A 117,690-nucleotide genomic window follows, 5' to 3' on the forward strand; every position below is an offset into this window, starting at 1 on the left:
CATACAAGGAATATAAAACATATAATATACAGTTCTGCTATCTACATATAATAAATTGTAACATGCTTAAGGGTGACTCTTGCGTTTTGATTGGTCAATTAGACACTGTCTATTGGACAATAACACCCCTCTGTTGTATTAATTTCTTTTAAAATCCTAAAATAACATGTTACAATGTCGATAAACACTTCCTGTTTCGCTAACGCGTCTTGGGTCCTAATGATCTCAGGACATGTCTATTGCACAATAACATTCCCTCTAAATGCGAAACAAGAAGTGTTTATCTCCTAAATAATGGTGAAAAACATAGAAATTAAACAAATTATATACACACACTATTTATAACAAATGAAAAAAAAGAGGAAGTGCTATTTTATAACATGATTAAAATTTGTTTATATAAATAAAATCAGATATTGAAGCATCTGGTGACATCGAAGTATTCATGAACTATTTTAACGATGTTATTTGATGTAGCCTGATTGTCTATTCTAAAAAGATGTGGTTTAATTGATTGCTGGTGGGAAGGTAAAAGATGTATTGTGTTTTTTCGTGCATCTGAATACAGTGGGCACCAGCGGAGAAAATGTTCAGAATCTTCAAAGCGATGACCGCAGCTGCATGATGGACCCTCGGAAATATGTACCTTGTTGCACTCGACAATAATTAAATATATCCGTCAAATGATAGAGATAGATAGAAATGGGGTTTAACGCCCACTCGACACAAACTAGTTCATTTCGGGACTAACATATGGTTTAATTTTATTTCAATAATTCGCTTGCGCGTAGGGGTCTTTAGCAGTGGGAGGAAATCGGAGGACCCGGAGAAAACCCACGAGGATAAACGGGCGACCCTACTCCTTGTCACGTACAATCGGGGATTCGAAACCACGCCAGTTGACTCAATGACAGGCCTTATGATACAGCACGCACGTGCTAACCATTCAGCCATCCGTCAAATGAAACTCGATGTTTTAGTAGTTGGATATTTGTTTTCTGGTATCTCTGGCAAACATTACTGTTTATAAATACCTCATATTTGATATGAATCTATCAATAAAGAATGATGAATGTGTAATGTGTAATAACTACTGTATGTAAATAATACCTATGTGTATAATGTATCTTAGACCAACACTGCTAAAACCTGTTACAGTAATTTAATGATAATACGGGGAAAACATTTATCAAAGACAATCTAATTAACAATTGATGACTATGTCAAATACATTTAATGGAGACCCTTTCATGTTTAATTAGACTTTAATGAAATCATTTGTTTGCCTAATCTTGCTTGCGTTTCTATAAATATTTTTTTGTCTGTTTGGCCTCTTAACATTTGATACATGAGTATCTAATTTCAGATTAGGATAATGAAGATATTAACCCGAAGGTATAGGCCAAAAGAGTGACTTTAACATATTCCATAAGTCATGTCAAACAAACGGTAACGCCATATTCTTATCTAGAGAGAGAGAGAGAGAGAGAGAGAGAGATGGGATTTAACGTCCACTCGACACAAATTAGGTCATTTCGGGACTAACACATGGTTCAATTTTATTTCAATAATTCGCTTGCGCGTAGGGGTCTTTAGCAGTGGGAGGAAACCGGAGGACCCGGAGAAAACCCACCAGGGGAATTGAAACCCCGCCAGTTGACTCAATTACAGACCGTATGACACAGCGCAGCGCGCACTTGCTAACCATTCGGCCATCCAACCCCCCTTCTTATCTGGAGAGCATGGGCAATAAATACTATCGGTGTAGACTGAAATAACCAGACGCTAGAGATTGACATTCGATCGATCGAACATAAACTGATTAGTGAAAGGAAATGAAATGGGTTTTCACGTCCTACTGTTGTGCTCCGACCGGGCTAATGAAGACGGGCATACGCTATACAGTGTGCTGTAAGGGAAATTTTTTCCAGGCAGCGGCACTACGGCCTACTCTTATATCGAATTCCAAATGCCAAGTGATCTTTAACGTGTACGCCAATGTATACACGGGAACTCGGTTTTTCGTCCCATCCGAACGACTAGACAGATGTCCTTGACAGGGGTAACCACGGAACTTTAAGTCTGTATTTCAGACTTTCTATTTCTAAGGTTGTCAGTAAGTATGAATACCTCAGCTATAATCACAGGTGTGTTTATAGTAACTATTTACGTTTTCTGTTTTTAAAATTGTTTGAATTAAAATCGAATAAATGATACCTAAATAAGAGGTAGGCTGGACCTGGATTCCAGAAACGGACAGAATAGTATCATTGTAATATTACGTATCTCTTTCTGGCATTAATTAATATGAATCACTTAGGCAATAATTGTACAAAAAACTACCACATTTTTCTTTAAAACAACGATTGGTTAATTGCTGCTTTTTTTTCCATTTCCTAAACACTCTAATACCATTAAGCTTCCTACCTGACATAGACGTAACTGATACCATAGTAATCGAAGCGGGGAAAATGGAAAAGGCGCCACGAAGAGGAGGTTTAATCAACTACCAACATGTACCGTCATTTGATTTAAATGTAGTTGCTACCCTCACTGGATGTTAAATGGTTTTATATTCTGAGACGTTATTCTGTAAACAAAATGAGTTTGCAAGGTGATATTAAAGGACCCCAATCACCCCGGCGTTTTTTAGTTCAGTAAGTAAATGGGACAGATGACTCACTGCTGAAAACATTTATTCCACTGCTTTGTAAGGGGTTGGGAGGATGGCCGAATGTTTAGCTCGTGTGCGTTGTATCATAAGGTCTGTCATTGGCGTGGTATTGATTCCTCGGTTGTACGTGACAAGGAGTAGGGTCGCCTGTCCAACCTCGTGGGTTTTTTCCAGGTCCTCCGGTTTCCTCCCACTGCGACAGACCCCTACGCGTAAGCGAATTATTGCAATAAAATTGAACCATATGTTATAGTCCCGAAATGGCCTAGTTTGTGTCGAGTGGACGTTGAATCCCATCTATCTCTCTCTCTCTCTCTCTCTCTCTCACTCTCTCTCTCTCTCTCTCCTATTTTAAACAATAACGAAGCAGTGAAAGAAGTGTCTGCAGTATTTATAACTTAATAACTTTCTTTATCTCCGCGCCGCGGAGCTCCGTGTTTCGGTCGTGCTTGTGTTGTTGTGGACAGGGTAGTTTATTTTGAAATGCTACTCTGAGTATCCTCAACAACTAAGTACTACGCTTCCTCCCTTGTTAAGTATGGAAGAATAACGTTGCCAATATTATTTCGATGTTAACGGTTGAAAATGCATATGTCAGCAGTTCAAAATACGTATTTTAGTTTTACAATTTGCAATTTCCGTTGCTTCACAATACCAATGTCACAGTGTTAAAATACCGAATACACTATTCAATAATACAAAATACAGTATAATAGTTCTTTTGCACATTACACTTCTCCATGCTGCATTTTGCATGATAGACAAATGCATAATAGAACTTAGCATATTAGAACATATACCATATATGGAATCTACGACGAACCTCATTGGGACGGAAATTAATGATTTACGTGACCTTGTAGATTGATCGCGTAAATTATTAATTGGCAACGTTATTCTTCCATAGTTAAGATTCAGATTTAATTCAGACCCACTATCAGGTATGCTGAAATATAAATTTATTTTCTCGTGCCCGGGAGGACATCCCCCTCACCCAACCCTAACTTCGGACCCGCCTATGCTTCAGATTCCGTAAAAATGGCCTTCCAATCCTAGCTAAAATAAACTTCAACTTTATCTCAACGCTTTAGCTGAACGCCTTGTAGCTATACACACTGATCAGAAGTGAATATTCGCTCCGACTCTACAATCACTGATAGGGATGACATCGGTGCGGCTTAATTAGCCACCAACTTTTTTCCTTCTGCAAATTAAATTCTTGAACATTTTCTTCAAGCATTAGAAAAATAAATAAAGGTCTTTGAAGTATATCTAGGTAAAAATATTTCCTATTTAGTGTAAATGGGTATGTAAATGAGTAAAAAGGCGCCATTCTGCCCGAACCAGTAACGTCTATATAAACAATGCACGCGCCAATGATTGACGCCTAGTGATGTGACGTCCGTGTTGAAAGCAGTCATATTTTACAGAGTTATTAGAATACTTTCTTACTCTGTGCATTGTGCCTTACTCTAAACTGAACTGTGTACAGAAATGAAATGAAATGGGGTTTAACATCCTACTGTTCTGCTCCAACTGGGCTAATGAAGACGGGCATACACCATACAAGGTGAGGGAAATGTTTGCCCGGACAGCGGCACTACGGCTTACTCTTACCGAATTGCAACTGTCAAGGGATCTTTTGCGTGCACGCCAATGTGTGCACGGGACCTCGGTTTTTCGTCCCATCCGAACGAATAGACAGCTGTCCTTGCCAGGCCCTCACTGACAAGAGGGAACCACGCCGGAAAATCTGGATGAACTTTCTCGGCCAATGCAGGGATCGAACACCCGACCTCCAGGCTAGCGAGCCAGCGCCTTACCCCCAACTGTGTATGAATTCCTCGATGACCATAAAACTACATCTGGTGAAATTAACAGAATTTTATTTCTTGACTAAAGTAAAATAATTTCAATAGAAACATGCAACATGGTATATGCATCCCTTCATTTATAATCTATCATTTATGAGATTTTACAAAATAAAATTCACTAGACGTCTGTATCATGCAACCCGTTGAATTAATTGTCAGATAGAAGTTTAAAAAAATAAGGTAGTATGTCATAGTTAAAGGAGCATTCGTTATAAGAGATAAGATAAAGAGTTGACAGTTCTCGCTATAATAGTTAAAAAATAGATAATGTAAATAGAATATGCTGAAAATTTCAATTAAATTGCACAACTTTGAACCGAGATATTAGCTTTTGAATTTTAGGCTAGCCTCGATCATCATTACGATAAAAAACAAAGTCTCGATTATCCAGTTTTACGTTTAATTATTTAAAAAAAAAATGTATTTCAATCCGCTAAATATTGCAGGCTGGTGATGACATCGAGAGTTGATTAGGGTCTGGATAAGTTAATTAATGTCTAATTAATAATTTAGATAACATTTCAGGTCTAAAGAAAGACCTGCAATAGGCAGATTTAGCTCTTGCATAATGTGTGTTTCATGAAAGTAATATTCACATTATAACTCATTGCACTTTTGAGTCGGAAATCAAGTGAGCACTGTGTAAAATAACTTTATCTACCATGAAGCGATGTCCCAGACAAAGCCCATTTATAAATATAAACCGAAGTTTTGTATCTAAGCATCATTATAGAGAACCGTCGGGAGTCTTGAAGTGTGAGAGAGGTCGTATATCAAGATAGGCAGCCAGCTAGACTGACCAGTTCTTAATTTCCCTGACCATGTTATTCTTATCTCCCTGTTGGTCAAAAATTGACGTTAAAGATGGACGTTGGCGATGTACATGTTCCAGGAGGGCGGGTGATGAACGACTTCCGGTTAGATGTCTATCTGTCTCTAACAGTAACCATCACACACATGAACTGTGCCCGATGTATTTTAATAATGGAATTTATATTACTAAAACAGCAATGACTTCCCCCCGGAACACAATTTATAAACTATTTTCTGCTGAAATACACTCATAAAAGTAACTTACCTTTTCCGGAACCCTATATATTGGGTTTATCTGCCATGTTGCAGGTTCCAGTCGGGGGGGGGGGGGGGAGGTGTCTCAACAATAGAGATGTTCAGATGCACTGTTTGAAAGTGTCGATTCGTTCTATAATTTCTCTTTTATTCGATCAGTTAAACAGTGCCTAACAAAGGCTGGTATATTTAAAAGGGATGTGTTTCGGTATAATTATGAAAAAGATTGTCTAAAATAGAATTAAAAAACCGCGGAATTCACTTACGACTTCAGAGGGTCTAAGACGTGTTCACGAGCGAGTTCGTCTGTCGCCGTTGGGGAAGCCCTCGAGAACTGCTAAAAGGGGGTCACCTTGTTCTTGTTCTCGGTCTCGGAGTGCGTCTGTATCTTTCTAATAGAACCACCCAACCTGTAGAAAATACAGCTATCATTTAGTTTTTGAGCAATAGTTTCGTAAAATAAAGGAAGCGAGGGAACGCATTTTGAAAATAAAAATAAAACAAACATATTACCCGTACCTAAACTTTAATTCTGTAATTTTCTACAAATTAGTCTACAGAATGACAGTTACATTAGATCATGGTCAATACAACGAGAACAAAATAATATTAATGAAGAAAAACCCATGTTCTGACCTTTAACAGAACACAACTAGGGGTAAAACGTTCGATCAGGAACCTAATTAATTATAGAAAGCAAGAACCATAGTAAAATAATTAGGTGTTCAAATGGATTGTGTTAATCACATTGATGTGCGCGTAATAGAACCCTTGGCAGCTGGAATTCGAAAGAAGGGGAACTCGTAACGACGCTGTTCGGGCAACATCTCCCTCGTAGCACACTGCATGGCAAATGCCTGTCTTCATTAGCCGGATAGGAGAGAGAGAGAGAGAGAGAGAGAGAGAGAGTGTGTGTCATCCCTATCAGTTATTGTAGCAGGTTAGCGAATATTCACTGCTGATCAGCGTGTTTAATTGTGCTGGTATATGCTTGAGATCAACTTGTGAAATCTTGTTTAAACGTCGCAGTGAAATAAACCATAGTAATTGTTATCTATAGATAGTGCCATAGTGGTTTATTTGGTCCTTCACCAATTATTTACAGTGTGACGCGTATTCATAGTTTATTTATAGACAAGCTGCACGGGGACATACGCGTAAATCCAAGTTTCAGATGAGTAAACTGTAAATTTATGGCCATGAAACGTGTTTGGCCGCCATTATAATAAAGGTTAAAGTTCATCACGAGATACTACATCTGAAGAAATGTCGTAGGTTTTGATTGACAGATTGATTCTCATTAAATTATTTTCTTTTAAGATCTTTTTTTTTAGTAAGGAAGATAATTCCCATAATACTATTATTTCCGGAAACAAGACTTGGTGTTAAAATTGCTATAGATCTCTTTGATTTGGGTCATGTCGATTTTATTGAATTTTGGGTGTTGATTTGATTTGTTGGTCGATAATTCTACTTCGATAGAAACAGTGAAATAAAATGAATACTGTTCTGCACCGACTGGGCTAATGAAATTTAGCTGAAATTCACGTAGGCCTACACAAATGTAAGTCAATACAAATATTTCAAAAGTTACATTACGCTAATCACTGAATTCTAGGATGAAATGCCAAAAACATGCTCAAATTTTAGAAATGAATATAAAGCATCAATCATTATGTATATGACAGTGGTGGAAAATACGATAAATGATAGAAAAATAATACATCCTTGTCTATCTCGGTGGTAGTACCTTCACTACAAAATTACAGCTACATTGTGTACTCGGGTTAGAAGAAGTTATTATAATCACACTTAACTTAGGGTAGGTACCTCCTTTAGGAAACTTAAAGTAGCTAAGTCTCTAACTCAATATCATCCAAAATCTTCGACATTGAAAACACGAATTATTTGTCAATTTAAATCAACATTGATGTTGTGATCTTACCGGGAAAAGATGGGCTTCTGATATCCAATATTTAAGACAAAATAAACATTTTACCATTGGTACACGAATCGTGTACCATAATGCGTTTCATGCCCATTCTAACAAGGGACTCGAAGAATGAGGCTAGACATTCAACAAGTCATGTCAAACGGTGACGGCATAATATCGGGAGAGTATGCGCAATAAATACTATGTAGACTAGAATAACCAGACGCTAGAAATTTCCATTCGATTGAGACTTCTGACATATTTCGCCGAACGTAACTGATTTGAAATTAGAGTAAAAATTGAAACGATTGAGTGTGAATCAGTTTATATATATTCCTATTACATTATTATATGCGTTACGACCCATTTGTGTCAATTTTTAGGTCCAAAATATTAGCGATTTAGCTCCTTTAAAGTTAAACATACATCATGCAAGACCTAAATCTGCCTATTTCAGATCTTACTTTAGGCCTGAAATGTTATCTAAATTATTAATTAAACATTAATTAACTTATCCAGACCATAATCAACTCCCGATGGCATCGCTAGCCTGCGATGTTTATTGGATTAGGTTCCGATTTGCTTTTCGACTCCCATTCATAATTTAATCATGAAATGGATAATCGAGACTATGTTTTTTATCCTATCGACTTTAGTAAAAATTCAATCGCTAAAATCTCGGTTCATAGTGGACCAATTTGACTGAAATTTTCAGCAAATTGCCTTTACATTATCTATTCTTTAAGTGGCATTTAGTAACTGGGCAGATAAATGAACTATAAACATACTTATGGAAAACAGCTACTGATTTATTTAGGCGACGTTTCGAAGAGTATTCTCTCAAAGTTTTCAAGCGTGTACTCTGTTGTTCCGGGTGCCATTTTGTAATGAACAATAAAAACATATCCTACAACACAATGTGGAAGTAATTAGTAAAGGCTGATTCACAAACGACAAAATAATAATTTAAAAAACTTGTAGCACGCACTAAGCAGGTGTAAACTGTGCACATATTTCACCGAACATAATTGATTAGAAATTAAAATTGAATATAAATCACTTTACATTCATATTACATTAACATGTGCTTTTAGAACCAATTTTGTGTATTTCAAAGTTCCAAAAATAGAGCCCTTTAAACTGGCTTTTGAATACCACTAAACGACTAAACAATTATAGTTAAGGCAATTTGATACTTAACGTTGCCTTTGAATACCACTTACCATTAACTTACAGGAAGTGACATATTTTTATTAAATGAAATCTGGTAGTTAAAGATACATTATGCAAGAACTAAATCTTATCGTTTGACCTTAAATGTTATATAAATCATTATTTAGACATTTATTCGCATGCCAAGGCTACAATAAAGTCCCCAGACCATCGGATGGTTTTGATTTTCAACGGATTTAAACACGATTGACAGTTACTGATTTAATTAAAAAATGGATAATCGATACTTTGTTATCGTAACAACGGTAGCAATGACAATCGAGACTACACTGTTCTTCAAACGGCCATAACTCCGCTCAGAATCAAGTAATTTTAATGGAAGTTTCAACATATTCCCTTTTCATTATCCATTTCTTAACTATTATAACGAGAACCATCAGCTTTTTATCTAAATCTTAGATAATGCACCTTTAAATGACTTAAGATTCCCTTTGAATATCTCTCCCGGACTTCGCACCAAAATCATTTTTAGCGAGCAAAGCGCACTACCTAGGTACAGTTTTGTAAAATGGGCGAAGGGTTGGAGGGGGGGGGGCGCACTTCTAAATCTAGCAATGTCCCCATCCTCCCTTAAATCTGACACTGATTTTAAATGAAAATCTGGCGTTATCCGCATACAATGCAGAGAGGGAAATGGGGTTTAACGTCCACTCGACAGAAACTAGGTCATTTCGGGACTAACATATGGTTTGATCTTATTTCACGTACTTGTCACGTACATCAGGTGAATCGAAACCACGCCAGTTGACTCAAAGACAGACCTTAGGCTAGGTCCAAAATTCAATCGCTAAATTCTCGGTTCAGAGTGGATCAATTTGCTTGAAATTTTCAGCAAATTCCCTTTACACTGTCTAGTTTTTACCTATTATAGTGAGAACTACTACCAGCTCTTTATCTAATCTCCCATAATGTATCTTTAATTATTATTCCCAAATATTTCTCAATAAATGAAACATGTTAAACTCATGCATTTAATGTTAGAATAAAATACATTCCAGGAATTATTCCGCCTCCATTGGAACCTGTTTTATGCCATTAGCTAATTCCTCAGACAGAATAACTAATATGCTATTTTTATTTCCTATATTTTGTAATAAAATTAGATTCCTAAATTTTATTCGTTTTTAACATGCGATATCTATTGAGCGTCAGTATTGCTAGTGACTGGTTTATGATTAATAAATGGCTTGTATTATAAGGCTTTTTGTTCGAGGACAATTTCCACTTTAGCTCGAGGCTAAACTATTATACAGTGTTTTATACTGCTATGCCAACAATCGCAACATATGCATAGGGTAATATTTTTTTATATTGCACATCGTTTAGTGTCTCGCACTTATAAACACCAAACTTGATTTAAATTTACACTTTTAAATGTTGCTATGACTTTTAATTTTTATTCTGATTTAGCCACGAGAAACATTTTAAATTATAAAATATAAACCAGCACAGTTTATCAAGTACAAAGAAAATGAAATGGGGTTTAACGTCCTACTGTTCTGCTCCTACTGATTTGCCCGGGCTGCGGCACTATGGCCTGCTGTTATATTGAATTCCAACTGTCAAGGGATCTTTTACGTGCACGCCAATGTATACACTGGTCATTGATTTTGCATACCATCCGAACAACTAGACAGCTATCCTTGTCAGGCCCTCCGTCCTGCACCACTGACAAGAGGAAACCACGCAGGAGAATCCCGCTGAACTTTCTCCAGGATAGCAAGCCAGCGTCTTAGCCACTTAGCCACCGTGGCTCCCACAGAAGGAGACATTCTAGTTTGGGAACCAGTTTTCTACCCGAACAACCACCGCGAACCCCCTTCTTTATGACTACACCTCTACTGGGTTACGTGGTTTTTAACGGCGGTGTTTAGCCCACCAGTCGACAGTTGTATTGAAATTAATGTTTCTTTCAGGGTATTTGGAGAGAGAGAGAGAGAGAGAGAGAGAGAGAGAGGGGGGGTAGCGTCCACTCGACACAAACTAGGTCACTTCGGGACTAACACGTGGTTAAATTTCATTTCAATAATTCGCTTGCGCGTAGGGGTCTTTAGCTGTGGGAGGAAACCGGAGGAAGAAAACCCACGAGGTTGGACAGGCGACCCTACTCCTAGTCACGTACAACTGGGGAATCGAAACCATGCCAGTTGACTCAATGACAGACCTTATGATACAACGCGCACAGGATAACCATTCGGCCATCCAATCCCCGGGTGGATAAAGATCAGAGGACAAGTATTACCAGGTAATACCACAAGCAAGAAAACCTTAATTGCAATGCTCAGATAAGCACAAAGAAAAAAAGTAACCTTTAATTGAAGGGAACCATTATGAGCTGTGGGAGGAAACCGGAGGACCCTTAGAAAACCCAGGCGACCCTACGCCTTGTCATGTACAACCGGGAAATCGAAACCCCACCAGCTGACTCAATGACAGACCTTATGATACAACGCGCACACGCTAACAATTCGGCCATCCACCCCCCCCCCCCGGGTGGTTAAAGATCAGAGGACAAGTATTGCCAGGTAATAGATACCACGAGCAAGAAAGCTTGCTTAACTGCACTTATATTGCAATGCTCAGATAAGAACAAAGAAAAAATCCTAACCTTTAATTGAAGGGAACCATTATGATTGTTGTCGACATGATATGTATCCACTTTATAAACTAGTAGAAAGTGTTCAGCAATCTATTTCAATTGCATTGTAATTAAAATTAATAAAATATATATGACAACTCAATCACTTCTATTGTAACTAGATTCCAGACCATTAAATGATCGTATTGTCAGTGGTTAACCCGTATAATGGAATCGTAGAACTTAAACAAATATATCGCGCAATCTGCATATTGATATAACAAGACTGGTCAACAGAATATTTATAAAAGACTAGAATAATTATGGCCAATAGATATATCCAACTTATTCATACTTAGGACTATGACAAAAGCATAATAAGTGTTATTAACTCATCGGACGACGGTGTTGTTCAGGTCGCTTATCGCTAATAAATCTCCTATACTGGCCATATAAACTAATAATAAGCGAATTGGCAATGGTGTCGTTTATATGGTGAACACAGCAAATATTATTTCTCATTAGAGGCTGTTATTCCATCTCAGTGGCAATTGTTGTACTTGTGCTCCAGTGAGACTTGGCTAACAAATTAACAAACGCCATAATTCTGTTTCAATTACCAAGTCAAAGTTCGGGCGTGCGAACCCGCGCCATGTGTCCCATTCGTTTTGTGTACTGGCAGCTTCAGCAATGCAAGAGCACTAACTTTGCTCTTCGTGTGCTCTTACGAACTACCACTCATTTTCTCCTTGGGTAAGTGGATTTTCATTGGATCGATCGATTATCGTCTGCTTGTGTATAAAGCCACGCGAGGCGCGAGAGTTGTATTATCATCTATATTGAATAGTGGGGAGTAATGAAAGTTAGGACTATAAGAAAAATATACGAACAGTGATTCAGTGATTAGGGAAGTTTAAGTTAATACCAAGTTCAGCTTCCATTCATAACTTACGTGTACTCGACGAAACCAGAGTGATTTAAACATTTTATAATATTACGTTACGTCACAGAATGACCGACTGTCCGAAATCACAGTGGATTCTCATCTTAATTCTCTGCATCGTTCAAATAGTCACCGGTAAGTTGTTTATTTTAAGTATATTATTTTTGCTTAGGACATAGAAGGTACGCAATCATTTAATCTAAGCTACATTACACCTTCCACTCAAATTTTAGTCCACTTTATAGAGATGGCGCATGCTGTATGCGGTTACTACTTAGCTTCTAAATACGGTTCGGGAACTTTTCTACGAGGCACTACGACGAATTTCAAAGAAAATTGCATGTTAAATTTGTTTTGAAAATTAGCCGTAATTCAATTGTTTCTTTCACTTCTCAGACAATTGCGTTGATCTATATTCCAAGTGACATGTCAGTAAATCAATAACGAGGACTGCCGAATGCTTTCTTTAATTTTTTTCTACACGGATCATTGTTGTGTGAGTTAGCTTATCTTTCAATAAATTGACCGAACTTGTAATGTTTTTGAAGTCTACATGTATTTATATTATTAGCTAAATTAAGACTTATTGGTCTGGGGTTCAAATTACTCCTTTAACTAATTATAGTTATATTATACCGTGTGTATAATATATGGTTAGCACGTACGCGCTATATCATAAAGCCTGGCATTGAGTCAACGGCGTGGTTTCGAATACCCGGTTGTACGTGACAAGGAGTTGGGTCGCCTGTCCAACCTCGTGGGTTTTCTCCGGGTCCTCCGGTTTCCTCCCACTATTAAAGACCCCTACGCACAAGCAAATTATTAAAATAAAATTAAACCATATGTTAGTCCCGAAATAACCTAGTTTGTGTCGAGTGGACGTTAAATATCTCTCTCTCTCTCTCTCTCTCTCTCTCTCTCCGTGTGTAACATCTGCGAGGAAGTCGTATGACTGTGAACATGAAGTTGACGTATCAAATAATGGTTTAATTATACCGTGTGTAATCGGGTGAAATTTTTATGGAAGTAGAAAGTCTAACAACTGTTTAACAAATCTCTTCTTGATTTTTGTGAACCAAAGTAAGCTTCAACAATACGTACACGTTTGTATATTGCAAATAAAAACGATTATGTTAGTTCTTCATAATCTTCGGCTTAACAGACTAAGGCTTATACTAGAATCCGTGGGTTTAACAATGTTTGGCTCTTTCATATTGAGCGCATAAGTGGGTGATAAGAGCGTATCTTTTGTGGTCCTGCTTGTCATGCATGGTGCACCAGGTGAAAGAGAATCCTAGTAAACTGGGTCGTCAAATTATCATGTCAGAGAAATGACCAAATTCAAACACACAAGAGTTGAAATCCACCTTATAATATGTTATAAACCAAAGACGTAGTTAAGTGAATTGCGTGCACCAATGTTATCTGACAATATCTCTCTGCGTCTGTAGGTGTGTGTGTAGACACAGCTCGCCAATTATGGTGGGTGATATTCTCATTTAAAGATACATTATGGGAGATTCGATAACGAGTTGGCAGTTCTAACTATAATCGTTAAAAACTAGATAATGTAAAGGGAATTTGCTGAAAATTTCAGTCAAATTGATCCACTATGAACCGAGATTTTAGCGATTGAATATTGGGGCTAGCCTCAATCATCATTACTAAAGTCGGTAGGATAAAAAACATAGTCTCGATTATCCAATTTTTGATTTAATTATGAATGGAAGTCGAACAACAAATTGGAACGTAATCCAATAAACATCGCAGGCTAGAGATGTCATCGAGAGTTGATTATGGACCGGATAATTTAATTAATGTCTAATTAATAATTTAGATAACATTTCAGGCCTAAAGAAAGACCTGCAATAGGCAGATTTAGCTCTTGCATAATATATGTTTAAGCTGGGTTCCCACTATCACGATTCATGCGACGATTGAAATCATGGTTTTAATCGTGGAGTAATCGTAGTGATCCTATCAGGTTGTATCACACATTGAGGTCAATCGTAGCAATCGTTGTGATCGTATCAAAACGTATCAGTACGTAACTGCACTTAGCAGATCGTGGACTCAAAAGACACAATCCTTTTGAAAAGCATAGCACGACAGTGGGAACCTGGCATTAGTCAGACTGGTTCAATTCTTCTATTACACAGATAACAATGTACATTATCATCACTAGAATCAGTTCAATTTTGAAAAGTGACTTAACTATTAAGTAGACATATTTAAACAAGAGACAGGTAACGGACATAGATCGATTGTTAAAACAATATCTGTCAACATGTAAAGTTTTCACACGTTCCATTCATCTATATAGTGTTATAGTTATATCATTCCATTCATCTATATAGTGTTATAGTGTATCTTTCTATATATTTTATAATTTTAGTTAAAGTAATAATTGACCGAATTGATCACTCAGTAATCTTTCAAGTTTTTTTTAACGGTTTGGGTTTATACTTAATGTATAATTATATTTTAACAGGCGTTCTTTTTCTATCTCCATATCTTCTTCTGTATTCTGTTTCCTAAGCTTGTATATATGAACCATATTCTACTGTAAGTTTAGTCTGGTGACCAGCTCGTCCTAGCGATACCTATCTCGTTATTGTGACCGTTAGCCAATTTTAGACACTCGTTTATTAAAAGTACAATTTTAACTATTTATTACAAGTTATCGTCGATAGTGTTGTAGTGTTGGATTAAGCTACCCCCCCCCTCCCCTCCCCCAGAAAACAATACTTCAGCAATAGTATAGATATAAATGTACAGTTAAAGGAGCTAAGTCGCTAGTATTTGGGACCTAGAAATTGACACAAATGGATCGCAATGCATATTATAATGTAATATGAATGTATATAAACTGATTTACATTCAATCGTTTCTGTTTTTACTTAATGCCAGAAGTCTTAATCGAATGTCAATCTCTAGCGTCTGGTTATTCCAGTCTACACTTATGATATTTATTGTGCATGCTCTCCAGATAAGAATATGGCGTTATCGTTTGACATGACTTGTGGAATATTTCTAGCCTCGTTCTTAGAGTCCCTTATTACAAATGGCGCTGAAACGCATTTATATACATCAGTTTATACATTCATATGCGTTGCGACCCATTTGTGTCAATTTCTAGGTCCTAAATAGTAGCGATTTAGCTCCTTTAAGCTATCTGAATATGTTTTATACCCTCGTAATTAAATTAAGACACCGGAATACAAAACGTGGTAAATGTTATTTGATTAATGCATGTAAAATTGAATAAATCACCTTCAGGTCTGTAAATAATGTTAATATTTGCTATATAAAATATAGCTTTTAAGAGAATAGAATAAATAGGTTATATTCAAGTTGCATAAAACCAACAATGCATTGTATTGACATAACGAATTTTGACAAATGGAATGTCACAAACTCGGCCACAAATATGTCAAATTTATATTTTTTGTCTTCCTAGCTTTCATATGAAATAACAGAAAGCAAAACGAGAAAACAAACAACACGACAGGAGTAATATACAAGAGAGAGAGATAGAGAAGGGGTTTAACGTCCACTTGACACAAACTAGGTCATTTCGGGACTAATATATGGTTCAATTTTATTTCAATAATTTGCTCGCGCGTAGGGGTCTTTAGCTGTTGGAGGAAACCGGAGGACCCGGAGAAAACCAACGGGGTTGGACAGGCGACCCTACTCTTTGTCACGAACAACCGGGGAATCGAAACCACGACATTTGACTCGATGACAGACCTTATGATACAGCGCGCACCTGCTAACCAGTGAACACTATCTGTAATGACATATTCCCAATTAACACTATCAGCTCATCAACGGTCATCACATGCCATGTGTAATTATTGACGATTGTTTTCATTGGTCTACTAAGTTGACATACTTATGATAATAATTGATACCCAGGGGCTAGGTGAAGGGGACAAAATGGCTAATGGCGCCGTTTGTATCATGTGTTTAAGGTTTCAAACATATAACTTGGGGTCTGATATGATAATAATCGATTCTAGCATGCCCTTCTCCCCCATCCCCTGTTTCTCGAGCATATCCCATGTAATATACTCATCGATTTAACTTCTTTTCTGAAAGGTATATGCATGTAGTTCATTTCATCCAGGTGACATTGTCATAGATAATATATTAAATGCAACTTGAAATATCGAGTGTCAAATCCTAACAACATACATAGGGTACCCGGATCCGGTTCCCAATGAATCAAGGCAGAAAACGGACCCAGTGAAAGGTCACGTTGCCACGGATGATCCTCGTAGCCACTGCTCCAAGAACATGTTGTAACCACTCCTACCGATCTCCCCCACGTGGTGAGACTGCTCATGATGCACTACCGACTTCGTCCATTTATAGATTTTGAATACCGGTTAGGCTTGATTACTTGACGTACTTTTTGCGAAAAGTTATTACGTGTAGGATAAAGCAGAAGACTGAGGTTATGCTGGGGAATGAAAGACTACAGAAAATAACCCGAGAAAAAGAAAGACCGAGACCGGAAGGCCGAGTTTTTTTTTATCGAGGGTTTTTCTGAAGTCTTCCTTCCCCAGCATAACCGAAGTCGAGGACTTTATTTTGCTTATAAACCGTCTATGTTTACATGTACGTAAAATGAGAATATCCCAGAATTACAATAAGAAAACCTTAGATCATGTTTTTTTTAATGTGGAAAAAACCTATCCTGGAAGAATAACCCGTTACAGGTTTAAAGAAAAACTTTCAGAAGAATAACCCCAAATTCCCCTGTACATGTATATATTCAAAGCCCCCGACTTTCAGTTATTCTGGGCATAGAATATACCCCAAAGATCAAAGAGATTTACCGTTATAGGTTTATAAAATAACATATTTATGTTACATTTAGAAGTTGTTAGACGGTCTTAGCCAAATTATCATCGGCTCTTTTAATAATATATCCAGATTTCACAAAGTTCATTTCATCTGTTCTCTTCTAATCTCAAGGGTCGCCATTTACGTCATAGAAGCATATCTTAAAATGCTTAGTAGATAAGAAAGACAAGTGTAAGTGAATGTGAGCAGAGGACTCTGCACTAAATGATTAATCACTGACCAATTCTCTTGTGGTGAGAGCTTAGCAGCTTGTCATTTAACATGTAAGAAAAGATAGATTTAATTTATAAAACAGTAGACACCACCACTTCATCTAGGGTTTTATTTTAAAGTAAAAGATCTAAAATTAGCTTTCATACCAAGATATTTCCGTTGGAAAAAAAGCCAAATAAACTAGCTTATGGTTTCTATTTTCACAAGACACATGACTTCTGAGCTTAAAAATTCAATTTTAACATTAAAAACACAATATTTTAACTTTTTCAGTTTAATATTCTCGTATTTGTACAAGCAATTTAATGTGGGTATTTCGGGCTATTTAATTTCCCAAACGACAACATCATTTAACCGCATGCCGTTTGTAATAACAGCCGGGTCAACGCTGCCTCTCGTACAATGCTTCCCAATTACAACCAATGTTTTCACACCAAATAATAAGGGTCGTCGCTAAGTGAAACATTATTGATTGGACGAGAATGTGAAGGCTGAAATCTTTCATATATACAATCTGTATTATTGTTAACTTTTTTTTCAGTTGAATAAATACACAGATAACAAACTAGAGCTGATATATGCCGATTGCAATATGATAACATGGCGATTATTAAAGTCAATATTTATTCTATCAAGAAATTAAATATCAAGAAAGAAAAACTCAAGGAAAATAATTGTTTAGTGGATAAAGAAACTCATTTTGTTTTCAGAAGTAATAAATCACCAGATTTTCAGATTGAACGTGACGTCATATCCGTGTATAAACTTCACTCGCATTGATCGATATGGTTTTAATAGCATAGTTTGGGTCCAGTGTGTGATATTGGTTGATTGAACATCTGACATTAAAGTCATACACTAAAATTATTATTCTTTCTGTTATTCATATTTTCAAAATAAACTTTGTCATTCAGTATTCAACTCACTCGGAACTATCAATTTGAAAAAAAGACATTAGCTATTTGAGGTGGGGTGTTCATCAGTTGGCCAATATAGACTGTATGTAAAATTGAAGACAATTGTTCGAAGCCTTCGGATGGCACGAAAAACCGAGGTCCCCTGTACACATTGGCGTGCACGTAAAAGATCTCTTGACAGTTGGAATTCGATATAAGAGTAGGCCGTAGTGCCGTTGTCCTTGCAAAATTTCCCTCATAGCACACTGTATGGCGTATGCCCGTCTTCAATAGCCCAGTTCGGAACAAAACAGTAGGACGTTAAACCCCATTTCATTTTGTTCCAAGCCATCACTAAGACTTGGACAATTTAACTTTGAATCGTTATAAATGGTTTTCTAGAAGTCTAATAAAGAGAGAGAGAGAGAGGTTCCAGCCGGGGGGGGGGGGTCTCAACAATAGAGAGGACGTATATACAGAGTTGCGGTTCGTTGAACGTTCAGATTTGGTAACACTCTAGTATGGCTTGTTATTATCCATTACTAATTTCGTAGTCGTTTAACTCCGGTGGAATCGGTCCCTTTATATGTCGTGATCTTCATTGGTTTACCATTCAGACAATGTACTTGCTCGTGAGTGTACAAATGCTGGCTGAAAAGTTCTAAGCCTGAAAGGGATAGATCAGTTGGCTTGAATCAAACGTTTGTCGCCAACACGTACAATCATTGAATACACCAGACCATCTTGTGAACCTATCCATTGAAATCACCAGAAATGAACGAAACTGGCTATAGAGCAGTCATAAAGTACCTTCAACTGAAAGGACTAACCCTAACACAGATGCATGCTGAAGTTTGCCGGAGAATTTAAGCGTGACAGAGAGCCTTGACAATGACCCATGTCTTGGAAGGCCATCAACAGTAACCATTCATGAAAACATTATCCGGGAGCATGACATGTTAATGGCTGATCGACAACTGACCACTCGACATACTGCCAGTGTTGTGAGCATCTCTCGTGGGAGGGTTGAGCCATTATCGCCTACGAGTTAGGAATGACGTAAGTTTCTGCAAGATGGGTGCCAAAGCTCTTGACTTTGGATCAGAAACGTGTCAGATTCCTGATGTCCCGATAATCCTTATAGTTTCTGGCCAGATGTGGCGCTGCCAGACTTACTGTTTCCAAAAAAGGAACTGGCGGGTCGTCATTTTCCTAGTGATGATGACGTCATATTAGCTGTGAACGACATTTTTAGGGTGGCTGAAAACAATTCCTCCCTGAACGGCACCCAGGCTTTGCAACAACGTTGGCAAAAGTGTGTACACCTCAAAGAGGACTATGTAGAAAAATAAATGGAAACCATCGAGTTTGTACAGGTCTTTCACATATAAGCTTAGAACTTTTCAGCCAGCCCTCGTATAGTCATAATCTTCTTTGGCGTACGAAACTGTTGCTCGAAAACTAAAAGATAGCTATGTAGGTAGCGTGTCTCTGAATTCAGAATACTTCTTTGGTTTAGTAAAGTTAGTGCTAAATGATAAGGCCTGCTCAATTTTTAGTCATAGGTCACGAGATGTAAACAGGGCTAGCGCTAATCCCAACCCTAAACCTAAACCTGGAACTAGCCCCATTGCTTACCCTAACCCTAAACTAAAATCCAGCCAACAATCACATGCCCTTACCTTATTTAAATCTCAGCGACCTTGACAAAAATTGAGCTGGCCTTAACAAATAGATTTAGCCGTTTACTATTCAGAAACTGTACTCGATCGTGGGAGTAAAGTCAGTCGATATTACCACTCAGATTGTGGTTCCAGTATTTTTGAGCATTCAACTATGACCAAAAGCTGTATACGATTAACCCCACGCAACTTCCTTGGTTACGACAACAACTGTCTGCATGTTTCATTGCTATATAGATTGATCTTCAATAGATTAAAAGCTATCCAATATCGATAGATTAATAGACAGCCATCTTCACATTTTCAATCTGGAACAGACAAATATAATAACGTCTATTGTTTTATTAGTTATTCGACTAGCAAGTGAGAATTTGATTAATAATTCATAACCAAGAGTTGAAATAAGATTACGGTTGCTATTTATAGCAAGTTACACCTTTAATTTATTTGCTGAGAAGTGATGTTATTAAAGAAGAAACAACAAGCCCATAGACAGCTCACGAATCTTGATGTAGGTCAAGTTGTATACAAAAACATTCTGTCTGTATCATATGACGGGGGTTGAGTGGTCTACAGAGAGAGGGAGAAATGGGGTGTAACGTCCACTCGACACAAAATAGGTCATTTCGGGACATGGTTCAATTTTATTTCAATCATTCGCTTGCGCGTAGGGGTCTTTAGCAGTGGGAGGTACCGGGGGACCCGGAGAAAACCCACGAGATTGGACAGGCGACCCTACTCCTTGTCACGTACAACCGGGGAATCGAAACCCCGCCAGTTGAATCAATGACTCAATGACCATTCGCGCGCGGATTAGATCATAAGATCAAGTGGCAATGTTTCGATTCCAAGTTTGTACGTGACAAGGAGTAGGGTCGCTTGCCCGAACTCGTGGGTTTTCTTCCTGTCAACCGGTTTCCTCCCACTGTTGAAATAAAATTGTACCATATGTTAGTCCCTGGTTTGAGTCGAGTGGACGTTAAACCCTACCCCCCCCCCCCCACACACACACACACACCCACACACACACACCCCTGTGTCATACGATAGAAATTAGAGGCGTTAGCGGTCACTGAACAGACGAGTTCAAAACAAGCCTAAGCCAATTAGGGCCAGCCACTATGGTCAACAATACGTCTTGTAATTTACCCAACTTTCGCCTTATTAAGCACGACCGCGGTCAGTATCTCCTGAATGTCTGGTTATTCTACTTGTCAAGGTTAAAGAACCATTAATGATAAAAATAACTTGTTAAAATAAAATGATATGGGGTTTAGTGACTTTCTTTTCTGCAACAACATCGCTAATAAAGACAGAACCTATTACAAGCCAACATCCAGTTCCACGTGGTAAAAGAACAAAAAAAATAGCCCGAATACGGTATGTTTTATCAAATATCGAATCCACCAGGAACACACATGGTGACTTTAAATTATATGGCAAGAGAAGGATAAGATGTCCATAAATACCATTATTAATACCCATGTGACAGGACTATAGTCATGAGGATCACGTGTTAAACAAAGGATATGCATATCCTGCTTAAGAAATGAAATAAAATAGGGTTTAACGTCCTACTACCCTGCTAAAGAAACACTGGATGTACTTAACGATCTCTGTATATTATTGGTTTATAAAACTGTAAAGTCTGAGCCCACACCCAAGAAATACTACCGACATAAAACGACGACTCTCCAGATGTATAGCGTGAAAATAAAAGCAATTGAAAACTCTATTAATGAAATCACGCAATAGTGATTTACTATATATACAATGACGTCCTCCTTCAAACAGTTTTTATATCTATATATATATTGATTAACTGTCAATCAGATTGGAATCCGTATCTAGAGCATCGATCTACTTGAACAGGTCGCAGGTGCGTGTAGGGCAGGGTAGTCGATGGGATCTAACGCATGCGCTTTAGATCATAAGGTCTGTCATTAAGTCATGTGGGGTGGTTTCGATACGTGAAAAGGAGTTGGGTCGCCTGTCCATCCTCGTGGGTTTCCTCACACTGCTAAAGACACCCACACGCAAGCGTATTATTGAAATATAAGTGTAGCATGTTGGTCCTAAAATGATCAGGATTGTGTCGAGTGGATGTTACACTCTCTTTTTAAAGTTGCATCTAAATCTGCATTTTCGTTTAATTTTATTTTCCCGACTTTTATCAAAAATAAATCGAAACGTAATTGACGTGATTTATTCGGGTTAGCCTTTGCGCCGCTTAGACTCGATATATTTTGCACCATGGCAACTGAGTCCTAGATCTTTACTCAGACCTCCAAGACGTTCTTTCAAATGATCGTGATACTGTGTGTGTGTGGGGGGGGGGGGAAGTCAGGTTTTATACAAACAACCCAGTTTGACTCAAATTAGTCACGAAAGCACAGATGGTTAAATTCTTATTGACGTAAAATGGTACAGAAAAATTTGTTATGCTAGGTTATATTAGGTTCCCACTGTCGTGTGATGCGTTACGATAGGATTGTCCATATTAGAGACTTTTGGCAAGCGGAATTTTCCCATCCGTATCACGTATCCGTATGCGTCGATCAGCTGAGCTTAGTTATATTACAGCATGATGGCAGATATCTACCAAGATCACCACCAGTACTAGTAAGTGCCTATTGGAGCCGACAATTTCCCAGAGGGAATGAAGTCGCTTGACGGTCGCTGAGCTATCAAAAAAAAATTAATGTCGAATCTTATTAAAAATCTTCGACTTCGACTCGACTGCAATTTTTGGTTTCACTAATGTATCATTTCAGAAAGTTTATACCCCTTTACCACAGATTAAAATCATTTACAGATTTGCAAGGTTCCGCCTCCCTAAATTTAGCATATAGATCAACCATCATGGTTAAAATCACATCAAATATACACAAAGATTCATAAAAACGCTACGATACCATTTCAGCGTCTAAAAGTAGCAAAAAAAAAGACGGTAAAAGAACACGACAATGTTATACGGACCTTTTCCGTATGAAAGCTGTTCGATACGTGCTACCGTATCCGTGTGCCGTATCACGTATGAGAAATGCACACACATTGATGACATCATACGCAAAATCCATACGGATACGCGATACGGACCAGAAATTTACGCTTGCCAAAAGTCTCTATTCAGTCCACGATCTGGTACGTGCAGATACGTTTCGATACGATCACCTCGATTGCTACGACTGACCTCAATATATGATAAGATCTGATAGGATCACCACGATTACTCTACGATTAAAACCACGAATCGTGATAGCGTGAACCTGGCAGTGGCAGTAGTTATATGAACTCAATGCACATAGATATTTTAAAGGCGATTTTTAATTTTTAAACGTAAGGAAACGATGTTGTTTTCCAATGGCCAGTTTTTGAATAGACTATGTTTAGATGTTTTCACCGTCTTTTTAAACCTGTTTATTGTGTGAAGTCAGATCTGCTTATGTAAAGAACCGATTCCCTACAGATTACAGAAAGCAATAACTCTTGATTTACTAAACTTCTTTACTTGGATAAAACCCCCAGGAGTAAACCATGTGCCAAAACAAATGCGTTGACTGGTTGTTTTTATCTAACACCATTATGCCATGTCTATCAACCCCACGCGGTCGTTATCGCAGTGGTTGTTTTCCCTTCTCCGTGAACAATACACAAAAAGCAACACCCGTGACGGAATTTGTTCACTCGCAAATATTAGCGCATGAGAACCAACTCTACACTTCTTGTCCAGATGAATTAATGGTCTTTTTCCCAGGGGTATCGACAATCGACAGTCAAGAAAAAAATATTATTAAATATTCATAATGTTTGTAGAGTTAACGGAAAACCCCCATGTTTGATTTGCACATTTCTGATACAGTCTATAATATTATATGCTTTATGGAACCCCATTGCTATTGATGACAATAATTAGATCACGTCAATAAAACAATTTAATGTGATCGCTATACCTAGTGGAAATTTGATCAGGATATTTGCACGGTGCCTTAAAATCGGCGTTAGAATGAATAATATTATTCTCTTTTTAATTTAGATTTGATTTGACAGGAGATAAATATTAATCTTGATATTTTTTAAAATCGAGTTTTAATTTAAATTGCACTTGTCAACTATATTTATAAGTTTCACACAATTCGCATCCCGAAATGACCTAATTTGTGTCGAGTGGACGTTAAACCCCATTTTCTCTCTCCGAATTAAACAATTTATTTTTCATTTTGAGTGAAGCCCTCTCTCTCTCTCTCTCTCTCTCTCTCTCTCTCTGTGTTAAACAATGTTCTGTTACGATGAATAATGTAGTATTGGCCAGTATGAACTGAATATGGTGTGACTTATATATCGTAGGAGGGACTGGCTGGTGTACATATGTTACAATTATAAATATTTAATGATAATACGTAAGACAAATGATAATTATATTACGTATTACAAATGATGAAAATAGACCATAAATCAATATCTATGTGTGAGATTATGACATACAGATTCTATTACAGAGCAGAATATTGCACTTGCACCGCTGTGCCATGTTTTAAAACACAGTTGGAATGCAGTGTTAAAAGAGACAGTAGCAATTGTGCAACTGCTTTGTCACGGCATTAGCCATTTAACCATTTCGTTCTTTTAGCAATAGGCTAGATAGAGATAGAAATAGGGTTTAACGTCCACTCGACACAAACTAGGTCATTTCGGGACTAACATATGGTTTAATTTTATTTCAATAATTCGCTTGCGCGTAGGGATCTTTAGCAGTGGGAGGAAACCGGAAAACCCGGAGAAAACCCACAAGGTTGGACAGGCGACCCTACTCCTTGTCACGTAAAACCGACGATTCGAAACCACGCCAGTTGACTCAATGACAGGCCTTATGATACAGCGCGCACGTGATATAACCATTCGGCCACCCAACCCCCCTTTTAGCAATAGGCGAAAACTACAAAACTGAAAAGCGAGAGAGAGAGAGAGAGAGAGAGAGAGAGAGAGAGAGACAGAGAGAGAACTGGGGTTTAACGTCCACTCGACACAAACTAGGTCATTTCGGGACTAACATATGGTTTAATTTTTTATTTCAATAATTCGCTTGCGCGTAGGGGTCTTTAGCAGTGGGAGGAAACCAGAGTACCCGGAGAAAACCCACGAGGTTGGGCAAAGAACTGAAAAGAATAAGCCTCGTACAAACCAACGATTAGATCTATTTGATAAGGCCAACTTCAAGTTTGGTCAAAGATCACGAGATTCAAACAATCCTGGTGCTAATCCGAACCCTAACCCTGGTTCTAGCCCAAAGGCTTACCCTAACCCTAACCTACAATCCCGCCAACAATCACGTGCCCCAACCTTATTTACATCTCAGCGACCTTGAAGAAAATTGAGCGGGCCTTAACAAATAGATTTAGCCCGAACCAACGGCTTTCATAGATGGCAGAGCTGTGATCCGCGGCACAACGTCATAGACCTTTCCAATCACTTCCAGTTCCTCGGCAAATTAAAGAGTTGGAACAGGCCCCGAGTACACAAAGCATTCTCAGACTTAAGTTAAGAATTTACTCAAAATTGTTCGCCTTATTTTAACTAAAATATAGCCCTTTATAAAACTTTTGTTGTTTTAATGTATCAAATACATCAATAAGAAACTATGTGAAAATGCTTTGTGAACTCTTTGGGGGGGGGGGGGGTAGCGCGTGCACGCTGTATCATTAGGTCTGTCATTCAGTCAACTGGTCTGGTTTCGATTCCCCGGTTGTACGTGACAAGGAGTAGGGTCGCCTGGCCAACCTCGTGGGTTTTCTCCGGGTCCCCCGGTTTCCTCCCACTGCTAAAGACCCCTACGCGCAAATGGCGCTCAAACGCGTTATAGTACACGATTCGTGTACCAATGGTAAAATGTTTTATTTTGTCTTAAATATTGGATATCAGACGCCCATTCTTTCCCTTTAAGATCACATCATCAATGTTATTTTAAATTGACAAATAATCCGGGTTTTCAATGACGAAGACTTTGGATGATATTGAGTTAGAGACTGAGCTATTTTAAACAGACTTTTTTTGATAAAGTTCGTCTTTAAGGATTGTATTTGATGTCAGTAGTTTATATCGTATGTCTGATTACAACATGTAATTATAAAATCATCTACGCAGTCAACTTTACAAAACGTTGTGTTTTATATCGTGAATAGAAATTATTTCTGACTGACCTAACATCAAGGCGATCGATCTGCAGTTGATTAAGCGTTAACGCTGTAAGTTGTCCAAACCTGCATCCGTCATGCAGATCGATCTTGTCATCTATTTATGTTCCATGATGAAATACCTTATAGATCATTTTTTAAAAGACACAGTGGGGCAAACATTAACCATTAAAAGTATTTTTCATAGGGTATGTTAGACGATTGAAATATAAACCTAAACTTGATCTCGTTCTTTCTCCATTTGACCATTACAAAGAAATAAAAGAAAGGAATATGAACTTTCCATGGCCTTACCTGAAAATTATGCTTTCGGTTAGCGGTATGGGGAACCGGAATGACCTCTCACCTACACGCGCATCCACCTATAGGTTTTAGGTTTTAGATACTTAACTGGGGGCCTCTAGGTGATTGAGCTCTTTTATGGGGGGGGGGGGGATAACGTCAAGGACGAAACAAACTAGGTCATTTCGGGACTAACATATCGTTCAATTTTATTTCAATAATTCGCTTGCGCGTAGGGGTCTTTAGCAGTGGGAGGAAACCGCAGAACCCGGAGAAAACCCACGAGGTTGGGGCTCTTTTATGGACTTGGGGTACTTGGGTATTGTCATCTAGGGTATTTGGGTTGCATTAATCAGTTTCCGAACTGGACTTTGGAGCACTAGTTCGTTTGTCCGTTTCCATATCGCAAATATGGTTACATGTGTTTTTGTTCCAGCTTATAAATACTCGGATTTATTCTTTGCTGATCATCACAGTTTCGTCTTCGATATGGGACTATCTGATCTATATAAGTATCTGGAGATCACGTGGCTAAGTGGGTAAGACGCTGGCTCGCTAGCCTGGAGGTCGGGTGTTCGATCCCTGCATTGGCCGAAAAAGTTCGTCCAGATTTTCCGGCGTGGTTCCCCCTTGTCAGTGATGCAGGACGGAGGGCCTGACAAGGACAGCTGTCTAGTCGTTCGGATGGCACCTAAAAGATCCCTTGACAGTTGGAATTCGATATAAGAGTAGGCCGTAGTGCCGCTGTCCGGGCAAAATTTCCCTCATCGCACACTGTATGGCGTATGCCCGTTTTCATTAGCCCAGTTCGGAGCAGAACAGTAGGACGTTAAACCCCATTTCATTTCATTTCATATAAGTATCTATTAAACAAACATTATGCAAAAACTAAATTTGCCTATTGCAGATCTTTCTTTAGGCCTGAAATGTTTTCTAATTTATTAATTCGACATTAATTAACTTATCCAGACTATAATCAACTCTCCATGTCATCTGATATCTCCGATATTAGGTAGATTAGAACGGTTCAGCCATATTTTGATTTAATCTAAAAATGGCGAAGCGAGGTAAAGCTTCGAACAACCAGTGCGGTGGTTGAAATTATTGCACACATCTTGTCAAACCTTCAAAAGTTAATATCTTCGTTCGCAATGGAGCAATTTGAATGAAATTTTCAATAAATTCATTTTGAATTATCTTATTATAGTAAGAATGACCGGCTCTTTATCTAAATCTTACATTATGTATCTTTAAGATTCGCCTATAAATATCATTTTGTATATTTGATCTGATTGACAGTTGATACCTGTTGATTGACAACTTCCTGTTTGGTCGGTTGATTGAGCTTAATATAATATATATAGAGTTATACATTACTTAATAACATGTTCGATCGTTTACCTGGGATATAATTAAAGGTGTCAGTCAGGTGGTTATGGATATATTAAGGCAGGTAAGACAGGTGTAATCTATGTTAGAGCAAGATTAATAATAATCAATAAAAACGATCGAGAAAATGAGATTTGTTCAATAAAAAACAACGAGAAAAGCAGATGGTGGTTTGAGGGTTTTTTTGTGTGTGAGTTGTCATGGGAAAGATTTCGTGAGAGAAACACGATGTATCATGTATATTTGATTATACCACGTTCAATTATTAAACAGAAGGAAATCACGAATTTAATTTAGCTCAACAGAGCCAAAAGAAGTATACATGTAAGCCACGTAGACTGACAGATACTCTATCTTGTGGTATAACGGCTTTACATTTTTTTACTTCAATATATTTTTTGTCATTCTTTTCCTGAGCTAATTGATAGCAATTATATATCACACGAAATATTTTCTTTTCCTTGTCCATTAAAGGGGCATTATAGGGGAGATAATATAAAGAGCTGACAGATCTCGCCATAATAGTTAAAACAAATAGATAACATAAAGAGAATATGTTGAAAATTTCAGTCAGGTTGTTCCGCTCTGAACCGAGATACCAGCCATTGAATTTTAGCCCTAGCCCCAATCATCATTACTAAACTTGGTACGATAAAACACAAAGTCTCGATTATCCATTTTGATGTTAAATCATCCATCACAAAATGTATTCAAATCCAGTAAATATAGCAGGTTAGCGATGGTATCAAGAGCTGATTATGGTCTGGATAAGTTAATTAATGTCTAATTAATAATTTAGATAACATTTCAGACCTAAGAAAGATCTGCAATAGGCAGATTCTTGTATTAGATTGGAGGAACTATTGTTAGATATTAGATATTTAACTACCGAATATTGTTAATTGTGTGATCTTCCCAAATGAGTGAGAAGTGTTATTGGGTGGTTTTAAATAGCATGTGCATATTGTACATCGTGCACCACCCCTTCTGATCGCTTTTGGAGCCATATAGTTTTAACTTTGGTGCCAGAAATCTAAGCCACTTGGCAGTTATTAGCTGTAACATTAATACCAAGACTTAAAGTAGCTCAGTCTCTAACTCAATATCATCGAAAATCTTCGACATCGAAAACACGAATTATTTGTCAATTTAAATCAACATTGATGTTGTGATCTTACCGGGAAAAGATGGGCTTCTGATATCTAATGTTTAAGTCAAAACAAACACTTTGCCATTGGTACACGAATCGTGTACCATAATGCGTTTCAGCGCCATTTGTAACAAGGGGCTCGAAGAACGCGGCTAGACATATTCCACAAGTCATGTCAAACGTCGACGCCATATTCTTGTCTGGAGAGCATGTGCAATAAATATTATCGGTGTAGACTGGAATAACAAGACGCTAGAGATTGCCATTCGGTTGAGACTTCTGGCGTATTTCGCCAAACATAACTGATTAGAAATTCTAGTAAAACAAAACGATTGAATGTACATCAGTTTATATCTATACTAATATTTGTGAATGTCGTTTGTCTGTCTGTCTGTCTGTCTGTTCGGGGTTGGCGGCTACACTTGGGGTATAGGGGTAGCTCGGACCATAGGCCAGGGGAGTAACATAGGCCAGGTGGCGTTAGTCTACCACTTCCGGTTTCGGAGTTATAACCCCCGAGCGAAGCCGGGTATCTTGCTAGTACATTCATATTACATTATTATATGCGTTGCGATCCATTTGTGTCAATTTCTAGGTCCCAAATATTAGCGATTTAGCTCCCTTAACATCGCATAGTATAAAAATGCTCGTATAGAGGAGATGTTTTAATTTCCAATTACTTTAATAAAAACCTAGATTAGAAAGCTCAAATGGAATTGATGCCAGTTTTCAGTAATCAACACCGGAAAATACAGGCGTAAACATACTATTCAAAGAAATTATAGTTGTTAAAGATAAAACGAATAATGGCTCGATGTTTATTATTTGTTTGATCGATTTTATCGATTAATTATCGATTAATAATATAATTATCAAATGATACTAATCTTTTTCACCTTAACTCCGTGCTTTTCACTTTGAAGTTTAAAACATGAAAGATGAAGTGCGAGCTGGTTAATAGTTTATAACTCATTAACAAGTAGTAATACCAAACACTTATAATTATAGTATTGATGAATTTTTATTTCTTAAAGGATCAAAATACCCTTTCATTTCTTGTTTACTTCGATTTAATCTGGTTGGAACTTTATAATTATCTTCATATTAGGGTATATGGGAAATGAGAATCAAGCAGTATTAATTCAGTTCGATCCAACCAATATGCAATCGGATTAAAACACAGATCCTATTTCGTTTCGTTTTTTATAGTTCAAAATTTTGTTTTACTTGTATTCACAACACTAGGACCTGGAAGAGTTGTTATATAACAGGCGTTCTACTTGATGTGAGGAATTAGCCAATGAAACGGTCTGTTATGGCGAGTTCTTGGCCCTTTTATGCACGGAACTGTCTAAACCATTAGAAACGACAACGACGTCATAGGGTCAAAAGCCGCTCGTTTGACCCCTGACGAATATGTGGCAGAACGAATTTGTGCGATTGAGCTACGAATATTCGAGGTTTCACCATGGTCAATCTGATTCAAATACAGATCTATATTTCGTTTCGTTTTTTTATACTTTCGATGGCCTACACTACATGAAGATCTGACAAGTTGTAGCGATAGGTCGCGTCAGAGGTCATACGAGCGGCTTTTGACCCTATAACGTCAGACATTTGATTAACCAATCAGCATTGATGTTTCTAATGGATTACCCACAGTTCCGTGCAAAAAAACGCCTAAAGCTCGCCGTAACATACCGTTTATATAACAACTCTTCCAGATCCTAGTGTAGTAAAGAAAGTAAAACGAAATTTTGAACTATAAAAAATAAAACGAAATAGGATCTGTGTTTTAATGAGATTGCACCATGGTAAGATTAAAAACCTTCGTTGCGCCGTTGATTGAAAACGAAAACCAAAGGCTCTGTAACGTTATCTCAAGTAATATCCAGTGTTGCCCACAGTTTGCAAACCGTGCCTTACGAATCACTACCACTTACATTCGAGGGCAGTCGTAACTAACTCGTGGCCTGTAGGACCCGGGCTTTAGTCTACATATGTCCTAAAATGAAATGAAATGGGGTTTAACGTCCTACTGTCTCGTAGCTCAATCGTACATATTCGTTTGGCCACCGTCTGGACATTTTTTATTATTCGAGACTTTCCGTGTGACGGGCATACGCTATTCAGTGCTACGAGGGAAATTTTGCCCGAACAGCAGCGCTACTTTTATATCGAAGGGATCTTTAACGTGCACGCCAATGAATACAGGGACCTCGGTTTTTCGTCCTATGCGAACAACCGAACGACTAGCTAACTGTCCTTATCAGGCCCTCCGTCCTGCATCACTGACAAGGGGGAAACCACGCTGGAAAATGCCGATGAACTTTCTCGGCCAATGCCGGGAGCAAACCCACGACCCTCAAACTATCGAGCCAGCGTCTTACCCACTAAGCCACAGTGGCTCCCAACACATGTCCTAAAAGGCATGTATATATATTGACAGACCAAGCAATAGTATAATTGGGAAACCATGTTGTTACTAATTAAAGTTTAATGAAGTAGAAGTTGTTTGAGACACTCACTGTTTAAAGTAGATATAACAACAACAGTATATATCTAATATACAAGACCTTTACACCATTATTAAGTAAGAAGTAGACAATCGACTGCATGGTATAGGCATTTTGCATGTTTCCTTGTAATTAACTACCACGGACATATCGACATATACGTCATAAAACAATTTTATTCTATCGGTTTATTATGTGTCAGGACGTATTTCGTGGATTTTTGAAATTATTACATAATATAACAGATCATGACTCGTACTAGTATTATACAATGTTTTTCTCTATATATTCCTCATTGTTAGTTTTTATTTTTGAGTGAAGTCTGTATCACTACAGGCCCCCGCCCGCCCAACCCCTACGATAAGAAACATTCAGCACCAACCCAAACAATCGTTTAGCATTTGAAACAATACCGCGTTGGCTTAGAAATGGGCGTGGTCAGAGAAGACGAGATCAAAAACTAATAATTCTCCACTACTGCTACCCTGATAACAGTTCGATGTGAACTGTATTAATGACGAGGTTTTTACGAAGTGTATAAAAGTTAACCTAAATTACTACTATAAGACCTGTTATAAGACAACCTCATGGCGTGCTAGCTTCATATAATCATTTGATTGCATGTTCAAATCACATTGATGTTGAATGCACTCCGTGAGTATCTGATTAAGTGAATATATGTAATGGGGCAAAAAAAACCCCCAAAAACCTCCAACAATTTAGAAACCCTTAAATTCAAAAGGCAGGGGAATAAAAATAAAGTCAATGCGCAAAACAAAAACAAGTAGGTGCATGCTATCAATCTGGTTAAAATGCGATTGAATGTAGACCAGTTTGTATACATTCATATTACATGCGTTGCGACCTATATGTTTCAATTTTTAGGACCTGAAGAAAACCGACGAAGTTGGAACCCTATATAAGTGGAAGAAAGCATGTTGTGTGAGATTGATAGAGTAAAATAATTATAAACCATAGTCAGTTATTTCTATATTAGATCATTGATAAACCCCTGGTCAATAAATCCGAGCTGTCTACTATATAGTCATTGATATACTGTATAACTTGAACAATCAACCAATGTATCTTGACGATATTCAATAACCACAGTACAATCATTCTTCTCTGGTAGTTATTGGTCAACCCGATCCAATTTCTCACTAGAGGTCGTATTGCCTAGTCAGTAGAGTTGGATTAAACTCGTCGCCCCTATAAATCGGTTTATATGGTTTAATCTGAAAAGGCTAGACAGGCAATGATGTCGTTTACTCCAAATTAAGGCATCGTTAATAATTCTAGAATATATCCAATCAATGTCATTTTACTTCAATGACGTGAAAATTTACATATTAAAGACTATTAACACAGATCACAACCAAATATATACATTAAAGGCGCTAAATCGCTAATATTTGGGACCTAGAAACTGACACAAATGGGTCGCAATGCATATAATAATGTAACATGAATGTATGTAAACTGATTTACATTCAGTCATTTCCGTTTTTACTCTTACTTCAAATCAGTTATATTCTGCGAAATACGCCATAAGTCTCAACCGAATGGCAATGTCAAGCGTCTGGTTATTCCAGTCTACATAGTAATTATTGCACATGCTCTCCAGATAAGAATATGACGTCACCGTTGACATGACTTGTGGAATATGCTTGTTTTGTCTTAAATATTGGATATCAGAAGCCCATCTTTTCCCGGTAAAGATCACAACATCAATGTTGATTTAAATTGACAAATAATTTGTGTTTTCAATGTCGAAGACTTTGAATGATATTGAGTTAGAGACTTTAAATCAAGATCAATGCCCGAGAATAAAACGTGTCGCCACAAGGCGCCTTAGAAGCGAAACTGCATATGATCCATGCATAAGATTAATTCAAATGTTCAGCTTCTATGGTCAGGTCGAAACATATCATTTCATATCATTTCATGGGACACCAATGCAGTTTTAAAATATAACGATTTTATTGACAGCTCAGTTAAAAGTACAATATGAGAGATTAGATAAAGAGCTGACAGTTCTCACTATAATGGTTAAAAACTAGATAATGTAAAGGCAATTTGCTGAAAATTTTAGTCAAATTGATCCACTCTGAACCGAGATTTAGCGATTGAATTTTGGGCTTAGCCTCGATCATCATTACTAATGATGGTACGATAAAAACATAATCTTGATTATCCAGTTCCTGATTTAATCATGAGTGGGCGTTGAGCAGCAGAACGGATCCTAATCCAGTAAATATCGTCAGGCTAACGATGACGTCGAGAGTTGATTATGGTCTGTTTAAGTTAATTAATGTCTAATTAATAATTTAGATAACATTTCAGGCCTAAAGATTGACCTGCAATAGGCAGATTTAGCTCTTGCATAATGTATGTTTAATAGGGACACTTATTCAAGCTGCCTATGCGCATGAGCACATATTTTTAAACCAGTTCAAAATCGCCGGGGTTTTTAAGACAGGGTCGTGTTGCGTTCACACAAACTATATAAACGAAACCAGTTTAACTATTCTAACCTCTTCGGTCGGAGGTTAGAGTTAACTACGCATGGGTAGCTTCATATTTTTTATTTGGTTCTTGCACGCTTTCGATAACACTAGCACTGCATGACGCCGCCTTTTTCCCAGGAATGTGACTTACTGAGTACTGCACATGTTCAAAGCGAGCTGGAGCCGGGATTTTAAGCCAACCCGTTCAGACTGCTAAGATGAACCAGTTTGGAATAAAAAGCCTTCTTTGAAGACAGGTCAGGTCGCGAGCTGGGTTTTTTAAACTGGTTTATTTGCCCTACATTTGCATTCAGACGACATTGACGATCCCCGGGGTTTTTAAACCAGTTCAACTAAGCGTCTGAACGAGCTATCAGACGTATGACTCGCTGAAAGCTCAAAATTTTATATGAGACAATTTGTAAGATTTTGTGGTCCCTTGCCATTAACCAAGAAAGGTCAAGTCTTGTACTTTTATATTTAAACGACAGCTTTATGTCTAGGCTAGCAACCACTTAAAGCCAGGTTGTGTTGGGCATATGAAATACAGGTCCAAGACCTCCCCATTTCGCTATTAGTATAGTGACCGACGTCGTATACGGGGCAAGGTGTGCGTACTATTAGTATAGTGACCGACGTCGTACATGGGGCATGGTGTGCGTTCTATTAGTATAGTGACAGACGTCGTACATTGGGCATGGTGTGCGTACTATTAGTATAGTGACCGACGTCGTACATGGGGCATGGTGTGCGTACTATTTTTAGAAGACCTGATATAATGGGACACGGTGGGTGGATGGTCCAAGGGTTAGCGCGTGCGCGTTGAATCATACGGGTTGTCATTGAGTTAAATGACGTGGTTTCGATTCCACGGTTGTACGTGACAAGGAGTAGGGTCGCCTGCCCAACATCGTAGGTTTTCTCCGGGTCCTCTCCAATTTCCTCCCACTGCTAAAGACCCTTACGCGCAAGCGAATTATTGAAATAAAATTGAACTATGATTTAGTCCCGAAATGACCTGGTTTGTAACGAGTGGACGTTAACACCCCTCTCCCTCTCTCTCTCTAGAAGACCTTATATCATTATTATTCATACAAGACCTATCCGATTCCGATCATTTGATTTCTTTAAAATACTATCATTATGTCCATTGATTCAGGGTTTTTGTTCTTTAAAACATAATATCTTGTTACATTTTGAAATAATTTCATCAATAAAGCGTTTAAGCAGGGCTTAAAACATGAACGGAAATAGAAAACTAGTCATGCGTGAATTAATCCCACACATTATCTGTAATTAAAGGGGAAAACTGACGATATATACATTCATTATATATGTATTATAGATGGTTTTTAGTTATTCTCGTTGCTGATGTGCCATATTAATAGCACATTGCATGGACGCATCAAAACGTATCCAATGTCATTGTATTTTAATGTCAATCTCATTCAAAAACAGATCTATATTTCGTTTCGTTTTCTTTATACTTTCGATGGCCTACACTACATGAAGATCTGACCGGTTGTAGTGGAAGGTCCCGTCAGAGATCATACGAGCGGCTCTTGTCCCTATGACGTCAGACATTTGATTAACCAATTAACGTTGTTGTTTCTAGTAGATTACCCACAGTGTTCCGTGCACCTCACGCCAAAAACTCTCCGTAACAGACGGTCTCATTGGCCAATCCCTCAAATCATCCAGAATGCGGGCTATATAACAACTCTTCCAGAATCCTAGTGTAGTAAAGACAAGTAAAACGAAATTTTGAACTAAAAAAAAACAGATTAAAAGATAACCAAATGGACACGAGACGACAGTAAAAGATCAATTCCATTTGACTATAAAATCTGTTTAATACAGTTCAATCCAAACTTTCAAATGCCAGTCTTGGGAAACTTTGAGATGTTTAAATAAGCTATTTGTCGAGATATTTGCTAGTAACACACATCTACATACTCCAAGAAATCTCCTTCCTTGCTTTCAGTCACTTTCAATTACAGCCTAGGATTTTGATAGATTCAGATAATTAGGTTTATAATAGTTAGGGCTGTGAAGATTTGTACATTGTAATATGACTATGAAGGTTTTGCATTGTAATATGACTTGTGCATTGTAATGTTACTATGATACTTTGTGCATTGTAATATTACTATGAAGATTTGTGCATTGTAATATGAATATGAAGATTTGTGCATTGTAATGTGACTAGGAAGATTTGTGCATTGCAATATAACTATGAAGATCTGTGCATTGTAATGTGACTAGGCAGATTTGTGCATTGTAATGTGACTAGGAAGATTTGTGCATCGTGATGGTTTGGATTAGGAAGATAATATTTTGCTTTATATTAGCCGGATTAGGAAAATGCGTGCGCTATAATAGTTAGTGCCCCCCCCCCCACACACACACACCCACTCCCGCCCCTCTGTAAAACAAAATTCCGTATAGAGTCTACAATAATAAACTATGACCACCGGGGACATGTAAAACTAATTTAAAAAGGCTGCTTACATTGTATATATTCCCAAATCAAACATATATGATTATTGAAATTTATATACATAATCGAACTAGGGTTAAGCTGCTTAAAGGTTTGTGGCGTGATTTAGAAAACAAGCGAAAACATTACATTTCCCCGTAGACATGCCATTAAACGAGTTTACAGCTTTACCGGTATGTAGGTCTTAATCTTTAGTTACGCGCTAAAGCCTTTTGTAGCTGTAATTACATTTTAGTGGCTCGTTTTATACATTACCCTACCTTCGATAGACAGGCATTATCAGAAAAAATATTATCTTTGTCGAGAAAAAAGGGATTATTCTGGCGGCGTTGTTTTTACATTTAACACATTATGTGCATGTTTACATGAGCTTTAGATGTCCCTTGTTGAGGTAAAGACGGTATTATATATGTATTTATCTCTCCATCTCCAGGGGTAGAAACTTATTAAAGGATATAAACAGCACAATGAACTTACAAATCAATGTCGAGGATTAAAGGGATATAGATTATAATGTTTATAATGAAAATAAACTTTAAAAATTAATAAGTTACAGATTCTAACCTTTAAAATAAACCATACATATATACATCAAAGGTTTCTGTTTTATATGAATTATTATTAATTTGTAAATCACATAACTTGGGGATGTTTATTAAATAGATCAGTCTGGGTTTTGTTTATAATCAGTGGAATTCTGTAAAAAGTCACAAAGAGACGGCGTGTACCCAATCTGACTAAAACAACACAATCTGATTAAACGAAATGAAAATGAAATGAAATGAAATGGGGTTTTACGTCCTACTGTTCTGCTCCTAAACTGGGCTAATGAAGACGGGCATACGCCATACAGTGTGCTATTATGTACACCGGGCCTCGGTTTTTCGTCCCATCCGAACGACTATACAGCTGTCCTTGTCAGGCCCTTCGTCCTGTATCACTTACAAGCGGAAACCACGCCGGAAAATCTGGATGAACTTTCTCGGCCAATGCAGGGATCGAACACCCGACCTCCTGGCTAGCGAGACAGCGTCTTACCCACTTAGCCACGTGATCCCCTTCTGATTAAACATACAGATCTTTATTTCGTTTCGTTTTTTTATAGTTTCGATGACCTCTACTAGAAACATTAAAGCTCATTGGTTAATCAAGTGTCTGACGTCATGGGGTCAAAAGCCTCTCTATGACCCCTGGAACGACCTTCCCCTACAACCAGTCAGATCTTCATGTAGTAGAGGCTCATATTAAATTGATTTTAAAGATCATTAGTCCAGTTTGACTTTGTCGTCTGAACGCCCAAGTTAAATTGGTTTTAAAGAAACGAGCATCATTAGCCCGGTTTGACTGTGTCATCTGAACGCAAAGAAGGTGGACCTAAACCAGTTTAAAGGAGCTAAATCGCTAATATTTGGGAGAGAGAGAGAGAAATGGGGTTAACGTCCACTCGACACAAACTAGGTCATTTCGGGACTAACATATGGTTTAATTTTATTTCAATAATTCGCTTGCGCGTAGGGGTCTTTAGCAGTGGGAGGAAACCGAAGGACCCGGAGAAAACCCACGAGGTTGGACAGGCGACCCTACTACTTGTCACGTACAACCGGGGATTCGAAACCACGCCAGTCGTCTCAATGGCAGACTTAATGATACAGCGCGCGCACGCTAACCATTCAGCCATCCAACCCCCCCCCCTCCTCCCTAATATTTGGGACCTAGAAATTGACACAAATGGGTCGTAACGCATATAATAATGTATATAGGAATATATATAAACTGATTTACATTCAATCGTTTCCATTTTTACTCTTAATTTCAAATCAGTTACGTTCGGCGAAATATGTCAGAAGTCTCAATCGAATGAAAATTTCTGGTTATTCTAGTCTACATAGTATTTATTGCGCATACTCTCCCGATATGAATATGCCGTCACCGTTTCACATGACGTGTTGAATGTCTAGACTCGTTCTTCGAGTCCCTTGTTAGAATAGGCCTGAAACGCATTATGTTACGCGATTCGTGTACCAATGGTAAAATGTTTATTTTGTCTTAAATATTAGATATCAGAAGCCCATCTTTTCCCGGTAAGATCACAACATGAATGTTGATTTAAATTGACAAATAATTCGTGTTTTCAATGTCGAAGACTTTGGATGATATTGAGTTAGAGACTTAGCTACTTTAAATACTTCAGCACTGTGTCTGTCTTGCTGTAAAGGTGGTTTACCTTGGCCACCTGTACGGGTTGGTTTACAAACGCCGGCCCCGAATAGCTTTGGACACGCGCAGTAAGTTATCTTTATGGTAAAATGACGATATGTGCCCATACGAAATTAACTGAAACCTTTAACCGACGAGGCCAAAACAGTTAAAATGTGTTGGTATCTCGACGCGTGAATTTTAAACCCCAGTTATTGTAAACTAGTTTAAATTAGCTAAGTCTCCAACTCAGTATCATCGAAAGTCTTCGACATTGAAAACACGAATTGTTTGTCAATTTAAATCAACATTGATGTTGTGATCTCAAGGGGAAAGATGGGCGTCTGATATCCAATATTTAAGACAAAATAAAACATTTAACAGCTGGTACATGAATCGTGTACCCTAATGCGTTTCAGTGCCATTTGTAACAAGGGACTGGAAGAAAGGGACTAGACATATTTCACAAGTCATGTCAAACGGTAACGCCATATTATCTGGAGAGCATGCGCAATAAATACTATCGGTGTAGAATGGAATAACCAGACACTAGAGTTTGCCATTCGATTGAGACTTCTGGCGTATCGCCGAACACAACTGATTTGAAATTAGAGTAAAAACGGAAACGATTGACACTTGGCAAACCTCAGCGGATTCCAGTACCCTACATCAGAATCTAGCCTCGACTGTATGACGAAGCCCGCTATTGGAACTACTTTCAAGTTCCCGGATTACCAACGGCGTTGCCCATGACGACGCCTTTGAAGAATGTTTTATTATATAAATATTTCAAGTCTGGAGCTGTTTTTCTTTCATGTTTATCCGATTTTCTTCAAACAAGGACAACTTTGCGCTATAAATTCTACACACGCTTCGAAGGACGCAATTTTGATAACTTCTTTTTAAAAGCGGCAAGTGTTTTTAATAAGTAAACCGGTGCCGCATCGCAATTGTATAGGCGTAGGTACATATCATTTATCGTCATACAACCGAGGCTAGATGAAGAGTAACGGAATCTGCCGAGGTTTGCCGAGTGAATTCAGTGAGTAAGGCGCTGACTCGCTCGCTGTCGGTGTCGGACGATATTGTCAGTGCCGAAGTGTTGTGTACACATTGGCGTGCACGTACAAAGACGCCTGACAGTTGGAATTTGAAATAAAAGTAGCCTGTAGCGCGACCTGTAGCACACTGTATGGCGTATGTCCATCTTCATTAGCCCGGTCAGTGAAAAAAAGTAGGATATTAAACCCCATTTCATTTCTTTTTATATAAATTACCCAGAATCCCCTCTGCGAGATATTGAAATAGAAATATTTGGCCGAATGGTTAGCGCGTGTGCGTTGTATCATAAGGTCTGTCATTGAGTCAACTGGCGTGGTTTCGATTCCCAGGCTGTACGTGACAAGGAGTTGGGTCGCATGTCCAATCTCGTGGGTTTTCTCCGGGTCCCTTTGGGTTTCCCCCACTGCTAAAGTCCCCTTCGCGCAAGCGAATTATTGAAATGAAATTTAACCATATGTTAGCCCCGAAATGACCCAGTTTGTGTCGAGTGGACGTTAACACCCCCCCCCCCCCCTCTCTCTCTCTCTCTGCGAATCATTGAAATAGAGATTATATAATAGTCCCAAAAGACCTGGTTTGTGATGAGTGAACCTCAGAACTTTCCAGTAATATTTTAAATGCCTGGTATCAGGTTTGCTAGAGAGAGAGAGAGAGTAAGCATAGCCTGTACATTTCGAGTAATGGAATTTGTTTAAAGCTGTTGTGATTATTTTTCAACATTTAATATAGTAAATGTATATATTTACACAGATAATAATCTTATTATTTATCATGGCGTTACCATGGTGAATCAATAAACAGTTGTTTTTTTAAAGGCATTACTTTAACTTCCTTGTGTATAGATATCATATTATACCTTAAAGGCTCAATACCACTCTTTTTGTAACTGAATAATATGTCCCAATCTTTATTCTGGTCAACAAATTGTACTATTTTACAATATTCCAATTAATTGATGATACAAATTTCATAAAAAACATATCCTAGGCTGTCAATTTGCTCATATAAAGTTTTAACACATCCACTAGACACAAACTAGATCATTTACGGCAGGCCTCACGAGAGGGGGGTGCAGCCGAGGCGAAGCCCCAGGGCCCATAAGAATCTTTGGTGCTCATGAATATCAAAGTTCTAAATTAAAATAAGCATTTATGCATGAACTTCCACTAGACACAAACTAGGTCATTTACGGCAAGCCTCACGAGAGGGGCGGGGGGGGGGGGAGGGGATGTGCAGCCGGTCCGCCGCCCCAGTCCCCATAAGAATCTATGGGACTCATGAATATCAAAGTTCAAAATTACAATGGGAAATTATGCATGAATTTTTTTTTTATGTACAAACGTTTTCGCTTTATCGCAGTCTGCCAGCGTAATGAATCATCGAGATATGACTAGTGTTGCAGAAGATGGGGGGGGGGGGCTCGTCCCAGCACATTTTTTTTCCTCTCAAGGGCCCTGATTTACGGACTAACATATGGTGGAATTCTATTTCAATAATTCATCTGTGTGTAGCGGTGGAAGAAAACTGAAGTACCTGGAGAAACCTTTCTAATTTGAATCTAATCCAAATAAACGATATTCTGGATGCAAACGTTCGCATTTAAAAGGAAATGACGACATACCAAATAGCGCGTGGATTCAATTAACTCGGCAATAATTGTCTTTTCGGTGCTAACGCAATCTTTTCAGGTGTAAAATCATAGCAAAGATCACAGTGTGTTGACATATTACTGTATTAATATCGCGGTAATCGTGGTCATCCTATCAGGTCTTGTCATATATTGAGGTCAGTCGTAGCAATCGTTTTGACCGTATCGAGACGTGACCGAACGTACCACATCGTGGACTCAATAGGGGCAATCCTATCGTAACGCATTGCACGACAGTGAGAATCTAGCATAAAGCTTGCTACAGTTTCGTGACACTTGATTTCTGCCACCTTGTATTTTCCCCCTGGTGTGGGATTATTTACGCAATTTGTATTTCATTAGCGCTGACATGAGAATAGTTGACGCGCGACTAGATTCATTTGTCACAATGGAGTGATCTCAGTTGATATGGTCTAACGTAAGAGTGTCAGGTACGTGCATCACAATGCTCTATATGGATGCAACTTTGATTACAACGATTCTATATTGGTGCAACTTGAAGATGAGTCATCGCGAGATACCTCGGGAGTCATCGCGAGTTACCTCGGGGTTAGATTTATTTGATAAGGCCAACTTCAAGTTAGGTCAAAGGTCACGAAATGTAAACAGGCCTAGCGCTAATCCCAACCCAAAACCTGGATATAGCCCTAACGCTTACCCTAACCCTAACCTCGCCAACAATCACATGCCTTAACTTTTTTTACATCTCAGCGACCTTTGCGAAAATTGAGTTGGTCTTAACAAATAGATCTAGCTATTACTCAAGGTCAAGGTTTGGTTTCGGTTAATAAAACGCTCATTACATCGGCAACCATTAAGACAACACTCTTTTACATTATCGATAATGTATTTTAATCTAGGCTTTAGCCAATTTTGAACATAAAAATATCCAGAAAGGTCATCTCATTTTATTAAAGCTATGATAAGACAATCATGAAAGCGTTGCGTAGTTTTTTTCCCCAACAAATCTCATTTTATCGTCCCTGAGTATTGGTCATAGCAAATGAAAATGAAATCACATGGGGTTTAACGTCCTACTGTTCTGTCAACTAATATTATTTAGTTCATCTTGGTCAGGAGTTATGAACGGACAATTTTCTGTCCCATTCCTAAAACACACTTCGCTTTATTTTATAGTAATACGAGAGGTGTATTTGACAAGAAATTGCTCGCTTCTTGGATTTTGTGTAATATCTCTTTTTTTCTTTTATTTCATAATAATTAATTGTGTAGGTGTTGAGTTTGGTGTCTATTTTATTGGTCTAGAAATGTTAAATCATCATCATCATCCATCCATCCATCATCATCATTCATCATCATCCATCATCATCACCCATTATCATCCATCATCATCACCCATTATCATCATCTTCATCATCACCCATTATCATCACCCATCATCATCATCATCATCATCCATCACCATCATCTTCATCATCATCAAATGACGTGTTATTTATATCTGACGTATACACAAATCATAGTTTATCAACGATGCACTTTTCTTCTAGCTATTGGCCTGGAAATATCGATGGAATTTTATTTATATTAAAATTCAAAAGTAGCCGCTAATTCGTACAATTTTTTTTAGAAATGCAACTGCTGTTGAACTAACCTGTTACAGATTATGACAGAACGTCTTTTTTCGGAGAATTATTTTTTGCTGTAAGATATCAATCTACGGAGGGCTAAATGTTGGCAAAATCTGCTGCAAACAGATCAATTACACACACCATATAAGGGCAATACAAATTATGACTGACATGTTTATGGCTTTTAGCTTCCGGCTCTGATTTAATGCAAGAAATTGAGTTACAAAAGGATTGAAAATGTGATTTTGCCAACCTCGTGTTTCGAGGCATTGATTTTAAGAAAGTATTAGAGCGCGAAACCTATATGAGAAGTTGTGAGAACTTGGGATTACCATCACTTTACTCTCCTCAGGGTGTTTCCTGTTGTTGACATAGGATGATCGAGACTATAGTCAGATTATTGGTAATTCCCAGTCTTAATGTAGAGATTTATGAGAGATTATTAAGAGTTAATATTTGCCGATGGCACTAGAGTTATAATGTTTTATCGCCATGTCAATATAAATACTGTATCACGTTTAATATAGTACTAATTGATCGTAGGTCAGTCGTTTTATCACAGTACCTCCACCTTTTCCTGTTACGGTCAGAATCTCGCAACTAAAATTACTGGCTGTATTTCCGTACCGCCATGATCAGTTTCTAAAATGTAGGGTGCCCCCCTCCCGCTCATTACAGATAGTAAACTGTGAATAGAAATGACCATCCATGATCAGTTTAAAAAAATGTAGGGTGCCCCCCCCCCTCACAAATAGTAAACCATGAATGGAAATGATCATCCATGGGTGTTTAACTTTCATTGATGAACCAAAGTTCCCCACCCCACCACTCCCCTATCATCTATATTTGGTCCACGTCATCATTATCACATGACCTAGTTGGGAAGGGTGCTCGGGGTTGCGGATTGTGAAAAACTACCAGTTGAAATTAATATTTGTGGGTTTTCTACCGGTTCTACAAAATGAACGTCTGCTGGCAGAGTCCAGTTATGAGAGAGAGAGAGAGAGAGAGAGACAGAGAGAGAGAGAGAGAGTTGGGGTGGGGTAACGTCCACTCGACACAAACCAGGTGTCATGGCGCAGCTAACATATGGTTCAATTTTTTATTTCAATAATTCCCTTGCGCATAGGGGTCTTTAGCAGTGGGAGGAAACCGGAGGACACGGAGAAAACCCACGAGGTTGGAAAAGCAACCCTACTCCTTTTCACGTACAACCGGGGATTTGAAACTAAGCCAGTTGACTCGTATTAATTATGTTTCCAAGCAATAAAATAGTTATTAAGTCGTTGATGCTATCTTTATCATTAGTTATCAAAAACCAGAAATGTGTGTGTTGACTACTGAGAACTTATTGCCGCTCATCACATCTGTCAAATGATCCTGATATTGACAACATATCAATCAAAATGGCCACAGGCTCTATTTGTCGCTTTACGGGTCAAAGTTGAAATAATAAGAAATTCATAATTTTGCATTGAAAAGATGATTATTGCGAATTACATGCCCCTGGGACTAAATGAGTGGAGAATTATGAGTGGGTCTTGCTTGATTAAGTCAGGTAATCGATAAGATTGTAAAACGTTGGAGGGTAGAATCAAGTACAGCATGCGGAAAGTATCAGCTAAATCTAGTACTTACGGTCAGCTCAATTTTCCTCAAGGTCGCTGAGATGTCAATAAATGAAATGGGGTTTAACGTCCTACTGTTCTGCTCCTAAACTGGGCTAATGAAGACGGGCATACGCCATACTGTGTGCTATGAAGGAAATTTTGCCCGGACGGCGGCGCTACGGCCTACTCTTATATCGAATTCCAACTACCAAAAGTTCTTATACGTGCACGCCAATGCATACACAGGACTTCGGTTTTTTGTCCCATCCGAACGACTAGACAACTTTCCTTGTCAGGCCCTGCATCCTGCGCCACTGACAAGGGGAAACCACGTCGGAAAATCCCGATGAACTTTCTCGGCCCATGCAGGGATCGAACCCGCGACCTCTCGGCTAGCGAGCCAGCGTCTTACCCACTTAGCCACCGTGATCAGCTCAATTTTCCTCAAGGTCGCTGAGATGTCAATAAATGAAATGGGGGTTTAACGTCTTACTGTTCTGCTCCTAATATGGGCTAATGAAGACGGGTATACGCCATATAGTGTGCTATGAGGGACATTTTGCCCGGGCAGCGGCTTTATGGCCTACTCTTATATCGAATTCTAACTACCAAAAGATCTTATACGTGCACGCCAATGCATACACAGGACATCGAACACGCGACCTCCAGGCTAGCGAGCCAGCGTCTTACCCACTTAGTCACAGTGGCTCCCGAAACAATTTTTAAAATATATTTGAAATCCGATTCATTGTAGTAATAAGAATATTATGTAATGTTATGTAATAATGTATCACAGTCTAAAATCAATAATATATTTAACCTGCCATTTTGTAAGTTATCTGAAACTTGTATTAAATAAATGAAAGTGAAAGAGACTTTTAGCAAGTTTTATAATATGGAATGACATTTCAGTCAAACTCTCCATCTATTAGGAATCGTATTGATGTATTTTAAAGGAGCTAAGATTTCTAACTCAATATTTTCCATAATATTCGAAATTAGAAACACAAGTTAGAATTAGATATTGGTCCATTTCAATCCATATTGATGTTGTTAATGTGGGATCCTAATGTCCAATATTTAAAACACAATGAACGTTTCTAATGAGTGGTTTTTGATCCTATGACGTCAGGCATTGGATTAACCAATCAGCGTTGATGTTTCTAGTGGGTTACCCTCAGTTTCCAGCAGACTTATTACGTGGCACAGGATATTTTTATATACCTCAAGACACACGTTCTAGACATTGAACCGGTTCTTAATTACTAATGCCCTCTCTAGGGTATATCTAATAGCTTTGTCTTTCAAGTATTTGAAATCACAGCTCCGCAAATAAAACCTGCTAGATCGATAACTAATATACTATATACAAAACAAAACTTCCCTGCCCACTTGATTGACGAATTCACCAACTCCAAAATAACTCACCCAGATATTACCATTTAAAACCGGTGGTTTAAAAGAATGTGTGTTTGAAAAATCTTTATTTTATATCTACGTTTAAATAAATGATATTACAGATAAATAAACTATACAGCACACATTTCCGTTAAAAACAACGTTTGTTGAAGTAGAATTCCTAGTTTTTACAGTGTCCCTGAAAGAAACAAGTGGTTTGTAAACCCGGACAGCGGCGGTCTACCATCGAATTCCAAATGTCACCTGTTCCTTTATGTGTACCCTATCGCGTTTTTCGTGTCACCTGAAAGAATGAACACCCGGGGCCTCTTTCACGAAATTTTAACTAAGATAAAATCCAGATTTTAGTAATTTGACTGGATAATATTAGGTTGATTTTAGTGCTTAGCCAATCAAAATTGAAGTACGTATCTACTAAAATTTGGATTTTATCTTTAGTTAAGATTTCGAGAAACAGAGCCCTGATCCTTGCCCTGTGCCCTACACTAATCGCTAATGCTAGGTTCTCACTGTCGTGCGATGTATTACGATAGGATTGTCTTTATTGAGTCAACGATACGTTCAGATACATTTCGATACGATCAACACGACTGCTACGACTGCACTCGGCAAACCTCGGCAGATTCCGTTACTCTACATCTAGTCTCGGCTGTATGACGGTAAGTGATATGTACCTACGCCTATACAATTGCGATGCGGCACCGCTTTACTTATTAGGAACACTTGCTGTTTTTAAAAAGATGTTATCATAATTGCGTCGCTCGAAGCGTGTGTAGAATTTTCATTGCAAGGTTGTCCTTGTTTGAAGAAAATCGGATAAACTTGAAAGAAACGTAATCCGGGAACATGAAAGTAGTTCCAATGGCGGACTTTGTCATACAGCCGAGGCTAGATGTACTGGAATTTGCTGAGGTTTGCCGATTGCTACGACTGACCCCAATATATGATAAGACCAGATAGGATCGCCACGATTACTCCACGATTAAAACCACGATTTCATTCATAGCGCGAATCGTGATAGTTGGAACCTAGATGGAATACAATTACTGCTTTTTACTGAGCGACGTTTCGACTAAGCATTGTTGTGTACATGTATATATTGTCCTGTCATATTTTCATTTTTTATCAAAGCTTGATAATGACTAGAAAAGCCTAGTCGAAACGTCGCTCAGCAATAAGCAGTAATTGTATTCCATAGAATTGTGACCTGTATACTCTAGTTCAATTACTTAATGCCATTGAAACAGTTTACATACCACCGTAGTGGTCTTTTCATTATGTCTCCGTCAATCTAATTAAAATACAGATCTATATTTCGTTTCGTTTTTTTATACTTTCGATGGCCTACACTACATGAAGATCTGACCAGCTTTACTGAAAAGTCGCGTGAGGGGTCGTACGAGCAACTTTTTGCCCTATAACGTCAGACATTGATTAATCAATCAGCGTTGACGTTTCTAGTGGTTTACCCACAGTTCCGTGCATGACACAACCAAGAAGTCGCCGTAACAGATGGTTTCATTGGCTAATACCTCACGCCATCCAGAACGCATGTTATATAATAACTTTTCCAGATCCGAGTGTAGTACAGACAAATAAAACGAAATTTTAAACTATAAAAAATGAAACGAAATAGGATCTGTGTTTTAATCAGATTGTGTCCCCGTCAGACCGGGATGACGTCATTACTGCGCTGTTGCGACCGTACAGCGACCAGAAAATGCAGAGCTAGGGTCGCCAGAAAACGTGAACACGACGCGATCTCGACGATCTTGACGCGCTCTGGAATCGTTTCCGCCGCCGTTGAGTCGCAGTAAGGACGCCACCCCGGTCTGACGTCGGTATTAGATACATAATGTTATTGGCAATCTAGTCTCGGCAAGCCAGATTATGTCATCCACCCAATGGCCTTCTACGTCGCTTGCATTCAAATCCAATTATAGATTTAGATTTTGGTTTTGTTTCCATCTCTCTTCTTACCTTGGACGCTAAAAGCATTTGTCTGTGATTATCATCAGATTTTAATGTCGTTCGCAGTTTGCACGAGTCGGCCAAATCGGTTAAAATACCCGACTCTCTCGCGACGTGTCAAAGCGCGAATTCAATTGGCGCCACTAGCTGTCAGTGTGATACGAAGCATGTTTGGAAGAGATTTGTGGTGAAGACAGCCGTCCGTATGTAATTAATTTACTGTAGAGGCTATAAGTAGTATATAAAGAGAGCGTCCTATCTTCAATTTATCACTATACCATTACGTTCTGTTTAGATGCGTCGATTCGATCACAGATTGATATAGACTTTTCAATTGTCTTAAATATTCATGCAAGGTCGTCTGTTGAAAATAGCTCAGTACAAAAGTTCTCTGAGCTGTGATTTACTGTTCATGCACTCTGTTGTTCTGTTCAGTGTTGGAGAACGCTAGATCGAAGACAGTCCTCCACATTTAGCACATATGACATCATATCTGGATTGTGGGTTAGGTTTAAGAATTTGGGGGGGGAGAGGTTAAGTCTCCACATAAGCACTGACCTAGGATGATGAAAAATTAGTTCGTGATATTTCCTAGTTTTATTAAAATACATACAATACATTAGATTTATATACAAAGGCGATTTCACTGTTTATTGGTGTTGGTGGCGCTGATGGTCTTCCTTGGGTGGTGCTTCTGGTATTATTGTTTCTGAAGAAAAAAGAAAATAAATTTGAGGCTCTCGGGAGAGAGCCACATTAGTGTGTTTCCTACAACGGATTGGATTTTCTAAAAAAAATCGTGTTGTTCCACATCACCGGGTTACGGCTAGGGATTCTTATATCTAATTGATTTTAATTACTAACGGTTAGGCATAGGATTTGATATATGGTTTGTTTTGGGTCAGGATGGAGACTGGTCTTATTTAATCTAATTTACTGTGCACTAGGATGTCGTTCAGATTTTTATTTTTAGAATATGCAATTATAAGTTTCTGTGTGAATATTTTCGGGTGATTTTCTTGGAGATCAGTATAGTGTTTTCTGATGATTTTGGACGCACTTGCTGCTGTTGCGCTAAATGGAACTACAAAAGGAGCTATTGCGCTAGCCGTATGAATATTCAAACCTAGGGGGGCTGTTGTTTTCAATTTGTCAATCCAGAATTTTTCTCTTGTTAGCCTAAACGTTTTAATTTCTTCTGAAGTTTCAAAGTCGCTCTTGGTCTTTTCTATTGGCGTGACAATGAGATCTGAAATGTCATGATTTGGTTGGTTGAAATGAATTGAGACAGGTTTGTCTTTTTTGGTGACTATGTCAGACCGGTGACCGTTAATTCTTTCCCTAAGTGCATTTTGAGTCTCCCCTACGTATTGCTTGTCACATTTTCCGCATGAGATAAGATAAATTATGTGTCGGTTTCTTTGAAAAATACTTTAGTTTCCAATTGGCCTGTGATTTTGGTGTTGTTACTTTTAAAAACGGTAGTATCAAGGAAATCTATGCTGTTATGGCTTACATTTGCGGTTAATTTGACAGATGGATGATGATTGTTCAGAATGTTGAAAAACGTCCAAAATTCGTCTAGTGTGTAGGTCCAGACTATGAAAACGTCATCTAAAAACCGCCCATAGAAATCTGGTTTTAGTGGACAGAGTGGCAGAACTTCCCTTTCCCACTCCGCCATGAAGAGATTTGCATAACTCGGGGCAAATCGTTTTCCCATCGCAGTTCCGGAAGACTGAAGGTATACTTGGTCGTTAAAAGCGAAGTCATTCCTCCTCAGACAAATGTTGAGTAGTTTGAGGATTTCTTCGTCCGGCCTGGATGCTTGCGGGTTCCTAAGAAATGCTTTCCTAACTGCTTCAATACCTGTGTTATTATCAATGTTCGTGTATATGCTTTGTACGTCGATGGATATTAAAACGGTGTGTTCGGGGACTCTTAACTGTTTGATTTTCTGAATGAAATCGTTAGTGTCTTTAAGGTAGGATGGGTGTTGGCATGCTAGGGGTAATAAGAAATGGTCTATATATTGTGATACGTTGTATGATTCGCTGCCACAGTCTGATATTATTGGGCGTCCCTTGGGTATTTTATTAGGTATAAACCATTCTGTTTCTGGATTTTTATGTATTTTTGGTAGTGTATAGAGATGTCTTTGTCGGCAGTCAGATTTAGCAGATAGATAATCATATTGTTTTGCTGTTATGTATTCCTTATTCTGCAATTCATATAAGATGTTGTTTATTAAATTTGCGGTGTCCTTAAAGATGGGTTGGTCTAATTTAGTGTAATGTATAGGATTACTTAATTGTTTTTCTGCCTCTGAGATATAGTCTGCACGATTCATTATGACACAACACGAGCCTTTGTCGCTTTTCTTAATTATTATGTTTTTGTCCTTTTTAAGGGTGTTTAATGCCGTTTTAGTTGCTCGGTTGAGATTTGGTTTTTGGGACTGTGGTTGAATGGATGATATTTCTATATTCATTTCGTCGAAAGTTTTTAGGATGGCTGGTGATAATGACTTTTTAGGTGGTTTCCATGTGGATTTTACTGTGAATAATTTTTTACCTCTGCCGGGTTTGTTCCTAAAAAAATAAGTCAACGAAAGTGTTCTTTGGAAGCGATCGGTTGCCTGGGTGATGGGGTCTATGGATGTTATTGTGGGGGTTGGGATGAATTTAAGGCCTTTATCAAGAATGTTCATTTCTAGGGGGTTGAGAAGTCTGTCGCTCAAATTGACAACTGTCTGTCCTAAAGACGGCTTCTCATTCCTTTTCCCTAATCCTAGTTTAAATTCCTCATCCAGCAGTTGATGATCTCTCTGGCCGTGTCTGGGCTCCAGTGGATTGCGTCGTTACCTTTCAGTTCTATTTTGCCCTTGAAGGTTGGTAATGTGGTGGCGTTTGGTGAAGGTGCAGTGGAGATCAGTTGGTTGTAGCTGGTGATGTTTTGGTAGGCGATCGGATTTTCTTGTCGGAGTCGGGAAGAAGTGGGGATCTGTGTGGCGAAAAGCTTGGTTGTTGGGAAAGCTGCTCTGGTCACCTTGAGTAGATCTAGCATCTGCTCGTGTATCCTTGGTCCACTTTCCTCCCTGTTGTTGAGCCCGACGTGTATCACTAATTCCTCTGGTGCAGGACCCATGTAGTTCTGGAGTATCTGTCTGATGTGGCTGATCTTGGCTCCAGAGTAGCGATGGATCTCCCAGTCCCCGACGAAGGATGCAATCCTAGCCAGGTTAGAATTCCAAATGTCACCTGTTCCTTTATGTGTACCCTGTCGCGTTTTTCGTGTCATCTGAAAGAATGGACACCTGGGGCCTGTTTCACTAAATTTTAGTAATTTGACTGGATAATATTAGGTTGATTTTAGTGCTTAGCCAATCAAAATTGAAGTACGTATCTACTAAAATTTGGATTGTATCTTTAGTTAAGATTTCGAGAAACAGAGCCCTGATCCTTGCCATGTGCCCAGCTCTACTCGCTAATGCTAGGTTCTCGCTGTCGTGCGATGTATTACGATAGGATTGTCTTTATTGAGTCAACGATCTGGTACGAGCAGATACGTTCAGATACATTTCGATACGATCAACACGACTGCTACGACTGCACTCCGCAAACCTTGGCAGATTCCGTTACTCTACATCTAGTCTCGGCTGTATGACGGTAAGTGATATGTACCTACGCCTATACAATTGCGATGCGGCACCGCTTTACTTATTAGGAACACTTGCTGTTTTTAAAAAGAAGTTATCATAATTTCGTCGTTCGAAGCGTGTGTAGAATTTTCATTGCAAGGTTGTCCTTGTTTGAAGAAAATCGGATAAACTTGAAAGAAAAATAGCTTCAGACTTTGAAATATTTGTATGATAAAACATTGTTCAAAGGCGTCGTCATGGGCAACGTCGTTGGTAATCCGGGAACATGAAAGTAGTTCCAATGGCGGACTTCGTCATACAGCCGAGGCTAGATGTACTGGAATTTGCTGAGGTTTGTCGATTGCTACGACTGACCCCAATATATTATGATAAGACCAGATAGGATCTCCACGATTACTCCACGATTAAAACCACGAATTCAATCATAGCGCCAATCGTGATAGTGGGAACCTAGATGGAATACAATTACTGCTTTTTACTGAGCGACGTTTCGACTAAGCATTCTTGTGTACATGTATATATTGTCCTGTCATATTTTCATTTTTTATCATAGCTTGATAATGACTAGAGAAGACTAGTCGAAACGTCGCTCAGTAAAAAGCAGTAATTGTATTCCATAGAATTGTGACCTGTTTACTCTAGTTCAATTACTAAATGCCATTGAAACAGTTTACATACCACCGTAGTGGTCTTTTCATTATGTCTCCGTCAATCGGATTAAAATACACATCTATATTTCGTTTCGTTTTTTTATACTATCGATGGCCTACACTACATGAAGATCTGACCAGTTTTACAGAAAGGTCGCGTCAGGGGTTGTACGAGCAACTTTTGGCCCTATGACGTCAGATATTGGTTAATCAATCAGCGTTGACGTTTCTAGTGGTTTACCCACAGTTCCGTGCATGACAAAGCCAAGGAGTCGCCGTAACAGATGGTTTCATTGGCTAATACCTCACGCCACCCAAACGAAATTTTTAAATATAAAAAATGAAACGAAATAGGATCTGTGTTTTAATTAGATTGTGTCCCCGTCAGACCGGGGTGACGTCCTTACTGTGCTGTTGCGACCGTACAGCGACCAGAAAATGCACAGGGTCGCCGGCAAACGTAAACACGACGCGATCTCAACGATCTTTACGCGCTCTGGGCCGTTTCCATCGCCGTAGCGTCGCAGTAAGGACGCCACCCCGGTCTGACAGGGGTATTAGGTACATAATGTTATTGGCAATCTAGCCTCGGCAAGCCAGATTATGTCATCCACCCAATGGCCTTCTACGTCGCTTGCATTCAAATCCAATTATAGATTTAGATTTTGGTTTTGTTTCCATCTCTCTTCTTACCTTGGACGCTAAAAGCATTTGTCTGTGATTATCATCAGATTTTAATGTCGTTCGCAGTTTGCACGAGTCGGCCAAATCGGTTAAAATACCCGACTCTCTCGCGACGTGTCAAAGCGCGAATTCAATTGGCGCCACTAGCTGTCAGTGTGATACGAAGCATGTTTGGAAGAGATTTGTGGTGAAGACAGCCGTCCGTATGTAATTAATTTACTGTAGAGGCTATAAGTAGTATATAAAGAGAGCGTCCTATCTTCAATTTATCACTATACCATTACGTTCTGTTTAGATGCGTCGATTCGATCACAGATTGATATAGACTTTTCAATTGTCTTAAATATTCATGCAAGGTCGTCTGTTGAAAATAGCTCAGAACAAAAGTTCTCTGAGCTGTGATTTACTGTTCATGCACTCTGTTGTTCTGTTCAGTGTAGGAGAACGCTAGATCGAAGACAGTCCTCCACATTTAGCACATATGACATCATATCTGGATTGTGGGTTAGGATTAGGGTAAGGGTTAGGACCTACATATTTCATCGAAGTCTCGAGATTAAAACAGAGCTAGCACTATTAGCACTAACCCTAACGCACAATTTTGTATATAAATCCAATGTATGTATGTATTTTTAATAAAACTAGGAAATATCACGAACTCATTTTTCATCATCCTAGGTCAGTGCTTATGTGAAGACTTAACCTCTCCCCCAAATTCTTAAACCTAACGCTCAATTCACATATGACGTCATATGTGCAGGACCGTCTCCGATCTAGTGTTCTCCCTGACAGCCAAGGTTATTGCATCTCCAATAGACGGCTTGGTCACGTTTTGTATGTGTGAGTTAGTTGTATTTTACGTCCGCTTCCACCGAGGTGATATCGCAGACAATGGTCACGCTTTAACCCCGTACATCTTATCCCTTCACGTTATACCCTTACTTTTTCGTCACTAATTGGTTACTTTCCCAGCTAGGGACATCTCAGATTCCCCGATAGAAAATATCATCGCGAATACCAAGTCGCGGGCTTTCCAACTGAAATGTCTAGCTGTGATAACCGAGTTAAAGGTTCGTTCAACGTCAAGGTTGTAGAACCCACTTCACATTTTAGTCTAAACCTTTTTTATTTGCTTTTTGTTCTTCCATTATGCTAGTAAGGCTGCTTTTCTTGATCTTCCGTAAGGTTTTCAACTAAAAAGAAAGCTTTCAACGACTGTAAACGAAGCTATTTCTTTATTTGTTTGTATCGCGTGTCTATAATAAAGGGAGATAATGTACCTAAAAGTTTGGGAATTACAGACTAATCTAGCAACGGCAAGATGTTGTAAAACTCGCAGTCGTTGTTTCAGGAACTTACTCCAAAAAGTACCGAAATACACATCACCTAACATAAGAATTACACATCACCTAACATAAGAATTACACATCACCTAACATAAGAATTACACATCAAATTACACATCACCTAACATAAGAATTACACATCACCTAACATAAACATAAGAATTACACATCACCTAACATAAGAAATACACATCACCTAACATAAGAATTACGAAAGAAATGACGAAGAAATAAATACTGTTTGAGCCTCGTGATGCTTATCTTGAATCAAAGTTAATGCGCTTGCACAGAAACCCGTTCTCGGAACCGATCCTGACACGCTTAAAAGTTATACTCGAAGCCGTAATTTTAAGTCGATCTATCCAGACGGCAAAGATCAGCCAATTTAGAAATGTTTTAAGCTGGTTTATTTACTCCAGACTACAAAGTAAGTGGTTAAACTAGCTTAAAGGGTCATTATGGGAGATTAGATACAGAGTTGACTGTTCTCGCTATAATAGTTAAAAATAATAGATAATGTACATAGAATATTTTAAAAATTTCAGTCAAATTGCTCCACTCTAACCGAAATATTAGATTTTGAATTTTAGGCTAGCCTCGATCCACATTTCTAAAGTCGGTACGATAAAAAAAAAAGGTCTCGATTATCCATTTATCGATTTAATTATTTTTAAAAAATATCGCAGGCTATTAATGTTATCGAGAGTTGAATATGGTCTGGGTCAGTTAATTAATTATTGTTCGATTTATATACCTCACTGGTTTGCAGTGCACGGATAAGAATAGTCAGACCTGTTATATATGCTTCTTAACGCCATTATTTTTGAACTCTACTTGGTGTAGGTGTTCATCAGGTAATACCTCGACTGAGTTCAATATAGAGATTAGCCGGTTGATTTGTTGGATATAAACCTTTGAATAATAGCGCTTAACAGGCAGCTGTGTTTAATTATGTTCTCCTGATTTTGATTGTTTCTGTGTGTTTGAAGTATATGTTTGTGATATGCGCTTAGAAACACTTCACGTGTAATGAAGCGCTATAATTAATAATTTAGAAAACATTTCAGGCCTAAATAGAGACATGCAGTAGGCAGATTTAGCTCTTGCATAATGTATGTTTAACTATCGTCGGCGTTTAACGTCTGGATATAAGAACATGAATTTACAAATGTCACAATTCATTGCGATTTGAAGATATTATCCGCGCTCGGCATAATTGTTAATACATTTTTTTTCATTTTTTTTCTATAACCCCATCCATTTCCCTTACAATGTGTTTAGCTATTGATGATGGCAGAATCTACGTGTTTTATTAAACAAATGGATTTGGCATCAGTAAGATGAAAACATGATACTTGGTTCTCACACTTTCACTGGCAATTTATTTTCACAATCTTTTATAACTGACATATCCTATACAGGTTATTGCACTTGTTTTTTACATATTAACAACAAAACAATTGACGTTGTGACAATCAACATGTCTTTTTTATGAGCTAATAAAATGGTAGCTGTCTTTTTTTGTTTCTGGTTATATATCTTGTATTATCACAAGACTACCATATTTACAATAATACTAATATCGGTAAATTATAGCACCATCGATCTAAACGGCAAACAAAGGTCCATAAAAAACAGAATGAAAAATTAGTCGTATAATGTTTAAACTTTAGCAATGGAACGTACCAAGTTGATGGACGTTACTAATGGAAAGAAATGAAATGGGATTTAACATCCTACTGTTCTGTTCCGACTCGGCTTTAGAATGAAGACGGGCATACGCCATACAGTGCGCTATGAGGGAAATTTAGCCCGGACAGCTACACTACGGCCTACTTTTATATCGAATTCCAACAGCCAAGGGATCTTTTACGCGCATGCCTATGTGTACACGGGACCTCGGTTTTTCGTCCCATCCGAACGACTAGACATCTGTCCTTGTCAGGCCCTCCGTCCTGCACCACTGACAACGGCAAACCACGTCGGAAAATAACGATGAACTTTCTCGATCTCCAGGCTAACGAGCCAGCGTCTTACCCACTTAGCCACCGTGAGTCCCCTATTGGAAAGTATCGAGGGTTCTAGAAAAGAGTAGGCATCCTTTGCCTCGTGTATCAAACCCACGACTGCCCCATGGGGTTTAGAAGAACAGAGTATGGACAACAGTCCGAGAAAGTGATTCAGCCTCGTATATGAAGCCCACACACCTATGAGGCCCCCTCGGGGATGATGAACATAGTATGGGGCTTGATTGCCATGTCAACCTGCGTCAATTTATATAAACAATAGGTGATGTAGTGAATATATTTATTTATATATTACAGGTAATTATGGTTTATGGGCAGATTGGTGGTCGTATGAAGGTATATCAGGTAAGAACGAATTATTTAACAAATAATACTCCGGCAAGTTTTCACATCATGTTATGCATTTCAGTTTATTACAAAACTCATATGAACTCCTGATATATTTGTATATATCTGTCTTTACGGTGCCAGTTTTCCTGTATAGTCTAGTCTACAGCTGACGTTTGTATTAAATGATTTTTTTTTTCAATCTTAAAAATACATTATGCTAGAGCTAAATTTGTCTTTTTACTGACTTCAAATGTTATATAAACCATGAGGCGGGGTTGGATGGCCGAATGGTTAACTCGTGCGCGCTGCATCATAAGGTCTGTCACTGAACCAACTGGCGTGGTTTCGAGTCCGCTAAGATATTAAATGGATAATGCCCAATATGATTAAAACACAGATCCTATTTCGTTTCGTTTTTTTATAGTTCAAAATTTCGTTTTACTTGTCTGTAGTACACTAAGATCTGGTAGAGTTGTTATATAACCTGCGTCTGGATTGCGTGAGGGATTAGCCAATGAAACTATCTCTTACGCCGGTTTCTTGGCGTTCAATACACGGAACTGTGGGTAAACCACTAGAAACGTCATCGCTGATTGATTAATCCATGTCTGACGTCATAGGGTCAAAAGCCGTTCGTGCGACCTCTGACGCGACCTTTTACTACAATCGAAACGAAATATAGATCTGTATTTTAACCAGATTAAACAATGCCTGCCATATCTTCGTTAAACTTTAATATGGACGGCACTCACGGAGACTGTCGATTGAAGGACTGAAAATCATGATTTCGTTTATTATCGTGGACAGAACAGTAGGACGCTAAACCCCATTTCGTTTCATTTCATTCCACTAATTTAATTGCAATTTGGACTAATATAGCAAGAACAACTTACATAATACATATTAATTAACCCCGTGACATAGGTAACACAGGTAATACATGTAACAAATCTCTATTACGACATAATTACTACTTTATTATCGACATAATTTACCTTATCATTAAAACACCTTTTACTGTCGATATGACCGCTTCACACGATCCCAATTTAAAATACGAAAATTGCTTTATAGCTTGTTGTTAATTTAATGACATAAGCTGCCATGCAAACAATGCTGCTAGCGATCATAACAAAAAAATCGAAAATGTCAACGGAACTGAAATCTAAACCAATCAAAAACTGGAAATGTCTCCCGTAGCGATTTATCTTTAATGGAATCTAGTTTGCAAAGTGCATATTGCATTGAATACACAATTTGTTAGCTTTTTATTAAGCGCGTGTAATTATACATACAAAGTCGATCTTTACAACGGCCTGGTACAATTTTAACGGAACACGGTGATAGGATAGTGTCTTATTACAATGGCTTCACCTTCCGCCATTACCGGAACTACGAAAGGCTATTTTTGGAATCAATTTAAGTGGGAAATGAAAACTGGATATTAATTTTATGTCGTCACGTTTAGAGGCACGAACAGTAGGAGGAAACAAACTATAAAGGGCAAAAGTGAAGACTATATAGAACTTCCACACGAGGAAATGAACATTACTTCACCAACTGTAGCGATGGCGAGAGAGAGAGGGATGAGAGAGGTGATAGACAGAGAGAGAGAGAGAGAGAGAGATTAACGTCCACTCAATACAGACTAGGTCACTTCGGGACTAACAAATGGATCAATTTTATAACAATAATTCGCTTGCGCGTAGGGATCTTTAGCAGTGGGAGGAAACTAGGAAACCGGAGATAACCCACGATGTTGGACAGGCTACCCTACTCCTTGTCACGTACAAACGGGGAATCGAAACCACGCTGTTATCTAATGCATCCTGAACTAATATCTTCCATTTGAACTACATTAAAGCGAGAATTTCAAATTTTCTAAGAAAGTCAAAACATAATTATTTCTATTTCTTTTGCTCAATAGGTTGTCAAGTCACTATTATACGATCATGGGCATTATTTCCCACCCTTAAAAATCTATGACACAGGAAATAACAACACAATTACCTCCCCTGTTTTGCTATTGACAACATAGGGCAGCCATTTTCCAACGTTGAAATTTGAAGTTAAAAATGATATTTTTGTCAATTTCTCAGCTGGCAATAGCGAATTATAGGATTAATAGGATTATTCTTTAACAAGGTAGGACTGTTTATGGGTACCATCTATTTTAAGGCTTTATTTTAATACATTTTAAAAATATAACTTGAAAATTTGCAATTGCAACTTTAAGATGTAGTTGATCTGCAGAAGAGTATACGCACTAAACAACCAACAAAACGTCTTTTCCTGGCGGATAATAGGTTTCCTCATAAGGCCCTGGTTGCCACCCAGCTTTAGTAATCTGTATCCAGGGTGTAATTTCCTCCCCTGTAAACTAATATGATTATCGTCTAATTCCCTATAGAGTAACGATATTCACAAACTAATGTAATTATCATTATTCTTCTCATTAGAGTATTCACAAAACTACCATTATACAACCGACAGATGAACAATAAACATTCCATAGATGTATGGGTGGGTGGTAAGTTATTAGTAAGGTTCATCTATAACTTCTATGATAGAATTGAGACTGAAACTACATATGGTGTTTTTGTTAAGTTATTAGTAAGGTTCATCTATAACTTCTATGACAGCATTGAGACTGAAACTACATATATGGTGTTTTTGTAAAGTTATTAGTAAGGTTCATCTATAACTTCTATGATAGAATTGAGACTGAAACTATAAGGTGTAAATGCAACCTCCGCGTTCCTTCCACTGCTAAAGAAATGAAATGAAATGGGGTTTAACGTCCTACTGTTCTGCTCCGAACTGGACTAATGAAGACGGGCATACGCCACACAGTTTGTCGTCCCATCCGAACGACTAGACAACTGTCCTTGTCAGGCCTTCCGTCCTGCATCACTGACAAGGGAGAACCACGCCGGAAAATCTGGATGAACTTTCTCGGCCAATGCAGGGATCGAACCCCCGATCTCCAGGCTAGCGAGCCAGCGTCCTACCCACTTAGCCATCGTGGCTCCCACTGCTAAGCAAATTATTGAAATAAAATTGAATCATATGGATTTAATATCAGAGCTATCCGATGGTATCGAGGGTTGATTATGATCTTGGTAAATTAAATAACGTCTAATTAATACTTTATATAACATGATTTAAGGCTTGCAATCTGTAGATTTAGCTCTTGTATAATGTTGTTTAATTGGCCTTCTTGCGCATTTGGGCTTTAAACCAATAGATAAAATCAATGTCGGCCATTAATAAAATTTTGAGTTTGCAAACTGGAAATGCGCCTTTAAACATACATTATGATAGAGCTGATTCTGTCTATTGCGGGTCTTTCTTTAGGCTATCTTATCTGTCCGATTTTCATTGGATTTGAATCCAATCTGCTGTTCAACGTCCGTTGATGATCAAACGCAAAAATGGATAATCGGGACTTTGTTAATTATCGTGACAGCACTAATAATGACAATCGAGATTTTAAAATAAGGTTGTCTCGGCTTAGAGTGAAGCAATTTGACTGAAACTTTCAGTATATACCCTTTACATTATCTAGTTTTTAACTATTCTAGTGAGAACTGTCAGATCTTTATCTAATCTCCCTTAATGTATCTTTAAATGAATGCTTCATATTCCTAAATTTCATATTTAAAAACTGTCTGATAAACTATAAATTGACTGTTGAATATTATATTACACAGAACCATAAATTCACAGAAATACAAACCATGAATTAGTTTGTTTCCAGACATAGATGAACCAAACTACAGATATTTTCAATACTAGGCTGCACTATTCACAACTGTGACCTTACGCCTCGAGAAGCAAACTCAATGAGAAATTGTCGTGACGGCAAACCATCATATGGGTGAAAACCAAAATTGTTGTTATTCAGACAAGCTGGATGCTTGTAATATCAGACAAGACCATATCTTTATTTAATATTTACATAGGCTTAAGTCTGGGGGCAGTCTAACCATGCGCTAACATTCTAAAGTAAAGCCCCATCCCACAGTTGTAGGTCATGATCGTCAATAGGAATCAGACGCTGTATATACAGACTCAGTGGACGAGTATTGAATAAAGAATTAGTTCTTCTTCATCGACATTGAGGGTAAAGTAATCACCCATAAAGTCACCAATGTCTATATAGACATTGTACATCTAAAGATATCACCAATTATAAGCAGACGCTATCTTCTAGTCTTTATATCATCATCTGTAGTTAGATCAGGAACCGTAGGTGTCCGATTGTTTTTGATCTTGTAATTTTCTTAGCGCTTGGCTGGTATTTACAAGGCTTCTCAATGATTATGTCCAATCTTAGCACGCCTAGTTTGAGCTTAGCCCTGTGAAATGATATACATTGATTTTCGCGATTTGTATTTTAAAATACCATTTGTAACATTTTATTTTATAATGCGGAAGTTTCTTAAACATGCATTATGCAAGAGCTAAATCTGCGTATAGGCCTTTATTTAGGCCTGAAATGTTATAAAAACTATTAATTAGACATTTATTAACATGAAAAGACCATAATTGACTCTCGATGCTATCTTATCTCTTCGATTTTCATTGGATTTGAATCCGGTCTGCTGTTCAACGTCCGTTGATGATTAAACGCAAAAATGGATAATCGAGACGTTGTTAATTGTAGTGATAGCGCTAACAATGACATTCGAGACTACAAAAATTTTAAAATAAGCTTTTCTTGGCCTAGAGCAAGGGTCACCAAAATACGCGACGTCAGATTGTCCGGCCCACCGCTGCATGCTGACCCCCCCCCCCCATGCTTTAGCTTGTTTCACTTCTTACATAACGCATATCGTACACTGAGTCAGTAACGTCACGCGTTGTGGGTATGTGTTGTTGCTAGGCCAAGGTTTTATTTATGTGCAAGGTTGTTACTGGCCAGAGACAATGCTGCCCAGTGATTGGCTGGTATGACTATCCTTATTTTTTGTGTACATTCAGTGTATTCTGTATTCAGTGTATTGTACCGAGCAAAACATTTATCTGGCCCACGCTCGGCATTCTTTCAGTTATACCTGGCTCACTATGAACAAAATTTGGTGACCCCTGGCCTAGAGTGAAGCAATTTGACAGACATTTTCAGCATACCCCCATTTACATTATCTAGTTTTTAACTATTATAGTGAGAACTGCCAGCTCTTTATCTTATCTCCCATAATGTATATTTAATATCTATTAAATCGTTTCAAGCGTTAAATCAGTCAGTGATATCCGCCAGATCAACAATTTATAAGTGTCTATTTGATTAAATTGATTCTTTGTAATGTATTATTTAGAATATTGGGTGTAGGATGGCCGAATGGTTAGCGCGTGTGTGTTGTTCATAAGGTCAGTCATTGAGTCAACTGGCATGGTTGCGCGCAGGGGTCTTTAGCAGTGGGAGGCAACCGGAGAACCCGGAGAAAACCCACGAGGTTAGACAGGCGATCTTACTCTTTGTCACGTACAAGCGGGGATTCGAAACCACGCTACTTGACTCAATGACAGACCTTATCATCAAACGCACACGCGTTAACCATTCGCCCCCAACACCCCCTCCTGGGCCATAAGGCCAATCAGAAATAAAAGTTTTCGTATTTAAATTTAACAAAAATGATATTCGGAATGTTTTCCTTACTAAGTTATTTAAATTTTTTTTTAAAAAAGGGGCATAGATACCATCTTGGCCTCGATGTTCATTGACAGAATCGCGATATCCTACACTCGTTCACAGACGACAGAGATGACGGCCTGAAATCAATAGATAATAATATTAATTTTATGTGGCAACACGTTATAATTGATTGGTGTATTGATGTTCATATTTTGATTTTGTAAATTGTTATTAAAGATACAATATTGTTGGTGTAGTGCCTTAAAATGTTTATCAATGACACCAATAGAGACATATAAATGTTTTATATGGCGACATTGTGTCCCCAACATCATGTTGGTAATTATTCTCAGTATCATTTATATATCGCAAATAGACCCAGGCGTACGCATTATTATCTAAACTGAAGGACGTTCAGTACTCAGCATCAGTTTCGATTACTATCAAACGGAGACAAATTAAGCTGGAAATCGTATTATTATTATTTGCCGGGACAGCAATAAGAATCGTCTCCCACAATCCAATTAAAAGATTGTGTTGTTAGGAGGCGTTATATGAGGATTATTGGATCTTAGTCAGCCATCTTATAGTATGACGACATCAAGTAGTTGGTCGTCTGTCGAGATGATCTCCCGCCACCGGTCTTCAACTGTTGGATTTTATTATGATATTATACTTGGTCATTATACTTCTAGAGTGCGCGCGCTGTATTATAAGGTCTGTCATTGAGTCAACTGGTGTGATTTGATTCTCCGGTTGTACGTGACAAGAAGTAGGGTCGCTTGCCCAACCTCGTGGGTTTTCTCTGGGTCCTCCGGTTTCCTACCACTGATATGGACCCCTACGCGCAAGCGAATTATTGAAAAAAAATTAAACCTTATGTTAGTCCCGAAATGACCTACTTTGCGTCGATATAACATAACAAAAATGAAAAAACAAAACACTGAGTCATATCCCATTCCGGAAATGACATCATACTTTGACTTTGTATGAGGGTATTAAAATCTATAAAAACGTTATGTGAAAACGCCTTCTGTTATCCATAAAGTCGGAAATCTGAAGTCCCTAAAACGATTGTTTCTGGGCATTCTATTTCGTGTTTCTTTTCAATGCAAATTCGTCCAGTATTATTACCCCGTGCCGTGTATTATATACCATCTTCAATAGAAGGCTTGATCTCGCCTTAACTACGTACATCTTATAAACCTTCACGTAACACCCCGCATATTTTAGCACTAATTTCGATTAGGTATAAGCCCAGCTTGTGATCATATCAGAATCCTTCGTTAAAAATATTGTTACGATTATCAGGTCTCGCGCTTGTAGCTAAAATGTCTACATGTGACAATCGAGTTGCAAAGTTCAAGGTTCGATCAATGTCAAGGTTGCTGGAAATCATGGCTGATCTAAACTTGTCATATTTGTTTACAGTGTGTTATGTGCCACGACCTCTGATTGGACAATGCTAATTAGTCACGTGTAAACACAGCGAGCGCAAAAGTTCGGGAATTGTTGAGTATTGAAGCAACGGCTAGATGTTGTAAAACTCGCGGTCGTTGCTTCAGGAACATGATCAAATACTAGACCCAGGACAGTATTATTACTCCGTGTCGTGTATTTATATACTAGATCCAAGATCAGACATTAATGCCAGGTTCCCACTGTCGCGCGATGCGTTACGATAGGATTGTCACTATTGTGTCCACGACCCGGTACTTGCACATACGTTCGGATACGTTCGGATACGATCAACATGATAACTACGACTGACCTCAATATATGATAAGACCTGATATGATGACTACAATTACTCCGTGATTAAAACCACGATTTCAATCGTAGCACGAATCGTGATAGTGGGAACCTAACACAAGAGTGGATTCTCGCTTCTATCAGTTGGATGTGGAAGTTCATTATCCGATGATCAGCTCAATACTATAGCAATGCAGTGCATGTAATAAAAGTGTATCCGCCGGAACCGGAACAACGGGCTTCGGACCAATGAGCTCACCTCTTAATGTAAGACTTAAAGTTGTGAACATTAGATCTTTTCAGTCACCAAGAAAATCTACACGGAAATTTTACATTTCAGCAGATTATACAAAAGCTTAAAAAACTAAATCTACTTAAAACTTAATATCTTTACCAATTTCTTAAAAACTTCTGCATTAAAAAATCTTTTATCGCTGGTGACGGAAATGCCAGAAGTTGTTTTATGCTTTTAAATTGATTTTTTTGTAACGAGTGAATCTGTTTTTATTCCTTGGATGTCAATGAAGCGAGACGTTTGGTGTTTAAATCCTACGCTCATTAAAGGAAGGGTTTTGCAAGGGAATAAATATATACTTTATTTTCTTCCAGCTGTTTTCAGCATTCCTTCAGCCATCGCCGTTATGATTTCAGTAACGTATTACAGCATGTCCCTTCAGTCATCGCCGTTATGTTTTCAGTAAACACTGTAACGTATGTCCCTTCAGCCATCGCCGTTATGTTTTCAGGAAACACAGTAACGTATTACAGTATGTTCCTTCAGTCATCGCCGTTATGGTTTCAGTAACGTATTACAGCATGTCCCTTCATCCATCGCCGTTATGGTTTCAGTAACGTATTACAGCATGTCCCTTCAGCCATCGCCGTTATGTTTTCAGGAAACACAGTAACGTATTACAGTATGTTCCTTCATCCATCGCCGTTATGGTTTCAGTAACGTATTACAGCATGTCCCTTCAGTCATCGCCGTTATGTTTTCAGTAAACACTGTAACGTATGTCCCTTCAGTCCTCACCGTTATGTTTTCAGGAAACACAGTAACGTATTACAGTATGTTCCTTCAGTCATCGCCGTTATGGTTTCAGTAACGTATTACAGCATGTCCCTTCATCCATCGCCGTTATGGTTTCAGTAAACACTGTAACGTATTACAGTATTCCTTCAGCCATCGCCGTTACAGTGTTCAAATATTACACGTTATGGGAATCAATGATATTACAAATAAGTACATGTAAGTGCAGGAGCACCACACTACAAGGAAAACAAAATCGATAAGACAAACCTGTGGACAAGACACTAACTACACAGACATTGTAAGCAATTAATAACAAGATACCCATCAATGCCCATCTCTGAAATGTATCAAATTCCAGAAATGACACCCCGTTCTATTTCACAATTATTTTAAACACTGCCTGCCAATTATTAACAGGATAGACCAGACATTAAGAGTAGATTCTCGCTTATATCAATTTGATCTGTTCTTTATTGAGTTTGAAGGTTAGTGGGTAGACCAACATTGATGTTTTGCCACTAATATCCCATTCTTTTCTTTATATCTTTCTTCCAAAAGCAATGCTATTAGTTAAACACTTTCTGAAATACATTGATCGACCAGTGTTTTCTGTGGGCTTTATCGAACTACGAAATGTCGTTTTCTAATCACAGACTATGTAAAGAAACAATTAGAAATTAAAAACCGACATTGGTCTTGCTCTGTAACCTCTCTACTTTTATTATCAGAAAATATAGAAAAATCTATAATGGAAGGCAATATTAATAAATGTCTGATTCCATGATAATATTCCAGTTACTATTTCATATTTTCTAAGAAAGTCAAAACATAATTATTTCTATGTCTTTTGCTCAATAGGTTGTCAACTCACTATTATACGATCATAGGTGTCATTCTCACACTTAAAACTCATTTACACCGGAAATAATAACACAATTACCTCCCTCGTTTTCTATTCTCCACCATGGAGTAGCTATCCTCAAACGTTTAAATTTGAAGTTGAAAATGATATTTTTGCCAATTTCTCAAAAAAGGGCAATAGTGAATTATAGGATTAATAGGATTATTCTTTAACAAGGTAGGACTGTTTATAGATACCATCTATTTTAAGGCTTTATTTTAATAAATTTTAAAAATATAACGTATAAATATGAAATTGTAGCTTTAAACTGTCTTGTGGTCTGTACTTTCATTATGATAAAGGTTTTGTGCTAAATGTTTTTGTTAAATTGTTAGTTATGTATATATCTGTAAACGTGTATCATGAATATTGAATAAATTTAGTAATAATTTGGTTATTTGGTCATAATTTATTTTGACATGTATTGACGTAAATATACTCTTCATAAAAAGTAGGGGATATTCAGAAACAATACAAAACTGCCGAAATACACTGCTGTTTTTATTAGAGGTAACCAGTGTATGTTAATAACAGGTCAATTGCCCACACATGAACATAAACATGTTGTCGCGCATGCAAATGGGCTGCATTTGTAACTCGAATTCCTGTAACTTGGTACAAGTTTACAGAAAGCTCGAATTCCTGTAACTTGGTACAAGTTTACAGAAAGCTGATTGGCCGTTTTTCCTCAATTTCGCAGGACCTGTGTACGAATGCATCGATTCTGGGTTTGTGTAGTGGGTCTAGGACGACCTGAACAAGGTCTATCATCAGCATTGTGTGTTTGTTGGTACCAGTTCCACAGTATGCTGTTCAGACTGTGACACATTAAGCATGTTGACTACGTACTGCTCGCTGTGTAGAACCGATTTGAAGCATGCCAATAGCACGTAGACGTTCATCATGTTGAAGGCGTCTCATTACAAATTAAACGTAACACACTAAAGCAAAGATACGCTAAACAGTAAATCTTATGCAAGAACCGATAGGAAAGCAAACATGGATAGGATAAACCAGCAAGCGGCAGTTTTCATCAACCCTTCCTTTTGTCAAATTTGATAATGAACCCCACCCACGTGTAGGCCTATGGCGCTATTCCGTGTCGCACGGGCAGCTCAGTGGTTCTGTTGGGGCGATAAGTTCTTCATCTGTGAACATACTCTCAAAGCATGTCAAGTGTCCATGACTATTTATCATATCACAACCTGCATAGGTATTTGCATTTCAATATCCCCTACTTTTTTTTAAAGAGTATATATTGTTGTCATCTTCATCTATTACTGCCCGAGAAGTTTTTCTTTTTTTCATATGTTCATAAGATACAAACTCGAATGATTCAAAGTTATGGTTTGATTTCTTGAATTTTATTAAAGATACATTATGGGAGATATTTATGACCCACATGCAGTAGCCTAGACCTTATTTGGTTGGTTCTTCAAACGTTGGAATTTGAAGATGAAAATGATATTTTTGCCAATTTCTCAACTGGCAATAGTGAATTGTAGGATTAAAAGGATTATTCTTTAACAAGGTAGGACTGTTTATAGGCTTTATTTTAATATATTTTAAAAATATAACTTAAAAATATGAAATTGCAACTTTAAACGAAATGTAGAGAATTTTCGTGAACTCACTTATTCTGTATATAGGTTCAGTAATTCATATCCAATTAGTTGTACACATCATTTAAAAACACTCGTCCAGTTCAACATGGGAGCAACAGAAATATCAAATACATTGATTAAGCAATCGGACCACGTTCGTCAATACAGAAAGTAATGATAAAAACAAAATGGCCGCCCTGGGCTTAATGAAATAGGATGTTTAAATGGCCATTAATGATGGTTTCTTTCTGTCTTTTTAAGAAAAACTTTAAAGGTGTCGCATGAAACGAATTCCTCCACTTGGGGGCTAAAGCAACAATCTAGTATTTTATTTAAAGAGTTAGAGGCGGAAGAATCCATATGGTGTCTGTTCCCTCTGCTTTGGTGAATGATCGGGATCAAAACCTAGCGGAAAAGGACCCGTGGCTAAGGTGGTGAGATGACGTGCATGAACAGTCTGTAATCATGACCTTGTTGAAGTAGTATATGCAATCTATGGGTTATCACGAATTACCCTTGCACATAACACTCGGTCAACAGATGAAAGAAATATATATGAGGTTATAGCCTTTAACCAGTCTGTTCTTTATACTTGAAATTAGGTTAGTAGATACATCCTTGTGTGCTTGCATAGATCAGTTGGGTCAAATGATGTGTGTGTGTGTGAGAGAGAGAGAGAGAGAGAGGGAGAGAGAGAGAGAGGTTAACGTACACTCGACGTCATTGCGGAATTAACATATGGTTCTATTTTATTTCAATAATTCGCCTGTGCGTAGGGGTCTTTAGCAGTGGGAGAAACCCGGAGGACCCGGAGAAAACCCACAAGGCTGGACAGACGACCCTACTCCTTGTCACGTACAACTTGGGAATCGAAACCAAGCCAGTTGGCTCAATGACAGATCTTATGATACAGCGCGCACCGTGAAATGATGTAATTTTTCTCCTCTGTGTTCGGTCTTTTTTTAAATGTTATTTAAAATGTAGATGTTTGTTCGCTATTATTCACACAATTTCTGTTGTGACCTTTGGGATTAGCACACATGCTGTATAACTGATTAGCCATTATATTTAAAGGCTCAATACCACTCTTGTTGTAACTGAATAATATGTCCCAATCTTTATTCTGGTCAACAAATTGTACTATTTTACAATGTTCCAATTAATTGATGATACAAATTTCATCTTAACACACCTAATTTAAAAAATTGGAAAAATTCAATTAAATGATTTGAAAAGCCTGACGTAAAGCTTTTCAAATGTGACTTGGATTTTAAAATATTTTTGAACTCTTTGGACAAGTAAAATAGGATTTAATGCATAATTGACACAACAGGTAGGAAACTAACACATCTAGTACTTAGAATAAGGCTATTTTTTATTTTCTGGAGCTGTCAAGCTAACAAGCGTGTTATTGTCCCTTTAAGGTATCCAGATTATATCCTCCATGTTCGTCATTAACTGGTGATAGAAATTTAACATCCCGCTAATCTAATTCTGTCTAACTCGTCAAGAAATATACTAATTAGAGATAATTAATCTGAGATTTTTTTTAAAATACGAAATCAGAAATTACTTATGGATAATTATATTATAATGGGATATATTTACACAATGCCTTATTTTAACGAACGGTCTAATATCTTTGATCTGATTGATTCTCAGAGAGCTTGTTATGGTCGTCAAGGGATTCCATCTGCATGTTTCTATGTTCTAATAGAATTTATGCAAGTATCAACTTTGATCTCTGGTGATTTACTCAACTTCACGAGAACAGAGTTAAAGAGACCCGGAGATCAAAGATGAATTGATTTGTGGATCCCCGATGAAAAGAAAAGATGCAGAAAGATATATGATAAACTGTGGGTTATTTCATAATTCTACACGCAAAGTGCACAGTGCAAACAGAATCCATCGATTCATTATCAAGTATCATCTGTTTACTATTCTACAGTAAGATTCTCTTCACAGTTCAAGATAGTGGATGCTAGCTAACGTGGGTGTGGCGATGTGTTTGTTTATTGTACACTCGAGTTCAATCTATATATTTTAAAATACAGATGTTGGCGTACCATTATTTCAAATAATTGTACGGGCAATGTGCCAAGCGTACATTATTTATACTAATTAAAATATCTGACGCGCGTGACGTATTTCATTGAAATGCACGTGCTGGATAGTGTCTGTATTTTAAGTGGTTTAATGGTCTCGTGCAAGACATAATACTTCCAAAAAACAATATCATACCCATTTGTTTCCAATATGAATTCAGAGTCGGAGAGTAATACTACTTCCAGTTTCATGAAACTACTACATGTATAAGGAAGGTTCGCGGTCTTTACCCGTGCATTACCGGGTGAATAGCTAGTTACTTATAAAGTAAACTAAAGATAAAATCTAATCTCTGAATGTTATTTTTGTATTCTACATGTAGTAGTCAATATACCGATTTAGATCCATATGTAGACTCTTTAGTTACTATATTTATAGGAATCACTCTTTGAACAGCTATTACCGGCTTTCTGACATTCCGTATAGCCATGATCTTTTCACGATAGATGAACAAGAAGATTGTTTAGGGCTACAACTTCCGGTTGTTTCTTCATACAATATACATAGGAGATCAAGATTATTGATAAATGATGTAATGTTATTCTTACAAAAGTTTCTGGTTATGACTTGTTCATGAATACCTTGAAAATCATTTATTTTCGCCATTTAGATCAATCGTTCGCTATTTACTTCCTAGTGCTAGGTTCCCACTATCACGATTCGCGCTACGATTGAAATCGTGGTTTTAATCATGGTGATCCTATCAGGTCTTATCATATATTAAGGTCAGTCGTAGCAATCGTATCGAAAGGTATCCGAACGTATCTGCACGTTTCAGAACTTACCTGCACGTTTCAGGTCGTGGATTCAATAGGGACAATCAATCGTAACGCATCGCACGACAGTGGGAACTTGGCATTAGCAAATTGTTCGTTTTTAAACCTTTTCATGAAATTGTTCGAGTTGTCTCAGTTTGTGGTAAACAGTCCAATGCTCACACAAGTCGTTTTCTGCAAACAACCATATTTGTTTCCAAAAAGGTTGTTCACTCGATTTACGCGATTTTGAAAACTTAAGAAAACTGATCTTTAACCAGATGATCTTTGCAGCATAGAGAGGTTTTGTGTACATTAATTTTAACAGAACAAAGAGAGATTCACATTATGGCCTTTCAATTGATCTTTATAACATAAAAACGTTTGGTATAATATGAACTTTCAGCTGTACTTTACAGCACGAAGAAGTTTGTGTAATATGAACTTTCATCTGATCTTTACAGCACAAGGACGTTTGGTGTAATATGGTCTTTCAGTTGATCTTTACAGCACAAAGACGTTTGGTGTAATACGAACTTTCAGCTGATCTTTACAGCACAAAGACGTTTGGTGTAATATGATCTTTCAGTTGATCTTTACAGCAGGAAGACGTTTGGTGCAATATGATCTTTCAGCTGATCTTTACAGCACAAAGACGTTTGGTGTAATATGGTCTTTCAGTTGATCTTTACAGCATAAGGACGTATGATGTAATATGAAATTTCAGTTGATCTTTAAAGCACAAGGACGTTTGGTGTAATACGAACTTCCGTCTGTACTTTATAACAATATTATTGTGTATTATAACCACACAGAAGATCATTCATCTCTACAAAACAAAGGAAATTAGGTGTGAAGTTTGTGTATAACTACGTCTAATAAGCACTTTTACACATTCTAAATCAAAGATCTTCAATCTGGAAACACTTTCCAAACTGAGTATATAGATGGCTTACATAATCACTTAATTGTCAATTCTGTAAAACAGTAATCTATAGAGCAAACATGCATGAAGCGGAAAAGGGATCACAAGTCTGTTGTTTTAATCACCACGAAATGGAAACCAGATTACAGACCAGACATGTTTTTCCTGACACATCGTAGACTTTACATCAACTCAGATTAGTTAGTTGTAACTCTACATTTTTTTTTTAAAAATCAGTCAATAAAACAATTTTAACTGTCGGGTTAATGGTTTAGTGTATTAAAGAATTAGTAATTTACACCGCTGCATGTCTGCCGAACAGGATACAAAATATAGAACTATTGCAAACCATTAACAACGGCGGGGTAAAAGTTTTAGATTAACGGTGAAATAAATACACGTCAACATTGACGATCACCCTTTCACGAGTTTTATTTCTTTCCAGTTAATGGTATTAAAAACGTTGTTTGAAATCCGAAGCACCGAAAGCCACTTTTTTGTCGGATTTCTTTTTTGTTTCTGTCCAAAGTTGTTGATGGTGATTCAGTGCCAGATTGACTAATCTTTATAAAGTGACGGATAACGGTATTGGTATGTTAGAAGAGGAAACAAACATTGAATACTAAGGTAGTCGTTTGATTAGGGCTGTAATGGATTAACAATAAGAGATACTAACGTAACTTACATCATGCCGTGAGTGGCTGTCATTCATTCCATAGAACACTAGCTAGAGCGGAACAGAAAAAAAAAAAAATTTCTTTGAATGAAATCTGCAATAACGTCATCGCCTTTAAGGAAATCCCTTCAGGGATAAATAGTGTATACATTTTGAGAACGGCAAATATTTCATTCATTCATAAGGTCGTGTTAATCTTTGCACAAAGAAGTCCAGATCCTGTAATATTTTTACATAACTAAAGAGAAGGGCTGTATATCCAAGAGGTATTTCTGGTGTCCAGTTTAAAATGACGTCAGATATCATTTATTGAGAGAGAGAGAGAGAGAGAGAGAGAGAGAGAGAGAGAGAGAGAGGGGGGTGGGTTTAACGTCCACTCGCCACAAACTGGGCCATTTGGAGACTAACATATTTTTCAATTTTATTTCAATAATTTGCTTGCTCGTTTAGGGTCTTTAGCAGTGGGGGGAAACCGGAGGACTCGGAGAAAACCGAGGAGGTTGGACAGGCGACCCTACTCCTTGTCACGTACAACCGGGCAATCAAAACCACGCCAGCTGACTCAATGACAGACCTTACGATACAACACGCCCGCGCTAACCATTCGGCTATCCAACCCCCTCGGAATACTTAGATGGTTAAATTTGTACACTATATATTTTAAATGTTGTCGGACCAATGAGCTCACAATATAAAACTAGAAGTTATGAACATTACATCTTTTCACCAAGAAAATCTACACAGAGATGTTACATTCCAGCAGATCACACACAAGCTTAAAAAACTAAATCTACTTAAAACTTAATATCTTTACCGAGGGCGAAGACACGAAATTATGGGCAGATATCTTAATGGACTTGATGCAACTCCGATTTCTTAAAAGACTTTTTCCTTATAGAATCTTTTATCGCTGGCGAGGAAAATGCCAGAAGTTGTTTCACGCTTTTAAATTGATTTTTGTGTAACGAGTGAATCTGTTTTTATTCCGTGGTTCTATTTGGTAAATGTCAATGAAGCGAGACGTTTGGTGTTTAAATCGTACGTTGTTTAAAGGAAGGATTTTGTAGGGAAAATATATATTATATGTATAGAGAGAAATGGGGCTTAACGTCCACTTGACCAAACTAAGACATTTCGGAACTAACACGTGGTCATTGAGTCAACTGGCGTGGTTTTGATTCCCTGGTTGTACTGACAAGGAGTAGCGTCGCCTGTCCATCCTCGTGGGTTTTCTCCTGATCCTTCCACTGCTAAAGACCTCTACGCTCAAGCGAATCATTGAAATAAAATTGAACCATATGTTAGTCCCGAAATGACCAAGTTTGTGTCGAGTGGACATTAAACCATCTCTCTCTCTCTCTCTCTCTCTCTCTCTCTCTGTACATTGAGTTTTGCTTTTCTTTCCGGTTACTTAGACACAATTAATGCTGATTGCAAAAGCATTCTTTATAACCGTCCATCAGATTAATAATGAATGCACTGATTGATGGTAGCCAACGGTGCATAAAACACAAGCAAAAAAAAAATGTCGTGACAAGCCATCTTTAAGCTGTCAATAACCAAGATTAGTAGATAGAAAAAAACAATCAATTTTGTTCAAATGTTCTCTCATCATCATCATCATCGCCTTTATTAACAATAGTTCAACAATTAAACATATTGTACCCCAGTCTAATAGAACTATAAACCAGTCTATTCAATATGAATTTTTTAATTATTTAATACAATTTTTTTTTGTTTTCAATTGTGATTAAATTGTTTCTGTGTTCATGTTTTAGAGAGAAAAAACAACCACATCCGAGTGATGTTAAACCGGTAGTATTGTCTTTTACCCTCATGATCAATATTACCTTTGTCTGATTTTTGTTGATGATTTTATATGAGGCGTAAAATTATATTATTTGTTTTCATCAATAATCACACACGTGTTTTAAAAACATGTATCATATTTCTAAATAAGCAAAGATGATATTAAACTAATATTTTTATTGTATTCCAATCTGATTAAAATACAGATCTATATTTCGTTTCGTTTCTTTTTATACTTTCGATGGCATCTACTACATGAAGATCTGACCGGTTGTAGTAAAAGGTCGCGTTAGACATTTGATTAACCAATCAGCGTTGATGTTTCTAATGGGTTACCTACAGTTCCACGCACCTCACGCAAAAAGCTCGTCGTAACAGACCGTTGTAGCACTATAGGACTTCTTTTATTGTTGTGTTTGTTTCTTCGTGATCGTAACAAAACTACAGCATCAATAGTGTTACAACTTTATTGCTAAGCTGTAATGGCTTTGCAGGTCCCTCGTTCTCAATAATAATGGCTGTTATGCATTTCTGAATGAGCTCTGATCCAACTCGCTTTACCCCCTAATTTATACCCTAATTTATACCACCTAATTTATACCACCTAATTTATACACCCTAATTTATACCACCTAATTTATACCCCCTAATTTATACCACCTAATTTATACCCCCTAATTTATACCACCTAATTTATACACCCTAATTTATACCACCTAATTTATACACCCTAATTTATACACCCTAATTTCTGCAGCAGGTCTTCGATAACCTTGACGTTAATTTCCATCCCATATATGGAATAAACCTCTTTATTTCACACGACTTAGAGAGGAGGCATTACCTTATTTGGTCTACCAACCATAGGTCAGTTTTGACAATGGTTATTATTTAACCAAAATATCACTGTTTTTTATGTATAACTATATATTCACGTTCATTAAGTACGTGTGATTTGACTTTATAGACCGAGTGAAGCAGCAAAGAACCATTACACCGTTTCATTGGCTAATCCCATATCCAGAACGCGGGTTATATAACAACTCTTCCGGATCCTAGTGTAGTAAATACAAGTAAAACGAAATATTGTCTCCAGAACTATAAAAAACGAAACGAAATAGGATCTGCGTTTAATCAGATTGTAATCTTTGTAGTTTTTCCATTCATTTAAAGTCATCATCACTGAGTTTCTTTGTTGATTTCAATATCTAAAGGGGTGGGGGGGTGAATGGCCGAATGTTTAGCACGTGCGTGTTGTATCATGAGGTCTGTCATTGAGTCAACTGGCGTGGCTTCGAATCCCGGGTTGTGCGTGACAAGGAGTAGGGTCGCCTGTCTAACCTCGTGGGTTTTCTCCGGGTCTTCTGGTTTCCCCCCACTGCTAAAGACCCCTACGCGCAAGCGAATTATAGAAATAAAATTGAACCATGTGTTAGTTCCGAAATGACCTAGTTTGTGTCGAGTGGACGTTAAACCCCATTTCTCTCTATCTCCCAATAGCTAAACATACGATACAAATAAAGAACATGCATTAACCACAAACGTATAATGACTTGCTCTTGGAGAACTTTTCAAGACTTTCAGTGTATTTTTTTTTTTTTTTTCGCTTCAATTATTCTATTTCATCTTCTTTTCCTTTAACGTTGTATAAAACCGCGCGCGTCACGCTTTGGAAAGATACTTTGGTCGAAATGTAAATAACACTCAAACTTCATAACTCCTCGAAAAATAGAGAAAGATAAGTGGGAATATGTAGATATATATTGACAGATTTATATTAACGGATTTTCCTCTGCTTTATTTATAAGACGTCTGCGTGTGAAACTATGGCGTCAATCATTATAAGATATTTAAATCGTGTTATATATTTTCCTCTACTTGTCTGTAGTTGTCGTGTGCACCATCATCTGTTAATCCTAGCTGTCACACAAGTTTAACACAATATTATACACAATCTAAACACTGTCTAGTAATCATTCTACTTTAATTTGTGCCAAATCAGCTTTTTAATATACCGAGAACGTCTAAAGGTTCTATCAAACATTACTTGTTATGAAATCGCTATTGTGCCGCGTGAATAAATATCTTTAACGTTCTAGATTTTTCAGGGAGCCACGGTGGCTAAGTGAGTAAGACGCTGGCTCGCTAACCTGGAGGTCGCGTGTTCGATCCCTGCATAGGCCGAGAAAGTTCACCGGGATTTTCCGACGTGGTTTCCTCTTGTCAGTGGTGCAGGACGGAGGGACTGACAAGGACAGTTATCTAGTCGTTCGGATGGGACAAAAAATTGAGGCCCCGTGTTTACATTGGCGTGCACGTAAAAGAGTAGGCCATAATGCCGCTGCCCTGGCAAAATTTCATTAGCCCAGTACAGGAACAGAACAGTAGGACGTTAAAACCCATTTCATTTCAATTCTAGATTTTCCGTGTGTGTTTGTGGTGTATTTTAATTTTACTATATACCATGCTGGCGGTTCAGCCGCGTGAACAAGCAACTTTTGAATTTTATTTGAATGTCTTATTTTAAATTGTTGATGTCCGTAGTATACATTGTTATTGTGTGTTATTGATAATGTAATAGCACCAATGGACAGCACATCGGACTGGATTTCAGACACTTCTAACATTCTGTTCGTTTTAGAATGAGTTGTAGATCAGGCCGGAAATGTTATCTAAATTATTAATTAGACATTAATTAACTTATCCAGACCATAATCAACTCTTGATATTTATTGGATTAGGATCCGAATTGCTGCTCAACGTTCATTCCACACTGATCAGCAGTGAATTTTCGCTAGGCCGCTACGAGGGGTGATTGATAAGTAATGAGCCTCGATTGGAAAACCGTGCAACACAAAGATACCACGTTTTGCACGTGCACTATTATGTTCCTCGGGCTCTGTCACAAACTTTCATCATATTCGGTTAAACTATTTGGTTGTGACAGGTCATAACAATCAAGTAGGGTCTGTTGTTATCAGAAAATGAACCATATCGAGGCGAGAGCTGTGATTAAGTATCTGCATAAAAAAGGGTCTAACACCGAAAGCCATACATGATGATATGGTTGAGACATAAGGAGATGATGCTCCTTCGTATGCCTCATTTAAAAGGTGGTCAGTTGAATTCAAGCGTGGCCGAGACAGCACTGAAGACGAACCACGCCGTGGTCGACCAAAAAATCCATGATCTGATAATGAATGACCGGCGAGTTACTGAACTATACATAGCTGGGGTAGTTGGTATTAGCCAGGGGAGAGTTCATTCTATTATCACTGAAACTTTGGAAATGACAAAGGTTTCAGCAAGATGGGTGCCAAAGCTTTTGACGCCTGATCAAAAGCGTTCAAGACACATCATGTCAGAAGAGAGAATGTAGCCTTATTTGAAACCGATCCTGACCGCTTCTTAAAACAAATTGTTACTATGGATGAACCTTGGGTCCACCACTTTCAGCCAGAAACAAAAGAACAGTCAAAACAGTGGAAACATGTGATGTCGCCGACCCCAAAGAAGGCAAAGACTGTTTCATCGGCAGGAAAGGTGATGGCCTCAGTATTCTGGGATTACCTCCAAAAGGGTCCAACAATTAACGGTAGATACTATGCAGCACTTATAAGGCAGTTGAGGCAAGAAATTAAGACAAAAAGACGAGGAAAGCTGACCAAAGGTGTGATTTTCCACCAGAACAATGCGCCAGTGCACAAATCAGCTGTTGCAATGTCAGCAATCCATGACTGTGGTTTTCAACTTCTTCAGCATCCACCCTACTCTCCTGATTTAGCTCCCTCAGACTTCTATCTGTTTCCTGCTCTGAAGAAATGTCTTTCCGGTAGGCATTTCCCGTCTGACGATGACGTCATTGCCGCTGTGGATGATTTTCTACACACCCAAGACAAAGACTTCTACAGAACTGGAATAAAGGCTCTGCAACACCGATGAAAGAAGTGTATTACATTGAAGGGGGACTAAGATGAAAAATAAATCCATTTGATTTGAATATCTTGTTTCTTTCTGTGTTAGATTCACTACTTATCAATCACCCCTCGTACAATCACTGATAAGGATGACATCGATGCGACTTAATGAGTCCCAAATATTAACTTTTTTCTTCGGTCAAACTAAATTCTAAAAAAATTTTTTCATTTATTAGAAAAATAAATAAAGTCGTTTGAATTATTTGCAGGTAAAAATCATTTCCTATTTAGTGTAAATGGGTATTAAAATAAGTAAAATTCACCATTTAGCCCGAATCAGTAACGTCGTATGTAAACAATGCACGCGCTATTGAGCCAATGATTGACGCCGCGTGATGTGACGTCACGTGTCGAAACAGTCATCTGTTAGAGATATTAGAAGATCTCTGTGAAGCAGATTGCTTTCATTCATGATTAAATCATGAACTGGATAATCGAGACTATGTTTTTTTTTATCGTATCGACTTTAGTAATGATGATTTTCAGCAAATTGCCTTTACATTATCTAGTTTTTAACTATTATAGTGAGAACTGTCAGTTCTTTATCTAATCTCCCATAATGTATCTTTAAACGTTAATGCAGAGATTTAAGACAAGGTTATGTTTTTCTTCATTCCAGGTCCAGAGTATTGGGGTTTGCTGTATCCCGACTGGCTGCTATGTAGTAAAGGAAGGAACCAATCACCAGTAAACGTTGATCCCAAAACCCTGTTATTTGACCCCAGTCTAGATCACATAATGTTTAAAGGGAATGAGGTATGTTTATTTCCGGTAGAGATGTTCTAATGTAATTGTTCGGCAATGGAAAACAGACAATCAACCATTATACGCCCTTTTGTCAGAATTTGTAATGGGTCATTTATACGATGCAGGCTATTAACAACACCTATTTATTTTTGAATATACCGTAAATGAAAAAAAAAATTTAAAAAAAGTTTATGTGTAACACTATCTTAGTGATAACAGAGATCAAATTAGTAAATATAGGATTTATTTACAACGGGAACAGAATATCAAACAGTTACATAGATACAACATGAACTAAACTACATCGGGAACTAGACTACGACAGGAACACATATAACAATATTAAATCCACCATTCCGCCCCTCTGCCAAGACAGCGGCTGAACTCTGGTGAGTCTATACGCCGGTCTCTCCGTCTCCGCTCGTCTCTCTAGGCGTCTGCCCAAGTGTCAGTAAACTCCTGATTATATTGCACCGGAGAATAGATAAGACCCATGATCATACAGGAAATTGTCTCTTTATCGCGTCATGGTATGCTTACTGACCAGTGCATATTCCCTTGAAGTCACGTGGAGCTTGTACACAGATCATATGTAGTTTGTAAATGATATATGGGATTAATTACATGTTTAATAAGATCATAGCCAGTCCCTGCTTAAACAGAAGTTTATTCAGAGTTGTAAGGTCAATATCACATATTATCAAAAACCAGCTGAGTTCATAAAGTTCTAAACACCTAAATGGTCGTTTAATTTGATGAAAGTTATAGAGTACTTTGTTACATGTGATCAAAAAGGTATAAATCGTCCCGGCAGTACAAACATTTTTAATATTCTTTGAGTGGAATAGGGTTTAAGTGCAGATAATATGCTGTAGCCTAGATTGTTTTGATTTGAGTAAAAGTTAAATGTGTCGATTTCATTAGATTGTATATGTTGATTTGTTTAGTGGGGTGAAACCATCTGTTGGAATCCAACCGATTTTGTGTTCTACTGTCGACACGGTAAGCCAAAAATGTAACTAAAATTTTTGAACAAAAATTGAATTCGTCCTTTCCCTCTCTCAACCAAACACCAGAAACACAAATCCAGAGAGTTCCAAGTAAAATGTTTGCAATAACTCGATTTACGGCTTGAAACTCTCTGGATTTGTGTTCCTAGTGTTGTAAGTTTTCGAAAAATGTATAGTTTGTTTTTTGTAGGGAGGACCTTGTAGCGGAATTGTGTTTCTAAGGAAGCTAGAAATTTTGGCTACAGGCCTATTATAAATGCTGTACAGTCTTGGCGACTTTTTTATATTCAGTTGGCAGGCGTGAATAAAGCCTTTTGTTTAATGATGAGTCGGAAGTGTTCCCACTTCTGGCGCCAGTTAGATATGAATCTAACGAGTGTTTCATGTTAAAATAACAGAACGCATATGTCTCATTTAGGCGTATTCCTGAGGTTCCTGTAAATGTATTCTTGAGTACAGTAGCAACACATAATTATGTTAGCCAGTGTCTCTGTGCGAATAAAAACCACAGACTAGAAATATGTCGCAATAAACAAGAACATTGGGTAATAATTACACTACACAATAAACCTGGCGCCACACAATAAACAACATCATTTGATGACGTTTTAAAGCGATAATTTCATATTTTCTAAGAAAGTCAAAACAGAATTATTTCTATGTCTTTTGCTCAATAGGTTGTCAACTCACTATTATACGATCATAGGTATTATTCTCCCACTTAAAAAGGGGGGTTGGATGGCGGAATAGTTAGCACGCGCACGCTGTATCACACGGTCTGTCATTGAGTCAACTGGCGGGGTTTCGATTCCCCGGTTGTACGTGACAAGGAGTAGGTCGCCTGTCCAACCTCGTGGGTTTTCTCCGGGTCCTCCGGTTTTCTCCCACTGCTAAAGACCCCTACGCGCAAGCGAATTATTGAAATAAAATTGAACCATGTGTTAGTCCCGAAATGACCTAGTTTGTGTCGAGAGGGCGTTAAACCCCATTTCTCTCTCTCTCTCTCCCACTTAAAAATCCTTTGACCCCGGAAATAATAACACAATTACCTCCCTTGTTTTTCAATTCCCTCCCCCCAAAGGCATAACTGTCTTCAAACGTTTGAATTTGAAGTTGAAAATTATATTTTTGCCAATATCTCAACTGGCAATAGGTAGGACTGTTTATTTTAAGGCTTTATTTTAATAAATTTTAAAAATATAACTTAAAAATATGAAATTGCAATTTTAAACATAATTACAGTCACCTATTGTTTCATTGAATCTATAGGGTGGGAGCCACGGTGGCTAAGTGGGTAGAATGCTGGCTCGCTAGCCTGGAGGTCGCGTGTTTAACCCCTGCATTGGCTGAGAAAGTTCATTGGGATTTTTCAACATGGTTTCCCATTATCAGTTGTGCAGCTGTCTAGCCATTCGGATGAGACGAAAAACCGTGTATACATTGGCGTGCGGCTAAAAGATCCCTTGGCAGTTGGAAGTCGATATAAGAATAAGCCATAGTGCCGCTGCCCTTGCAAAATTTCTCTCATAGCACACTGTATGCCTTATGCCCGTCTTCATTATCCCAGTCGGAGCAGAGCAGTAGGTCGTTAAACCCCATTTCATTTCATTTCATGTCTGAAAACAACAATAACACGGGTAACATCGTAATAACCGTAACAAAGGCGAGGCAAAATTAAGTGAGGGGTGGGGGTACCTTTTAGTCGGGTTTGCCCCTCCCACCTTCCTCAATTAAAAAATTCACATGACGTTTTGAAAATAAAAGTAACAAAAATAACGAAAATAGACCACAATTTATGGTAAGCCTCTATAACTGACAAAGACAAGTCACCATTATGATAGGCCTCTATAACTTACAAAGACAAGTCACCATGTAAGCCTCTATAACTTACAGAGACAAGTCACCCTTTTGGTTAGGTTTGGATGGTCAAGGAGGCAGATTCTAAAATATAAATATACTCCCCTCAGCTTGGAACACAGTCGGGGGCGTGGTGACCCATGATTTTGCATGAGTAATAAGATCCCGTTCGGCCAACAAAAAATAATATTTATATGTGTGTGTGCGTGGAAGGAGGAGGGTCGCTCCCAGAGCCGCCGAGTACTTTTGGGCATGCTAGAGTCGATTTGTAGCATATCTGACCCACGGTATAATGTTTAATATTGGTTAAGCATTATGATTATAATGTCAAAAACCGCAATGAAATCGCGATATTTTTGCCATTTACAAGGGGACGCAAAAACTCAAAACCATGACGCAAAGTGCGTCATTACGTCCCTTTCACTTAGCCCCTGAACACAGCAAATGTCCCTTTCAGGATTATCATGCCCCCCCCCCCCCACCATCCCGTCGGTATAACTTATAAGCATTCATAGATCCGTGCTTTGGGCTGATATATTATTTTATTATCTACATATGAATTCATTTTATTAATCGATTAAACGTGCGTGATAGGTTAATAGTGCAATAAGTGCGTTTATGTGGTTCTTTAGGAATGCCAAAATCCCATGTGACCCGATATGCATCATAATAACATTCAAGTATTCACAAATAGTCCCAGTCAGTTAGTACATATAGATATATAAATCATAGGCTGTGATTCATGCCATATACAATAATATTGGTTCCCAATTTATTCTTATAAGTCGAAATGAAGTCGTTGTTGAATATGTCCTTCCATCGTTTTTTGTTTTGTTTTTTTTTTGTTCGATCTTCTTTCACACATTGCTCAGAAACGGGCGAGATGGGGCGTGAACATAGATACGAGGCCAACTAAAAACTAAAAAAAAACCGACACCAAGCAACAAGATGAGTAGCGTTTGCATTGAGGACCAGTTCCTACCCCAAAGATAAATACAAATAAAATGAAATGAAATGGGGTTTAAGGTCCTACTATTTTTCTCCGACTGGGCTAATGAAGACGGACATACGCCATACGGTGTGTTATTAAGGTAATTTGGCCCGGGCAGCGCACTATGGCCTACTCTTATATCAAATTCCAACTGCCAAGGGATCTTTTACGTGCACGCCACGAGACCTCGGTTTTTCGTATCATCCGAATGACTAGACAACTGTCCTTGTCAGGCCCTCCGTCCTGCACCACTAACAAGGGGAACCCACGTCGGAAAATCCCAATGAACTTTCTCTGCCAATGCCAAAGATAAATACATGTACATGTAAAATGCTAGAATCTTACTTTTCCTACAAATGTTGATACAGTAAAACGACGCTATATATACAGCCTTCTTCAATTCAACTTATTTCAATGAATACTGATTGACGGATTGTGTGAACTGGAAGCAGAACTCTGCACGGGACAATGATGTCGTGTGTCATTGAAGTTCCACATTCTTTTGTAATAAAAGACTATTGTCGACATGTGTACACATGTTTTACTCTGTGGCTATTGATTCTACCAGACAAAAATCTCCATGCAGGTGCCAACGTAATCCCATATATCATTATTCATTAAATCATAGACTAGAAGTGGAGCTGCTAACGTAATCTATATCACAATAGGTGTCTCATTAATTCATCGTCAGCTTCATACAAAATAGTAATAACAATTAGATTTCATTGTAATTGTTATCTAACAAGAGAAAAAGAGAACAATATTTCATTGTAATTGTTATCATTTAGTATAAACAAGAACAAGATTTTATTATAAATGTTATCATTTTGCAACTGAGGAACAATAAAAGAAGCGTGCGTTAATCCATATACATGTAATACACAAACAAAGACAGGAGTATAACAAAAATGGGGTATGGTTAACGCGTGCGCGTTGTATCATAAGGTCTGTCATTGAGTCAACTGGCGTGTTTTCGATTCCCCGGTTGTACGTGACAAGGAGTAGGTATGCCTGTTTAACCTCATGGGTTTTCTCCGGGTCCTCGCTTTCTTCCCACTGCTAAAGACCCCCTACGCGCAAGCGAATTATTGAAATAAAGTTGAACCATGTGTTAGTCCGGAAATGCCCTAGTTTGTGTCGAGTGGACGTAAAACTCTCCCTCTCTCCCTAAAATTACAATATAAATGGAGTTTAACATCCACTCGCTCACCCAACCCCATATTAGACTATAAATGGAGTTTAACATCCACTCGCTCACTCAACCCCATATTAGATTATAAATGGAGTTTAACATCCACTGGCTCACCCAACCCCATATTAGACTATAAATGGAGTTTAACAACCACTCGTGGAATATAGTTCCCTGGCGCGTCCATGTCGTTTACAGTAGAAGGAAACCGCAGATCCCGATGAACACCCTATACTTTATAGATGACTGTAGTCCTAAGATGATTGGCGCTCCTAACTTCACTACTAATTGCGACTACGGTTAACACACGACTACTTAAAGAGGGTCACGTGGATAATTTTAAAACGTCATCGTGGTGAGTATTGCCACTGGTTGACGGAATCTAGAGTGGTGAACTTTGATCCCAATTGTTTTTATTCCAACCTGTTTCTCACTTTGGTATTATTATATCTACTGAAAGAGAATCGGTTTCAGATGAGTTACTTGCCCCTGAGTTCGAAATCGGAATCAGACCAGTTATTTAATAATCTCGCTGACGAACATGAACGTAACAGACTTTAGACATATACTTAGTCATACTTTGATGCTAGTTTTTAAACATTTTCCACGTTACAGGCACCCGTGACTACTGCTAGATCCAATGTATACCGTGCTATTTGTCCATTACCAAAATAATTCTGTATCTTTTGATATAAAAGGGACTGTGCGTATTTTATCTATTGCAATTAACGTTCAGAAAAATCATCTGGCGATTTGATAATGAACGTACGTTTAGAGAAATTTCTCAGGCGCTTTCAAAAAGGATTTTATAATTTTGTAACCCCCCCCCCCCCCTATTTCTCGTTTATATAGAATACGGGGAATGTGGTCGTATATTGTCGTCGAGCCCGTCCTTCCTTCGGTACGTATTCCACAAATGCCTTTGATCACTTTGAAACTCCTGTGGATGCTCTAGAGGATAAAGTCAATATCCGAAAAACTTTGAATGTATATGCAGTGTTTAAAGTCGTGAGACGAAAATTCCTATTGATTTTCAACGATTTCCGATAATTACTTCCAGAGTTATGGACCTTGATACTAACCGTTAGTATAGGGCAGAACTAGAAGTCAAACAAATTGTAATGATTTCTGATAATTACTTAATGGGTTGTTACTGGTAATCAGATTTTAGTGTGTCGGAAATGTTTTTTATTACGGACAAAAGAACCCTTGTTGTCTCCCCGGACGACTTAGCTCCTGTGGGTGTATGTTTCGTTGACTGGCCATCTATCTTTATCTGATGATCCCTTCTCGGAAAGAACGTCTCCCTCTTTGCTTGTTTCATTGGCGTTTGTAGCTCGCTATAGGAAGCTTTCGTAGCAGATTTTTTTTTCTGAACTAAAGGTCTTCAAAAAAAAGGATCTAATCGAATCCGTTAACATGTCATGTAAAGTCGTAATTTCAGTGTATTGTAAAAGACTGGAAGTTGAAGCGTACATTGTATTACATTTGAAAGGATTGCAATGGCTGACCTTCCAGTCGTAACGCTGCGTCAATATGCCAATTTTCTACACCGATAATCACCTCTCTAAGCCACTGAATAGACGAGGGACTAATGGTTTAAACAGTTGAGCGAAATGATTTGATAACACGCTGACATTATCACGTTAGTGAAAAAACCTCCAATTCTCTTTTCTCAAGTTGTGTTACAGTACAAACACTGAATGATACGAAACTAAGGCGAAAATTGATGCATTGGCTGTCCTGCGGTCGTCTGCCATTTATCAGTGCTTTAAGTACCATTAACTTCATTCCAATAAAATGAATGCAATAACAGTGATGGGTGGTTTTTGGTAAACTGCTTTTATTATTGTGTGGTACAAGTTGAACATCGTCAATTTAACAAATATCTTTAAAGCCATCCAATAAACATGGTAAATGATGTTGAATATTCATGGTGATTTAACCAATTAAGTTTATGAATCTTTTCATTGATCCAGATTATTCAAATCTTTTTTTTTTGTTTGCAGTTTACGGGCTATCTTGTCAACAATGGCCATGATATTACCTTCGACATAGAAGAATTACGATGGAAAGGGGTGAATATAACAGGAGGCCCTGTCTCTTATAATTACAGAATTAAAGAAATACGACTTCATTTTGGAACCGATGATAGTTATGGTTCCGAGCATTCCATAAATGGTAAATCATTTCCTGCAGAGGTGAGCCTTATCATCTAGTACACCAGACTCATAGCTTGTCCTTTCATTATTTTCGTTTAGTTTAGTTTGTTCGTCCATCCTTATCGTCTGAGTTTGTTCTTTAGATCTGTACCTGTAGACAATTGATAAACACACATAAACGATAAGCCTTCGGGTCATCTGATATATCCAGCTCTTTTTTTTCGGCGAGTCGGGTGCCCGCGCCTAAAGGGGTTAATTCAGTTCTTTTTTTACCACAATTTGTTTGGTCGTTTTGATGTTTTCAAAACTAGAAATGTAGGCATAAAAATTGGACTATTTAATGTTTTACCGACATCAAAATGAACAGAACAAAATGTGCGTCTTGTTTTAATTAGATTGTCGCGACATGTCCTTTTTTGTGTTTATACATGTTGGGTGTCAATTGCATAGTTTACAGTTAACAAGTTTGTCAGTATGAATCTAAGATCATGACACGTTTCAAAAGTACACCATTTTGAATATTACTTAATAAGAATAAACATCTGTAAATATTGAATAATCTAGCTTGCTTTGTTAAACGGTGAGTTTGGCGCAATATATCCCGGTTGGTGCTGACGTGCCATAAAATAACATTTCGTTTCATTTAAACGGCGAGTTTCTATAACCGCCATTAGCAGCCATTGGATTCAGTATTCGTGAAAGATGACCCCCATAACATCGTCTCGTCGAAGTCTTTATAAAAGTTCAAGTCTATTAACTGGTATTATATTGTTTTATTTCTTTAAACTATTCTTTAATTTTAAACTCATTAAGGTTATTCTTACAGCTAGACATCTTTCAATTAGTGTAAATTTCTTTATCTTTACAAACTTTTATAGGAAACAAAGGCACTAGACAAAGGGTTTGGTCAACAGAATTGATGTCTAGCTTTTGGTCCGCATAAATCTTATAAAGGGTTTATTTTAAATTCAGATTAAAATTGTCTGAATAGTTATTATCCAGAAGTTAAGACAATGTGGAAAAATTGGCTGACGTATCCATTAGTTGTTTTCCCTGGAGGAAAATTAAATAAAAGGGGGTTTAACGTCCTACTCGTCTGCTCCATCTGGACTAATGAAGGCGGACATAGGCCATACCGTGTGCTATGGGGGGGGGGGAATTTTGCCCGGGAAGCGGCATGCCAATGTGTAGACAGGACCTCGGTTTTTCGTCCCATCCGTGCCAGACAATCAATCCCGTTTTTTCCCTGAAGGAAAGTAAGCATATATATTAAGAAGTTTCAGTGGGTTTCTGTTCCAGTGCATTGTAATTGTTTTTTATTTTGGTTAGCGCGTTCGCCTTGAATCATAAGGTCTGTCATTGAATCAACTGGCGTGGTTTCGATTCCCCGTTTGTACGTGGCAAGGAGTAGGGTCGCCTTGTCCAACCTGTAGCACTTTGGTCTTTAAGACAATATTGGGTCTTTGAAAAGTTGTTGCTTCACTCTTTCTATAGAGTCAAGTCACACGTACTTAATGAACGTGAATTATATATTTATATATAAAAAACAGTGATATTTTGGTAAAATCCTAACCATGGTCAAAATATCCATTAAATTCTGTCTGTTTATTGACCTATGGTTGGTAGACCAAATAAGGTAATGTTTCCCCCCCTGGTCTTGAGAAATGGAGAGGTTTATTCCATATTTGGGATTTAAATTAACGTCAAAGCTAATCTAAGACGTACAGAAATTAGGGGGTTATAAAGGGATGGTGTTGAGCGAGACTGGTCAGAGCTCACCCAGGTATTACATGCAGCTATTATTTATCGAGAACGAGGAACTTTCGAAGTCATTTCAGCTTAACAATAAAATTGTAGGAACCATTTAACCTGTAGTGTTATATATGACGATCAGGAAGAAAACAAACACAACAAGGAAAGAAATTCGATAGTACTACAAACCTCGTGGGTCTTTTCCGGGTCCTCCGGTTCCCTCCCACTGCTAAAGACCCCTACGCGTCTTGTCCTCGGGTTTATCTTAAGGGGCCAACCTCGTGGGTTTTCTCCGGGTCCTCCGGTTTCCTCCCACTGCTAAAGACCCCTATGCGCAAGCGAATTATTGAAATAAAATTAAAAACCATATGTTAGTCCCGAAATGACCTAGTTTGTGTCGAGTGGACGTTAAACCCCATTTCTCTCTCTCTCTTTATTTTAAGGGTTCAGTCTGCGTGTAGTGCGGGTTCTTCTGCACTTACTATATTGATACGGAAGGGATGATTTAGGAGACCAATAATCATGTGTGGGACGGTTTATTGATGAACATCCAGTTTTAATTTCCCATGCACACTGGCATGATGTCATATTCACAGACGACCCGTTTCATCATAGTTTTAAGTCGGGTTAATTTGTCCGTATTAATTTTTAAGGTTAAATCGCTGAGACCGCGTGTATCCCTTGGGATTCTCATATTTATAATATATTGGTTATAACTAATCTCTACTTGAAATAGGTGTCTTAACGTGTACCTTATTGTGAGACAGACGTAGTAACCCACGCGATTTACTTGACAGGTGTCCCTTATGATTTTAAATGTACTTTGCTGAAAGGCGCATTATGGAAGATTAGATTTCGCTATAATAGTTTAAAATTAGATTATGTAAAGGAAATATGCTGAAAATTTCAGTGAAATTACTTTCCTCTGAGCCGCGAAGTTCTCATTTTAATAACACTGTAGCCTCGATTGTCATTGTTACCGTTGTTACGATAATAAACAAAGTCTCGATTATCCATTTTTACGGTTAATCAGCTACGGCCTTTGAACCGCAGATAGGATTCAAATCTTTTAAGAATCGGACACGTCAGATAGCATCGAGAGTTGATTATGGTCTTGTCATGATAATAAATGATTTCAAGCCTAAAGAAAGACCTACAATGGGCCGATTTAGCTCTTGCATAAGTATTCCAATTTTAACCAAATTGATATTTTGTAAATTGTTTTTTAAATTATTATTTAATGATATTTTACATTTTCAGATTCACATAATGGCCTATAACTCGGATTTATATTCTAATATCACTGAAGCAGAGAAATCGCCCAGGGGAATGTTGATACTAGCTATCTTTGCTCAGGTAGGTTAATACACATCAATGTGTTTTGCTGTCATTAGTTTGTTAGTTAACAGGGGACTAATAAAATAGGTTTGTTAGTTCATCTGTCTGTCATTCTTTCTGTCACAGTTGCGGTGATACGGGTGAGCCCCCCCCCCCCCCCCAAAAAAAAAAAAACAAAACAGAACCCATAAAATTTATATTAAATCATACAAATTTCAAGGGATTTGCTGTATTTGAACCCATAAAATTCATATTAAATCCTACAAAGGGCCAGCGAATTTCTTGACATTTGCTGGACTTAAACATAAGTCTGTGTACGACCATTCAACAAAATTTCAGTTATTTTATTGGCTTTGCATTAAAGTCTTGTTCTTTTCAAAATATGCTCCAAATGGCGTTGGAGGTAAACTAGCATACGTCGCGAAAATTAAACACAATAGAAACCTATATCATATACTATCAAACACAGGTGGGTTCGGTGTGTTCATTGCATCTAAATACATAAGAGAATATAGTCCAGGTTATTGAGCACTTTGTCACAATGCTTTGATACAGTAACTTTGATTCTAATTGAAGTGAAATGGGTTTAACACCCGACTATATACGTCAATGATTATAATGGAGTGAAGGTGATGACAACCTTGATGTGTAGTTTCCTTACACTCGTGTAGGCTGTGGCATCGGTGTCAGAGCAAACTTTACCACATATCATACTGAGTTGCCAGAGAGAGAGAGAGAGAGAGAGAGAGAGAGAGAGATGGGGTCATTTCGGGACTAACATATGATTTAATTTTATTTAAACAATTGGTTTGCGCGTAGGTGTCTTTAGCAGTGTGGGGAAATCGGAGGACCCGGAGAAAACCCACGAGGTTAAACAGGCGCAGGGCCGTAACTAGATATAAAATTGAACCATGTGTTAGTCCTGAAATGACCTATTTTGTGTCTAGTGGACGTTAAATCCATCTCTCTCTCTCTCTCTCTCTCTCTCTCAACGCTGCTCTGTTTCTAGGATAATAAATTGTTTTGTGAAAAGTCGACGGCTCAGTTCAATTGGTAATCAATTTTTATTGTAAGAAAACAGTCACCTTAAAGCTATTTACTGTTGATCATCACACGTCATTTGGTAGCTTATTTCCGGCGTTGAAATACAGTAGCTAAATCACTTAGTGAAATGAGTACAGGATTGTTTTAGAATGTATACCACACCCCCACGTTCACTTAATCAAAATATCTTGTTAATGTCATCTAATCTTATTCTGGGAAAAAATAACATCTGATTCCTCGATCTTTTTACACCAATTTGACCATGGGTTAAACAAGTACAAATATAAAATACTGCCCATTTTCTCGTAACAAAACACGTTTTTATAGCCCACATTTTACAGCTTATTGTGTTGTACGGTTTTCGGACATTTTTTTATAGACTTGCTCGACATAGAGTTTAAAGTGCGTATGGCTCTATTTTTTGGACCCATAAATGGGTTTAAAAGCATTTATTAATGTAATATGGGTGTATTTAAAGTGATTTATATTCAATGCTTTTAAAAAAATTATAATTTCTAATCAATTATGTTCGGTGAAATACGTGAACAGTCCAAACTATGAGTGTATTTAAAGTGATTTATATTCAATGTTTTTAAAAAAATTATAATTTCTAATCAGTTATGTTCGGTGAAATACGTGAACAGTCCAAACTGAACGCCTGCTTCGTCCGTTCTAAACATTATTTTATTATTGTTTTATCATTTGTGAATCAGCCATTACTATTTACTGTCGCATTGTAAATGAAATGATATGAAATGGGGTTTAACGTCCTACTGCTCTGCTCCGAACTGGGCTAATGAAGACGGGCATACGCCATACAGTGTGCTATGAGGGAAATTTTGCCCGGACAGCGGCACTACGGCTTACTCTTATATCGAATTCCAACTGTACACGGAACCTCGGTTTTTCGTCCCATCCGAACGACTAGAAAGCTGTCCTTGTCAGGCCCGCATTGTAATTTAGTATATGTTTTTCTTTGTTCATTGATTCTGCGGCCGAAATGATATGGTACACGACTCGTGTATCATATTTTAAAACGTCCTTTGTGTCTTAAATATTAGATATTAGGATCCCACATTTCCACGGCAACATAACAACATCAACATCAATATGGATTGAAATGAACCAATATTGAATTATAATTTGTGTTTTTAATTTCGAATATTATGGAAAATATTGAGTTAGAGACTTAGCTCCTTTAACAAAGTCCAACTATAAAATATTAAAGATTTTGTATCCTGTTTGTGAAGTGCTCATATTTTATACAGGTTCACACAGTACAGACATTGAATACTAAAAACTCCTTGCAACAAAACATATCTTATTCTGTTTGTGTTAGAATATGTCACATATAGATATATTCTCTCGAGCTATGCTTTCTGTGAAACAAGTAACATGTGTATATCTTATTGTTGAGGTGATTTGTTAATAATGTATGGTGTATTCCCGGAAGATGCCGCCCTTTTTATATTCATCAATTATTTAGCAGATAAAAGAAAAATCATGGCGTAGGACTTTTTGTTCCTACGTAACTCTCTGCAGTTTTGTGACCGCATATTTTCAATAGTAGAACATATTAAAACCAAGTAATGTTAGTAATAGCATTTTTTTTTCATTTGGAAACAATTGGTATTTCGTGGGAGATTGCGATCGCACTATAAATGTTAAAGTTCAAATTGAAATCATTTCTATGCCAATTAATATACAAACATTTATATAAACACATGTTTGATTTGAATAGTATTAATAAGTTCCAAATTAGTATAAAATCTATATAAACAAACGTTTGATTTGAATAGTATTAATAAGTTCCAAATTAGTATAAAATCTGAAATTGTTTGCTTTCATGTTTGACGATAGTTACTTTTATTAGGTCACATCCCAATCTGATTAGAATACAGATTTATATTTCGTTTCGTTTTTTATACTTTCGATGGCCTTTACTGACCGGTTGTAGTGGAAGGTCGCGTCAGAGGTCATACGCGTGGCTTTTGGCCCAATGATACCCACAGTTCCGCACACCTCACGCCAAAAACTCGACGTAACAGGCCGTTTTATTGGCTAGTCCCGAACATCACCCATAGAGCGGGTTATATAACAACTCTTTCAGACCCTGGTGTAGTAAAGACAAGTAAAACAAAATTTTGAACTATAAAAAACGAAATGAAATAGGATCTGTGTTTTAATCAAATTGCGCCACATCGAATATTGGAGGAAATAAAATGGGGTTTAACGTCCTACTGTTCTGCTCCTATACTGGGCTAATGAAGACGGGCATACGCCATACAGTGTGCTATGAGGGAAATTTTGCCCGGGCAGCGGCACTATCGCCTACTCGTAGATCGAATTCCAACTGCCAAGGGATCTTTTACGTGCATTCCAATGTAAACACGGGACCTCGGTTTTTCGTCTCATCCGAAGGACTAGACAGCTGTCCTTGTCAGGCCCTCCGTCCTGCATCACTGGCAAGGAGCTAGGAATATGTACAAACCAGAATATTGTATCATTAATAACGTGACAGGAGATGCAAGCCATATGGCCTAGAGGAGTGCGACTTATGTCACAATGTCTGTCATCTGTAAAAGTGTCGGGTGTTCTAACCCACGCTTGTACATAAGCAGGAGTGAAGCAAGCTGCTGTCGGTTGTCTATGGGTCCTCCGGTTTCCTCCCACTGCTAAAGACCCCTACACACAAGCGTATTATTGAAATACAATTGAACCATATGTTAGTCCCGAAATGATCTAGTTTGTATAGACTGGACGTTAACCCCCCCACCCCACCCTCTCTCTCTCTTTCCTTATTAAAGATACATATTTTAACAATTTAACCCTCGCGTAAACAATAAGCAAAAGAAATATAGAGAGTTTAACGTCCACTCGACACAAACTAGGTCATGGTTCATGAACATGGTTCAATTTTATTTCAATAATTCGCTTGCGCGTTGTTGACTCAATGACAAATCTTATGATACAGCGCGCACGTGCTAATCATTCGGCCATGATGGACATTTGATGCGCGAGATAATGATGTAGGCATAGTGATATCACAATTAATGCTGTGCGTCAATGAAATTGTCTCAGATACCGAGCAAATCCCCTCCTGCAAAGCTTCCTGGATCTGCCCCTGAATATGTTTCTAAGCTTATTTTAGGCTAGATAATTAATATAATATAAAAACCAAACCCTTCAAATTGATACAGTTCTTCTTTAACGTTACGGTAACACTAATGGCTTAAAATTCATGCTTCAAGTAAGAAACGGTACAAGATTAATAAGTCATCATTTAATAATTTGACAGATTAATTAGGACCTACTGTGACCCTTTATTCCAACCAATCAATACCAGTCATCAATCCCATTTTCCTGTACTATATCAATACGTCTGTAGAAGTTAGGAAATAATATCTTCCGACTCGATGAAGAGAGTTTTGAAGGGTGATTACATTATAGAAGTTATAATACTGATGTAGGAAGATGAACCTAAGGGACTGGTTATTAAAGTCTTATTAAGATGGAGGGGTAGATATAGCTTGTGATTTATGACGTCCGTCTGGAGTTATGGTCTTTAGTCTCCAACTATATACAAGTATGCCGATGGTTGAATGATTATTTTCTGATTGCAAAAGTTTACGATATCTATGGAAGATGGCGGCAATGGTTGCCCGTTACGCACCCGTCAGTCAAAGCGGGAAATCACGCCATTTATTAGTATTTGGAGATCATGTTTTAATATGTTGCCTGGAATAAAAAAAAAGAAAACCAATCGATCTGCACCGGCAGACAAAATATAAAAGCCACAAACACGACGTAAATCGAACACAAAGTAAGGTATACATTGTGGAGTATTGTGAATTTTAACATGGCGATATTTTTTCTACGGTTGAAACGAACAAAGATTTAAAGAATCCGGAAGTGACGCAGTTATTGTTACCGTAGAGAGCGGTAACCGCCGAACTGATGATTTTCAGTTGACTGATTATTCCTGTGAAGACGAATTGAAGCGTGTTGAGACTGGGAGGGTCATATGTTAGAAACTGAATGACCCGTAAATATTACCCAGATAGGACCCCCTTCCCATCTACAAACAATAAGTATTTCCAAATCTCTCAGTCTAATCAGACTCAGACCCGGTTTACACAATTTTAAACTCCTTTATCAAAGATGGGATAATTTTTAGTGGATGCGGTATTTTAGAGAATTTTTAGTACGCCCGATAAGTTCTCGCTCCGACTTCTGAAACCGAATGAAGCCTGAAGGAGAGAGAGGTTAAAGTAGCTAAGCCTCTAACTCAAAATCAACCAAAGTCTTCCACATTGAAAACACGAATTATTTATCAATTTAAATCATCAACATTGATGTTGTGATCTTACTTGGAAAAGATGAGCTTCTGATATCCAATATGTAAGACAACATAAACATTTTACCATTTGTACACGAATCGTAGAGCATAATGCGTTTCAGGGACTCGAGTCGCGTCAAACGGTGGCGCTATATTCTTGTTTGAAGAGCATGCGCAATAAATACTATATGTGTAGACTGGAATAACTAGACGCTAGAGACTGCCATTCGATTGAGACTTCTCTCGTATTTTACCGAACATAACTGATTTGAAATTAGAGTAAACAAAGAAACGATTGAATGTAAATCAGTTTATATACATTTATATTACATTATTATATGAGTTGCGATCCATTTGTGTCAATTTCTAGATTCCAAATATTAGCGAAATAGCTCCTTTTACAGTCACACAGGCTTTCATTTCAGTGATTTTCTTGACAACAACAAATAAAATCTACATATCAACGGCCTCGGATGTGGCCTTCTATTAGTAAGTGCAGGAGGACCGCACTACACGTAAAACAAAAATCTACAAGATAAACCTGCGGACAAGACAGAAAATAGACATTGCACCAAATAAACAAATATCTAATCAAGTGAATGGATTCGGGCCATTCCGGGGGCCAGCCGTAAGTGTCCACTGCGCTGTACAGTACCGGGCCTATAGTGACACAAAGACAGCACAAACACTTAAACTTTATTGTACTGAGAGGATAAAGAGACAACGCAACTCATTGAAGAAGTTGGTGAAATTGGAATTCCTAGACTAATATTGATAGGGCCTAGATTCAATTACCCACTCACAAACGGACCTTTACAATGTGATACAAACTGAACTCGACCGTTCTATGTGGCATGTTTATACACTTACGGTATTGATTGAAAAAAAGACAGCACAACAACTAAATCTATTTTATATTGTTTTTATTTATTGCGTAACGATCCATGTGTTATACGACCTTTGGTATGGTCACGCAATAATATAATAAAATATAGAACGTGTTAGCTTCGCGATTGACTTGAGTCGTATCTTCGTAATATATCTTTATTTAATATTATATCAACCACTGCAGAAAATCTTTATCTTTTTTTAGTGCTTGTTTAGCAATTTTAACCCACCTATCGACCTTTAAACGGTTACATATAGGCTTATATTTCATAAGGCCAACTTCAATTTAGGTCAAAGGTCACGAAATGTAAACAGGGCTAGCGCTAATCCCAACCCTAATTCTATGCCTGGCTCTAACCCTGGAGCTAGCCCTAACGCTTACCCTAACTCAAACCTACAATCTCGCCAACAATCACGTGCCCTAACCTTATTTAAATCTCAGTGACCTTGATGAAATCTTGAGTTGGCCTTAAGAAATGGCTCTAGCCTTTAACAAACCATACGTGGCGAGATCATGTGGTCGAGTCATTGTGATTTTGCAGTCTGGTTTCCACTTGTCAGTGGTGCAGGACGGAGTGATGTCCCCTTGTCAGTAGTGCAGGACGGAGTAATGTCCCCTTGTCAGTGGATGGTCTGCCGAGGAAAAGCCTTAAGATTAATTATAGTTATCGTTAGGCCTCCTGATCCATGATTAAATAGTCCATTTCTCTTAAACGTCGGCGACTCTCAATGGCGATATCCATAGCCCGTATACCAAACATGTTGGAGTTCTCTTACATGTATATAATCAAGTTCGTGTCGCTAATATTTCTATTCTTGAATGAATTTTCTGAGTGAAAGCCTCAAATTAATCCCTGCTGCTCGGGTGAGAGCCACATTAGTGTGTTTCTTACTAAGGATTGGATATGTACGATTCCACCATATTGAACCGGTGGTTTCTGTTTTGCTTGTTGTCAGTAGTTAATTTAGTGTATGAGTTGGCTCGCCATTGTGGAATGTGTTTGTGACATAGAATAAGTAACAAGTTGAAGGCATCTTATGTTTTCAGTTTAATATCCCGTCTAGACTTTTCTTATAGGTTAACATAATCAAGCCTGTCTCTAGTTCCTGATGTGTTGGACGTCTAACAAATGATAGGCTACGATTAATGGAAATATAAACTGAAAAAAAAATATGTATATTTTATTACATAATTTTTAGAATGTAAAAAAACTTGTTGTGGCATAGTTTTTGTTGAGACATAACCTCGCTGGAACAGTTTTATTTCATTAATTTTCTTGCTCGTACTACTCAGGGGTCTTTAACAGTGTGATTAAACCGATGGACCCGTCGTAGAAAACCCACGAGGTTAGGCAGGCGACCATACTCCTTGTCACGTACAAGCTTAGGATCGAAACCACGTCACTTTGACTTATTGATATACCTTATGACCTAAAGTGTAGACGTTGGATCACTCGACCCCCCCCCCCCCCTGTTGTTGCACATGTCATGATATAAGCTATCATACCAGTGAAGAGTCACGATTCTTCTAAAAGAGAATTTATCATTATGGCAATTCCAAACTGTTCGATTTCTGCGTGATTTGATTCTGTGTAAAAATTTTGAGACAAATCTGGCAAGCCATTGCTGATATATTGACGTTTTTTAAATTTAATTTACAATTTGTATAGTGGTCTCTGGAAGTTTTTTTTTTAACCCCATGCAATATTTATAGGTTTTCATGAAGGTTATTTTGAATAGGGGAACGTTATATCGCCTCTTTAAAGGAGCCAAGTCGGTAATATTTGGGACCTAGAAATGGCCTATTTTGTTTCAGTAGTTTTATAAAGGATTAACTGACAAGTAAGATTATTGACAGATCCCTGACGAAACAAGGAGAAATTCCTCTTGCACGAAAATATGTGTTTGGACTTTTCACCAGTTTAAATGTAAGTTACTGAAAGGCCGTTCGGGCGTTTATATTTAAAGGCGCTAAATCGCTAATATTTGGGAGCTAGAAATTGACACAAATGGGTTGCAACGCATTTAATATTAATAATGTAATATGAATGTATATAAACTGATTTACATTCAATCATTTCCGTTCACTCTGATTTCAAATTAGTTATGTTCGACGAATACGGCAGAAATCTCAATCGAATGGCAATCGAATGGCAATCTCTATCATCTGATTAATCCAGTCTACATCGATAGTATTTATTGAGCCTGCACTTCAGATAAGAATATAGCGTCACCGTTTGACATGCCTCGTTCTTCGAGTCCCTTGTTACACGATTATGGTCAAATAATTTTGTTTGTTTTGTATAATAGATATCAGAAGCCCATTTCTTCCCGGTAAGATCACAACATCAGTGCTGATGTAAAGCCCCGGTCCCACTGCACTTACTGATGTAAAGAGGATGTAAAACGGGGAAAAAACGTGCATCCGTTGTGTACTCATTGCATACGTATTTCATACGCTCTATCCATCGAGCATCCGTTCACTTCGATTTCATCCGCGTAAAAAGTTTTGAGCTGCACAAAACTTTTATAACGGATGAACTTTTCTGCCGTGTACGATGTAAATGCGCGACATATACGAGCACCAAACATTCCATGTCCGTTATCATTCGTTAAACGTCCACTGTATCTTCTCTGCATCCTCTGGGCATCCTCGCAACTCACATCCGCTCCAGCTGAAAACGGAAAGAGGGAGGAAAGATAAGGTACATGGAACGTCTATACATCGATAGTAGCACGGAAATAGAAAGGATGTAAGCGTATGCATCTCGTATATAAAGTTTTCAAAACGGACAAAGCGTTTGTATCTGGGATGTATCTGGAAAATTAAAGGATGTCTGGAGTTTGCCTAACCCCTTCGGAGCTGTCATCCACTTCCATCCGCTAGGCTTCCGATGAACATCCATTTAACGTTCCCGCTACATACTTCTCACGTTGGTTCTTTTCCGTTCTGTTTTTGCAAATTTTCGTCAATTTTATCCATTTCTAGAGCGGATTAAAACGGATGGAGCCACCCCCCGAAAGTTTGTTCGTCCGCTGTGTCCTTTTTGCATACGTTTTGTGTCCATCGGCCACTGGGACCGGGCTTAAGATAGCAAACGATTCGTGTTTTCAATGTCGAAGACTTTGGATGATATTGAGTTAATTTTGCTACTTTAATGTACTGAAATAGTCCCTATCTACATGATATTGACCTCAGACGTATTCTTTTTATTTTTTCAGACTACAGATGTGACACATGGCGAATTTGAAATATTAGTTAATGCCATGAATAAAACCAAATATAAAGGTATGCATAGACACTATAGAAATATACACTCATATCAGTGTCATATTTGACAGTTAATGCTATTTCGAGACATGTATTGAAAGCTTAATACTGACGGTTAGAATTTCATAACATTATAGATTATTGAGAAATGGATGGTATTACGAAACTAATTCGATATATATATATTTTATTCCTGTTAAACGATAAATTGTAGGCGATAGGAAAGTAATGGAGTTTTCATCAACACAATTCGTCGGTCAGTTGAAGACTAATATACTGTGTTTTTTCCTTGTGGTGGCTAAGTGGGCAGGACGCTAGCTCGCTAGTCTGGAGATCGCGTTTTCGATCCTTGCATTGGATGAGAAAGTTCATTGGGATTTTCCGAAGTAGTAGGCCATAGTGCCGCTGCCCGGGCAAAATTCCACTCATTGGCAGGTGGACAGGTTCGTTTCCGTCTTCACACATATCCTCCAAACGACTAGACGTACTGTCCATGTCCACGAAAGCAACATTTGTACTTAAGCCATTTTGGAAAAGGAAGCGGACCCTTCCACATTATCTTTAGTTAGGCAATTTTGAAAAAAAAGTTGTAGAAGTTGACGAACTTTATTGTCCAAGTAGTGTTAAGTTTGAAATGTTTGGCTATACACGATTATTGGATCTTCAATTCGATATCGTTGAATGATGTTAAATTATTTTCTTTTCAACAGGAGACAGTACCAAAGTTAGAGAATTTTATCTCTCACGTCTGCTTCCACCAACAGATTATTACATCACTTACGAAGGTTCTTTAACTCATCCGGGTTGTTATGAAACAGTAACCTGGGTTATTTTAAATAAACCAATATACATCAGCAAAAAACAGGTAGCCTATAAGTAGATCTTTTAGTATTGTATAAGTTTAGTTGTTTACAATTTTAACGAAAATCATCGTGTAGGCCCAACTTTGCCAGTTGTGTTGGGTTCTCGATTGTCAGTCAATAACGTACCGAATGGACAGAATGCAATCGTGTGACGCGGAATTCAGTTCTGTCACAGTTCTGTCAGTTCCGACAATGGAGGCGTTTTGAGTATAATCGTGATGTAATTAAACCTATGTAATATGTTTCAGCTGTCATGATTGGTTGAGATATTTTTTCATGTAGTCGTCGCATGCGTTTTAGCCCCAAATTCCCATTTTCACTCGATTGTCACTTTTTGGGGGTTTGACAGAATTCAATTCCGGAACGGTCAATCGAGCATCCCATATGTTACGAACTTGGTAAAGTCGGAAAAATATATTAACCCCAAAAATCGAAAGACCATCAACTGCATTTTGTAATTGAATTTAAAACGAGTCTAATAATTCAGCCGGAATTTCGATTTAAGTGAACATAAGAGAGTGGACAAAAATTTACTGTGACATAGATTAATGGAGAATAAGTCTATTGGATGATCAATAAATAGTAATTACTGTTAGCGTGGGTTTCCAGTCAATGTGCTTATGTCGATCATATCAGCGACTGAGGACAACTAAGAGCCTTTGGGTTTCTTCTAAGGTATTCGCCATTTTGTTGATCACGTGATCAAAAGTTAAAAGTCACGTGTTAAGTCTAATCGCTATCAGTTCCGAGGTGACATGAGCGCTCCGAAATTCAGTTGCCCTCAGCTGTCCTCTCAGTTCTTGATATGATCGACATAAGCACACTTGCCACTCACTGGAACTAGTTGCTTTGATAGTTGCAATGTCAGCAAAAGCCCCGCTTAAGACCTTTTTCAGTATCATCCAGTTGAAGCTAGTTGCTCCCAGTTGCCGAAACGCCAGTTGCCGAAACGCCAGTTGCTCTCACTTGCCGAAACGCCAGTTGCTCTCACTTGCCGAAACGACAGTTGCTCTCTTAGTTGTCGAAACGACAGTTGCCGAAACGCCAGTTGCTCTCAGTTGCCGAAACGACAGTTTCCGAAACGCCAGTTGCTCTCAGTTGCCGAAACGACAGTTGCCGAAACGCTAGTTGCTCTCAGTTGTAAGGTCGACATAAGCCGCCCTTAATGGATTTGATATTTAACACATGGATTTATTTGTTGTACCAAATAAGAGATTCGATGACTTTATTGTACCAGGTGTGGGCCTTTAATTTGATATAATGTTATTTAACATAATTCTATTTTATTGAAATAAATTACACAGTTTGTACCGTGTCTTACAGATAGATACAATGAGAAAATTGAATCAAGCTGGTCGTAAGAACCCACAAATGTTAATGGCGGGTAATTTACGACCTCGTAAAGACGTCAATCAACGAACAATCAGAACTAATATAAATTTTGTAAGTAGCCAATGTATTTTATACCATAAAGTTAAAATAAATATTCCAGATTAGGACATCCAGCTGTGCACAACTAGTTAAATCTTCATGTTATAAAGGCCATCGAAAGTATAAAAAAACAAAACGAAATATAGATCTGTATTTTAATCAGATCGATGTAGGCTGGGGTGGGGCGTAGTACATTTGACACCGGTTCAATTTCTCCATCTATCGTTTAATCATGCCCTTATGGATTCCATACCAATGTAATGAATTTGATTGTTATCATAGTTCACAGTTTTGAGAGAGAGAGAGAGAGAGAGAGAGAGAGATTTAACGGGGATTTAACGGCCACTCGACACAAACGACGTCATTTCGTGACTAACACATGGTTCAATTTCATTTCAATAATTCGCTTGCGCGTAGAGGTCTTGAGCAGTGGGATGAAACTCTGGGACCCGGAGAAAACCCGCGAGGTTGGACAGGCGACCCTACTCCTTGGAAGTATCATATTAAATTATTAAATCTGTATATTATTTTTCAGCATAACCATAAATGTTCAATGGTCCAACATATGTATTATTCAGGTATATTACATTTTTATACGCCCATATTTTCATTATGTCGTCGCCCTTGTCCGTCCGTCCGTTCACATTTTCTTTGTGGACACGCTACAGGTCACAATTTTTATCCGATTTTGACGAAACTTGAATTATTTGTTTATATCTCAAAGATCTCGGTTCCTTTCGATATTGGCGCATATCAGAACGTAACGTCGTGGATTATGGCCCCTGATTTTTCGAAAAATCGCGTTTTTAACTTTTGGAAACTCTAGAGGTCACATGAATACCCGTTCAAATTTGTCACCGTTACACCATAAATACGGTTGAGTTCGAATTTCGTGAAAATCGGACAGAAACTTCCGGAAAAAAATGGCCGCTCCCGTTTACGCAAATAGAGTTAAAGCATGCAATAACCAAGGTTGTAGACCCTCTGGAGGCCACAATATTTGTCCGATGAAACATAAAACATGTTAAGGATCAAAAGATCTTGGATAAGTTCCATTTTTTTCTTCTATTTCCCTGAAAAGGCACAACTCAAGCAACTTAACAGTCCGGCTTTCACGTTTACCTCATTTAGTCCCTGATGCATAATTTTGCGACCGACTGCATTTATTTTGCGACTGACAATTTTTTTCCTGACCCCCTCCCCCCACACACACACACACCCCGGCCCCACCCTCACATTTCCTTCATTTACGCCCCTGGCAATGTGGGCATATCTTGCATGACAACCCTTTATATTTAATTGTATTTTTTCAATTTACTACTTTTTATCTGCAGTGTCTATTTCCATCGACAATCCCATTATAACATGCTGAATTTTCTCCTGTAGTCCATTGACTATATCGTTGACCTACACATGCATCATGTAATTTAATAAATAAAACAGCTCAATCTGTGTTCAAATTCTCCAAGGATTTTCGGGTCATGATAGTAATTTTCTCACGAGGCCATATTTTAGTTAATGTTAGTTAATGTGCGCGCGGTTGAAAGGTTGCTGTAATCGCGTCCTCCTACGCCATAACAGTATAATTTCTTAACAGGAACTACATTATAAAATATTCAGACTCGCATAACACGTCGGGAATTACCGGGAGTTATCCAGGAATATCGATTGATTTGAAAGGTATTTATGAAGTTTGTGGAACGATTTCGAAATTATGTGAATTGTTTAAACTTCCTCTTTCAGGTGTCCCCTGAAACGTATATTACCCGTTTAATGGAACAATCCTAAACTAGCAACACCCCATATTATATCTACCAAGTCTGGTTTAAAATCATTAAGTGGTCTGTGTCCACTAATGTCCAGAATTAGAAAAATTCCACAGCCCTTCCCTAAAGCACCAAATGTGTTCCTATTGGGTAAATTAACTACATTTGAACAAATCTGAAAAGGCACTACTCAAGCAACTTACCTGTCCGGCCTTCACGCATGTGTGTCTAGTCGTTCGGGTAGGACAAAAAGCTGAAATCCAACCATGATGAACATATTGGCTTACACTTAAAATACAAGCAGAGTACAGTGGAGGGAGTACCGCTGTTCTAGTAAAATTCTCCTACATTTAGTGTTTCAAATATGGCCAATTTGATTAAAACACAGATCCTATTTCGATTCGTTTTTTTTATATTTCAAAATTTCGTTTTACTTGTCCTTACCACACTAGAATCTGGAGGAGTTGTTATCATTAACGTGTTCTGGATGATGTGAGGGATTAGCCAATGAAACGGTCTGTTACTGTGAGGTTTTGGCGTGAGGTGCACGGTACTGTGGGTAATCCACTAGAAACATCAATGCTGATAGGTTAATTGGATGTCTGACGTCATAGGGTCACAAGCCGATCGTATGACCTCTGACGCGACCTCCCAAAACAACTGGTCAGATCTTCATGTAATTTAGGCCATCGGAAGTATAAAAAACGAAACGAAATATAGATCTGTATTTTAATCAGATTGCAAAATGGCCAACATGTTGTGTTGGCCAGATACTATACCCCAATGTAACGTAATCTTTCAATTCAATTCCTTTTTCAGTAAATAATAAATACGCGGAAACGTGACGGGCCAAATCTTAAAAGATGCCTTATAAGGTTAAAATCTACGTCACTTGGAAGGGAGATGTACATTTGGTAGGTATCAACTTTTTATAAGAATAAAATTTACAAATTAACCGTTTATGCGGGTTTATTCATCGGTTCACTACCAGTGTGTCGTCTTCATGCCATGACTCTCCCGTTGGAGCAGATATTGTCCTACTATACCTCGTGTGCTGTTTCTACTGATGAGTACAAGAACAGAGCTAACATCGCTGTTGTCAACTTGACAATATCGGCAATGTCCAGAAGTTCTAGCATTATTAAGCGTGCTAGGTTGCAAATTTTACTGTTTACTGAACCAAATGCAAACCGCCAAAAAGAGATTTGGTACCAAAGATATTCCCCGCCGGTCTTTAGTTGCTTGTAGTTGGATATGATTTAGCATTAAACCAACCAGACAATGCCATAGTGAGAATGCATATGAAAATATCGAGATACAGCTGAGTGGGAGAGAGAGAGAGAGAGAGAGAGAGAGAAATGGGGTTTAACCTCCAAGTCCATTTAGCAGTGGGGGGAAATCAGTGGACCCAGAGAAAACCTACGAGGTTGGACAGGCGACCCTAGTCCTTGTCACATACAACCAGGGAATCGAAACCACGCCAGTTGACTCAATGACAGACCTTATGATACAACGCGCATGCGCTAACCATTCGACCATCCACCCCACTTCCTCAAATTGTAAGAGGGTGGCTATCAAGATACCTATTCTGTATAATATCCATGTTAAATATACGTGTATCTACTGGCGGTATTTAACTTGGTGTACATATTATATTTTCTAGATTCATCATGATGTTGATTGTGAAGGAGATGGTCGATATAACTATTTGGAGGAGATTTATTTACTTCCTCTACAGTCAGTACGTTTCACTAAGTATCAAAATATTACAGACCAGTTTCAGTAGCTGTTGCTGCCAATTGGGCTCTAGTCCATGTTTCGACTGGCAAGGGCAATCTGCCATCATTTCACTAAAACAGATCATGGCTGTGAGGCCCACCAAATATTTTCGGAATTGGACACTGCAGTCCAGCCCGCATCAGGGATGCATTAGTCGAATTATGTGGATATTATATGGAACATAATACTTGAACACACGCTATACCGATTGGCATGGGCAGTCGGAGACTTATACCCCCGTCAGACCGGGGTGGCGTCCATACTGCGCTGCTGCGACCGTACGGGAACCAGAAAATGCACAAGGTTGCCGGCAAACGTAAACACAACGCCAGATAATGTCCCAAAAAATTACAAACTTGAAAAAAGCATCGTTCTCACAGCTTTCGTGGTCAAATCGCAGAACCTTGGCATTTGTTTTGAACATGCTCAAAACAAACGCCGTGACTCAGCGATCATTAGCGGCCATGGAGACCACAGTACGATATCTGGCGTTTCCACCACGCTTTTACCAAGCTTATGGCGTCGTCCTAGCAGCGCAGCGCAGTAAGGACGCCACCCGATCTGACGGGGGTATTATCGTGTATGATATTTTCACCATAGTTGTAAAATCCTGGACAATTACAAAGCGATGTTCAATTGCTATTCACAATTTAAGAAATATGACCTTTCACAAACAAACAGTTCTGCATTCTGGTGGATTGTCGACGATAATATTTCGGTTCGTGTCGCACACTATATTATCGAAAGTGAATCTCCGGCAATCTATCGCGCAGCCTACGATTTCTTGCCTTAGATGGAAAAACGTCAACAATTAATCCGTTGTGTAGGCTACCCTAGACTACCGTCATATGATTCATACACGAGTCATGTTTGGTCATAATCCTGAGGAGTTAAAGATCCCTTGATGTTTGATTGCTTTGTTTACATCATACTTAGGTTTAAAATACAGATGTGACGTCACCCTTTGATGTTGGCGTACCATTATTTCAAATAATCGTACGGGCAACTTGCCAATAGTACTTTATTCAAACCAGTGAGATATTGGACTAATGTGACGTAAAAGCTCGTGCTGAGTGTCAGTATTTTAAGATGTTTAATGGTCTCGAGCTTACGACATTGCGTAATATATTGTAAAAACATTCGGGCCTACGGCCCTCATGTTGTTACAATATATTACTTAATGTCTCGCTCTCGACCATTAAACAATACATAAACATTTGACGTCAACGTCGTCCCGGTAGTGACGTAGCAAGTGAATACCCTTTTCAATTTCATATTAGATGTATTCAGTATATCTATATTTGAATTATTTTTGTTTTCAGACATGCAATATGATGACGATGTGCAAAAAAGGTTGCCAAACAATCAAAACTATATCAATAGCTTTTTAAACGAAAAAGGAATCCAGAGTGCTTTAAATTCTGTTAGCGCCTTAAATGTGTGAATGATTAGGATGGAGGTCTAAATGAGACAATTACAACGAATTTATCGAGTATTACCGTGACTGCTTATTTCAAGAGAATTTGAGCTGCGACACCTACGAACAATTTGAGCTGCGACACCTACGAACAATTTTTTTTAATCAAAAACGGTGCCGATCATTCATTTTTGATATCTTAGCCCCGAGTGATTTTGCTTTTAGACAAACAAATTAAAATTACGTGTTGTGTTGTGAATTATTTGTGTGTGTGTGATTAAATCTATAATAGAGTTTGCTGTGAATTTGAAGCTGTGTCTATAATGTGAACAGATTCATGTGTTACTTATTTCAAGCCAGTGTATCAATTTTAAAACTTGATATGGCCGTGTTTTAGTTTTCCAAAACAAACGAAACGAATGGTTTTTAATTGTTCTTTTGATGACAATTAAAAATGTGATCACAAAACAATTCACGTTTAATCTGACAGTGAATAGAAAAAATAGTAGAAAATTATTATATTGTATATTTTCACTCTAAATGGCTTTATTGAAATTTGCAGTTGCCTCACTACCATTACGTAAAATGGTTAATCCCCAACAACTTAAACAATTCTAATTAATATATTGTTTAGTTGATCATCACAGTAGTTATAATACTTAAATATACAAATTCTAATAAAGCCATTTCGGGTGAAAATGTACAGTATAATAATATTGAACAGGGGTGACTGGTGTTAGGATATTACCCTCTGTTGCTAGACTGACTGGTTAATGTATACTGTATAGAGTCAACCAATGATTGCTACATCCTTATCTCTAGTATGATTGATTGAAACTTACAATTTTCTAATCAAGTCGACATGTACAATAGGCATAAACAAGACCAGGCCATGTGCAGTATATATTGGAAGTCTTCTCTAGGATGGAAGGGGAGATTTAATATCGAGGTTGTAGATAGAGAAACGTGGGATGCCCAGGTCATCTAATTGTATATCTAGACCAACAACCTGACCCCGAGTTTACATAACATTCTCAGACTTAAGTTAAGAATTTACTCAACTTTCAATCAATATCTTTGATCCAGAAACACACAACTTTGCACATAGTTTCTTATTGATGTAGTTGATACATTAAAACAACAAAAGTTTTACTAAGGGCTAAATTTTAGTTCATATAAGGCGAACAATTGTGAGTAAATTGTTAACTTAGTCTGAGAATGCTTTGTTGAACTCGAGATCAGTTTCTTTATTCTGCTGTAATGTGTGTATCTGGGTATACTAGTATAGTATAGTTACAATCTGATTAAATACACATCTATATTTCGTTTCGTTTTTTATACTTTCAATGGCCTGCAATACATGAAGATCTGGCGAGTTGTAGTGGAAGGTCGAGTAAGAGATCATACGAGCGACGTTTGACCCTATGACGTCAGACATTTGATTAACCAATTAGCGTTGATGTTTGTAGTAGGATACCCACATCCGTGCACCTCACGCCAAAACCTCGTCGTAACAGACTTGGCTAATCCCTCACATCATCCAGATCGCGGGTTATATAACAACTTTTCCAGATCCTATTGGAGCAAAGACAAGTAAAACGAAATTTTAACTATAAAAACCGAAACGAAATAGGATCTGTGTTTTAATCAGATTGGTATAGTATTTAGTATAGTGTAGTTTTATTGAAGAACTGATAGCTTCAGATTAGGTTTTTTTAGAGAAAAGTAATTTTACATGTAATATGTGGAAACAGACCACCATTAATTTCCTCACTGACTTCAATGTTAATTCTGGCATCTTTGCACGGCTCGAACTTTCCACAAATTTTCGTTGAGCTGAATGCTTTTTCCTACAGAGAGAGAAACATATGGTCATGTCTTTGCACCAAAATTTGTATCAGGTTGTCCACCAACATTTTGATATACACATCACCGTAACCAACCTGATAACTCTGTTATCCTTCCGCCTCAAAATCGTGAATATTTACCAAAACCTGCCAGAAATGCTAATTCAAACCCTCTTCGTCCATTCTAGACCAAACAAATCTCCAAAAATGGGCATGCAAAAGAGACAGAATTGCTATAAATAGACGAACTACAATTGGTGGATACCGAAATGATGAAATTTAATGGTGGTCTGCTTAGGTGAAATTTAATGGTTGCCTGCCTCTATGTGTTCATAATGTGTTGATTTAAAGGACAAGTCCCACATATATATTTGAATGAATAAATTTAATTAATTTCGTGTGAAAGGCTCTTAGAAACCGTTATTCTATTTCTGTGCGTGGGGTTGGCGATATGTTCCCAGTTTCTACCCTATTTAACGGGCCTGGATAACCATGTCAAAGTAATGTGTAAGCAATTCGTCGTGATTATACCGGAAGTGCGAGTTTGCATCCTCAATAAAAAAAATTGAAATTTTTGCTCCATTTAATGAAATGTCAGTGAATTTTTAGTTGGATGTTTGGATGAGTTTTTCTAATACAAAATTTGATTATCTTCGTAAGTGTTAAATTGATATGTAATCGTTGGAAATACAACATATATTTGTTAACTTATGTATTCTCAAGTGGTGAGTGATATCAGATCTATACGCTTTCACACAAATGAAATTCATCTGTCAGAACTTGATTTGATAACCGATGTAGGTAAAAGATCGCCCGGGGTTTGTCGACATGCGTTGTGAGAACATGTTGGTATTTCGCTTAATTCTCTGTCAGTTTGATGCTAAAATTACTGTCGAGGTGGTACAGTCATGTCCACGAGAGGGATAGAGGGGGGGGGGTAACGTCCACTCGACACAAACTAGATCATTTCGGGACTAACATATGGTTCTATTTTATTTCAATAATTCGATTGCCCGTAGGCGTCTTTAGCAGTGGGAGGAAACCAGAGGACCCGGAGGAACCCACGAGGTTGGACAGGCGACCCTACTCCTTGTCACGTACAACCGGGGAATCGAAACCATGCCAGTTGACTCAATGACAGATCTTATGATGCCACACCCCTTGTGTCCACAAGAAAATATTGATTTTTGATGCATTATTTTTTTATTAAAAAGAGTGGGGTCCCTCGATCACACCTTTTACCTGGTCTAACGGGCAGAGGATTGCTCGACACTGAAATCCACATTTACCTGGTCTAACGGGAAGAGGGTTGCTCGACACTTACCAACGGATACTATCAGAAATGTGGGACTGGGCCTTTAATCTGGGTCTTATAATTAATTGATTTTGATGTAAATATGTGATTATTGTGTGTGTTTTTCGTATTAACTTTGTATAAAATGCCCTTCATCTGCAACTAAATGATAGCTCAAGACAGTGCATGCTTTTACTTGTAATAATGTATGAATGTCGAATGAAAGAATAAGTAATTGGGTGCAAAAGAAATAAATCTAATTTTGCCGCTAACAAACTGTATAATGCTGTTAGAAAGCTATTAAAAAAAATGTCTTAAAAATGGTTTCAATTAAAGTGACGTTATTGTCATGAAATTTTACTGTAAGTTTATCTCTTTATCTGGTTTGAAAACTTCATCTCTATAGTGAATTTGTACGTGAATGGCAGAATTCTCATAAATATCGATGCTAAATATGCGTGTTGTAACAAAATTAATTTACTAAGGGTTAATATCCATATATCAAATCTTTCACACTATTTTTTATAATAATACTTTGCATTTTATTATAAGGAGGGGAGAAAATTTGAGTAAATACCCAGATATATGTAAGATAATTGTATGACGTCAAGCCATAGTCATTGAACGTTTTTACATAATTATAATACATAACCTATATCATAAAGTCTTCCTTAAACAGGTCCCGTGTACACATTGGCGTGCACGTAAAAGATCCCTTGGCAGTTGGAATTCGATATAAGAGTAGGCGATAGTGCCGCTGCCCGGGCAAAATTTCCCTCATAGCACACTGTATGGCGTATGCCCGTCTTCATTAGCCCAGAATAGGAGCAGAACAGTAGGACGTTAAACCCCATTTCATTTCATTTTCATTTCATTTTTTCCTTAAACAATCTGATTAAAATACAGATCTATATTTCGTTTCATTTTTTTATACTTTCGATGGCCTACACTACATGAAGATCTGACCAGTTGTAGTGGGACGTCGTGTCGGGGATCATTCGAGTGGCTTTTGACCCTATGACGTCAGACATTTGATTAACCAATCGGCGTTGATGTTTCTAGTGGGATGCCCACAGTTCCGTGCACCGAACTCGCCGTAACAGACCGTTTCATTGGTTAATCCCTCACATTAACGAGAACGCGGTATATATAACAACTCTTCCAGATTCTAGTGCAGTAAAGACAAGTAAAACGAAATTTTGGAATATAAAAAAAAACAAAAAACGAAACGAAACAGGATCTGTATTTGAATCAGATTGTTCCTTAAACAATTACTCTTAAGTAATGCCAAGTATTTGTATTTCTATTATGTTTTATTAACTCGTACCAAATTATAATTATTAGTAATTCCTGGGTTGATGTAAAATGCCTTCCTATATTTCACTTCCTGTCCTGTTGACTTAATACTTAAAACTTGAATAATATTATTACTACATCCTGCACAATGCCAACTTTAAATCGATTGTATAATTGGTTATGTTAGGTTCCCACTGTCTAGCGATGCGTTACGAGAGGAGTGTTCCTATGAGTCCACGATCTGGTACGTGTAGGTACGTTCGGATATACGTTTCGATACGATCAACACGATTGCTACGACTGACCTCAATATATGATCAGACCTGATAGGATCACCACGATTAAAACCATGATTTCAATCGTAGCGTGAATCGTGATATTGGGAACCTAGCATTATGTATTCATTTTTGGTATTCCAAATACAAACCTGTAACCCAATCAAAAGTCAGTAGCCATAAGTCGTATACTCAACATAAGTTGTGTGTTTGTGTGCGTACACTAACGTCCGCTTCCATAATAAAGGGATATCGCAGCCATAGGATTCCCAGACATAGTGCATGACCCTGTAACCAAGTTAATTTCCAATGTTTTTTTTCTTGCATGAAAGAAAGAAATGAATATTTTGCGTTTCTTTAGCTGGTAATTATTTATGTATGTGGTGCTTTAATGGCTTTATCTATGCACTGGGTGATTTATGTAAATATATTTTTATCATTTGTTTTATTTGAGAAATAAACCAGTTTACTAAATCTTTATGGTTTTATCGACGACTGGATGACCAAGAGTCAGTGGGAGAGAAGAGAGAGAGAGAGGTTTAACGTCCACTCGACACAAACTAGGTCATTTCGGGACTAACACATGGTTCTATTTTATTTCAATAATTCGCTTGCTCGTAGAGGATCTTCAGAAGTGGGAGGAAACCGGAGGACCCGGAAAAAACCCACGGGGTTAAACAGGCACAGGGCCAGGGGCGGATCCAGAGGGAGTGGGGGGGGGTGAGAAAAGTTTCACGGTCGTGTGCTTCATCTTTTATTATTAGATGGTGGAATGGGCATTCAGAACGCGCGATAATGAATCACAGTATTAATTAATGATCGTATTAATTCATAATAAAACCTTTATTTCCACAAAATGTTCAAAGCCCGGGTGGGGAGACCCCCGTCCGCAACGATACACTGTCTCGGGAACATGGAGAACCCCCCTCCTGCAAAAATTCTTGGACCAGCCCCTGACTGACAGAGGGAAACCGGGGTGGATTGTGCCGAGGACATTTCTCATCGAACACTGGACGTTTAGGCTTAGTTAGTGAAAACGTAATACTCGCTGGACCACTGTAAGCTCCATTTCAATAAAAAGAAATACTCCTCTAACTATTAGTTGTTTCGTAGATATGTCTAATTTATTCGATTCAAATACGAAACATTTTAGATATATGTAAGCAGGAAAAGAGGAAGATCTATAAATAATGTTGCGACGAATGTCAAATTTTATCATTTTTTAAAAAACTTAAATGCATTATGTAAGAGCTAAATCTGTATATTTCAGGTTATTTGTCTGACTTCATATGTAAAATATAAATAACTATTTAGACATTTATTCGCATTAACACAGGGTATAATTTTATGGATGCACAACTACCAAGTTTAAAGTTGCAATTTCATATTTGTAAGTTATATTTTTAAAATTTATTAAAATAAAGCCTTAAAATAGATGGTACCCATAAACAGTCCTACCTTGTTAAAGAATAATCCTATTAATCCTATAATTCACTATTGCCAGTTGAGAAATTGGCAAAAATATCATTTTCATCTTCAAATTCCAACGTTTGAAGATAACTACTCCATGGTGGAGAATAGAAAACAAGGGAGGTAATTGTGTTATTATTTCCGGTGTAAATGAGTTTTAAGTGTGAGAATGACACCTATGATCGTATTATAGTGAGTTGACAACCTATTGAGCAAAAGACATAGAAATAATTATGTTTTGACTTTCTTAGACAATATGAAATTGTAACTTTAATACTAAGCGACGTTTCGACGTTGATATGTTCAATTACTAACTGCCAACCAAAGTAAATTTATTCGCATGCCATGCCAATATTCAACTCTCAGCATAGCCAGACGGCTGAGATATTGAGTGGATTGGACGATATCTTCCATATCTTCGTTAAACGTTAAAATGGAAAATCACGACTTTATTACAATGTTTATCGTAGGAATGGTACTTGACAATTGAGACTAGTTACGCTATTTCCTGTCAAAACTCAAAACAATCATAATTTCGCACACCATAAAGTAATTTGACAGAAATTTTTTCAAACTATTTATTATTCATAATCTATTTTTAGACTATTATAACAAGAATGGCCAGCTCTTTATCTAAATCTTACATATTGCACATCTTTGGAATGGTGGCACTTTTTTAAAATTAAAACGTCACTAGTAATAACTGCTAAAAATGTCCGAAACGTCTGTTCCATAACGCACACAGAAATCCAATATTCAAAATATATGACAAGCGCGGGGTATTGAATGGCCGAGTGGTTAGCGCGTGCGCGCTGTATCATAAGGTCTGTCACTGAGTCAACTGGCGTGGAGGAGTAGGATCGCCTGTCCAACCTCGTGGGTTTTCTCCGGGTCCTCTGATTTCCTCCCATTGCTAAAGACCCCTACGCGCAAGCGAATTATTGACATAAAATTGAACCATGTGTTACTCCCGAAATGACCTAGTTTGTGTCGAGTGGACGTTAAACCACATTTCCCCGCGCCCGCCCCCGCCCCCGCCTCTCTCTGTCATATGGCAAGCCCATTTATACAATATTTATCTAAAGCAAATTATGACATTCCAGACAAATAATGTAAGCTTTGAGTCTACCATTAGCCTATAATTTAGTATTCTCAATAATGTTCTGACGTACTCACATAAAAGAAAGAAATCCTGATTCTATATAATAACACCAAGTAATTAGTTTAAAATATCGTCTACCCACCACCTTGTAACCGGTGGGAAAACTGTTCAAACAGAAAGTAATCACAATGACAATAGATTTACTTGTTACCTAGATGAAATTAATTATACGACAAATATCGTAAATGGAATTAGCTAAGATAATGCATTATTTAATGCCCCGTATCAGACAAATCTTAACACGTCAATCGTGCTAAACTGTTGCCAAACAGACAGCACAGGCAATGGAGTTTAACATCCAAACAACACAGTAGGATGAACTATCGACGGTGGTTACATAATATGCAATTTAAAGGAGCTAAATCACTAATATTTGGGACCTACAAATTGAAACAAATGGGTCGCAACGTATATAATAATGTAATATGAATGTATACAAACTGATTTACATTCATTCGTTTCTGTTTTTACTGTAAATTCTAATACATCAGAAGTCTCAATCGAATGGCAATCTCTAACGGCTGGTTATTCCAGTCTACACCTATAGTATTTGTTGCACATGCTCTCTAGATAAGAATATGGCGTTACCGTTTGACATGACTTGTGGAAAATGTCTAGCCTCGTTTTCGAGTCCTGCGCTGAAATGCATTATGGTGATTCGTGTACCAATGGTAAAATGTTTATTTTGTCTTAAATATTGGATATCAGAAACTCATCTTTTCCCGGTAAGATCACAACATCAATGTTGATTTAAATTGACAAATAATTCGTGTTTTCAACGTCGAAGACTCTGGATGATATTGAGTAAGAGACTTGGCTCCTAATTATTGCGAGTAATCCCGTATATAACACATCAAAATTCAAAGAATAAACTAAAAAGATTGAAAAACATGCCCGTAGAGATATACATAAGATATCGCATGAAGACGAGGAACCAATTATATATGTACGCAATGGCTCTTTACACCCACGAACCGTTGGTGAAACAGCGACATCGGGACATGCGCGCAACACGGTCTTTCCTGATGACATAAAATTAGTTCAACTATAAAATATGCCACGTGAAAAAAAATGCAACAGTTTGTTTCTACATTTTTATGTCAAGCACTGGATACATAGGTTACAAGCATAGGTTACATTACTATACTAAAAAATTAACATGTCTTTCTCTCAACCCCTAACTCGCACACCGAGTTTACTGACGGAACACACTACATCGTATGGCTCTTCTACAAATCAACGGGGTCTACTCAATCCACTGTCTGCGATATCACCTCGGTGGAAGCGGACGTAAAATACAACTAACTTACACACACTCAATCCAGATGGTGTCTCCTGAACTTCAGCGGCCTCCCCCGAATCTTAATGATCCTGCTATCTAAGAATCCAGCGGCTTTCTAAAGTCTATAGGACCTAAATCAGTCTTATAACATTTACAGTGTCCTTCAGACAACTCTGTCAAGTATGAACTGGACAAATATCACATAATTATACTGACTGGTTACTAAGCCTAATGACGTCAAGAACCACCCTATATGGACAGTAGAAGTGTCAGACTTTGTTATTAATCCGGAATTAAATGTGTATGAAATTATCACTGTTTTTATATATATACCCATCACTCATTCAATTTGAATGTGTGAGCCATAGTTAATATAATGCTATTATTAATTTAAAGAGCAAAAATTCTACCAATATTACTACAGCCGCTGCCCAGGCATAATCCCCCCCCCCCCCTACTGCAGCCTTCATTATCCCGGTTGGTGTAGAAACGCAGAACCCACATCAAGTTTTATAAGAGAGAGAGAGAGAGAGAAATGGGGTTTAACGTCCACTCGACACAAACTAGGTCATTTAGGGACTAACATATGGTTTAATTTTTATTTCAATAATTCGCTTGCGCGTAGGGGTCTTTAGCAGTGGGAGGAAACCGGAGGACCCGGAGAAAACCCACGGCGACCCTACTCCTTGTCACGTACAACCGGGAAATCGAAACTCCGCCAGTTGACTCAATGACAGACCGTATGATACAGCGCGCGCGTGTTAACCATTCGGCCATCCAACTCCCCGTGTTTTATAAGAAAACGGGCGAGATGCATCTCCAGTGTCATATTAATATGACTAGAGCAGACCAGATTCCAGTAGCATATTTCAGTATATTGACGTGAAGATGACCTTCCAGAGCCTGAGCAACAGAATCAATAAATCATTTCATACCCTTCACATTGTTTATTGTCTGGTAACTCGTTTTCACTTCACAGGCCACGAACGGTCGTGCACCACCAGTCATCGAATCGAGGAAGAAGTAGCATCTGTCACTCCTGGTGATGTTCGGCCCGGGTAGGTCGAGTCCAAAACTAAGCCACAGACTAAACTCCACCTGTGTCTTTCTGTCAGCTCCTTTACGTTTCAACCCCTACGACTATACTAGTCACCGATCCCGTAAACTCGCAGGTTGCCCATAACCGCCAGTTGGCATCTGATCATCTTTGCTCCAATCTGATTAAAACACAGATCCTATTTCGTTTCGTTTTTTATAGTTCAAAATTTCGTTTTACATGTCTTTGCTCCAATAGGATCTGGAAGAGTTGTTATATAACCCGCGATCTGGACAGTGGCGGCGTCAAGGGGGGGGGGGGGCATTTACCCCCTCATAAATCTGGTCTGCCCTCTGTTTGCCCCCTCAATAATTCTAGAAAAGAAAAAAAAAATTATTTGTGATACGTTTCGATAATCATTAACTTCTACGGTGATTAAATCCCACATCCCCACTCAGTCATCGACTTGCATGTTGTAGAGTCTGAGTGATTTCTTACCAAGTCCATCCTGCTGTAAACCTACTATAAACAATAACACGTGAACCACTTGAGAAGTGTTTTTTACGATCCTCAAAGTTTTTGGGTATATACATGTAGGTTCAAAGCGGCGAGAATATGCATTCACTTGATACACTCACTCCGTTCGTTTGACATTTCCCTCTCTGTTCGGATAAGCTGGTGATTTGGCGACGAACAGTATCTGGTCAGCTCTATGTCTGAAATACTGCCCGGCTGCATTTCCGGCAGTCTATCGTGGCGAAAATATTCATTCACTTTGATTCACTCACTCCGTCCGTTTGACACTTTCCTCTCTAGTCGGATAAACTAGTGATTTGGCGACAGGCGGTATCTGGTAAGCTCTATTTATCTCGACGATCAGTGCCTGAAATACTGCCAGTCTGCATTTCGTTGAGGTTCGCAAGTCCGTTCAATTGACACTTTCCTCTCTGGGGTCGGATAGACTAGTGATCAGGTGACAGACGGTATCTCATCAGCTCTATTTATCTCTGGGGTCGGATAGACTAGTGATCAGGTGACAGACGGTATCTGATCAGCTCTATTTATCTCTGGGGTCGGATAAACTAATGATCAGGTGACAGACTGTATCTCATCAGCTCTATTTATCTCTGGGGTCGGATAGACTAGTGATCAGGTGACAGACGGTATCTGATCAGCTCTATTTATCTCTGGGGTCAGATAGACTAGTGATCAGGTGACAGACGGTATCTCATCAGCTCTATTTATCTCGACAACCGGTGCCTGAATACTGTCAGACAGAATTTCCGGCAGTCTTTTTTTCAAAATTTTCTGGGGGAGGCCCCCCATACCCTCCGTAAGAATTCCCTACTTTGGCGCTCGTGAGTGGACTTCGTCGAGGTTCGGTCGTTTGACACTTTATCTCAACGATCTGTGCCTGAAATACTGCCAGGCTGCATTTCCGGCAGCCTGTTTTTCTAAAATTTCTGAGGGAGCCCCCCCCCCCCCGTAGTTGTAGCTCGTACCTTTGCCCCCTTAACCTTGGACTTTGCCCCAGATTTGCCCCTCCAACCACCGGCGGCTGGCGCCGCCACTGGATCTGGATGAGGTGAGGGATTACCCAATTAAGCAGTCTTTTACGGCGAGTTTTTGGCGAGGGTCAAAAGCCGGTCGTATGACCCCTGACACGACCTTCCACTACAACTGGACAGATTTTCATGTAGTAGAGGCCATCGAAAGTATGAAAAGCGAAACGAAATATAGATCTGTATTTTAATCAGATTGCATTTTACTCCAGTGCCGGACTGGGCCCACCTGTCCACCTGTCTGTCCACCTGTCCACCTGTCCACCTAAGCCTATAAAGAAAAAAGAAAAAAGAGAAAGAAAAAAGAAAAAAAGACAAGAGAAAGAAGGGAGAAGGGGAGGAAAGAAAAGAAAGAAGGAGGGAGAGGGCAGGACACAGGACAGGATAAAGAAAAGATAGGGAAAAAAATGACTGACAAACAACACAAAAAAAGAAGTGTACTACAAGGAAAGAACCTTATGAGTTTGACCTCATTATACCGAGAACCGTGTAATTCATCTTTTAACTTGAAAATGGGTTTGCGGTTGTCAATTTTCACCAGTCCGGCACTGTTTTACTCCAATTCCATGACTTTTTGGTTGGAGCCATTCCGCATTGTATGACCGTTTTCGGTCATCGATCAATAATGGTATTATCAATTTTAATGGATAAAGCATTTAAAATCAGTGTAATTTAATATCAGTGTTTAATCAGTGTCTAGCGCCACTCTGCTCTGATGCGCGACATGTGTTTCGGGCATAGCC

At 38.1% G+C, this 117,690-nt stretch overlaps 1 protein-coding gene across 1 annotated transcript; it reads left to right on the plus strand.

Annotated features, from left to right (window-relative positions):
- Positions 1-12,307: 12,307 nt before the first annotated feature.
- On the plus strand, positions 12,308-106,277 carry LOC126830382 (putative carbonic anhydrase-like protein 1). Its single transcript, XM_050560766.2, has 12 exons — positions 12,308-12,438; positions 56,668-56,715; positions 78,499-78,635; positions 85,683-85,874; positions 88,848-88,943; positions 98,419-98,485; positions 99,181-99,332; positions 100,654-100,773; positions 101,297-101,339; positions 103,347-103,441; positions 104,191-104,268; positions 105,629-106,277. Exons 1-10 carry the CDS (start codon positions 12,372-12,374, stop codon positions 103,370-103,372), a joined length of 948 nt encoding a protein of 315 aa, XP_050416723.1. The 5' UTR covers positions 12,308-12,371; the 3' UTR covers positions 103,373-103,441; positions 104,191-104,268; positions 105,629-106,277.
- The last annotated feature ends 11,413 nt before the right edge of the window (positions 106,278-117,690 follow it).

This window comes from Patella vulgata, chromosome 8 (genome assembly GCF_932274485.2).
Source record: "Patella vulgata chromosome 8, xgPatVulg1.2, whole genome shotgun sequence".
NCBI lineage: Eukaryota > Metazoa > Mollusca > Gastropoda > Patellidae > Patella > Patella vulgata.

Bases quoted from the DNA above. Each gene is read 5' to 3' on its own strand.
- LOC126830382 (XM_050560766.2), top strand. From the start codon at position 12,372: ATGACCGACTGTCCGAAATCACAGTGGATTCTCATCTTAATTCTCTGC. The intron at 98,486-99,180 runs GTATGCATAGAC...TTTCAACAGGAG, and splicing joins GAATAAAACCAAATATAAAG to ACAGTACCAAAGTTAGAGAA. The intron at 100,774-101,296 runs GTAAGTAGCCAA...ATTATTTTTCAG, and splicing joins TCAGAACTAATATAAATTTT to CATAACCATAAATGTTCAAT.